This window comes from Zalophus californianus, chromosome 6, assembly GCF_009762305.2.
Source record: "Zalophus californianus isolate mZalCal1 chromosome 6, mZalCal1.pri.v2, whole genome shotgun sequence".
In the NCBI taxonomy this organism is placed as follows: Eukaryota; Metazoa; Chordata; class Mammalia; order Carnivora; family Otariidae; genus Zalophus; species Zalophus californianus.
The window spans coordinates 43,541,955-43,663,850 of NC_045600.1; the positions used below are offsets into that span (position 1 = coordinate 43,541,955).

Here is a 121,896-nt window from a genome sequence, read left to right on the forward strand (position 1 = left end):
TCTGAGCTAGAAAGGGAGTGATTGGAAAGGAGGTATGTGGACAGGGAGACATTATTTTTCCTCCCTTCCTCTGTCTCAGACTTCTCCAGCACTTAGAAACTGGGGGACAAGCCTCACAATGGGGTCCTGTAGGGCTCCTCAAACATTCTGCACAGCCCAAACCAGTGTCTCCGCTTGGTTTCTGCTCAGTTGCCCTGCCCTCACCATGCTGCTGTCTTCCTCCAGTACAGTGGCTCCCTCTGCGAGGCTGGGTGGTAGGAGCCCAGGAAAGAGCTCCTTCCTCAAGCAGGTTCCCGCTCTCTGCATCCCCCATGCCGTCCCCAGCAGCACTACCACCTCATAGAGACAGCTCTCCTGAAGCCAGCTGCCACCCTGACTTCTGAAATCCAAGTTTAATTTGACCTCCTGTATTTTTATTTGCTAAACCTGGTAACCCTAAACACAGGCAGATCTCTTAATCCCAGGAATGGTAAATCCTACCCCAGCCCTAGGGTGGCCCCAATTCTAAATCACTCATGATCTTTTCACTCCCCTTAGTTAATGATGGGTCTCATGGTTTGTTACCAAGGTAGGATTAGCGAGATGAGGGGAAATCTACTGAGAAGACATGCCTTATGAGAAAGCCCTATACTTTACCCTCTTCAGTCTGCTTCGAAAACAGCAATCAGAGGTATCATAGTTGTCTTTTCAGTAGGAGTCAACAAACATGAAGAAAAAGAATCATCCAATCCAGTGTGGCCCAGGGACCTCGAGATCCCTCAGGCCCTTTCAGGGAGTTCTCAAGGTCATCTCCTTTCCAACCACCTATCTGTGTGAGACCAGATTTCCCTGTATACTCCAACCAAATGACCATGTCCCAACAGACTGCAGAAGAAGACTGGAGGCTTGTTCTTTATTAAGCCAGAGATTGAAGAGATTTGCAAAACACTAATCTTCTCACTGATTTTCTTTTTGTTTTGAAAGTATATTTTTCATAAAAACATATCAACATGTGATGGGCTTATCACTATTTTCAAATGAGTTAATAAATAATTTTTTTAAATATGTAAGTTCTTTTCCATGGTAAATATCAGTAGATACAACCCCCATAAACAAAAGCCCTTTGGGGATCCTCAATAATTTTTAAGAGTGTGAAGAGGTTGTGGACCCAAAAGTCTGAGGTCCACAGACACAGACAGTAGTCTGACAACAGTTTACGCTTCTTAGCCAATGTCAGTCGCCATAATCCTCTGGATTTCTTACAAGGAGAAAAAATAACCCCTATTTGTTTGACTCCTCAAATAAAGAGCTGATCACAACTGCAAATGATTTAGGAGCTGACTCAATAATGAGTAGTCATGACTGATGCATTATTTAAAACTGATCAATTGAAAAGACAGTTTTAATGACTCATGGTTATTGACTAGTAATAAAATGAAGTAATAAAATGACAAGGTCACAACCATGTTAAATACATTTTACAGAAGGAAAGAACTGGACAAATAGAAATCTTTCAAAGGCACGAAAGGGTAACTGTAGAAAATTTGCCTCCTGATTTTCATGGACAGTCAGTCTGCCTGCCTCTAGGGCGATATCTCCATAATAAATATGCAGTATTTACATTAAATACATGGTATTAAACACAGAATAATTAAAAACAAAGTATGTATTCCATAGTCCTGACCTAAGGAGTTTACCTTGAAGGCTTTTAGGACCTTATTTAGACTCTTTGATCTTGAAGCTTCTTAATTATGGATACCAGGTTTGTGCTTTTTTTTTCCCATTGCATTTGACTTTTTGAGCTCCTTAATTTTGACACATAATAATTACCTTATTCTTGTAAAATACCTGTGACTTCCCTTAAGCTCTCATCTTTCCCACCTGCACCTTTGTTCACTGAGCATCCATTTACACAGTATTCGCAATGAGACTTAAGTGTTGCCAAATAGTTGCATGAAATATTCTTGATTCTTCTCCATTTTAAGAATAAAGGCGTAACTTCCTGTTACCTCAACAACAGCAAAACAAAACAAAACAAAAAGCAAATACCTATGGTGCACTTTCAGTTAGCAGCATTAAAGCTAATGTAAGATATAAATTTGGTCTCTATTTGCATGAAACTACTCATTAAGGTTTTGGGGCATACAGGGAAGGATAAAAAGTCTTGCATTCAGAGTTGCTGTGCTTTTAAAAACCGTCTAACAGCATGAACCGCTGCCTTCGGCCATTAAACTGATAAAAGTAAACCACTGTCAATATGTTTTTACAGCTTCATGTTTGTTTGTTCTGGAAGGAACATACAACTACTGCATTCAAACTGTAGATGCTTGCAGGTAAAATGTAGTCAATCTGGCATTAAATGAAAAATTGTCAGCTAGCTTTTTCTATTCAGAGAGCCCTGTAGCCTTCAAGGACTACTTTTAAAAGAGGAATTAAAGGCTGTCTTTACTTTTGCATTCTTTTTTTTTTTTAAGATTTTATTTATTTATTAGAGAGAGAGAGAACAAGAGCAGGGGCAGCGGGAGAGGGAGAAGCAGACTCCCCACTGAGCAGGGAGCTGATGTGGGGCTCCATCCCAGGACCTTGAGATCATGACCTGAGCTGAAGGCAGACGCTTAACTGAAGGAGCCATCCAGGCACCCCTTTACTCTAAAATAATTTTCAGAAACCAATATTGCACTGTATGTTATCTAACAAAATTAAAATTAAAAAAAATAAAATAATAAAATAATTTTCCTAGACGAGTCACACTCCTTCCCATATACTAATAAGAAATCTTGGTAAAGCTGGACTTTTTAAAAAACTTTGATCTTTTTTGAACACTGTGGTAAAATACACATAACATAGAATTTCCATCTTAACCACCATTTTTAAGTGTACAGTCTAGTAGTGTTAAGTATGTTCATGTTGTCGTGCGACTAATCTCCAGAATTTCTGTGTCTTACAAAACTGAAACTACACTAATTGAACAATAAACAATAAATACCCATTTCCCCTTCCCCAAAGCCCCTGGCAACCACCATTCTGCTTTCTATGCGTGCGACTATTCTAGATACCTCATAGCAGTAAAATCATACATTATTTACTATTTTGTGACTGGTTTACTTTAGCATAATGTCCCCAAGTTTCATCCATGTTACAGCATGTGTCGGAATTTCTTTCCTTGTAAAAAAAGCTTTGGTCTTCTATTGTATTATTGTAAAGGCCTGTTTTAGGCTACTTTGGTACCAGTGAGAAGGAAGAGAGAGAAATATACTGTTTTGAAATAGTGGTTTTCTTTATCAAGTGAACTATGTATACGTACACACACACACACACACACACACACACACACACACACACACACACGTGCGCATGCGCACGGAGTGTGTATATTTACATTATAATGACCACTGTAGGATAATGAAGTCAAGAGATATTCAGAAGCAACCTTTAATACTTTAAATAATGCAGGGATTTACTATGTGGAGAGGAGAGACACTAAAAACGTGAAGCATCCCATCACAGACAGGTCCCAACCCCTCCCCAAAAGGGCTATATTTTCTCTGCCCACATGTGGCCAACAATGAACGGAGGTCTACTTGGTAGCCCTGCTTTCCCTGGAGACTTCCTTTTTTGTAAGGTTTATATGAAGGATGCTGGTCTCAGGGTTCCAACACAACTATTAAGGGACACCTGTGTTTTCAAAACTTAAGAGCAATTCATAGCTTTGTGCGTATTTGTCCATTAGCATTTCAGATACGAAAAAGAAAATTCATCAGTTGACCAGTTATGAATTGTTAGACTGAATTCATGAAATTGCCAATATTTTACTATTTTGACCTGCCAAAACAGTCCTTTCAACTTAATAAAATCTTACTTCTTATTTTCTTCATCTATCAGAGAATCAATGGAAATGCGTTTCATCGTAAAACAAAAAGCGTAACTAAGCCAGTAAGAGGGCAAGCAACAGACTCAGGAGAGCTGGTTTGCATCCTGGAGCTGTCTCTTCGTGGATGTGGGCACTTGGGCAGGCCTCACCTTTCTGGGCCTCCTGGCCCATAAAATGCAGGTGAGAATACCTCTCTTAGAAGGTGGTGAGGTGACAATGAGATAAGATACTTCAAGTGCTTGGCAGAGTGCCTGGCACTCAGTAAGTTTCAATTAGTGCTATTATTGCAACAAAACCCCAATGAGTTTCACAGGTGATGGTTTCTATAAGGTAAGATAATTTCGAATATGAGAGTTGGGCTCAATTTTGCGACTCTAAGTTGAGAGATTCTGAAATCACAGCAAAGCACAGCAAGGACCGCGATCCTCACGGTCAGTTTCCAGCACATTTCCCAGCACCTACTGCTCTCCTTTCTGGAGCTCATGTCCTCCAGAGCTGCACGTGCTGGAATGGCCTGGTAGTGCTGATTTTGTGTACTTCTATGAAAGAATGCCCTAGAATCCAAGGACAAAATGACTCTCAGTTGTGATTTTTGAGCTTTCTGCCTCTCTGGAAATCAGCTGGCTTCTGCTCGCTCCATTTCCTGTGTACCAGCCAATACAAAATGAAATGCTCATGTTGTAATTTAAAAATGAAGCATATCCCAGAGGATCCCCAGGAGGGGGGCACATCAGTATTTAACAACCTGCGAGTCCCATCACAGGAATGGTTTAGAATAATCTGTTCCTCACCGCTCAAAGACCCCAAGCCCTCTCAAAAGTCAGAGCTTGTCAAATGAGGAAATGAAAAAGCTGCATCGCATTCAGCTACCTGTTTTCATTTGCCTTATGGGGCAGGGCTCTATTTTCTCACTGAGGCCCCTTGTGTTAGCTTAGCATGCATATTAGTGTATGACAGGAGTAGAGAGGCAGCGTGCCACAGTCATTAAGGAGGAGTCTCTCTGGTGGGCCTGGGATGGATTTGGCTTCACCACTTACTAGCCGTATGATGCTTTGCTAGCTCTTCGACCTCTCTCTCCCTCTATTTCCTTAGCTGTAAATTAGAGATGATAATGGAACCCATCTCATTATTAGGCTGTTGGCGACGCGGAATGACCATATGCAAAGCACTTAGCAAAGTGCCTGACAAACGGTAAGCATATTAGAGGTGTTTACTACCATTGTTACTTCTTTCTCATTTACATTTTTTTGAAGATTTTATTTTTAAGGAATCTCTGCATCCAATGTGGGGTTTGAACTCACAACCCTGAAATCAAGAGTCGCAAGCTTTACCGACTGAGCCAGCCAGGCACCCCAAATAGTCATGGGTGTTTTTTAAAGTTGATTTATTTATTTATCTTTAGTAATCTCTGCATCCAAGGTGGGGTTCAAACTCATGACCAAGAGTCGCATGCCTTCCCGGCTGAGCCAGCCAGGGACTCCTCATTTACATTTTTAATTTGGAGATAGACCCAGCTGTGTATAATGTAAATTTGGGGGGTTTTTTGGTAGTAAGCTGTACATAACATAAAATTGACTATCTTAACCATTTTTAAGTGTGCAGTTCAGCGACATTAACTACATTCATGTTGCTGTGCAGCCTCACCACCATCTTACTCTGAAACTTCTTCGTCATCCCCCTGAAACTGCACCCACTAAGCAGCAACTCCCCATTCTTCCCTTCTCCCAGTCCCTGGAAACCACAACTCTACTTTTTGTCTCCATGAATTGGACTACTCTAGGTACAAACTTTAAGTGGAATCACACGGTATTTTCCTTTTGTGACGGGCTTATTTCACTTAGCCTAATGTCTTCCATGTGGGCACATGTGTTAGAATTTCCTTCCTTTTTACAGTTGAATAATATTCCATTGTGTATATATATATATACATACCACATTTTGTTTATCTATTCATCCCTTGATGGACATTTGGGTTCATTAATTCCACCTTTTGGCTATTGTGAATAGTACTTTTATAAACATCGATGTACAAGCATCCGTTTGAGTACCTGCTTTCCCTTGTTTGGGGTGCATACCCAGAATTGTAGTTCCTGGGTTATATGATAATTGTATTTTTCATTTTCTGAGGAGCTAACATGCTGGTTTCCACAGCAGCCATACAATTTTACATTCCCACCAACAATGCATAAGTGTTCCAATTTCTCACCATCCTTGCCAACACTTATTATTTTCTTCTTCAAAAAAATTTTAGGGGAGCCAAGGTTGCTCAGTTGGTTAAGTATCCAACTCTTGATTTCAGCTCAAGTCATGATCTTAGGGTCATGAGATTGAGCCCTGCATCAGGCTCTGCACAGTGGAGCTTGCTTAAGATTCTCTCTCTCTCTCCTTCTGCCCCCATTCCCTTCCCTAAAAATATATATATAAATTTATAACAGCCATCCTAATGAGTGTGAAGTGGTATCTCCTTGTAGTTTTTTTTTTTTTTAAGATTCATTTACTTATTTTAGAGAGAGGGCAGAGAGGGGCAGAGGGAGAGAGAGAACTGCAAGCAGACTCCCCACTGAGCACGGAGCTCAATGGAGGGCTTGATCCCATGACCCTGAGATAATGACCTGAGCCGAAGCCAAGAGCCAGACACTCAACCGACTGAGCCATCCAGGCGCCCATCTCCTTGTAGTTTTTTTTTTTTTAAGATTTTATTTATTTATTTGAGAGAGAGAGAGTACATGAGAGGGGGGAAGGGCAGAGGGAGAAGCAGACTCCCCGCTGAGCAGGGAGCCCAATGCGGGACTCGATCCCGGGACTCCAGGATCATGACCTGAGCCAAAGGCAGTCGCTTAACCAACTGAGCCACCCAGGCGCCCCTCCTGGTAGTTTTGATTTGCATTTTCCTAATGATTACTGATGTTGAGCATCTTTTCATGTGCGTATTGGCCATTTGTATATCTTCTTTGGTGTGATGTAATTTTTTAGATACACACTTCCTAATTATTAACCCTAAATATTAATGAGACTTAATCTGTTAGCATGTCATGTGTATCTTCTCCTATGCCTAATACACCATATGCAAGCCTGGCCTAGATACATAACAACCCCAGTAAGGTACTGTGTTTTATTCTTCATTCAGCCAGTAATGATTGAGATAGCCAAGGTGATAACGGAAAGTAAGTCTCTTGTGTGGAGGGAGTCAGATGGGGAATTTTCCAGGCAGCCCAAGACGGAAAGTTGTTCTCTTCCTGCTGAAACTCCTTCAGTTGCCACAGCTCTTGCAGAAGGCAATTGACGGTTGCCAGCATTCAAGGGCATTTCCTGGCAGCTGTAGCAAGAGTTTTGCAGAGAGTCACATATGTTATAACAAGAGCCTTAAAAATCCATTCTTCGATACTCTGTACTTTAAATCTGTACTCTGAGCAATTTCAGACATGGGAACAAAGGATTTTCCCTGCAGTGAGGGCTTCTGCTCTGACAATAGGAAGTAATGTGATCATCACTGGTTGCAGGATAGATCTGAAGACAGGTACGCAGATCTGAAGACAAACAGACAAGAGAATGGCTCAGAACCAAGGCAGACACATTTCCCTTAGCCACAGCTGCTTTAAGGTCTCACCAATATCTGAAGGATACAGGACCCCAGCATAATTTATTCATAAATTTATTTATCAAATATGAACACAGTCTCCTATGTGTCAGATGCTGCTTTAGGCTCACAGCAGTGAACAAAACAGCTCCCTATAGACTTAGCACTTACATTTCATTGGAAGAGCTGAGATTATCAGGAGCTATATAAATGAGCAAACGCATGTTTGAGCTACATATAAGTGCTAGGTAGAAAATAGAAAAATCAGAGGCGCATTTAGTTTTATCTATAAATTTTTATAACTCTATACGTACTGAATAATTATACCTAAGCTACGTCTGTACATAGGTTATTCCATAATATGGATTCAATTATCTCAACTAATCTTCCTCTTGTCTTTCCCAGCCCTAAGTAAAGAACGTCCACAAGTATTATTAAAGAGAGTAATCTGAACCCAAGAGGGCCAGCCTATGCCCAGAGTGTATGTGCCAAGCAAGCAGCCCTCTCAGAACGGAGCCTGATATGAAAAATAATCAAGTAGGGGTGCCTGGGTGGCTCAGTCGGTTAAGCGTCTACCTTCAGCTCAGGTCATGATCCCAGGGTCCTGGGATCGAGCCCCACATCGGGCTCCCTGCTCCGTGGGAAGCCTGCTTCTCCCTCTCCCACTCCCCCTGCTTGTGTTCCTTCTCTCGCTGTGTCTCTCTCTGTCAAATAAATAAATAAAATCTTAAAAAAAAAAAAGGAAAAATAATCAAGTAGAAGATGCACTGTTAAGCGAGAAAGGAACAAGTTGAAAATAAAAGAGTCAAGAAAATGAGAAGACTAGCCATAGACCAGGAGAAAATATTTGCAAAAGACACATCTGATAAAGCGCTATTATCTAAAATATACAAAAAATTCTTAAAACTCAACAACATGAAAACAAACAGCCTGATTTTAAAAAATGGGCCAGGGGCTCCTGGGTGGTTCAGTTGGTTAAGCGTCTGACTCTTGGTTTTTTGCTCAGGTCATGACCTCAGGGTTGTGGGATCAAGCCCGGTGTTGGGCTCTGCGCTCAGCTGGAAGGAGATACCACTTCACACTCATTAGTTCTCTCTCTTTCCCTCCGCCCCTCCCCCCACTCACACATGCATGCTCTCTCTCTCTAAAATAAATAAAAATCTTAAAAAAAAAATAAAGTAAAAAATTAAAAATGAGCCAAAGACCTTAACAGACACCCTACCAAAGAAGACCTACCAATGGAAGTAAGTCTATGAAAAGATGCTCCACATCATGTCATCAGAGAAATGTAAATTAAAACAAAGAGATATCACTCTTGTGTAGGAAAAACAACTCTCTTCCCATATGTCTGTTTTATTCTCATACTACGGCCACACTTACAACACTGAAGCCATGTGTTGGGTGGAGCGGGGGTGTTCCCCAACCAAGCAATTCTCCGTGATACCAGGTGGAAGTCCTACAACTTAACTCAGTTCTGACACTATGTCCCTGGAGACAGCATCAGATGCCACAGACTGCTGTCCCCTCCACTTCAGATGCCAGGCACAAGTCCAGGTTATCACCCGTGCTTCTGACCCATTGGCTACAGATTGAAGGTTCTCACCACTCCCTCTTTGCTATTTATTTATTTATTTATTTAAGAGAAAGAATGAGAGAGAGCGGGCAGGGAGGAGCAGAGGGAGAGAGAAACTCAAGCAGACTCCCTGCTGAGCACGGAGCCTAACCCAGGGCTCAATCTCACGACCTGATCTTATGAGATCAGGACCTGAGCCAGACACTTAACCAACTGCGCCACCCAGGTGGCCCTCACCACTCCCTCTTTGGGTTCAATTAGGTTGTTACAGCGGCTCACAGAACTCAGGAAAACAGTTTACTTACTGCTTACCAGTTTGTTGTAAAAGGATATGATAAAGGATACAGATGAGCATCCAGGCAGAAGAGATACATAGGGCAAGGTATATGGGAAGGGGAGTGGAATGTCCCTGTCCTCTCTGGGCACTGCTCTCCCCACACCTCCATGTGGGTGCTCCAACCTGGAAGCTCTTTGAACCACATACTTCCAGGATTTTTATGGAGGCTTCCTGTCTAGGCATGATTGATCATTAACTGCATTTCCAGCCCTTCTCTCCTCCCCGGAGAATGGGGGTGGGCAGAAAATCACAAGCTTCTAATAATGGCTTAGTCTTTCTGGTGGCCAGTCCACTTCCAGAAGCCCACCAAGAGTTGCCTCATTAGAACAGAAGATACTCCTATCACCCAGGAAATGCCAAGGGATTTAGAAGGCTTGTATCAGGAATGGGGGTAAAATACCAAATATTAGAACAAAAGATGCTCTTATGCTCTTATCACTTAGGAAATTACAAGTGTTTTCAAAGCTCTGTGCCAGGAACCAGGGGCTGAGACCAATATATATATTTTCTATTATCTCACAACTACACACCTATTAGGATAGCCAAAATCCAAAACAATGACAGCACCAAATGCTGGCAAGGATGTGGAGCAACAGGAACAGAAAACTAGTGGGAATGAAAAAAATAGTACAGCTACTTTAGTAGACAGTTTGGCAGTTTCTTACAAAACTAAACATACTCTTGCCATAAGATCCAGCAATCACATTCCTTGGTATTTACCCAAATGAACTGAAAACATGTCCACACAAAAGTCTGCACATAGAAGTTTATAGCAGGTTTATTTGTAATTGCTGAAAGGTGGAAGCAACTAAGATGTTCTTTGACAGGTGAGTGGATGAATAAACCGGTACATACAGACAATGGAATATTATTCAGTGCTAAAAAGAAATGAGCTATCAAGCTATGAAAAGACATGAAGGAAACTTAAATGCATATTACTAAGTGAAAGAAGCCAATCTGAAAAGCCTATATGCTGTATGATTCCAACTCTATGACATTCTGGAAAAGGCAAAACTATGGAGAAAGTAAAAAGATCAGTGGTTGGCAGGGGTTAAGGGGAAGGGAGGGATAAATAAGCAGAACATAGAGAATTCTTTAGGGTAATGAAACTATTCCATATAACACTACAATGGCATACATGTCATTATACATTTGTCAAAACCTATAGAATGTACAACATCAAGAGTGAACCCTAATGTAACTCTGGGTGATAATGATGTATCAATGTAGGTTCATCAATCATAAGAAATGTACCACTCCAGTGGGGATATTGATAGTGGGGGAGAATATGGGGGGGGTTACATGGGAACTGTCTATACTTTTCACTCAATTTTGCAATGAACCTAAAATTGCTCTAAAAAATAAAATTTACTAATTAAATAACAACAACAACACAGTACCTGAATTCCTGGCCAGCATAAATAGAACGTTTGAGATCTTCACAGAAAAGCACCCCTGAATATACAAAGAAGTCAGCAAGGCAAATAATAATGTGTTTGATTGATTGGCAATGACGATCATCCAATAATTAACCTTCTCTGCCACCCTCTGTGCAGGAAGCACCACCCTAAAAGCTTTACGTTAAGTCCCCACCGACGACTAATGAGGTAGATACTTGCATAGCAATTGTCTAAAGTAAAATTCCACTTCAAAACGTGTACCGAGATTGACACTGTGTTGATGAGGATGGGGGGAAACGCACTGCCATGCCTAGTTGGCCCCACTTTCCCAGAAGGCTGCACAATACTCTCGGATCAATCTTTCACGCCCTTTGGCCCAACAGTTCTGGTTCTAAGAATGTATTTTACAGATATGCTCACACTAATGACAAAGGCTATGTGTATAAGGATATTCATCGCAGCACTGTTTATAGTAGACGAACTATACATGCCTGTCAAAATGGCTGAGATAAAAGCAGCCGAAAATACAAAATACTGGCAAGCATGCATGATTGCTGGTGAGGAAACAAAGTGGTATAGTCACTTTGGAGAACAGGTTGGCGATCGTTAAGTCGAACATAAAGTTACCATAGAAACCAGGAATCCCACTTTCAGGTGTTTACTGAAGAGAAATAAAAATTTATGTCTACATAAAAGCTGGCATGCAATAATAGAGATTTATCCATAATTGCCCCAAACTGGAAACAACCCAACGTCTTATGACCAATGAATGAAAAAAAAAAAAAACTGTGGTATATCCATACAACGGAATATAACTCAGTAATAAGAGGAACCAACCATTGATATACACAAGATAAATCTCAACTGTGTTGTGCTCAGTGAAAGAAACCAGATCCAAAAGGCTACATCCTATATGATTCCATTTATATGACATTTTGGAAAAGGAAAATACAGATCAGTGGTTGCCAGGGGCTGGGGATGAATGCTGGGGACTGTCTACAAAGGCACACTCAGGCTTCTGGAGTGACGGAACTTTATGCATCTACCAAAATTCATAGTGTTGTACACATAGAAGGGTGAAATCTACTGCATGTGTTCAATCATCTTGACTTTTAAAAAAATACTGGAAATATCAATATCATCAGTAAGGGGTTGAGTAAATTATGGTACAGACATAAAAAAAATACTGTGGTCCTTCCAAAGAAGACAGAGTTCTAAACATATACACAAATAATTATCAAGATGGTTAGATAGAAATTCTTTTTTTTTTTTAAGATTTTATTTATTTATTTGACAGAGAGAGACACAGCGAGAGAGGGAACACAAGCAGGGGGAGTGGGAGAGGGAGAAGCAGGCTTCCCGTTGAGCAGGGAGCCCGATGTGGGGCTCGATCCCAGGACCCTGGGATCATGACCTGAGCTGAAGGCAGACGTTTAACGACTGAGCCACCCAGGCGCCCCTAGATAGAAATTCTTAAAAGCACAGTCCACTAGAACTTCAAGAAAGGGGGAGAACTAAGGATTTGTTTGCATATACATGGCATACCTCTGAAAAGATACACACGAAAGTACACACAAAAATTGTCCCTGGGGAGGAGGACTGGGTGACCAAGAAGTCAGAGGCTTACTTTTTTAATCCATAGACTAATTTCAATTTAAATCTTTAATTATATGCCTGAAAATTTAAAATTTAAATTAAAAAATATTAATTTCAATTAAAAACTTTTTAAATTTAAAATTAAAAAATTTTAATTTAAACTTAAAAAATTTTTAAATTTAAAATTTACTATACATCACCAGCTATGTGCAGGTGCAGCCAGATAGTGCCTCCACTTGGCCCCACTGATTCTTCCCTTCCTGTTGCCTGGCTACTCTCTGGCATGTACTCTGGTTCTGTAGAGGGCCTTCAGTGGGATTGCGCCCCAGGTGCCCAGAGTGGGAACCAGCTCACTAACTCATCATTGCATTGGTTTTGTCTCCTTCCTTATCTCCTTCTTAGACAAACCCCCGACTCCAGTTTCCTGGAATTCTTCCCCAAATAAACTACTTGCACGCAAAACAAACAAACAAACAAACAAATAAATAAATAAAATGCATGGAAAAATTTCACATTTGTTTTAAAATTATGATTAGAATTCATTAATGCTAGTGTGCACATAAAAGAAAATTAACAGACTAGTCAGATTTGCCCTGTGGTTCAGATTGAAGGCTCTGGAGTCAAGGTGGTTAGTTTGAATCCTACCTCTGGCATCTTCTAGCTGTGATGGTGAGTAAGCTAACCCCTCAGTACTTCCATTCCTTCATCCGTAAAATGGGGAGAGTAATAGCATTTCCCTCATATGATTGTCTGGGTGTTATTCCTGAAAATGCATGTAAATCACTTAGAGCTCAATAAGCAAACACATAAATAAGCAAACAAATAAATGTTTATATTATTTTCCATTGTCTTAAGGATAGTAGTCATTAAGGTGATTATATGTGTGTGCAATACAGAAATTTTATATCATGAACATGTATTTCTTTCATAATTAAAAAAAGTTAAAGAATAGGAGCTATGCAAAGTGTATTTCTGTTCCGGTCTTCTCTCTGTTCTAACCTTTGCTGCTCAAAAATTGGCCACCTGAGGAACTGCAGCCTTTCCTAGGAGCTGGTTAGAAATGTAGAATTTAGGACCCAGCCCAGACCTTCTAATCAGAGTCAACTGGTGACTAGGGCCCCGATTGTTTGAAGCATAGCAACATTGGAGGAATGTTCTCCATAGCCCCGTGACCACAAGAGTCAAACCATGATTTACATGGAATTCACATTATCTTAAAAATTATGAGATGAAATACACCTTATTTAGTTCTTAAAAAAAAAAAACAAAACAAGCTGGGTTTAGAGTCCTGTATTTGTCTTTAAATAAAATGTTGAGGGCACCTGGGTGGCTCAGTCAGTTGAGCAGCTGACTCTTGATTTCGGCTGGGGTCATGATCTGGGGTTCGTGGGATCAGGCCCACATTGGGCTCCTCGTGCAGCATGGACTCTCCTTGGGAGTCTCTCTCTCCTTCTCCCTCTGCCCCTCCCCCTGCTTGTGCTCTCTCTCTTTCTAAATAAATAAATAAATAATCTTAAAAAAATAAACCAAATAATAGCTTTTTTAAAAATTTTTATTTATTTTTTGACAGAGAAAGAGACAGTGAGAGTGAACACAAGCAGGGGGAGTCAGAGAGGGAGAAGCAGGCTTCCCGCTGAGCAGGGAGCCCGATGCGGGGCTCGATTCCAGGACCCTGGGATCATGACCTGAGCCGAAGGCAGATGCCCAACTGACTGAGCCACCCCGGTGCCCCTAAATAATAGCTTTGAAACTAGAAATACTATCACTATTTAGACCTATATATTTTAAACTCTTGATGGATATTGTTTTTCTAAAATTTTATTTTTCTGACTGAATTAACCTTTTTTTAAAAAAAAAAGGTTTATTTATTTATTTGAGAGACAGAGAAAGAGAGAGCACACGTGCCTGATGGGGGGTAGGGACAGAAGGAAAGAGAAACCTAAGCCAACTCCATGCTGAGCATGGAGACCAAGGTCAGGTAGAGCTTGATCTTAGGACCCTGAGATCATGACCCTGAGATCACAATCTGAGTCAAAACCAAGAATCAGTCACTTAACTGACTACGCCATCAAGCACTCCCTGACTGAATTAACTTTTAAGAAACTCTAAAATGTACTTTTGTGATTATTTTAAGATCCTTGTATAGAACTTGGAATTTAAAAGTTCTTGAAAATCAATAATCATCTCAATAAAATTTTTATTTCCTTTTTACATAAAGTTATATTTAATACACAGTGTGGTTCTACTTTTGTTTTAAAAATGTATCTGAATGTAGATGTGTGTTTGTATGTGGTATGCTGTGTTGGCTGTGTGAAAAGGTCTTTCAAGATGTGTGTTTTAAACTTGGCCCCCACATCCTTTGTTATTTTTCCCATTGATGGTGGGGTCCCCTTCCCCTCGAATCTGGATGAGCTTGTGGCTGTTTTGGCCAATAGAGTATGGAGGAAGTGATACTAGGTGGATTCTGAAGTCAATTCATAAAAAGTCATGGAGCTTCTGCCCACTTCTCTTGGAATACTCATTCTCCAGACGTTTGCTCTTAAGACACTTCTCAGAACAGGCTACCATGCTGTGCAAGGCCCAGGCTGAATTTAGATGCTCAGACTCCAGTCAGAACACCAGCCATGTCCAGCCTTCAGGTCGTCCCAGCTCAATCAGCAGACGTGTGAGTGAAGAAACCACCAGATGATTCCAGTCCCAGCTCATTCCTCTCAGCTGAAGGCTTTGGAGCAGAGATAGCCACTCCACTCTGAATTCCTGAATTCCTCTGTCTGAATTCCTGAATTCCATACAGAATCTGCATAACATGAAGTGTGTTATGCCACTAGGTTTGGGGTGGTGGGTTATGCAGCAATGGATAATTATACACAAAATAAACAACTAAACAACAGATAACTAAATGCCAAAGTAGTAATAATGGGATTTAGAAAGTTCTCTTCGAGTTTGCAATTTCTCTGCATAAATATATATTATGTATAGGCCAAACAATCTTTTACAAAGAATTTCAAGAATAATTACAAAAATACTCATAGGCCTGCTCTCTCCAAGATCGGCTTCCTACTCCTTATCCAAAGTCTCTAACCAAGAGAAATTCCAGAAAGTAAACTCCAAAGAGAAACTCTAAAACTCCAAACTAAGAATGGAAAACCATGAAGATCGGCCTGTGGGTTGCATAAATGATCTTGAAATTATTATTTTCACCCACATTAAATTTACTTTCTTTTTTTCTTAAGAACCCAAATGAGAAAGTGTATTTCTTCACAAATTTTGAAGAATACCTAAGAGTTGTTGAGATGGGTGATTCCTTCTGCTCATACAGCAAGAAGAAAATTACAAAGGTATGTTTGGCATGGGAAATGCCACCAATTAATTACACAAACAAGTTGGAACAAGCTCAAATTATGTGAAGAATGTGTACAAGCCCATAAACTGACTTTAATTACTACCCAAACTACCCAAAGGGAGGAATTAGTGGATCAGGTTTAGAGCAAGAGCTTGGTAGATTTCTTTATATTTAAAAATAACTTACACTTGTTAAGCACGTAACAATTTAAAGATCGCTTTCAGATACACCATCACAGTTAAGCCTCACACCAACCCCAGTATTAGGGGTGACATTTTAGAGACTTTTAGAAACTGTGAGTGGCCCAAGGTCATATAGCAAGTAAATGGCTGAAGCTGTCAAACTTGAGTAATCTGACTTGAAGGAGGAAAATGCTTTTCATCAGATTCTCACATACGCACGCTCTTCTTTCCACAGCATCTCTAGATGTAGGAATCCACCCAAAGTGGAAGGGAACATTTCCTGCTCCCCAGTTGTGTGGGCTGAAATTAGAAAACCATGCATTGTATGTCAGTCAGGGTCCCAGTCAAAAGCATGAGAAACCTGCTTTGGCTGATTTAAGCAAGGAAATCTATTGAAAGATATTGGGCATCTCATGGACTCTTTATGATCTATACCCATACTGGTGCAGGGATCATAGCACTGGGGCTGCCCCTGGCCCCCTGACACTGGACACTGGGCATTCTTGCCAGAGACACTGTCCCTGGGCCTCCAAACAGCTGCCAGACAGCATTCTGCTGGATTCCTTCTTCACACCATAATTTTCATTTTGAAGTCCGGGGTATGGGTCCTGAGTGATTGGTGCTGTGCCTCCCTGGCTGCAAGAGGCTCAGAAAGGGCATTTCTGGTATTTTCAGCTTCTGGAGAGAAAGCCTGATCTGTTGCAGATTCCTCTGTCACAGGAGTTTCATAGGATGGAAAGACAGAAGGAGTCAATGGCCTCTGTCCATGATAAGCACCTCCCACTCCCCTCAGAAGGAAACTGAAGTTGGTATGGATTTTGCACCTATGTGAACCTGCTGACACCTTGTTTGTGCAAATGATGACTAGATAATAAATTAATGGCCATGTGATATCATTTTCATTGGACAAATAATGTAATTTTTTTCAACATCTATCATCCATCAGGGCATCATCAGGGGCAGGCTTACTATATAACACTAAAGAAGGATAAGCTTTGGGGCTCTTACTTACAGGGGCCCTTTCCAAGGTCTTGTACTTAATTTTGTTTTTGTAATTTTGTATTCTTAAAAAGAGATCTACAAATTATATAAGCTTCTGGCCTGACAAAACCTGGATCCACCTCTGAGAAGTCTACTTGGTACTTTACGTATATTACCTCTAATTTTCACAACTACACAAGGTGGGGGTAAGGATAAACAATTTATCACCATTGTGATCACCTGCATACACGCCTACACCCACACCCTCGTTTCTAAAAATGGAGGTTCCTTTGTTTGCTGAGGTTGTCCAGCTCAATTATATTTCCCAGCCTCCCTTGCAGTTATGTGAATCAGTTAGCTTTTGCTGCATAACAAATAACCCTAAAACTTGGCAGCTTAAAACAATGCTGTCTTCATGGAGATGCACCACTCAGATTCTTTTTCCAGTGACAATTCACTGCTTGACAGGAAGAAGTAGAATCAGCTGGCAGCTTTCCAACAGGTCATTCTCATCTCGGGGTGGCACCCACCCAATGTCAGAACGAGGCTGTGGTATAAAAGTCTAGCCATTTCTGTCCAGTTCAGGATTTGGCTAATAGGCAGTCTTTGCTGTGGAACTCCTTGATGGAGACTTGTCAGGAGCACCATGCTCTAATGGCTCCGCCCCCTCCCCTCCCCCAGCCAAACTCATCTTCCTTCCCTTTTCCTTTCTCAGGTATTTTGGATTCCTGACTTCATCTCAGCATCTGCTTCTCAGAGAACCCAGCATGCCACAAACAACCATTTCCTCAGTTCAGAATTCTGTAGGTCATCAGTTCGGGCCAGGCTCAGCTGGGATGGCTCCTCACTGCTCCACATGGTCTCTTGTCCTCCAGCAGCAGCCTGGCTGGACTCGTTCACTTGTTCACACAGCAGCTGGAGAGGATTTCAAGAGAGAAAATAGAAGGCCCCTTCAAGTCTAGGCTCTCAACTGTTTGTTACAATATCACTTCTGCCACCATCTACAAGCAAAAATATGTCACAAGTCCAAGCCAGATTCAAGAGGAACAGAAACTCTACCTCTTGATCAGAGGAACTGTAGAGTCACCCTGAAAAGGGTTTGGATACAGGGCAGAGTGAAGGACTGTGGCCAATTTGCAAACTGCCACATTAGGTATAGTCAAGTGATTAGGTTATCACCAATAAAATGTTAGCAGAAGTGAAATGTGTAAGCCTGGGTCTTCCGACCCAGAGCTCTCCCTCCTTCATGTTCTCTTCTCCTTTCCCTCCAGCTGGAATCCATCTGATTTTATTATGCATGTGATATCAATGCAGAGCAGAGCAAAGCTTTAGGAAGAAACTGGGTCCTTGAATAACAAGGGAGAAGAGCTGCCCTGTTGAACGGGATCATTTCCATCCTTGCTGTTAGGGAACAGAGAGACAGAGAGAGAGAGAGAGACAGAAAGACAGAGAGGTAATTTTTGGACCACTGCCTTTGGGGACTTTTTAATTATAGTATTTTGTCAATACCCCAATTAATGCATATGAAAATTGATGTAGGCACTGAAATCTGGGGGAAAGTAAAAATGTTCAGGAGGAGCTTCAGAGAGACTTGCTGTGCATTGTGTAATGTAATCCCCTTATTTTTTTCTGAGTAACCTCCAATCAAGGTCTTTATTACTTTTCAATGTAGATTTTGACTTTTTTTTTTTTTAACCACAGAAATGTCAATATACTAAGCTGGATCTTAAGAAAGCATGGAGCAATCAACAAAGACTACTTGCATATGGATTACAGAATCATTACCCCATTTTCAGAGAGGAACACTGAAGTTATATATCAATAACCGCCAAAAACAGTATTCCAATATTGACTTATCAGATCTCAAACCCATTTTCCCCCTAAACAGTTATTACATTTATTTTTCCCTTGTCAGTATAATAGAGGTTTTATTCTCTGTGTTGTCATCTTTAGAGGGGGTAGAGAAACCTCTCATTCTGTCCAATGGTAGTAGTCTTTAGGGACGCATTACAGAAATGTGGCCAGGACTTCAAGACTAATATTCTCTTTGGAGAAAGAGAAGCAAAAGAGTTCAGCCAAGTCATCCTCTTACCAGAATTACTCCTAGATAAAATTATGACTCATTTAGGATCTTTATTAATTAATTTGATGAGGGAACAGCCAGGGCTGATGCCATCTATGGATATGGCAAGAGTCGCTCCTGTTTCAGCCATAAATCAGAAGAGGAATAGAAGCAGGTTTAAAAGCAGCAAAATGCTTTAGATTCTCTCAATCTTTTGCCAGGGGCTTTTTTTCTGGTCAAAATTGTAATACATTTAACAGTGTTTGCATATCCCTTTGAGCAATATGTGTGTGTATGCATACACACAAAGGATTATATGGAAAATATGACGTTTTATAACTGTGCTACTAGATCAGGATTTAGTATCATATTTTTCTGCAACTGAGCAGGAGGAAGAAAAAAAGTCTAATGCCTGGCACTAAATTTTGCTTTCCAGTTCCAAATAACAGTTTTAAATCTCAGGGCTTAAACAGCAAGGGATTCAAAAAGAAATTTATATACATAATTAACTATATAACTGATTACACTTGCCTGAATATACACTTGATTAGTTTAGTGTTTCTTGAGTACAAGTTTCCAAGCAATAGTACATTTGGCGAATTGAAACAGGAATAAATAAGAATAAGAAATATACTGATGGCTAAATAAAAATAAGATTTTGCAAACATCTTCATATAATTCAAAACTACATTCACAGAAATAATTCTTTTGTATATTTCACGTAAAACATTCCAAGTAATAATGCTGTTGGAATTATTTCTCACGGGCAAATACTGAAAGTTAGTAACTCTTCACCAAAACTTGAAGCTGGGGGAAGCCTTGTGCAGGATCTAGTCCAGCTCTTCATGTTAAAGATGAAGAAACCGACACCTAGAGAGAATTATTGATGAGTTCAAGATTATCCCTTTTTTGGCCCACCCTTATAATTCATCTCTCAATCCTTAGTGCTTTTCTTTAAGCATTTTTCTGATATAAAGAAGAGGAGAAATGAACTCTAGATAGAAAAATAATCAAAGAATCATAAATAAAACTCCTTCCCTATATCACTGAAGAGTATTTACTACAACATTCTTTCCACATACAAGTTTTTGTCTCTGCCTGGCAAGCAGTAGAGTCTCAGTATTATTTGAATGGGCAAATTCTTCCAGGCTAAAGACAAGAAAAAGCAAATCTAACCAAACTCCCCCCGCACATGGGTTCCTTGTGGAAGGCTCTTTCTTTCCACCCCACCTGGCCAGCAGACCTGTCCCGCAAGTCTCAATCTGAATGTCACTCCTTGAGAAAGCCTCTGACTCCCCCAATCTCCAATCACAAAACTGGGGTAATTGCAGTCATACTTATTTTTCACAGCTTTGATCAGAATTTCATGTTTAATTATGTATGTAAATATGTATTTCCTGTGTCTCTTTCCCACAAAATCAGAAGTTTCTTATCAAGGATCGTGTCCATCTTCATCACTGCACTACTCCCTGGCACTCACATCGCCCCATAATAATGTCCCTATAAACATTTGCTAAATATATGAATAAAAGAATGAGTGAATGAGCACATGAACAAGCAAATGACCATGTGGCAAAATCACATTTGGCTAGACAGACCCACAGGAGAATATATAATTTGTCTTTCCTTGAGTTGTTTAAGATGAGATAGGAAAGGAAGTAAAGAAACCAATCATGACAGACATCTGAAACTCAGAGTCCTGGATCAGAGGCGAAGACAGACAAAACTGTAGCAAGGAAATAAAATGGTGCCAAAGAAACATATTCAGGAAAAAAAATGGCTGTGGTATGGTATACCTGCCACTTCCCACAATAAACAGGAACAATTTGCCTTCCAAGCAAGCCCCAAGAGTGCTGGGGTGACAACAGCATCTGCACATGAACCTCACATGTTCATTCACTGAAGGAATGAAAGGGTAGTCTTACGTGTGCTTTTCTTCATCCTTCTGTGTTGGCAACTGTGATGTAAAGATTGAGGAGGGGGAAAGGACAGTCTTACCACAATTTTAAAATCAGATTCCAGTGGCTTAAGGCAAACTGTTCTTGAAAATCCTCCATAGCTACTCAATTGACTCATCGAACAACTAACCAAAATGAACTCAAGTTCATGGCTGTATATATCATAACAAGTGAGGCAAGAAATTAGAACTAGCTTTTCAAAATGAAGTCAAAATTTTCAAAAGCAGGGCACCTGGAGGGCATAGGCGGTTGACCACCCAGCTCTTGGTTTCGGCTCAGGTCGTGATCTCAGGGTCCTAAGATGGAGCCCTGTGTCAGGCTCTGCACTCAGCATGGAGTCTGCTTGGGACTCTCTCCCTCTCCCTCTGCTGTCCCCTCACCCCCGCTCCTCTCTCTCAAATAAATAAATATAAATAAATAAATCTTTAAAAAAAATCTTCAAAAGCAAAAAGGAGATCTAAACCAAAAATTAAAGGCTGTGACGTTAAACAAAGACAACAAAAACGGGCTATACTTCCATGAATTACAAAAATAAACAAAAGGAAGTGGCATACAATGGTTTATATACACTGTTTAACACACATCTTGCAACTGGATGAATCAAGTTCCAAAGAGGAAACACATACCAAATGAAGCTTTTAGCACCAAAGCCAAAAGCAGGCTCATTATAGCAAGATTTCCAGACACAAGGATCAAAGAGAGAATTCCCAAAGAAGGAACATTTAGGGGACTCCTTATAGCACCAAAATGAGTATGTCAGAGGAGACATGAAATAAAAAAAAAAAGAGGAAGATGGCAGTGATAACCTACTGAGGCATGTGATATAAAGGAAGAATTGTGGTTGGCAATGCTCGAGGTACTTGGTATAGTGAAATTAAGAGAGAAGAGGAAAAACAAAACAAAACAGCCGGCAAGGAAGCAAAACAAAGCAAAATGTAGATGAGTAGTCACTATGGCTATATTTGGGTTTGTATGGTACGTCTAGGGCTTCTGGCTTATATTTAACGAAAACCCCTTGAATAAAGGTCTTGATTCAGAAACATTACATTCCTTCATGGTTGAAAGTCTATTTGTTCGTGTTCTTTCAAATGCTTTGTAAGCCATCAAGCATTTACTGACACACTAGAGATAGCCAAAAAGATCATTTCCCAAAAATCTAAATCTTACCTTTTTTTAATATTCAAATTCCGATGCCCCCACTCCTAATACTTTGATTCAGAAAAAGAATGGTATCTAAGGATAAACCAATAGTTTCATCTGGAGAAATTGTTTCAGGATTTTAAACGGTAGGACTAGAACAATAGTGGTTTAGACCAATGCTTCTCAAACTATCTGTAAGAAGGGTTTTTCTAATCTGTGGCCGATTGATACTTTGTAAAATACACACACACACACAAATACTAGAAAAATGAAATTGAAAGCAAAGACATAGGAATCATGAGAGAAACTTCAGACAATTCTCAAGGGACATTCTATAAAGTATCTGACCAGTTCTCCTCAAAACTGTCAAGGCCATCAAAAACAAGTAAAATCTGGAGCACCTGGGGGGCTCAGTCATTAAATGTCTACCTTCGGTTCAGGTCATGATCCTAGGGTCCTGGGATTGAGCCCCGCATCAGCCTCCCTGCTCGGCGGGAAGCCTGCTTCTCCCTCTCCCAGTCCCCCTGCTTGTGTTCCCTCTCTCTCTGTGTCTCTCTCTGTCAAATAAATAAATAAAATCTTAAAAAAAAAAAAAAAACAAGCAAAGTCTGAAAAACTGTCCCAGCCAAGAAGAGCCTAAGGAGACATGACAACGAAATGGAATGTGGCATCCGAGATGGGGTTCTGGCACAGAAAAAGGACCAACGAAACAAAAAGGAAAACTAAGGAAATCTGAATGAAGTATGGACTTCATTAATAATGATGTATCAATATTGGTTCGTGAATTGTAACCTACCATACTAAAGTCAGATGTTAATAATAGGGTAAACTGGGCCAGGGTTATGTGGGAATGCTCTGTACTACTTCATAATTTTTCTGTAAATCTAAAACTACTCTAAAATAAAAGATACACTTAAATTTTTAAAAAACCAAAGACATGAAAAGCACAAGCCCACCAATTTTTAAAATTATTGCATTCAACTGACATAAAATTACTGTCAAATCTCTAAGTGCTATAAAAAGTTTCTAAATTCTTACTCTTAATTTTGGTACTCATCTCATCATGGACTGGCAGTAACCTAAGGACCACACTTTGAGTAGCACTGGTCTAGACCAGTGCTTCCCAAATACCATGGGAATACCAAAATACCAAATACCCAACTGGGTATAGAGCTAATGAGAAAAACCAGGACAGTGAATTAATTTTTCCATAAAGCTAATTTAATTTGAGGTAGAAGACCATCCCATATGCTGAGATTGTCTCCTTTCCACATATTTAAGGTTACACTGTTGCCACACATTTGTGTGTGTGCACCCGCATGCGGGCGCATGTGGGCATTTGCATGCGCATGAAACAATGGAGAGAGTACGTCGTAGTTGCTTTTGTTTGGAAGCTTTTGCCTACAAATTTTTGAAGAGTGGCCTAAATAATAAACATGTTTATCATTTTTCATAAAAGAAGCCTGCACTTAAAGGAGTTCCAAGGTTGAGAAATTCAGATGTTATGATTCCAACATGATTCCTTTCATCTTTGCCCTGTGTCTTCCTCAGTGTGTTGGCTCTCCCTTTAAGCTGGTTTTCCTCATGGTCCCAAGATGATTGCCATAGCTCCGGTTGTCCCATGAAGACAATAATATTCAAAGAAAAAGGCTGCCAGTGGTGATTTACCATGAAACTAAAGAAGCTAAGCTTTAGAACCCTTCATGTTCACAGGCTCTTTCCAAGGCCCTGGAAAGTACCCTTGCAATGTATTCACTTGATCATATATTTTTGTAAACTGTAAAAAAAAGCAAAAACAATTTTATGTCCTTTTTCTTAAAGAGGGCCCCCAAATTGTATAAGCTTCAAGCCTCTCAACCAGGATCCTACCTGAAAGAGCACTTTTTCTTCCTCTGTCTCTCTTTTTAAGAGTAAAAAGAATCTTGCCCAGAACTTCTGCATTATATCTCATTGGCTAAAACTAAGCCAAGTCTCACTGTTAGAGAAATCACTGGTAAGGGTTGAGGTTACACAACAGGCTTACACTAATCCAGATGCACCTCTTGCTGCAGGGGAGGAGCCCAATTTAACTTGAAACCAGTGGCTTCTAGATACCTGAACAAAATTGGGACTCTTGAAAACAGGGAGGAGGAGTGTGAGTAACTTTTGCAGTTTCTTCAGAGACTTCCCTTCCCAGAGATCTTTTACATGAAACTTCCTTCCCTGAGAAATCATATCGTAAATCCATGTGGCTCCTTACTCCTTCTGTAGCCCCTGGAAACCTGGAGATTTCTTCAGAAATCACTGACGAGAAATCACTCATCACCCCTCCAGGACATTCTGTCAGACAGTGTGAGATAGCTACCCATACCTCTTTCTCTCTTTTCACATCTAGGTTTTGGGAATCATGCAGGCCAGTCTTGGCCTCACTAAACTTTTTTTTTTTTAAGGTTTTTTAAAAGATATTTTATTTATTTATTTGAGAGAGAGAGATAGCAAGAGAGAGCATGAGCAGGGGAAGAGGGAGAAGGAGAAGCAGGCTCCCTGCTCAGCAAGGAGCTGGAGGCGGAGCTCCATCCTAAGACCCTGGAATCATGACCTGAGCCAAAAGCAGACATTTAACTGACTGAGCCACCCAGGCGCTCTTTGGCCCCACTAAACTTTTACTCACAGCTAGCCAGCCCCACTCTCATCCTTTAGATTTCTGGGATAGAGCCTGTCTTGCTAATCGGGGTTGAGAAGCATTCACCCACTAGCTCTGCTGTTTGGTGGCAGTTGGGGAATGCACATCATAACTCTGTCTAGACTCTGTGTGGGTGAGGGGTTTTAGAGTCATTTAACCCTGTGCTATGCTCTACTTTTTTAATGTAAGTTAATCAAAACCAAGTAAAGTTAAAAATTCAGTCACACTAGCCATATGTCTTGTGGTGAGTGGCTACCATAGTGGAAAACACAAAGAATATTTTCATCATTGTAGAAGGTTTTATTGGTTCTTGAAGTTTCTAGATGGTGGGATGCTGGGGTGGCTCAGTTGGTTGAACTCCAACTTGATTTCAGCTCACGTCATGGTCTGGGGGTTGTGGGATTGAGCCCCACGTCGGACTCCACACTCAGCATGGAGTCTGCTTGGGATTCTCTCTCTCCCTCTCCGTCTGCCCCTCCACCCCCACTTGTGTGCATGCTCTCTCTCTCTCTCTCTCTCTCTAAATAAATGAATAAATAAAATCTTTTAAAAATAAAATAAAATAATAAAGTTTCTACATGGTAGTCTCAGAACTTTTGGTATCTGAAACTTATCATACCTTAAGGACTCAAGCAAAACCTTTTGCACATACACTTAAAATGTGAGATGTATTATTTAGTTAAATATAATTTTCCCATGAATCTCATTTCATGCATAATAATCATTACATTCTTAAAGTTGTAAATATGTTACAAGGACTGCTTCAGTTTGTTTCAGTGATCACACACCCTGTTGTTCCCTTTCTCTGGAGAACCCTAATACAAGCTCCTTTGGTGACTTCTGGGAAGGTGGGTCCCATGCCCTGTGGTATGGTATATGTCCAGGTCTAGAAGTGACAGGAGGAACCAGAACTCCCAGGCACAAGGGTGGTTGGCTTGGATGCAGGATAGCAGCAGGGGGAGTGACCCAACTTTCAGTCAGAGGCTAGTCAGATCCAAGAAGCAGAACCAAGTGGGCCACAATGAAGTTGGGTGGCTTTGGTTGTGGCTAAGGTAAAATAAGTAACTAAGGGTTCGGATGTGGCATCCAAGGAAATCTCAGGAGGAACAAAACGTATGTCTGAAACTGACCTGAACTAACTTCAGGCATTAAGTCAATTATCCAGATTTTTAAAAAATTATTACCACAGATTTATTTGACTTTAGTTTGAAATTATGTGACTAAATATTTTGATTTCTAAAAATCTTAACACTAAGCCATGTTGGTTTAAAAATATTTCTATTGCATACTACTTGGACAGAACTAATCTCTTCCTTATGCATTTATTTATTTTTATTCAATTTATTTATTTCATTTAAATTCAATTAATTAACATATAGTGTATTATTAGTTTCAGAGATAGAGTTTAGTGATCCATCAGTTGCATATAACACCCAGTGCTCATTACATCAAGTGCCCTCCCTAAAGTCCATCACCCAGTTACCCCATCCCCCACCCACCCTCTCCCCTCCAGCAACTCTGTTTGTTCCCTATAGTTAAGAGTCTCTTATGGTTTGTCTCCCTTTCTGATTTCGTCTTATTTTATTTTTCCCTTCCTTCCCCTATAATCCTCTGATTTGTTTCTTAAATTCTACATGAATGAAATCATATGATAATTGTATTCCTCTGATTGACTTACTTTGCTTAGCATAATACCCTCTAGTTCCGTCTACGGCATTGCAAATGGTAAGATTTCATTTTTTGATGGCTGAGTAATATTCCATTGTATATATACACCACATCTTCTTTATCCAGTCATTTGTCAATGGACATCTGGGCTCTTTCCATAGTTTGGCTATTGTGGACATTGCTGCTAAAACATTAGGGTGCAGGTGCCCCTTCAGATCACTATCTTTATATCCTTTGGATAAATACCTAGTAGTGCAATTGCTGGATCATAGGGTAGCTCTACTTTTAACCTCTTGAGGAACCTCCATACTGTTTTCCAGAGTGGCTGTACCAGCTTGCATTCCCACCAGCAGTGGAAGAATTATCCAGATTTTTAATGTTGAGAATAAAATATCAACATTTTTAGAACACTGAATTATGTACAATTGGCTCAATTGTTAAAACCTTAAATTTTCACTAACTCTTGGTGATTCTTCAGACATTCTGGAGATAAACCAATGATATATTATTTGGCATATTTTAATTCACATTCAAAAGCTGCAACAGTGAATCAATCACGTTCAAATTCTGTTGTGACCAAAGAATGAACAAGGAATCCATTTACCCTCTCTCCTAATCCAATGCCTTCAAACTTCATTTTTTTGAGTGTGAAATGATACAGTCTTAGCATCTGACGGAGTCCTATAAATAGTTTTCTATTTCTGCAGAACAGACCACCCCCAAACCTAGCAGCTTGAAACAGTAATAATCAGCTGGGGCTGGCCCTGGGACACCCTGGTTCTCCTCCGCATGGCCAGCTTAAACATTATCAGCATGATGGCTAGGTTCCAAGAAGGAGCATTTCAGAGGACAGAAGTGGAAGCTGCAAGGCTTTTGAGGCCTTAGGACCACAATGTCTTGTACAAAGCAAGTCACGGGCCACCCCAGATTTAATGTAGTAGGCAGAATTCCCAAGGTGCCTCTCATGATCTCTGTCCCCTAGGATTGCTCCCACGGTGATGTTACATGGAAAAGGAATTTGTTACAAGGCAAACAGATTTGTAGATATAATTAAGATTAGTAATCAACTGACCTGAAGATAGAGTTATTATCTAGGTGGGCCTGATCTAATTACATAAACCCCTTAAAAGCAGAGATTACTCTCTGGCTGGCAGCAGAAGGGCAAGTCAGAGAGATCAGAAGAGCAATTAAATGAAGGGAAGTTTCTCCATTGCTGAGATGGTGGTGACACCCAGCAAGGATCTGAGGGTGACATCTAGGAGCAAAGAGTGGTCCCTGGACGGTAGCCAGTAAAAGAGGGGGACGTGAGTCCCACAACCAGAGGAAGTAAATTCTGCCAACAACTTGGAAGCTTAGAAATGGATCTTTCCCTGGTCAAACCTCTACATGAGGAGACAGTGGGCCAGTGCCTTGATTTCAGCCTCGTGAGACTCGGAGCAGGGCCCCAGCTAAAATGCACTGAACTAGTGACACAGGAAACTGTGGGATAATAAACGTGTGTTGCTTTAAGCTGCAGTTTGTGGTAATTTGTTACCCAGCAAGAGAAAACTAATACATAGGGGACAGAGGATAGAATAGACTTCGCCTCCTGATGAGAACAGTAGCAAAGTTTACTGTGAATGGCTGTGGGATGGGGATGATGGTGTTTGAAAATACGGGGTCCACGTCGATCCAAATAATAGCTAGAATTATCTGAAATAAAAACCAACACCTACTGCTATTCTCAGCCCTACGGTTGTGAGTTTGGGTCTTCTACTTGAGTAGAAATAAGTAGTAAGAAAAGAAACCAATGGGACAGACAGCTCAAGTTATCCATTATCACGCTGGCTTGACAAAGACTGCATACAACATAATTCCTCTTACAAATCTGACACGATCATCATACATTTTGAATACTACTTTTTATGAGTGAGCAAGCTTTCAAATTTGTTCACCTAAAATTTTCAGTCACAAGTGTGCTGAGTCCTGATAAGGGATCCAAAGAGGCCTAAAGTGTAAGAAAGACTATCTGTACACGTCTGTAGGATAATCACAGGGCAAAGGTCTCATGGGGCATCATGAATTGTCAGATTTAAATATCAACTCACTGCTGAGGGTCCTTAAAGGCAGAGGCTTTGCCGTGCTAACAGCTAAGATATCTCACAAGGGCTTGATACTCATTCACAGAGAGGTTATACGTACATTAAAGGCAATTAGAGATACAAATCATCACCATTATGTTTATTCTCCCAGAGATCTCACAGGGTACTCACGTATTAAAATCTAAAAATGTACCCTGCCACCAGATGCATAAGGTCAATAGGCAATTCATTGAAATTAGAATAAAAAATGGAAAGATCTATTTATCCCTAGAATACACAGAAAATTGGCCTTAGGATGGGGATTATGATAAGAAAAATGATTGGCATGCATTGAGTGTTTACTGAGTTCTAAGCACCATGGTAAGCACTTCATGTCATTCTAACCCTATTACAGGCATAGCTTAGCTTTTTTGCGCTTGACAGATACTGCATTTTGCCAGGTTTCTGGCAACCCCGCACCGAGCAAGTTACCAGCGTTGTTTTCCAACTGCATTTCCTCACTATGTGTCTCTGTGTCACACTTGGTAATTTTCATAATATTTCAGACTTTTCCATTATTATATTTGTTACAGTGATCTGCGATCAGTGATTACGACTCACTGAAAGCTCAGATAATGGTTAGTGTTTTTTTAGCAGTATTTTTAAATTAAGGTATGTACACTGTCTTTCTTGATATACTATTGCACACTGAAAAGCCTACAGTATAATGTGAACATAACTTTTATATGGCCTGGGAAACCAAAACATTTATTTGAGTCTCTTTATTGCAACATTTACCTTATTGTGGTGGTCTGCAACCGAGCCTGCAATATTTCCAAGGAATGCCAGTACTATAGTCTTTGTTTTAGTCCATTCTGACTGTTTGAACAGGAAAACAGTAGACTGGGTAGCTTATAACCAGCAGACATTTCGTTCTCACATTGTGGAGGCTAGAAGTCTGAGATGAGGGTGCCAGTATGGTCAAGTCCTGATGAGAACCCCCTTGTGGGTTGCAGACTGTTGACCTCTAGTTGTAGCCTCACATGGCAGAGAGCAGAGAGAACACAAGCTCTCCAGTCACCCTAACAAAGGCACTAATCCCATTCATGGGGGCTCTACCCTCACAACCTTATCTACTCCTAACAACCTCTTAAAGGCCTCATTTCCCAATACCCATCACATTACAGGGTAGGGTTTCAACATAGGAATTTGGTGGGAATGCAAACATTCAGTCCACAACAGCTACCCTGAATGATAGGAATCATTGTTTCCAGTTAACTGATGAGAATGTGAGCAAAACACCTGGAGTAAATTGCCCTGGGCCCATGATAGTTCTGTAGGTCCAAACTGAGAATGTGCAGGAAAGATTCTGTGATCTGCTGGAAACAAAGGGCCTCCAGAAGAGGCTGGACATGATGCTTCCATTGGAAGGAAAAAGATAAACTCAGAGAAGGGAGAAAACAGACAAATCAAGAATTCCACAATTGTGATTCATGGACATCTGGGACAGAGATCATTTACCTGATCATGAAAGAAAAGGACAGTCCCTGGGACACCAGCAAGAGCATCAGAGGTCACGGTGAGATTAGTGAAATGATTTTTCAGGCATCCTAAACAAAGGGGCAGATTTTCACAATGTCTAAACTTTAACAGCATGCAGAAGAGAGAGAGAAATAAAGGGCTGAATTTTCATATTATGTCAATATATTGCTCTTAAACTCTGTCATAAAGATTGTATTCCAGATTTCAGTTCACTTTTGAATTCAGAGAGAGGAGGGATTATAACTAACTCAGTCATATCGTGTAAGATTATTTAAAGGAAACAACTGGGGCAAATTTGGACTGATATAGACAAATGCAAGACGTCCTCCCCATCTATAATTCCCCAGGAAGAGCTTGTGGATTCTGCTGACACTAAACTCTGCTAGGGCTGTGGCAACAACCTACTCTCACGAGATTGCTGGTAAGTTCAAAAGGTAGCACGAGGGATGACCCCACTTTTAATAACAAAGATGATTAAGAGAATTTGAAGTAGACTTTAATTGAGGTAAATTCAATTATGTCAGCTGAACCAGATAGAGCTCACGATAAGCCCAACAGTTCACCTGAAATGGGCTCAATTCGTTTATATAAATATTTAACAGAAGAGGTCACAAAATGTTTTGCTGATATATTCTGTCAGTTACTACAAGCTTCTGAAATTAGTCACTTAATAAATAAATGCTCTTGTTCATTCAGTTCTCTAGAAGAGTTTGCACTGATTGTTTGTTACAACTTGTCCTTGAAATTATCTTGGACCTGTTGTTTTCTTTCTGAGGATCCCATTAAAAATGAAACATTCCACATGTTTAAGGAAATCCTCAGGGCTTATTTATTTTAGTTAATTGTGGCAGATTAATTTTTTGTAGGCATTTGTTATCATTTGTTATAAAATTTATTGTCATGAAGTTTTTCTTTAATTTCCTTTTAGTCTCTACTGTTCCTTGGGTTGTATCTCAGTTATTATTCCCAATATGGTATTTTTGTGCCCTCTCTTTCTCTTTTTTTAAACTAAGCTTCCAGGGATATATAAATTATATTAGTCATTCCAAATTTTACACTTTTTTTTATCCTTTTCTCTATGTTTCTGCTCTCTTGTTCTCTCTCTCTCATCACATTCTCTGGGGTGAGCATGCTGCCATGTGTTAGCAGCCCTATAAAGAGGGCCATGTGGTAGGGAACTGAAGCCTCCAGTGAATAGTCAGCAAGGAACTGAGACCTGCCAGCAATCATGACAGTGAGCTCGGGAGGAGATTCTCTAGCCCCACTCAAGCCTTGAAATGACTGCAACATTGTGAGATACCCTGATGCAGACCCTCCCAGGTAAGCCATTCCGGGATTCCTAATCTCATCTTTAAACAGGGAAATACTACAATTCCAAACAACCACCATGCAGAATACTTGCCAACGACTTTCAAATTTGAACAGAAATGACGGTGAACACTGACAGCCTTGGACCTCAGGCAAGGTATAGGTATTTCTTAGAATAAGTGACAGTTCCAAAGAGTCTTTGACTAGAACACCAAGACGGAGGGATATGGGGAGTCCATGGGAGAAGCAGTAGGTGCCCCTAGGGAGACACCATTCTGCACTGTCAAGTGGCAGGAGAGGGGTAGCTGAATAGCAATAATTTGTATTGTCTATAAACTGGCCCGGTAGCTGAGAGAGAGTATAGATTTTCCAGAGGTAGTTTAAGGGATTTACTGTACACCATGCTAACCTCTTAAGTGTCAAATACGAAGAGTATATGATCCCTTAGGAAAGAGGAAGTAATAGTTATAGGAAGCTGAAGAGTGCCCAGCGTCACTGTTCACCACCTCCCTCAACTCGGTTCCCCCTGTAGATATAAGAAATAAACCATCTAGGGCGCCTGGGTGGCTCAGTTGGTTAAGCGACTGCCTTCGGCTCAGGTCATGATCCTGGAGTCCCAGGATCGAGTCCCGCATCGGGCTCCCTGCTCAGCGGGGAGGCTGCTTCTCCCTCTGACCCTCCCCCCATCTCATACTCTCTCTCTCTATCTCATTCTCTCTCTCAAATAAATAAATAAAATCTTAAAAAAAAAACCTAGCTCTTAAAAAAAAAGAAATAAACCATCTAGGCCCTATGCATATGTACTGCAGGAAATAAGTAAGTAAGTAAATAAATAAATAAATAAATAAATAATTGTAATTGACCTACAGATAAAGAATACATACGTAAGACAAATTATCCATGGAAACAGGAACAGTTCAAAAAACAATAAAGGTAAAAGGCAAGCCAGCAGAGCTCAGGGGAAAAAATACTGGAATAGAAATAGAAAACCATGACCAAAAAACACTACATGAGAAATGAGAGTGGAAGTAACATAATCAAAAACATAGTAATGGACATAACTGACAGGCTTTTTTAAAGCCCCAGAAGGAGATGGGAAGGGACAATGAATAAAAAAATACTAGAGGTGATAGACATAGAAGTCAAAGTAGATCTAACAGACACATAATTGATATTTCTGAAGAATAGAACCAAATGGGTCTTAAATTTTCTCCCCAAAAAATGAGAGGAGAAAACTATTCCAGAATAAAGACTTGAATCTTTAGACAAAAAGCCATAACATGACCCAGGAAAAACTGAGATAGAATGCCCAAAGTCAAAATATGTTCTAATGAAGGAAAAAGGACCAATATAGAGAAAAGCAAAAGTGACATACAAAGCAAAAAAGAAAAATTTACACACAAGAGAGAAAAATATGGTGGCCCTGAGACTTCACCACAAACATCATCTATTCTAGAAGACAGTAGAACAACGCCTACAGAGTTCTACAGCAGCATGTGACCTAGAAATTTATATTCAGCAAGTTTGCTTTTCATCTAAAGGCAAAAGATAAACTCTCCAACACGAGAGAACCCAAATAAAACAATACCTATGAGGGGGCACCTGTGTGGTTCAGATGGTTAGGTGTCTGCCTTCGGCTCAGGTCATGATCCTGGAATCCTGGGATCGAGTCCCGCATCGGGCTCCCTGCTCCTTGGGGAGCCTGCTTCTCCCTCTCCCTCTCCCTCTGCCTCTCTCTCTCTCTCTCATGAATAAATAAATAAAATCTAAAAAAAAAACAAACTACGAGCAATTCTTGAAAAAGAAATAAAACTTTGGTGACAAAATCCAGTCATCTAACGTAGGGTAGAATCAAAACAATTCAGAAATGAAGGGACCCTGGTAAAACGACTGATGGTGAGGAGAGACTCTGGTGACAGATGACCTGGGTTTGAATCACGTCTGTGTGTGACCTGGGACAAGTATGTAAGCTCTCTGTACCTAAGTCTCCTCATTGTTAAATGAGAATAGTCCACCTTAAGTCCTAAGATTTGTCTAAGACTTCATTTGGCTCATGTATGTAATGCACTTAGAACAGTGCCTTGTACAGAAAATAGCCATGAGCTATATATGTATAAGCTAGTATTTCCTTTTAGAAATAAGGCTACACAACCATAAGGGCTGTTGCCACAAATCAGAATGTTGGGTACTTCATGGAATTTCTGGGAAAGATGCATAGACAACGTTAACAGCTTTATAGCCAAACATCCAAAATAATACAAGCCTGGTCTGGTGAGGACAGGCCCATGGCGGCTGCCAAGCACCAGAAGCTGTAGCTTACGACCCCAACACCCCTGGCACTGCTGCCCCAGGTGCTTTTGAAACTTAATCTTGCTGTAATAGCCACCAGAAAGTGCATCTGATTAGTAAGCCTTGTGAAAATTAATAAAAGCAAACCCTGGGTAGAATGGATTTGGGAGGCCAGCAGGGGGAGCTCTCACACTCAGCACTGGTCAATCCAAATCCAACAGGAAGAGGTGTACCTTTTATGGTGGATGCTACTTTACTATCCCAGCAGGAGGAAGGCAGGTTTCTTCCTCACCCTGGCAACAGCCCAGCCAATGAGAAGCCACCATACGTACACCTCCTAGTTTACCTTCCCAACTATCCATCCTCTCCTGTATGAAAGACCTTCTTCTTTCCCTGTTCTGTGCACTTGCCACAGCTCACTTATCCCCAGTGCCACTCTCTGCTATTCCTGGATAAACCCGCCTTTGCTAGTAAAATAATTGACAGTTCTGTTTTCAAGCTTAAAAGGTTATTTTCCAGGTGGCATCAATAACATGTCCACACCCAAGGGGCAAGAGAAAATGGGAGGGATGTATCCGCACTTTTGACTTTGTAGTGGCAGGTGGGCTCTGTCTTCCACCCGGTTTCACGTGAAAGAGAATTTCCCAAACAGAATCAGAGGATTCAATGCTAGGCAACCTGAAAGAATGACGTGTCTCCTCTACAGTAAAATAAGACAATATAACTTTGGGAGGTTAAGAGCATGTAGGGGATACAGAGAACACCCGCGTGCACATGTCCTGCCACTGCAGCCAAGTTAATTAAGCTTTAGGAGCCTCCATTCCGTTTGTAAATGGAGATTTACACTCTCAGTGCTGTCGTGAAGATTAAATGATTTAATTCATTAAATGAGCTCATTCAAGTGCTCAGTAAATGTTAGATATTAAAGTAATTCTTCTTCATCTTCTTACATTCCACTCCTTCACTGCCCAATATCAACATATACCTTTTTTGCACATAGTTATAGTCCCTAAAGTGTTCTCACCTAACAAAATTAAAGTATACTTATGCAAGCAAAAATATATTCAGCCCTTCTTTAAGGTCTCAAAGCTGCGGTGCCTGGGTGGCTCAGTCAGTTGAGTATCCAATACTTGGTTTCAGCTCAGGTCATGATCTTGGGGTCCTGGGATCGAGCCCCACGTCCAGCGGGTTCCACACTCCGTGCAGAGTTCCCTGTCCTTCTCCCTCTGCCTCTGCTCCTCCCCTCACTCCCGCGTGCTCTCCCTCTTAAATAAATAAGAGCTTTAAAAAAAAAAGTCTCAAAGCCTAAACAGTTGCTAGGTCCAGCTTCAAGTCCAGGATATCTGGGAAATATCTATTTCTCTTTTGTTCCATCACAGCCTTTATTGATGGTCTGTATCATGCAAACTAAAATTTAAAGTTAACTACGCCCAATATGCCCCATATGTAACTATGGGGGACAGGGGAGAAGAAAGGGCAATTGAAGTACATCAGCATATCCGTGACACAACAGAGGAGAAAACATGTGTTGCTGAAATTGTTCTTACTTCTGCAGTGGTGGATAAATACCATAGTTGGTATTTATGATTTATTTTTCATGTTCCCTTGGCACCTCAGCTGGTGGGGATTTTTTACATGATGAAGAGAACCAGCCCTTAATTTCTGTGGGTCCATGCCTCTTGTGGTCCAGTTTGTATAGAGTGACTGTAGCGTTGCCCTGACTTGTGCCATCGGCCATGGCAGTGGCAACAGAGGCAGCCCAGTGGTCCCCTTGAGTCCCATCCACAGTCCTTCTCCCCCTCACTGTGAGCCACATGTGCCCACTGGGCTCTCTGGGAGGGGATACTGAGATGGAGTCTCGGATGCAAGCTGTTTGTTAGGGATCAACACCTGTGATGTTAAGAGAACAGAAGCTGGGGAGCCTGGGTGGCTCAGTCGTTAAGCGTCTGCCTTTGGCTCAGGTCATGATCCCAGGGTTCTGGGATGGAGCCCCACATCGGGCTCCCTCCTTGGCGGGAAGCCTGCTTCTCCCTTGGCCTGCCCTCCCCTGCTTGTGCCTCTCTCTCTCTCTGACAAATAAAATCTAGAAAAGAGAGAGAGAGAGCAGAAGCAGAACTGAGCAGAAGACTCACACTGCAGAGCAACCTCTCTCTCTCTCTGACAAATAAAATTTAGAAAAGAGAGAGAGAGAGAGAGCAGAAGCAGAACTGAGCAGAAGACTCATACTGCAGAGCAAAGCTGGCAGAGCCTCAGCAAGCCTGCTGGAGAGCTCTGGAGGAAGAATTGCAGCAAAGCTCCGTCACTGGCTAACCCAGGAAGGATGTGGCCCCAGGCAAGCTGGCTCTCTGCAGCTCAGCAGGACCTGACAGCTGGAAGCTCTTTTTTTGGTCTTTTCACTCATTGGCATGTGGAAACCTCACCTTCCAATCCATTCGGGATTGTGTCTGCTGGTGGAAGCATTCCTCCTGTGGGCATGAAGCAAAGCACAGAACCTGGAAGATAGGCAATGAAAAATTTTGCCATTGGGTCATTGAGTGTAATGGTCAAAGTGCCTTCTCCACCCCTTTGTCATTTGGAGCATATAGCTCAAAATATTATAGTTTTAGGAAAACAGATTGACGTGTTTAGGTTATAGATGTTCTCCTAGAAAAATATCTGTATGTAAGTCAAATTGTGGCAAATTGGATTGTATTTTAAATGCATTCAGGGAGTTTGTAATGTAAAGGAAATTGTTCTGCAAAAAGAAAATTATTTTTATTAATCACTGTCTAACTTCCTTTTTCTACCTGCTCTCTACCTCCAGCAAAATGAATATATTTTATCAATCAACTTGTTTGATATTGAGTTTGAAAAGTAACACACACCTGTACTGTTAACCACAATTTAATATCCCATCATGTTTCCTGGAAATAGTGGTTTCTTATTCCTAATGAGATAACTAGGGCTTATGAAATTATCCCAGCAGGAGGTAATAGAAATTTGAATATAAAAAATCTTCCCATTAATGCATGAGAAAAGTTAAATAAACATTCCCATGGAAGGGCCCCAAGCACTGAATCTCATTAAGAAAAATTCACAGTAGCCTGAAGAGTTAAGTAGGGATATATGCATGTTCATTACCTTGGAAAATGTAATGTTTTGAGACTTCTGGGAGTAAAATGAGTCAATGCCTTAAAATCATTATGATTTGATTTTAATTTTAATATACTGTGGTTCTTAACAGACTCTTTAAATTCCTCTTAATTTTACCAAGACTTGGTAAGTTTTGCTTTCGCAATGTTCTGTAGTATTGTTCACAAATTCAGCACTTCCTGTGTGTCAGACCAAGGGGTTATAAAATACTGTCCTTCCCCCAAGATGCTCAATCTCATGGGAATACAGAAAAGGAAATAAAAAATTATGATAGTGCCCTAATAGAGGGATGCACAAGATTGCCTTGAAGGAGAGCCACCAAGGGCAGTCAGGGAAAGGGACATGTGGAGTTGTCACTCAAGCCAAGCTGGAAGACAGTGTAGGAATTACCAAGAACATGCCTCTTCTTTGTTGTTGTTGTTGTTTTTAAGTAGGCTCCATGCCCAGCGTGGAGCCCAACGCGGGGCCTGAACGCAGGACCCTGAGATCAAGACCTGAGCTGAGATCAAGAGTCGCATGCTTAACCTACTGAACCACCTAGGTGCCCCAAAAACATGCTTCTTTTGATCTTTCTTGATCTTTCGATTGTAAGAATGCTCCTTCACCTTGCCCTGCGGGAAGTAAGAGTTTAGCTTTCTTTCACGCCTACCGCATGCCCTGCCCCTCCCATTCTGCCACGCCCCCCAGAAACTCATATCATAATTTTGGTTAAATCAACTTCAGTATTTACATAGTTGGGTCATTTGGCATATCATAACTTTTCCTTTCTTTCCTTATTATCTTTCTCTGCTCAATTTGTTTGATTTTCAGCCACAAATTCTCTGTAAGTGTCTGAATCTTCACTCCACATGTTTGATACATCAGGTTCTGGATTGATTTCATCTTCATCTCCCCTGGAGTCTTCTGATCTGCTGCCAATCCAAACTGCTTGCCCTCCACGCTGGTGCCCCAGCCTAGATTGCAGCAGGCCACAGACCAGGCTTTCCCCTCCCTCTCGCCCTGAGGATTACATGTTCTGGCTCCTGGGTTTACTAGGCTCTTTCCTTCAGTTTTCATTTACTCCCTCATGTTGGGAGGCATAGCTCCTGATACCGCAAAAAAGCGTATATAGGAAATAAAATTGCTGAGACCTCTTGTGCTTGGAGATGGGAGTGGGGAGGGAAAGACAGGGATTATAGAGGAGCATGAGGACACTTTGGGGTGAGATGGATGCATTCATTATCTTGATTATAGGGATGGTTTCATAGTTGTACATATGGCAAAATTCATCAAATTGTGTGCTATATATTGTATGTCAGTTATATCTCAAGCTGCAAGAAAATGAAAAGAGACTAAAAAGATAAGCATATAAAATTCAAAACTTTTTAAACTTGTGTTGTTAGCAAGTCTGTGGAGAAGCAGATGTTTTCCCGTTACACAGTGCGGGTGGGAATACTAATGGTACAACCTCTACAGAGAGGAATTTGACATCTAACCCAATTACAAATGTATTTAACCTTTGGCTCAGTAATTCCACTTCTAAGAATCTGAACTAAACATACACTGGCAGGGGGCGCCTGGGTGGCTCAGTCGTTAAGCGTCTGCCTTTGGCTCAGGTTGTGATCCCAGGGTCCTGGGATCAAGCCCCGCATCGGGCTCTCTGCTCGGCAGTGAGCCTGCTTCTCCCCTCTCCCGCTCCCCCTGCTTGTGTTCCCTCTCTTGCTGTGTCTCTCTCTGTCAAATAAATAAATAAAATCTTAAAAAAAATTACACTGGCAGAAATATGAAATGATGCCCACAAACTCTTCATTGAAGCACAATTTAGAGTACCAAAGACTGGTATCAATCTAAATGTCCATCTGCAGAATATTGATAAACGATGGTACAGCTACATAATGAAGCATTCCTCAGTAGTAAAGAAATGAAGAAGGTCTCAATATATTGCTGTGGAATGAACAGGATGTATGGTTAAGTGAAGATATCAAGTTATGAGACATTGAGGATGTTATTACTTTCTGTTCCTGGAAATGCTCTATAGCTTGATCTGGGTGGTAGCTACATGGGGTGTATAATTATGTAAATGTCATTGAGCTGAATAAGATTAATACACACTGCCATATTAAATCTCAATTTAAAATTTATAAAAAATAGATGGGAGCAGGTTGAGTAGAGTGGGAAGGGGGGGAGGAAATGGAAACAGTGAGATTTGGGGCCATGAGGAGGAAGGAAGCACTAGCTGGAACAGAAAATGATGTTGAATATAATGCCCCTTCCTTCCTTCCTTCCTTCCTTCCTTCCTTCCTCCCTCCCTCCCTCCCTCCCTCCCTCCCTTCCTTCCTTCCTTCTTTCCTTCCTTCCTTCCTTCCTTCCTTCCTTCCCATAATGGGAAAGACTTAAGCATATGTAAAAAGCCGATGGTTGATGAGTAAGACCAGTTGAAAAGTAAGACTGACTCTACATATTTGATAGCATAAGGTCCTCGGAAAAGTGGAAGGGTGTGGGAATGAAAGTAAGGTGGAGGGATGGTCCTTGGATGGAGGAGAAACATTTCCACCATCCCAAAAGGGGGAAAGAAGGCTAGAATGAGGGCAGTGACAGGAGGTGTGAGACTGGGAATAGCAGGCACACTGCACTCTGCAGAGGAGCTAGGTGTGTAGGGCATGCAGTGGGGGTGGAGAGAGCTGGTTATCGAATCCAGGAAGTAGGAAGAGTTTGAAATAGTATCACAAGGAGGCAGGAGAGTTAGAGGTGAGTTGACAGGAAATACAGGGGGATTATCAGGTATTAGGGGCCTGTTTGGTCATGTATCTTTCTCCAGCGGGGCTTGGAGGAAGCAAAAAGTTGGATTCATCCCCAGTTTGTCCACCTGGGTACAACTAAGAGATAAGATAACTGACCAAGTATAATACTAAAATGATGAATTATTCAGTGTCAGATGGATGAACAAGGAACTAAAGAAATCAGAGGGCTATTGATTAGAAGTAAACAGAGGGCTCAGAGGATTAGAGTTTCAGTTAGGTTGGAAAGTGATGGTAATGGGATTGGTCGAATGCTGTGAGTCAGCATTTCAGTGTGTTCTGAAGAATATTATTAGATAAATGGCTCAGGTACTAATAATGCATCATTAAGATTCTGAGATAACTTGCATCACAAAACCTGTTTACTGTGTTTAACCAAGAACTCCGTGAACCCCTGAATTACTAAACTGTTTTTGGTGTAACATCTATTAACATTTTTCTAAGCTAGTGCTCTTCCAAACATCCCTTAGCAACTCTGCTTTGTAGGTCACACGCTGAAACTCTTCCATTAATGGGATGAAGTAAATAATTATCACAGCATGTGATAATTATTTTTATATCTGCTTTAATGTATTTCAATAGGAAAAGATTATTTTCCTATTAAAAGTATGTGTAAGAGTACAACATATTTTTAAAAGGTTGAAAGGTCTATGGTTCATGAGATTAATACTGTTAGATTTACCTTATTCTGCGTGAAGGTAAATAAAAGACCATACTATTGTGTTGGATAATTAGAGTCCAGATTTAACCACTAAGATTATTATCTTGGTCTGCATTAATAGACCTAATTTTGGCCATTAAGCAGCCTTCTGTTAAAACTAATTACATCCCAGCTGAAGAAGAGGTATCGAATCATAAAGGTCCTGATGTTAATCACATCAAATAGGTATTTCTATTCTTTAAACCTCATAATAAGATTTCTACCATATATAGTAAGAAGAATAAAGAATAGCCATTAAAATTTGATAAGTAGGAAAGGTCTCCATTTTCTTTCACTTCATTCCCCAGACATTTAAGAACAATAAAAAAGGGAGGTATCTGATATAAACTGAACTAATGTTTTTGCTGTCCATTTCTAAGGGAAGATCATACTCACCCACCTTACTGACATTAGCCTTGGCCAATGAAATGTGCGTGGAAGTGACAAGCATAACTTACAAGTAGAAGCATTAAGAGGCAGTGCATGGTTCAACAGGATCTGTTTCCTTCTGCCACAGACGAGCAATGTTCCAGATAGAAGCTGCTCTGGGAGCCTGACTCCCTGAGTAATGGTGACACAGAGCAGAACTTCCACTGACCCTGAAAAACATGTGGCATGAGCAAGAAATACCAAGATTTGGGGGTCATTCATTACCACAGCATATCCCAGTTGATGCTGACATACAGAAATCACAGTCCCCAACCTCTATCCATTTCCCCAAACTGGCAACTGTTAATGAACAGAAATAGAAGCAACCACCCGAAGCACAAAACTCCCTCCACAGAATGTCTGAAACTGTGGTGGCAAACTGGGTTCATTCCTCATGTCGACTCTAATGGACTCATAACAATGGCCTGAATCAACTCCACAGAGGACTCGAAAGCCATGTCCTTGCCCAGCAGAAAAAAGGTGCCACATTTATCAGTATGTCTTGTTGTAGAAGGAAGAACAATAAGTTGTCCATCCCTTGCCTGTGAGGCACAACCTACATTTACCTTATTTCTGTTTTTTTTTTTCTCATTTTGTGTGGGAAGCACAAAGATATAAATGCACCCAGGTATAAACAGAAACAAGTCCACAAGAATATTTAGATCAATAAATAATTTCATTTTATTTACTGATGAAGGGAGGGAAAAAAAGTTTTTATCAGAGCTGATAACAGAATTTCTCCTCAACTAGAGAACAGTCTTTGTGAGAAACATCTTAAATGGAGCTTTTAGTTATGAGGATGGCCCTGGAGGCTAAATCTGGCTGGTTTCCTCTGGAAAGAGGAAAATAGTTAAACAGTTTTGCTTCAGAAATGCACAGTAATTTTTGGAGTTGTAACTGAATGAAACAGGAAGAAGCAGGGAGAGGTCCAAGAAGAGCATTGGAAGGGGTCCAGCCACATGGCAGGAGGGTGGTGGAAAGGGACCCCAGAAGTTTCCCCAGAGGATAGAATGGCTGAGGAACTTTTAAAACTGAGATGGTTAAATATTCAGTTGTAAGTGCTTTGCCTTTCTATTCTGTCATGTAGCACCCCTAACCCTGACACACACACACACATGCACACACACATGCACACACACACACGCACACACACACACTCCATTGCTCAAATCCTCAGTAAAGTCTGCAGCACACACAGCAGTGGAGAGTGGCACTCTGGGGACTGAGGGGTTGTTAGGAGTCCAGTACGCAGATACTATCTGCAAAAGGAACAGGGCATGCAGGAGGCAGAACACAGAGACCAAGAAAGCAGAGCAAGCAGAGGGTATGGCAGAGGGAACACAGGTCCCTTCTGGACACCCTGCCAGCAAGAATTCTCAGGGCTATTGGCAAAGTATCTGGGCTACTTACTGCATAAGGGGTGGGGATTTGAGACAATTTTTACCAAATCATAAAGATCCAGATGAGCTCAGCAAGCTGGGGAAGTTAGAAACATCTAGTGGCTGACATCTGGCTCACACGACTAATGATGTTAAGTGGGTTTCTCTGGTTCACTGTCAGTGAGTAGTATATAAGTCATGAGAGAGTGAAAGAAAATGGCTCACTACACCATCCCTGAGCAAAAGCAGCCCTGCCATAGTCCTGGCTGCTCTGTCCTTGGCCTAATGTTCATTAGCCCCTGTGCGGCAATAACGAGTTTGCTTTGTGGGCTTTAGAAGTAAGGGGGAGAGATGAGCTTGGTTTAATGCCTGCTGACTCATAAGACACAGGGGCCCTGGCCTGCCTCTGATGCAATGTGTGCACTTGAATTGGGGATGATTTCCGTCTCTCCCCCTTCCCAGTAGGGGGAGGTTGCTAAGGAAGGCCAGCTAAAGCATCAGAGACTGAGACCTAAGAACCCTGTCTCTCCCACTAGGGAGGGTATGAAAGAAGAAGGAGCAGGTACATTCCCTGCTAGGTTTTAGCTAACCTTTTAGCTCCTCTGCAGGCAAGCAAGCTGCTGAAAAGCATTAGAGCTGAAGCTGATCCTTATCAGACAGGAATTACACCAAGCACAGCCAGCATTAACGAAAGGCTACTTATCCTACGTTAGGCATTAACTGGATGCAAAAGTGAGTCAACAGCTTCCCACTCCTCAAGCAGTGTGCAATCCAGAAGGGAGGTAAACAAAGAAATATAGGACAAGGTTAAATGAAATACAGGCCAAATTGGATGAACTTGACATGGTATGGGCATGCAGAAGAAAAACTGTCTTCACTGTGTCTTGGGACATCAAGGAGGGCTCCACACAAAAGGCAGCATCTGAAGGCTAGGAAGAATTTCCAGGGCAGAGAATCTGGAAATGATATTCCCAGCTGTGGGAATGATAAGAGCAAGGATAACCTAGTGCTTACTCAGAGCTTGGAAGTATAGTTTGGAAACTAAAGATGGAGAGATTTTATTTTGTTTTGTTTTGTTTTGTTTTATATTTTGCTCTTTGTTGTTGTTGTTAATTCCATGCTCAGGAATTTGCACTTTATTCTATGCACAGTGAGGAAAGCAATGCAGATTTTATAAGGTAATCTGTGTTCTAGAAATGTATCTGAAATTTACAGACTCAATCAATAATTAATGTGCCCCCCCCCTTGTATGCCCAGCATTCTGCCAGGCACCACAAGGCCAAAAGGAAAACCGAACTCCCTACTCTAAGAGGCTGTAATCCATTAAAGAGATAATGCACAGACCCAGAAGCAGAAAGAAAGGTGGGGAAGAGTACCATAGAAGCAAACTGACTGCAGGAACTCAGTGACAGAAAGCAGACCAGGAGACGCTTGCTGGAGGCAGTGATCTGGCGCTGAGCCACGAACAACGTTTGGTATTGGAATTGCAGAGAGAAGGGAGAAGTACCTTCTGGGGTTGAGCAGGAGAAAGGTGGGACAAAAGCAGCATGAATAAAGGTGGTTAGGGTGGGGGGCTTGGGGGTCCTGAGGATATCCTCCTGGGTTTGGAAACTAGAGGGTGGGAACAGGTACTATAGGCAGTACCACCCGTGGCACTGGGTCCAAGCCATGTCCTTTCCCCAAACCAATGTAGAGATCAAGGCTACATAAGAGGACCCATTTCATCCATTCTTTCCTATACAAGTCAAACCTAGAGATGAAACCAGACAACTGCAGACTGTAACCTGATGTTAAACCACACTTCTCTTCCTTTGGGAAACAGCACAAGTTCATCAGCCTAGAAGGTTCTCAAACATTCTTGAAGCTGATGTCCTGGAAGTGCTAGGTCAGGGGAGACATGGGGAGACATGATGGTACAAAAGCATGTTCTGAAGTCAAAGCCCAGCACTCATCAGGCAAATCCCATACATATGCCACAAACTGAACCCTACCATCCTAGTGGCATGGACAAAAAATAACCTCTTATGTAGGGGGTAGTGTGGTATCTGGGAAAGCCCGAAGGTAGACTCCTGGCAGCACCAGTCACTGTATGACCTAAGTGCTTTGAGCTTCAATTTCTTCATTGGTAAAAAAGGATAATAGCACCTGCGTCATGGTCTGATATGAAGAAGAAATGAGGTAACACAGGCAAAGCACCTTGCATGATGAGTAAGCCCTGGGTAAGCGCCGTTCCTCTTCTTTCCCTCCCACTGGCCCCATATTCTAAAGCCAGATGAAGAGAGTCAGTGTGATTTGGGGAAACTAATGAAAGGAATATGATGCTGATGAGGCTTGAATGTTCAGACCCCATTAAAGGTCTCCAGGGCACTGGCAGTGTCCAACTTCTGACATGGCTCTAAGATTTGTATCTGTTCCAGATGTCACAGCTTGATCAATTCCGCCTCTATATCACACTTAGCATCGAATGTTGAGACAGGATCTGTAATAGAATGCTGGAGAAAGGCCAGCACCGTGGCATCGCAACCCTGCCTCCTGCCCTCAGCTCAGGCAGAACGGATGCCAAGAAGAGGTGACTTAAGGGTACTGAAACAGTTCCTAAAGGTGTAGCTCACGGAGGAGGAACAGGGCCAGAGTAGGCAAAAGAAATGTTCTCCCAAGATTCAGAAAAAGAAAGTCCTCAACGTAGACCTCAGCCTGACTGCCAGGAAGCCAGGACAAGTTAATAATCCAACTTGACAGACAGCCAAAAGACTTGGGATAGCTCATTTAAAGTGTGGGTGTTACACGCATCCCAGAAGACAAAAATGCATAAACAATGGCAGGTAAGATATGAATCAAGCTACTTAGCAGGAGTCAGACTGAGAATCTATTGATCGCTAAGTCTGTTGGATCCCTGCATCCCTGCAAGATACTTTCCCTCTGTCCCTTCTCTTCATTCCCACAACCCTTGCCCTAATTCAGCCCCATATTACCTCCTGCCAGCTCAGAGACACCTTGATTTTCTAAGTATACAATGCTCATCGAGTTCTTCATTGCTCATCAAGTAAAATCTAGATTTCCTAAGCTGACATTCAAAGCCTCCATCCTATGACCTTCATCTTAAAAAACCAGCTCCCTTTCAGGGTCCTTATGCTTCAGGCAACCCGAATAGGCACACTCAAACCTCCATGTTTTTCCTTTTCAGGGTCTTTGCTCCAGCCAGCGTTTCTGGGCTATTTTCGCAGACCCTTTGTACTCAATTCCTGGGGCTACCAGAACAAATTACCACAGACGGGATGGCTTAAAACAAGAGAAATTTATTTTCACAGTTCTGGAAGCCACAAGTCCCAAATGAGGGTGTTGGCAGGGTTGGTTCTTCCAGGAGGCTCTGAGGGAGGGTCTGTTCCGGGCCTCGCTCCTGGCTTTTGATGCCTGCCCACATCCTTGGCGGTTCCTGGGCTGTCAGTCTCTGCCTCCGTCTTCACAGAGCCTCCTCTTTAGGCGACTGTGCCTCTCACATCTCCCTCTGTCTTTCTTTTTTATAAGGACACCTATCATCGGATTTAGGGTCCACCCTAAATCTGGGATGATCTCATTTCCAGCTCCTTAATTATATCTGCAATAATCCTTTTCCAAATAAGGTCACATTCAAGGGTTTGGGGAGGACGTGTCTTTTGGAGGGGCCACAAGTCAGCCCCCTAGACCCTTCAAGACTTTGCTCTCTCCCTGCCTCCTCTGTGCAGTATGCCCTGATGCCTTTCCACAGGAAGCCATCTCTCCCCCATAAACTGCCAGGACACCGAGCGGAATTCTGCTTGGTGTTACTGTGTGTTTGCGGGCACGGCTTATCTTTGAGTGAGTTGCCTAACTCCCCAGGCCTCAGCTCTCTCATCTTTGAAACTGAAATGATAATTACATCTACTCACAGCCTTGTTGTTTTTTTTTTTTAAGATTTTATTTAGTTATTCATAAGAGACAGAGAGAGAGAGAGGCAGAGGGAGAAGCAGGCTCCCTGATGCGGGGCTTGATCCCAGAACCCTGGGATCATGACCTGAGCCAAAGGCAGACGCTTAACCACCTGAGCCACCCAGGTGCCCCAGCCTTGTTTGGATTTAAAAAAAAAAAAAAAAAAAAAAAGAGGTTTTAAGGAGCTTAAAGAGTGACTGGACAGAGTAAGTCATCGGTAAGTGCGGTTATTATCACTATCTTTATTATTGTTCTTGCGGTCAGCCTCTCTGCCATGTTGTAAGTTGCTTAAAGACCAGAATTTCTGTATTCTTGATGGGATCTAAGGAGTATCTCGCACACAGTAATGGATGAGTGAACATGCTGGCAGCGGGGGAATGACAGATAAGTTGTCTTGAAATGAAATAGTCGGGCCACCTGGCTGCCTCAGTTGGTTGAGCGCCCAACTCTTGATTTCTGCTCAGGTCATGATCTCAGGGTCCTAGGAGGGAGACCCGAGCTGGCTCTGCAAACTCAGTGGGGAGACTGCTTGAGGTTCTCTCTCTCCCTCTGCTCCTCCTCCCACTCACGTTCTCTCTCTCTAGCTCTCTCAAATAAATACATACATCTTTAAAAATAAAAGAGAAATAAAATAGTCAACGCAGAGACACGCCCGGAAATGTTCTGAAGGGAGTGAGTCCCCTGCTCAATCCCTTATCAACAGTGTTATCTTCCACAAAGGTGAAGAGTCTCTTCTCCATCACTCCTAAGACATTTCTGCCAACAGTTACTACCTCTGACTTACAAGAAGCACCACCTGGAGATATGCCACTCAGTGGTCCTTCTGAATAAGTACGGCATATCCAAAGGAAAATTCATTTTCATAAGGAACATCGTTTGCAGATTTGTCATCATGGTAATTATATTTTATTATTCCCATTATACCTCTTAGCATTAACTTGACTCTGAAATAGAAAGAAAAAATGGGTGGGGGAGGGGCTGGCTCCTGGTTTATGGGAAGAGTGACTCAAGGGCCCTAGGGAGTCTTCTCTCAGGAACTGGGTGGGTGTGCTGACTCACCTCAGCCTCCAGCCCACTCCCAAAGGTTGCTTCTCTCAAGGGCCTCTCAGGAGCTGTGGAAGCTTTTAGTGGTACTGCCCGTTCTTCTCTACCCACAGCATGATGTCCCCACATAATCCCATGGGCTACTCTGTAAAGTTGCCTTCTTAAGGGTCTTGATCGAGCGTTCTGTCTTTTGTTTTAGAATACTCTGAAGGTTTCCAGAAGATTTTCACTATTAGGAATGAGTGCTAAAAGGCACTCCTACCTGGCTGCAGATAATGTTCTAGCAACCCCACCACCATCGACCGGGTACTATACTCAGTGCTCTACTGATCATCTCATGTAATCCACGATTCTAGGGTCAGCTCCATTTCACAAGGGAGAAAGTTAAGGCTTACCGATATCAAGTAACCTGCCTAAGGTCACAAGGCTTGTGTGTGATTACGCAAAGATTCGAACTGACTTCTAACTCTCAAATTCAGGCTCTTCGTACACTGTATTCCTCTGCCTCCTAATATGCATCTGCACAACAGGAAAGGCAGATTTTTCTCTCTCCACAACTGCAAAAAGGAGGCTCACTCAATATCAAAGTACTGAGTGAAAATAACAGTCTTCTTGCATTTCCCAGGTTAGAAACATTGAGGCCGACCATTCACAGATGGGCAAACAGCTGCAACCTCGGAACTGTCCTTGATTTTACATAATAAATGTCAACGTGTTTCAAGTTTCCCGAGAATGTCTATCAGAATTAAGATTTTAACTGTTAATTCTTGGGGTGGAGAAGACAGCACTGAAGAGTCATTCCCAACTTGACTCTAATTATACAGAATGCAAGTGCGGGCATGTACGAAGATACGTATTTTCGCGAGGCATGTACAAAGTTCAGTTCAGTGAGAAGAGGAAGCTGAAGTCCTTATATGTACTTTCCTGAGCAGATGCTACAAAACCTAAGCTGCTGGGCACGACTGGGGGCAGGGAGCTCTCGTCTGGGACCAGACTGCCCTGCATGCATCCAGGTTGAGAAATGGTTGAGCACCTCTCTTCTGCCCAGAATCAGGGCTGACAGACTCCATTCCATTTTCACATAACAGCTGCCAAAGCTGTGCCCACAAATAACACTTCCTATGTATACTGGGCTTTAAAGATCATGTGTTCTTTCTTGTAGAAACCCTCTGATGGTAGATGTCCATACAGAAAGAACATACTTGGGATTAGTCCAAGAGAGAAAGAGGAGCTTGTGAAATTTTAATTCTTGGCTTTAATTTTACATGAGATTGAGCCATTTTCCTGGGAAAATGAAGATACAGTGAGTCTTCTTTACATTCAGTGTACGGCACCACCTGAGAGGGACTGCAGTAGCCTCCCTGGGGAAGAAGCATGGTGACATTACCATTCAAGAGTTTCAGGGGACAGACTGGTGAGCCACAGCCACGGTGACTAAGAAGGTCACTTGTGACAAGGCTTCAGCACCTTCTTGATTGAGCCATCACACAGATGCTGACGTTTAGGCTCCATCTCCAGGGAGAAGGGAAAGGATGACTTATTGTGGGATATTTTTATTTCAAATGATTACTGAAAGGACAAAAATTCATTAAGTTTTGATCTAGAAAAGACCTTCAAGCCCTGCTCCAATCCACCTTCATATTCTTGTGTATAAAAATCCCTGTCAGGAAGCTTGCAGCTCAATATAGAGATTAATTGCAACGAATGTCCACGGCTCCTAAGACAAAAAGAAGGCTGCATCTAGCAAAATGGCCACAGATTAAAAATGTTTTCTCCTAACATGGCCTCAAGAAACCTAATCACATTTATGAAAATGCTTGCTTCTCAGATTTTTCCTAGGCAGCGAAATTGCCCCTCATGTATAACACCCATCAAGGTGGTAGGAGTGTGGATCACTCTACAAGCCCTTTAGGTTTGTTTAGCCACTGTAAATTGAATCTCTTTGTATAAATATGGACAAATGTATCTGTGTTGATTGGTACAGTGACTAATCTTATCTTTTGGAAGTACCCCCTGGTCTTCTGCCACAGAGAAATATCCACTTTTTATTTCAACATTTAGGGGAATGTGTGGACCCCTTTGTCATCTGACTCTGAAAGCTGTTTGCACCCCAAACCAGAAGATATTTATGGAGAGAAAAGAGCGTCCCCTAGTGAAACACGTTTCCCAATATTCCTTCCACCCTGAAGTTCCATCTTTTTCCTGCCGGAGACTATCTGGTCCCACCCAGGCGACTGCATTTTAGAGGCTGAGGCCCAGGGCTCTTGATTTGTTTGAGAGCGGAGAAAAATTTGTTGGCTCCAAAATGTTTTTAAATTTCAAAACCGAGGGCGCCTGGGTGGCTCAGTAGTTAAGCATCTGCCTTCGGCTCGGGTCATGATCTCAGGGTCCTGGGATTAAGTCCCACATCAGGCTCCCTGCAGAGCAGGGAGGGATCCTACCTAGTACTACTCTCCCTCTGCTGCTCCCCCTGCTTGTGCTCTTTCGCTCTCTGTCAAATAAATAAAATCTTTAAAAAAAAATTCCAAAACTGAATTAGTAAATTTGATTAAATATCTACAAAACGGGACGTATCAACTGGTTACAAGCAATTCAACTCTCAGTGATTCATAAATTACATTTAATGTGGGATATGGATTTTATTTTAATTTTTTTTTATATTTTATTTATTTTTTTGACAGGGAGAGAGATAGAGAGAGAGAGCACAAGCAGGGGAAGCAGCAGAGGGAGACGGAAAAGCAGGCTTCCCGCCGAGCAGGGAGCCCAATGTGGGGCTCAATCCCAGAACCCTGGGATCATGATCTGAGCTGAAGGCATTTACTTAACCAACTGAGCCACCCAGGTGCCCCTTTAATATTTTCCATGATGAAGGACAGGGCCTATTAAAGTAAGAGTTAAAGTCTTATTTTCCAAAGAGTTGACCTCTCTTAAACACTCTTCATAACTACTGGCGTGGTCAATCTAAGTCTTGACATTACTCTCTTAACGACATTAAAAACAATACTTTATACTTGCAAAATGCTTGCTAAAAGTTTACTCATACTCCCATTTAATCCAGTTAATCTTCACAACGGTAATTAGGAAAGAAGAGATTAAAATTTTTGGATAAGGTTATTTTGTTTTCCTTTTTCTTTTTCTGCCAAAGTACAAAATATTACAAAATCTGAAGAAAAAAATCAGAATCAAAACAGATTAACACACACAGTTCAAGTGAAAACAAACTACTAATTTGAAATGACATATGTAGACTTTGATGGGGGACAATACATAGCGTGTGACTCAAGAGTCAAATACTCTGAATAGGGGCAGTGTTACCTGGGACAAGTTTCCTAACTTCTCTGTGCCTCAGTATCCTCTACTGTAAAATGGGGATAAAAGAGTACTTACCTCACAGGGCTGTTGTGATGTTTAAATGAGTTCACGTCTGAAACACCTAGAACAGTGCTTGGCACATAATAAGAGTTCAGTGATTGCTAGCATTTAATTATTATTCAATCAAACCATATCAATCTTTGATTCTCAGAAATACAACTATTTAAGATTTTGGACAAATTAACTCTCAACAAAACAACTGAAAACATTCACACAGTCACGCCTCTTTTATTCTGAAACTTTATTTGGAAATAATTTCAAGCCTAGAAAAAGTTACAAAAATAAAAGTAGTACTAGGATCCCTCATGTACCCCTTACCCAAATTTGCTTGTTGTTAACATTTTATTCATTTGCTTTACCATTTGCACTGCAGATCACTGCAAATCTGGGTCCCTACTTCTTATTTATAATTTATGATGTATTCTTTTTCCATCTCTCTCTTTTTTGCATTTTCTGTTTCTGAGTAACAGATTACCACAAGTTTGGTGGCTCAAAACAATACCGTTTTTAAGTTCACAGTTGTATAGTTCAGAAGTCTGGGCATAGCATGACTGGGTTCTCTGGTCAGGGCTTCCAAGGCTGAAATGACGGTATTGCCCAGGTTGAGTTCTTTTCAGGGATTCCTTTCTTTGTTGTTGGCCAAACTGAGTTCCTTAGAGCCATAGGAGGAGGTCTCCATTTCCTTGTTGGCTGTCAACCGTGGGCCACTCTCAGCAAACAGAGGTCACCCACCTTCATTGCAACATGGCTCCAGTCTCCAGAGCCAGGAGTGGAGAATCTCCTTCATGGTAAATCCTTTTCATGCTGTGAATCTCCCACATGAGGAAGAAAAACCCAGTTCGTTTTAAAATCTCACCTGATTAGGTCAGGCTCACCCAGGATCATCTACCTTTCTTGAAGTTGACTGGGACCTTAATTAGATCTGCAAAATCCCTTCACAGTAGCACCTAGATGAGTTTGAATAACTGGGAGAAACTGTGTATGCATCTGGAGGGTGGGAATTTGGGGAGCCATCTCAGCATTCTGCCTACCACCTATGATGAGACCCTTCATGATTCTATATATTAGTTGGCTAGGGCTGTCACAGCAAAATAGCACAGACCAAGTGGCTTAAACAACTGAAATTTATTTTTTCACAGTTCTGGAGGCTGAACACCCACGAGCGACGTGTTAGCAGGTTTGGTTTCCTGAGGCCTCTCTCCTCAGCGTGTAGATAGCTGCCTTCTCACTGTGTCCTTGCACGGCCTTTTTCTCTGTGCCCATGCATCCCTGGTGTCTCTCTTCTCTTCTTATAAGGACAGCAGTCATATTGGATTAGAGCTCTGACATATGAATTTGAGGAAGAACACAATTCAGTACCTAAGAGTCTAATAACAAAACCAAGAGGCTAATATCTCAGCGACCAGGCAGGAACTGTGCTAAACACTTTTTGTAGGCAGAATTGTAACAAAATTACATGTCATTATAAACCATTATATAAAAGTCAGCTTTATCAAAACATTTCCTATATTCTTGATTAGAAATTCTATAAGATTTCTATTGTGATCTGATTGTGAGAGCCATCTATATTTACCATAATGTTTCCCATGCTCCATTTTTTAAATGATTTTATTTATTTCAGAGAGAGAAGAGAGAGGGTGCCCACACAAGCTGGGGGAAGGGCAGAGGGAGAAGCAAGATTGGCCTGCAAGAAGCAATCCCTGCTGAGCAGGGATTCCCATGCCAGGACCCTGACCTGAGCTGAAGGCAGCTGCTTAACCCACTGACTCATCCAGGCGCACCCCCCACCCCCTGCTCCATTTCGAGGGCAGCTTCAATCACCAATGAAGTCTTATTGATCATCTATGAGCTTGGTACAGAGATACAAAGATGAGTAATCAAAATTCCTGCTCTCAGAGTCGAGTCTAACAGGAAAGACATTTTTATGTGTGTCTTCATGTACATGTTGAAATATCTTACATTGAAAGTGTCAATTTTATTTATAGAACCATCTGCACATTTAAGTTCTTAGGAGAGCTGAGGCATTGAAAATTAAAATAATGATTTCAAGAAAGAGGCAACTCTGAATATTTGGTTTTTGTATTATCTGCTTGAGCTGCCTCAAACGGCAGCAGCACACTTGATTGTATGAAGCTTTATATTTTTATATATTTTAAATTCCATTTTGGTTAACGTACAGTGTTATACTAGTTTCAGACTATACGTAGTTTTAGACTGAATGCTCTGTGATTGGAGGAAGAACACCTGGGATTTGAAGGCAAGAAGCAATCATAACGTAAAAGTACTACACCTGACTGGGTAAGGGTGTTTCAAATTCCACTCGCTCTGCTCAGGAGAGCGAGAGAGAGAGAGAAAAAAATCCCTTAAAAAGGGGGTATGAGGATACCCTTCATTTCCTCATCGTCCAACGCGTTCACCTTTTACGCTGCGAACACCGAGACCCCTGCCCTGGAGGCAAAGGCGTGAGTGAGCACGTGCAGGTACTGAAGGAAATCTCCAGACCTGCGGGCCAAGCAAGGTGCTCCTCAGCTGTGGGCGGAGTGCGGTGATTGCACGCTGGAGAGGGGCCCCTTCCCTCGCGTCTCCTTGCACGCTCCCCACTCTCCCCCTCTTCCCAATGGCCTGTGGGCCCGGGGCTGAGTTCTGCTTCCCCTCCCCTGCTCTTCAATCGGTGTGCGCGGTCTGCAGCAGCGTGGGCTGGGCGGAGGCTGAGGCCAGGGACCCGCGCGGCCCCTGCCCTGCCCCACCTCGCCCCCACCCCAGGCTCGGGGCCCCGACCCCCCCGCCCCGCCTAGCCGCGTGCGCCCGCCGGGCGGATAAATGGCTTGTGCGCCACGTGCGCTCAGTCGGGCTCCGCGGTAGTTCGACTTGCCTGGGCGCTTCCCCCTTCTCAGCCTTTCTAACGGTGAGGGCTCCACCCATGGAGGAAGAGCAGACGTACCTGGAGCTCTACCTGGATCAGTGCGTCGCGCAGGTGAGCCCGGAAGCCGCAGCCGCTGTCCCGGGGCCAAAGCGCGTCCCCGCCCGATTGCTGAGAGCGCCCAGTCCTGAGCGCTGAGGGCTTTGCCTTCAGTAGCTGGTACAGAACTCCTAGCGACCGTCAGAGGTAGGCTTGATGGTCCTCGTCTTTAAGTTGAAAAACAGAAGCTTCGAGAGGGGAAATGACACTCCACGGTTGCCAACCAGAAGCGGAACCTGGTGTAGTGTGACTCCAGAGCCATGGTTAGATGGTCCCGTCCCGGTTGGAAAGACGCGGACACGGAGAGTTCGCTTCTGTGTCTCCTGTAGGGACCTCTGGTTCCCAAGTGTCCCCGCTTTGCTAAGGGAAACGTAGGCGGACTACCCCGCGCAGCGTTGGTATTGCACTTTCAAGGGGTGGCAGCCTTCGATGCCAAGAACAGGCCTCAAAAAAATAGTCTCTAGGAACGGGGCGGCGGGGCGAGGGGGGGGAGTGTCGCAAAACTTGAATTGGAGACACCTGTGGCTTTCAGTTCGTGGTTCTTGGTGTTTTGTTTATTTTATTTTTCAATTTAAAAAATCTTTAGAGTCAAGTATTGTAGAAGAGAGCAAGGAGTCCTCAAAAAGAAAAGTGCAACTTTCTGTATGGGGGATTTTTAAAAAAGACGATGATTACCGCCAAGGTAGAAATAGTGAAGCCTTCATTGTGTTTAACATAGCAAATGAAAGCCCACGCAGGAAAGATGAGTTGATGGTTCTGCAAAAACAGCTTAGCAAAAATTTTCTGCAGATATAAGGCCAAAGATGCGGTGAATATGCTGTAAGTACATCCTGTGCAGTGTGTTCCTACGGTCCACCAGAAAGGCTGTCAAACTTCCGTTGCCATGAAACATTCCCCTTCCATATCTTGATGCCATTGCCTTAGATTGCTAGTGTAAGTTGGGTTTCCTTGGGTGAGTGCTTCCTCCCTGCTAAAATGCCAGGGTGGGAAAAAGAAGGGGAGACAGGGATTGTTGCAGATAGGAGTGCTTTAGTGTAAATTGGCTGATGAGATCCTTTCCAGCCAGTACAGGAGAGGCCAATGAGAGAATCCTGGCCGTTCCCCCCCCCCCCCCCCGCCCCGCCTCACTTTTCTTAAAGCTGATCTGTGGGGTGGGGGTAAGTGGGGGAGAATTACATAATTCAAAATGAAACACTCCAAAATCTTATTTCAGGAGAATAAACCGCATTCTTCTAAAGTGTTTTCTTTGAACAATTAGTCACCCCTGCCATCTGCTGGACTTGGAGTAACAGAACAATTCAGTAGGATCTAGCCAGACATTTTATGTTAGCTTGAGGTAGTTTTGTCATGAAGATCCAGCCTGAGGCGTTCACGAATGTTCAGTTGTCAGAAGTCAGATCTTCTTAGGGACGAGGTTATCCTGCAAGCAGTGCTTAAAATCTGGAATCTAGGTCTACAACTTGGGTGAAACAGGTGGTAACATATGTATCAAAGTAATCAATTTTTTTCCATAAAAAAGCTCGTGAATTTTATATGAGCTGCTTTCCTCAGTTGCACACCTCTTTCCCTCAGTTGATGGTAATGCAGGTTGAGCCGCCTTCCCCAGACTGAAAGTACAATACATTGATTTAAACTATTCTTGCCATTTAAATTTCAATAACTGTTTTCCTCTTGTAAATTCACCAAACTAGAATATTTGTTCATATCTCCTTTGACTAGAAGGAATAATAAGAATAAGACCTTGGGTCTTCAGTGGAGTATTCATTAGCACTCAAGACTCTATCTTAAGCTTCCTTCACTTGTCTCTTTATAAACTATGAATTTAAGACTCTAAGAAATAGGGGTGCCTGGGTGGCTCAGTTGGTTAAGTATCTGCCTTCAGCTGAGGTCATGATCTTGGGTTCCTGGGATCAAGCCCCGGGTCCAGCTCCCTGCTCAGCGGTAGACCCTGCTTCTCCCTCTCCCTCTACACCCCCCCCTCGTTCTCTCTCTCTCTCTCAAATAAAATCTTTAAAAAAAAAAAGGTGGAAAAAAATAACCCACTCAAAATTAATTTGGGATGCCTGGGTGGCTCAGTCAGTTAAGTGTCTGCCTTCAGCTCAGGTCATGATCCCCCCGGGATCGAGTCCCACATCGGGCTCCCTGCTCAGCAGGAGTCTGCCTCTCCCTCTGCCTGCTGTTCCCCCTGCTTGTGTGTGCTCACTCTCTCTCTCTCATATAAATAAAATCTTAAAAAAAAGACTCAAAAAAATTTAACTGAAGTTCATAATCAAGGAATACAGTAAATCTATTCAAAGTACACACTATTTAAAAAAAATTTATTCTGTCCATTGAGGCATTTTATTTGCATATATGTATTACATCCCTAGAAAAAGAATCCCAGGATTTTCCCTCCTGTGTGTTTTTGTCTTGCTTTTTCACGGTCCATGATGCCAGTTGAGGTTGTCCATACGATGAAACTAAACTAGCAGGATATTCTGCCATTTTTCTACATCTTTGAGTTGTATGTCAAATCTGGAGCTGATCACTCCACATTTACCTAACCTGCCTGTGAGGTTCACAGTCTGTGATCATCAACGATTTCAAATTTGCCAATGTAACCATGCTTCATCATCACGGAAACCCGACAATGACTTTGGAGTATGGTCTAATAAGAACCTGGCATTTGTTTCTCTTTTCAGCATTGTTAATGCTCTTGAGAGCACCTGCCAGGGCATTCGTGTGCACCATTATGGCAGCACAGAAAGGTAGCAGAAAGAGGACCCGAAGTATACACAATTTAGAGTATGGTTGCTCAGTTGCCTTTATTACAAAATTAGACTTAGAGTGGCAACTTACAATGGATCTAATGTAGGAAAAACATTTTTTTGGAAAAAACGCTCTGTCTGCATTTTAAGATCTACTTTCCTGTTTCTATTAAGTGTGCTGCAACTCTGAAATATAACATTAGTGGTACTATGTGGAAAGAGGCAAGGAGTGAATATAAGCTATCTTGGACTACTGGGCATTGTGAACACACTGCCTGCTAGCTCTAGTGGTATCCCTTTGGTGTGACTTGCTGTTCTGTTTCTTGCATTTTGTTTTGGGAATGGCCTAGGATGACCTCGCTCCGTCCAGGTCACTGCTGCTCAGTCCAGTTGTACCTGATGATGCATACATGTCTAATCCATCCCATCCAGAGACTGTGTTTAATTCACATCTTGAAGAAGTCAAAGAAACATCTGGCCATTTCTCATCTGTGGATCTTAGCTTCCTGCCAGATGAACTTACCCAAGAAAATAAAGACCAGAGTATCATTAGAAGCAAGCACGAAATTGAAGAAAATTATAAAACTCAAAGTCAGCAAAGTAGGTTGTCATTATCCAGAGAGCAGGACATTGGTCTGGGCTTAATAAGCAACAGCAGTTTGTCGAATTCCCATTCACATCTGTACCCTGGTGATGCTGACTCAGTCCAGCCCTCACTTGAGAAACCAAACTCCATGCCTCTGGTGTCCATAACTCCCATGACACCAATGACCCCTGTTTCAGAATGTTCTGGAATTGTGCCTCAACTACAGTAAGTTGTTTATGTGTGTATGTGTGTGTTTTTAACAGGTGATGCTCCTGGGTGCACATTTTATGTTCACGAATGTAATGACAACTAATTTCAGAATAATAGTGTAAGGAAGAGCACTTCAGGTTTAATTATTTGTTTATCCATTCTTAATGTATTGTGGCTTTAGACAGTTTGGTTATCTGTAAAATAAGGTACTAGTTCTTGATCTCCTAAGAGAAGCTTAAGAGTTAGTATATACATTCTTGAAGGATTGTATTGTTTGTACTAAAGTACTCTAATTGCTGAGAATTGTGGTTGGGGTTGGATAAACACAAAGAATATAAAGACGTAAAATGAAATTCAGTTTGCAACTGAGTTGGAATTATGCTTTCTATTTTGAGGCATGGTTTTGAAAAAGATTTCAAACTTGCTTTTAGTCAGCTAGTCATGACATTTTAGAGGAAGATATTTTTGTACTTCACTTAGGAATCTTTTACATTTTACTAGGGTTTGTCACGTTACTGTGTATTTCACACTGAGAATAGTTCTCCTCCTAGGAAGTTGCTAATATACAATCTATAAAATGAGGAAGTTAATACATTTTAATTCTTTTTTACTTTTTATGTCTGATGTAATTTCTAAGTTGACTTATTTCTTCAGGAATATAGTTTCCACTGTAAACCTGGCCTGTAAATTGGATCTGAAGAAAATAGCTTTGCATGCAAAAAATGCAGAATATAACCCAAAGGTGAGATTTCTTAGTATTCCTTGCAACATTAGCTTCTACTTAGATTTACTTCATATGATCATGTTATTGACTTTCTCCTTTGTTTTTAAAACAGAAAAAAAATTGTTAGTACAAAGCTTTTGGCAACTCAAGAGGTTATTTGCCTCATAGTCTGCTTTGAAGTTCTAAAAAATAACCTCATTCTCTGTGATGAATAAAGCAGTGATTGAGCAGTTCCTAAAAGTTAGGATTTTTCCCTTGTCATTCAAAAAGATTTTTCAGTATGACCACTTTCAGCCTATGGGGATGCTAACCTTCTTAAAATGCCATCATAGTTCTGGAAATAGTGTTTTCTAAATCTTGTCCCACCTAAATTTTTCCATTTACAATTTCTCTTGCTTGAGAAAGGTAAATTGTTTAAAGTGTGAAGGTCAAGCTTTTACTTACGAATGTAAGATTCAGGGATTTATTTTCTCTCAAAGTCTAATAAAATCTATTCTTTCTTGTGTCCTGCCAAGACTAAGCATCCAATTTTAATGGCCTATTAACCGAGGAAGTAGATTTGTTTGTTCAGCATTTAGTAGTTGGCTGGTCTCTGTACCTATGAATGCGAAGATGAGTAAGACCTTGTCCCACTAGGGAGAAGTTCACTATCTTGGGGGGTGGAGGATTTATGGCCTTAGATGAAAAAGGCTGTATTTGTAGAAATGCAGAGGACCTTGTGAGCATCAGCTATTTATGGATTAAGTTGTTTTGGCTGTTGTGGGAGTGTTCTTGCTCACCTCTGAATTTAAATGTACTTGAATATTAGCCAAATATTTCCTTTTTCTGTTTCATGTAGCTGACTATGATGAGCACAGAAACACAATGATAAGCTAGGATTCTTAGGGCCACAGCCATGACTGCCCACACTATTAAATAGGCACATTTAAGCGTATTTTATTGTCCATCATCCTCTGCTCTCCTTCATTTTATTTTTGTGTATAGGATCTATCCAAACTTGGACTTGAGAGCCAGAGAAATTCTGGCTTGGCACTTAAGCTCCCTTCAGAATTCAATAAAATGAATACTGGGTTAGAGTATTATCTTAAACGCTTGGAAAACATTCACAAGATTCAATCAGCTCTGTGCAGTGTTGACTCAGGGTTCTTTCACTGTCTGTCAACGTTTCAAATCTGAAACTGCCAGTCCCACTGGTTCCATGGAACTCCTCCAACCCATGGAAGCTGCAGTCTTGCAGAATACTCACCCCGGTTTCCTTCGCGGCTTGCCAGGGGAAGATGAGCGCAGAAGGGGGTCCCTGTGTAGGACCAGGAGGAGCAGCAGGTCTTTGGTGACATGTCAGTGTGGCAGGCCCGTCCTCCCTGGTACCCCTTGTATCAGCACCTCCTGGAGGGCCTGCCCATGCTGCTGGGTGGGGAACCAGACTGAGAACTGAAAATCAATTTGTCTTTCATCTTCAGCATGCCTATCAATATGTAAATTCTGTTCTATAGTTTGGCAATTTTTTTTAGCACATTCTGGAGTCTTGGCAAGCCTATAACATACTTCCTACTCCCCCCAACCCCAGTAGTCTTTGAAAGAAAAAGGAAGTATTTCAAAGTAAAAAGCACAGCATCTAACTAGTCGTGGCTTTAAATCTCAACTTTACCATTGCCTGTGTAAAGTGGGAAGTTAAATAACCACTTCGTTTCCCTGTGCACTAAATGGTGATGCTCATGGACTCAGTTGAGCTCTATCCTGAGGATAAAGGAGACAAAACTTGTAAAGCTCTTAGTATTAGGCTTGAAATAGAACAGGCACTCAAATTTTAGCTTTATTGTTCTTATCCTTACCTGTTTTTTTCTAAGTACATTTTAGAATCATGATTGTTATTGTTTACCTTAGTGCAGGGAGACATTTTTTTCGCTTTCTCATCCAATCTCCATTTATTCAAGACTCTTTTTATGTCCAGCTCAGCTTTTCAACTGGAATAGTGTTAAAGCCTAGCAGAGACTAATTGTCCCTTTGACTTCTGTGTATAGAGGTTTGCTGCTGTCATAATGAGGATCCGAGAGCCCAGAACAACAGCCCTTATATTTAGCTCTGGGAAAATGGTCTGCACGGGAGCCAAAAGGTATGCGGAACCACTCTCCACCCTTACCAGATAAATAATTCAGTATATAAAACAAGGAAGGATAGTATTTATGTTCCAAAACACCTCGGAGGAGCAAAATACTTTGCCCAAGAGTTAAGTTCATGAAATGCCAAATTTGGGGTTAAAAACATTCAGTTGTGCAATACTGACTCCTGTCCGCTTTGCAGTCCCCCATTAAACTGAGGGGACTTAGGTGGGCTGTTAGAGCTTGATCTTAAGGTACACTTAAAAGCTACCATAGTGATAAAGCCTGTTATAAGCCTGGGGAAGTAGTTATTGTATATTTTTCTTATTGCAGATAAATGGAGAGAACTTTTTAAAGGAGGTAAATTAGGTACTTTTGACGATTACCTTGAGCATTAGCTCAGGAGGCAACTCTTAAAAGGCTTACGTCCCCTGGATCTCATGCAGAGGAAGCCCTGTGCTGCTACAGACCCTTTCACCATCCAACTGTAGGGGGAGAGCTGCTCATTCCTCTATGGGTTAGAAAATGAGTAGTAAGTTGTCCTCCTGGAAGACTGTATGAATTTGTCTTCACTCTACAGATATACCAAGATTCCTTTCCTCCAAGGAACACTGGGTGTTAATACTCTTTTTTATATTTGCCAAATGGTTTGGCAAAAAAAAAAAAGTGTTAATTACATTTCTTTGATTTGCTAGTGAGATGAACTTTTCATAAGCGTGTAAACTGCCTACTGTGTCTTTTGCCCAATATTCTATGGAATTATTGGTCTTTTGTAAACAGCTTTTTGTTTGTACGTATTTCCACCATTTTGCCCTATATATGTTATTTCCCAAATTACTGTTTATGGTGTTTTATGATTTTTTTTTTACACAATTAACATTTTTGTGTGTGTATAGTCCCATTTTTCTTTAGGGTTTTGATGTTTGGCTTCATGCTTAGGAAGGCATTCCCCATGTACAACATTATATAAATATTGACCTCTGTATATTTTTCTGGCCTTTTTCAGGTCCTGCTTTGTATTGAGGGAAAGAAGTTGATGTTTTGATTCAGTGTGAGCTTTCTCTAGGTGATGGAGATGTTTTCCATGTGTGCTCTCCAGCGTGGTAGCCACTAGTTACATGAAGCTGTTGAACAGTTGAAGTATAGGTAATACACAGAGGAACTTAATTATTTTTTAAAGATTTTATTTGAGAGCGAGGGAAAGCACACAAGCAGGGAGAGCAGCAGAGAGCAAGGGAGAAGCAGGCTCCCCACTGAGCGGGGGAGCCCAACGCAGGGCTCAATCCCAGGACCCCAGGATCATGACCTGAGCTGAACGCAGGCACTTAACTGACTGAGCCACCCAGGCGCCCTGGAACTTAATGTTTTATTTAATTTTAATTTAAATATAAATAGCTATATGTGGGGGCGCCTGGGTGGAGCCCTGTGTTGGGCTCCCTGCTCAGCATGGAGTCTGCTTCTCCCTCTCCCTCTGCTCCTCCCCAAACTGCTCTTATTCTCTCTCTCTCTCTCTCAATCTACCTTCTCTCAAATAAATAGAATTTAAAAAAATAGCTATATGTGGCTAGTGGCTACCATATTGAGCAGAGCTGGCCCAGAATTTTATTTCACTAGAAGATAAATTTTTCTTTTCAAATGGCCAGTAAGTGACCGGATACATTTATTGAAGAATCCGTATGTGGTTTTTTAGTATAGTTGACACACAATGTTACATTAGTTTCACGTGACTCAGCAGGTTTAGACACTATGCTGTATTCCCCAGGAGGGTAGCTACCATCTGTCCTCATACAAAGCTGTTACAGTGGCATTGCCCATGTTCCCGGCCTTTTATTCCTCTGGCTTCATTCCCTAACTGAAAGCCTGTATCTCCCACTCCACTCATTTTGCCCAAGCCCCAGCCCCCCTCCCCTCTGGCAACCATGAGTTTGTTCTCCGTTTTTATGGGTCTGCTTCTGCATGTTTTTTAAGATTCCATACGTGAGTGAAATCATACGGTATTTGTCTTTCTCAGTCTGACTTACTTCACTTAGCATAATACCGTCTAGGTCCATCCATGCTCAAATTGGACAATCCTTTCTTATAGCTGCATAATGTATTGTGTATATATACCACATTTTCCTTATCCTCTATCAATGGACACTGAGGTTGCTTCCATATCTTGGCTATTGTAAATAATGTTGCAGTAGACATGGGGTGCATTTATCTTTTCAAACTAGTGTTTTTGTTTTGAGTAAATACCCAATAGTGGAATTATTGGATCATATGGTATTTCTATTTTTAATTTTTTTATAGGAATATTTATTTGAGAGAGAGAGAGAGAGAGTGAGCACGGGAGGGGGGAGGGTCAGAGGGAGAAGCAGACTCCCTGCTGAGCAGGGAGCCCGATGCGGGACTCGATCCTAGGACTCTGGGATCATGACCTGAGCCAAAGGCAGTCGCTTAACCAACTGAGCCACCCAGGCACCCTATTTTTAATTTTTAAAGGACCCTCTATACTGTTTTCCACAGTGGCTGTAACAGTTTACATTCCCACCAATAGTGTACGAGGGTTCCTTTTTCTCCACATCCTTACCAACAGTTGTTATTTCTTGTCTTTTTAATTTTAGCCATTCTCACAGGTGTAAGGTGATATTTCATTGTGGTTTTGATTTATATTTCCCTGATGATGAGTGATGTTGAGCATCTTTTCATGTGTCTGTTGATCATTTGTATGTCTTTGGAAAAATGTCTGTTCAGGTCTTCTGCCCATTTTTTAAACGGATTGTTTTTTTGGTGTTGAGTTGTATAAGTTCTTTATATATTTTGGATATTAACCCCTTAACTGATATGTCATTTGCAAATATCTTCTCTTATTCACTAGGTTGCTTTTTGGTGTGTTGATGGTTTCCTTATTGTGCAAAAGCTTTTTATTTTGATGTAGTCCCAATGGTTTATTTTTGCTTTTGTTTCCCTTGCCTTTGGATACATATCTAGAAAAATGGTGCTGTGGTCGATATCAGAGAAATTACTGCCTGTATTCTCTTCTAGGATTTTTATGGTTTCAGGTCTTGAATTTAGGTCTTTAATCCATTTTTAATTTATTTTTGTGTATGGTGTTTTAAAGTGGTCTGGTTTCATTTTTTTACATGTACATAGCTACCCAATTTTCCCAGCATCATTTATTGAAGAAACTGTCTTTTCCCTGTTGTATATTCTTGTCTCCTTTGTTGTAGATTAATTGGCCATATAATTATGGGTTTATTTCTGGACTCTCCATCCATTAATCCATATATTTGTTTTCGTGCCTGTTTGTGTGTTTTGATTACTACAGTTTTGTAGTATATTTTGAAATCTGGTCTTGTGATATCTCCAGCTTTGTTTTTCTTTCTCAAGATTATGTTGGCTATTTGGGGTCTTTTGTGGGGTTCCATACAAATTTTAGTAGTAGTCTAGTTTTGTGAAAAACATTGTTGGTATTCTGATAGGGATTGCACTGAATCTATAGATTGCTTTGGGTAATATGAACAGTTTAACAATATTCTTTCAATTCATGAGCATGGAATATTTTTTTTTCATTTGTGTTATCTTCACTGTTCTACAGTTTTCAGAGTACAGGTCTTTTGCCTCTTTTTTGATTAAGTTTATTCCTAGGTATTTTATTCTTTTTGGTGCAATTATAAGTGGAATTGTTTTCTTAATTTCTCCTTCTACTTTTTCTTATTAGTGTATAGATATGCTACCAATTTCTGGGTATTAATTTTGCATCCTGCAACTTCACTGAATTCATTGATTATTTCTAGTAGTTGTTTGGTGGAGTCTTTAGGATTTTCTATGTATAGTATCATGTCATCTGCACATAATGACAGTTTAACTTCTTTACCAGTATGAATACCTCTTATTTTTTGTCTGATTGCTGTGTTTAGGACTTCCAGTATTATGTTGAATAAAAGTGGTGACAGTGGACATCCTTGTCTTGTTCCTGATTTTAGAGGAAAAGCTCTGTTTTTCACCATTGAGTATGACATTAGCTGTGGGTTTTTCATATATAGCCTTTATTAGGTTGAGTTCCCTCTAAACCCACGTTTTTGAGAGTTTTTATCATGAATGGATGTTGAATTTTGTCAAATGTTTTTTCAGCATCTGTTAAGATGATCAAATGATTTTTATTCTTTGTTCTGTTGATGAGGTGTATCATTTTGATTGATTTGTGAATATTGAATCCTTCTTGCATCCCCAGAATGAATCCCACCTGATCATGGTGAATGATCTGCTTAATGTATTGTCGTATGTGGTTTGCTAATATTTTGTTGAGGATTTTTGCATCTATGTGACGAATCCATTCTTAATCCATTTCCCCCCACCTGTTTTTACATATTAAATTCTTTACATGTGTCTGGGTAATTTTCTGGGCTTTCTCTTCTGTAGATCTGTGTGTCCTTGGACCTAGAGATCTACCATTTTTAAGTCCTTATTGGACAACTCTGCAAGGTATCTGCAAGGATGTTCATTTCAGCATTGTGTAAAATGGGGAAAATTAAAAAAATAATGGGAGACAAATAGCTAGTAATAAAGTTTTCATTAGGTCATAAACTTATATTTAGCTATTAAAACATATATCAAGGATAGTCACATTGTGTTAAGTTGTAGGGGAACAGGCAACTAAATTATAAGTTTATTAGCCAACTTTCACTTTAAAATATGCTATATTACAGACATATTCATGAGTATCTTTCCCTATCTGAATTTACCTGGGTCCCAAAATCTGATGGTGAAAGTTTGGATACTGAGTTCAGATAATAAGAGATACTTGTTACCCAAATCTATTTGGTTCTTGAATCTTGAATAGAGATTTGTGAAATTTTGGTTAGTCTAAGAGCTATCAGAATTATTTCCAAAAATGGATCCAAACCTATTCCTTTTAGTTGTTAATAACCAGAGTTTGCTAGTGAAGGATACCTGTGTTTGCACAGGAAAAATACAAAAGGGTCAAATGTATTCCGTGGTTATGACCACTGGTGGTGACATTTCAAGGTTCTTATTCTATTTCCTAATGTTTGTATAAGAACATGCATGTAGACTTTAACCACAAGTTGTTTGAATGGGAATTTCTATGGTCCTATTCACAGCTACTATCCCACGAAACTACAGGGCTACCCAAACTTAAAATTTGACCTTATAAACATGAGCACAATGGGCAATGTAATGGGCCAATTAGCAAAATGTTTTTCAAACTAGAAACTGTTTATTTCGCTGCTAACTTAGGGACATCTCAGGGTGAGGAGAAGCAACGTGGAGTGGAGTGAAATATGTGAAGGAATTAATACACATAAGAGGGGCTGTGTGGTGAAGGATCTAGATAGGAAAGAGAATGGAATGCTTCCATTGGTCCAGGCAAACAAAAAGTTAAATCTGGCTTTTCTTTCTGGTGTTTCTGATTTTCAGTGTAAAGATGGGGCAACCCAAAAGAGAGGGCAGAGTTCACATGGTTCACCCACCAGGTTTTGCTCCTGTTTGGCAACCCCTGCTACTCATTGTTTTGTTTTGACAAGTATAGCCTCACATTGCAGGACTTCACATTCTGTGACCTGGATTTAGGGTTGGAGCAAGACAAACACTTAGAAGAGTATGGCCACAAAGTTGAATGAATGTCTTTCTTTCTCATGTTGGGTGTGAGTTGAGTGACCATTCTGTGAGAAAGCCTGAGCAAAACTGGTTAGGTTTTGAGGTGTTTTCATGCCTTTTTTTTTTTTAAGTGTAATTTGTCACATGAAGATCGAAGTCCTGGTATCCTGTCTTTGCCACCTGATTGGCCTACCTCTTACTTCCTCGTGTTGATTTTTTTTTAAATTTTTAAATTTTTATTTATTTTTAAAAAAATTTTGTTTGACAGAGCGACACAGCGAGAGAGGGAACACAAGCAGGGGGAGTGAGAGAGGGAGAAGCAGGCTCCCCGCTAAGCAGGGACCCTGATGCGGGGCTCGATCCCCGGACCCCGGGATCATGACCTGAGCCGAAGGCAGACGCTTAACGACTCAGCCACCCAGGCACCTGATTTTTTTTTTTTTTTTTTTAGATGCCTGTGTCTTTATTTTTGCTGCTGCTGTTCCCATCTAAGTGGCACACACTTTTAGACCAGATGGATAGTTTTCAGACTTTACTGAGCATCACGATCTGGAGGGCTTGTTAAAAATATAGACTGCTGAGCCCTATCCACGGAGTGTCTGAGGCTGGGACCTTTGCATTTCTAACAAGTTCTCAGGTGGTGATGCTCCTGCAGATCTGAGGACACACTTTGAGAACCAGTGGAATAGTTAATTTTATCTAATAACCTTTAAAACAAGAGAGAAAAATACCCTATATGTGAAAGATGACAAATTAAGATGAGAATGTGTTTATGGTTTGGTTTTGACCATTGTACCATACCTTTTACTAGGTGCTAGGGACACAAGTAGGGGAGGGTGGTCCTTGTCCTCAACATCTACAGGTTTGTAATATACATTGAGAGATAAACCGGTACAAATGCTAAAAGTACAATCAGGGAAGTATGTGAATACAGCCTAAGCAGTATAGAGGACACAGTGATTAAGATCTCTCTAAACACATTTGTCCCTCCCTAGTGAAGAGCAGTCTCGACTTGCAGCGAGGAAGTATGCTCGTGTGGTGCAGAAGCTGGGGTTCCCAGCCAGATTCCTCGATTTTAAAATTCAGAACATGGTTGGAAGCTGTGATGTGAGATTTGCCATCAGGCTGGAAGGTTTGGTGCTAACCCATCAGCAGTTCAGTAGGTATGACCATTCTATAACTTTCTGAGTTTACCAAGATATTGAAGTTGTGTTATGGGCTCCTTATATAGTGTACCTTTTGGAGAAAGTGGTGTTGTTCTTTTTAAAGACTGTAGGTGAAAGGATTAAGATGCTGTGCTTAAGTCCTTCCTTGGTTACTCTATGTGTCCAATCTTAAGCAGTGGTTCTCAAAATTACACTGTACAGTACTCACCTGGACCGTTTTTGTTTTTTTTTTAAACACTTTGCTACCAGGGCTGTATGGTCACAGATGGTGCTTGAATTTGTAGTTCTAACAAGCTCACAGGTGATGTCAATCCTGCTTGCCAGAGGCTTGAGACTCACTACTGTGCAGATTTCTGAAACAGGCACACCTGCCTTGGGGGAGTGGAGACCCCAGAAGAGAAGGGGTATGAGATGGGTTAGGCAGGTCGGAAGGGGCTGGCGGCTGGCAGGGGAGAGAGGGTGGGGGAGAAGATGAAGAGAGAGTGCCCTGGCACATTCTGTGAAGGCAATCCTATCTAGTGTTTTTCCTGTTGATTTCGAGGGGGTTTTGTGTGTTTGTGTCACGCTAGCTCCCACCGCAGTTTCTTCTTTAGTGGAGTCCTGTTCCTCAGGGAGCATCTGTAGGTTGCTTCTTCACGTGTAACTCCCAGCTCATCAGCAAAGCCTCAGCATCCTCTTCGCTCAGCTGCTTTGGTGCTTCTTCTAGCCTGTCAGTCCCTCAGCAGCGTTGGAGGCGGGCAGTCAGCCCTGGAGCCCGCCACCCTGAGGCATATATAGCTGTCCAAGGTCACTGAGCTGCTTAGAATCACAGATGCTCTTAAATTCTCTTCCTCTAAATTGAACTTCTGTCCTTTCGCTCGCCTTTCCCCCTCTTTGACTTGGAGTGCTCATTCCTCTTAAAAGTGAATAGAGATCCTGTAGCTGTGTTTTATCTAACACTCGTTGGCCTTCGTTTCTTTTTTTTTTTTTTTTTTTTTTTTTTTTTTTTTTAAAGATTTTATTTATTTATTTGAGAGAGAGAGAATGAGAGATAGCACGAGAGGGAAGAGGGTCAGAGGGAGAAGCTCCCCGCTGAGCAGGGAGCCCGACGTGGGACTCGATCCTGGGACTCCAGGATCATGACCTGAGCCGAAGGCAGTCGCTTAACCAACTGAGCCACCCAGGCGCCCCTGGCCTTCTTTTTGAGACACGGTCTGAACAGCTGTTAAAAATTGCTTGTTTTTTCCTAGCTTTTCAAAAATCCAAGTTCATGCTGAGATTCGGCTTTGATGATATTCTTCAGGCAATGTTTATTTTCCCCTTGATTGTATTTTTTCCTCTACATTAGTTTTGTTTTTTTTTTTTTCCAACATATGCTTATTGGGTGCCTGTAATGTGCCCAGTGAGCTCACTGTGAAGCTCCCCATGCAAGAAATACTGCCTTTTTAGAGATCTTTTTCTTTCTTCAGTCTTGGGATGGGTTGTAAATTCATAGTAAAACCTTTCTTGTTAAGAGTCTCTCAACACAGGAGCCGTTTTTTTCTTCCAGATTCTCAACCATGGGCCTCTGGTTTGTCTCTCTCTGAACCAACTTTTCCTGAATGTATGAAAGATGTCCGCCTGAATTCTGCCTGTCTGTATCAGATTTAGCACCCCACTTTCTGGCCGTTAAGGGCTCTAAAATGATGTATGCTATTCCTCCCAAGTTTCTTGTCATCTCTTTTTCACCAAGATTGTCATCTTTGTAGTTCAGATTTAAGTCTAGAGCAGGAGTGCCTCTTGTCACTACTCCCACTTTCTGAAAGAGAATGGCTGGGCAAGATGAGAGTTCATCATATGCATTGACTTTAGCCTCTTGGAGTGGGTCCATCACTGTTCTATTTTCATTCTGAACCAGTTTTATTATCTCCTCCATCTTTTAAAAAAAATTTTTAGCCAGAGGGGCGCCTGGGTAGCTCAGTGGTTAAGCGTCTGCCTTCGGCTCAGGTCATGATCCCAGGGTCCTGGGATCGAGCCCCACATCGGGCTCCCTGCTCAGCGGGAAGCCTGCTTCTCCCTCTCCCACTCCTCCCCTGTTTGTGTTCCCTCTTTCGCTGTGTGTCTCTGTCAAATAAATAAATAAAATCTTAAAAAAAATTTAGCCAGAAAGCCTGCATTGTATTCCTACCACCATCTCTTTCTGGTCTTATTCTTGCCTCCTCCAAAAGTTTGCCATTCAGGCTCCACCGTTAGGTTATGGATTACAGCTCCAGTGTGTGTATTGATGACATTGGGGCATTAAAACACTTCTTTCTTAACAGGTTTGTGTCTTTAAAATGAGGCCTCTCCTGGGACACCTTAACACTCAGTCAGTTAAGCGTCTGTCTTGGCTCAGGTCATGATCCCAGGGTCCTGGGATTGAGTCCCACATCCAGCTCCTTGCTCAGTGGGGAGCCTGCTTCTCCCTCTGCCTCTGCCCTTCCTCCCTGCTTGTGCTCTCTCTTTCCCTCTGACTAAATAAATGAAATCTTTAAAAAAAAAACGAGACCTTTCCTTAAGAGTCTGCAGCCCTATGGGGAACCATGGCACACATCAGTTGTAATTATTAGGTCAATTTTGCCTATGTTAAGGGACGCCTGGGTGGCCCAGCCAGTTAAGTGTCTGTCTTCGGCTCATGTCATAATCTCAGGGTCCTGGGATTGAGCTCCATATTGGGCTCCCTGCTCAGCAGTGTGTCTGCTTCTCCCTCTTCCTCTGCCCCTCTACCCTGCTCATGCTCTCTCTCTCTCTCTCAAATAAATAAAATCTTTAAAAAAAAGTTTGCCTATGTTAAAACCTCCAAGTTCCTTCAATTCCCCTGGTTCTACAAGTTTGTGTATTAGCATCTCATACCACAAGTATCCCCCTTGTCATTGGGGGGATGTCAATATTTCTATGCTGTAATTATTTCCAGTTTTCCCTGAGCATTGTTCTCCCTTCTTTCAGTTTCTAAATCAAAGATCTCTGATAATAAATATTTAAGTGAGTCACATCTAGGTGGCTACCATGTAGCAGATGCTACAGTGATCATGATAGTCCAATACAGCCAGCATCCAGGACACCTGGCTGGCTCAGTCAGTTGAGCATCCGACCCTTAATTTTGGCTCAGGTCATGATCTCAGGGTTGTGAGGTTGAGCCCTACAATGGGCTCCATGCTGAGCATGGAGTCTGTTTGGGATTCCCTCTCTCCCCCTCCCAACTCCCATCCCCACCCTCCAACCCCTGCTGGTGTACTCTCTTTCTCAAAAAGGGGAAAGGAAAAAAGAAAAAAAAAATACAGCTGTGGTCCCTTGCCCTCATGGAGCTCACTGTCTAAAAGGGAAGACAAAAAAGCTAAAGATAATATGGTAACTATGAAGGTGGACACCTCTTTGAGTGCTATGGTACCATTGAGCAGGATATTTAATGTAACGGGGAGGGGGAGTGTGGAGGTCAAAGTTCTTATGGGAAGTGACATTTAAGCCAGGAGTTGAATGGTGAGTTGAAGTTGGGTTGGCCAAGAGATTGGCAAATGTTTGTTATTCTTGAACTCATGCAATTCTCCATCTCTAACCAAAATAACTTTTTTACCCCCTCTGCCTCAACCTTCTTTGAAATGAGGCAGAGAATAAGTAAAATAAAGTAAATATCTCCTTGGAAGTTTATTATGCTGGTATCTTAAAACTATGGTTCTGAAAGCCAATTGCAGTTTGCCACCACTTACATACCGAAGACTTTGTTTTCTCTCCCCCCCCCCCCCGCTTTTTTTTTTTTAAGATTTATTTACTTATTTTAGAGAGGGAGAGAGTGAGAGAGAGGAGATCGAACATGAGCAGGGGTAGAGGGAGAGGGAGAGGGAGAGAGAGAAAATCCCAAGCAGACTCTCTGCTGAGTGCAGAGCCTAATGTGGGGCTTGATCTCACAACTGCAAGATCATGACCTGCGCTGAAACCAAGAGTTGGACGCTCAACAAACTGAGCCACCCAGGCACCCCCTCTTTTCCCTTTAAAATGCTAAGATTCTGTTGGAAGATCAAATGGAAACATTCCTTCTGTGTCTCTAGCTTTCACTTTCTTGGTTCAAACCTCAGCTCCCATACAGATTTTGCAGGGCTCCAGCTAGTATCATTGACTCCCAGTGTTGAAAGCGGTAAGTAGGTTAAGTCTTTTTTTTTTTTTTTTTTAAAGATTTTATTTATTTGAGAGAGAGAATGAGATAGAGAATGTGAGAGGGGGGAGGGTCAGAGGGAGAAGCAGACTCAGGGAGCCTGACGCGGAACTCAATCCCGGACTCCAGGATCATGACCTGAGCCGAAGGCAGTTGCTTAACCAACTGAGCCACCCAGGCGCTCCAAGTAGGTTAAGTCTTGACAGGATTTCTGCAGTAAGAGTGACCTTCCAGGAAGACCAGTCTACCCAAAGCAACCTCCATATACTTCAGAAGGGTAGACTCTCCGCTGTAACACATCATCCTGGTACCAGTAAGAGATTTCACAGCTGCTGTTGTATGGGTCTTAACTCATTGCGGAATGGAATGGAAGGCGTTTTTCTGTGTGGGCCTGATTCACCCATTAAATGCAAAGATTTACATATATTGTGTTCCATTTCTCAGATTTCTTCTTTTTCTTATATCTGTTCTTAGCCATTGCTTTAATTTTGTCAGCTTCCTTTTAACTCTTGACTTCTTTTTTGAAGTCTCCTTAAGCCTTTCTAGGAGTCTCTCTACTTCTCTATGCTGGAGCCTGAAACAGTTTTTAGCCCTCTCCTCCACCTCCTACATTTAGTAGTAAATATGAGTGAGTTACTATTTTAGGACCAAGTCCTAAATTTGTTTTGTTGTTGTTGTTTTTAGTAATCGCTATATACAACATGGGGCTTGAACTCATGACCCTGAGATCAAGAGTCCTGTGCCCTTCCAATTGAGCCAGCCAAGTGCCCCACAAACCCTAAATTTTTAAGAGTTGGGATAGTTTAGTTTTCTTTACTGCACATGTCCAGAGACAAATGATGGTGGTCTGGAAGACTTCTTAGGTTCTAAAATTGTTCTCCTTAGCAGTTTATAAATGTGTACAAAATGTGCTCATTTTTGGGAAACTTGGAAATTTAGAAAACATGTTTATGTATTTTTATTCGTAGACTTTTTTTTTAACCAGCAAGATCTTAATACATTAAATTTGACGCCCTAAGTTACCTTAATTTTTTTTTAAAGGAGGGAGGATACAGTAAATTTTTTTTAAGATTTTATTTATTTATTTGAAAGAGAGAATGAGAGATAGAGAGCACGAGAGGGAAGAGGGTCAGAGGGAGAAGCAGACTCCCCACTGAGCAGGGAGCCCGATGCGGGACTCGATCCCGAGACTCCAGGATCATGACCTGAGCCGAAGGCAGTCGCTTAACCAACTGAGCCACCCAGGCGCCCTACCTTAATTTTTAATAGCTTAGCATGACCTGCATTTGAAAAAATGTCATGACCAAAGATGAATTCTGTTCCTGACAGTCACAAGAAATTGCTTAGGGCACTCCAGACTATTTTTATTAAGATGGTCAAAAGGTTTTGGTAGAATAGCTTTAATACGCTGGGTCTTGAATGTTATGGGAAAGTAGTTGAATAGTACTATTTTTAACTTTTTTTCCTTTTATATCTGAACAGTTATGAACCTGAACTGTTTCCTGGCCTTATTTACAGAATGGTAAAACCACGGATTGTGTTGCTTATCTTCGTATCTGGGAAAGTTGTGTTGACAGGTAAGTTCTAAGATTATTTTCTGACTTTCATAGGCTTCAATAGCTATGTGTTGCTTTGCTTCTCCTTTCAAATGGCTTTGTTCACCATTATAAAGTAAGTCTCAATATTGTAGAACACCTGGAAAAACATGAAAAGTAGAAAGGATTATAATATCACTCATTGGTCTCAATACCCAAAACAATATAATTTTTTTCATGTTTTTATGTTATTTTGATATGTATATTTATCTTTACATCCTGCATGTTTATTAACCATTATAGCATTTAGCTTCACTCATTGTCATACACTCCTCAAGAACACCTTTAACAGCTGCACAGTGTTCTAACAGAGGGGTCATCAAACCTGTTTTCTGTAAAGGGCCAAATACGAAATATTTTAGGCTTTGTGGTCATAGGGTCTCTGTTGCAACAGTGGAACTCTGCCACAGTCGTGCAAGAGTAGCTATAGACATTACAGAAAGGAAAGCACGCTGAAATGCAAATTTAATATAATCCATATAATTTGCATGTGTCATGTAATATTCTTTGATTTTTTTTTTTGCCCCCAGCCATGTAAATGATTGAATTTAAAACCATTTTTTAGCTCACAGGCTATACAAAAACAGGACTAGCCCTCTGTCTCCTGACTTCTGTTCTAACACGTTATCATATCAAACTTACTTTTCCATTGTCAAGCATTGAAATGTTCCTTCTTTGTTTGCTGCTTATAATGGCACATTTGGCTATTTTTATGTGTGGAGAATTATTAGTGTGGATGCTTAGAAATGGAACTTTGTTTTAAGGATATGACTATTCTTAAAGTTCTGAGTACAAATTACCAAGTTGTTTTTTAAAGGGATACACAATATAGTTCTCTCCAATTATATGTTCCTCCCAGCAATGTACTTGAGTATCTTTTACAAACCCTCAGTAGCATCCAAAACAAAGGTGGCATGAAAGAAAACTTGAACTTTATAAGTGAAAATGATCTCACTGCTTTACCTCACTGGTAATCAGAAATAGAAATTGATGACTTTTTAAAACCTATTCAAGAAATAGCATTTCATCTTTTGTCGATAGTGTGTACATAACTTAATCCTTTCTGTCTACTTACTTTTTATTATTTTTCCCCCTAAGGATTTGTATGAGTTCACCATAATATTAAAAGTAATTACTCTTTGTTATACTTATGACTTTTTCCAGTTGGTTTATTTTTACATAAAGAAGGGTTTTTAAAATTCTTGAGGTAAATGGTTGAGACTCATTTCCATACCATCTTATTGAAGTTTGCTATTTTTGTCTGATTTTGTCTGACTTTTTACACATTTTACTATTGTGTAGCAAGATGAATGCCAAATTTATATCTTAGGAGCCAAACTGATTATGCCCCACTCTCAGATAGCCAGCTAGCCAGCCTACCACGACCTATTACTCTCCTTATTATTAATAATATTTGTCATGACTCCATTTGTCCTTTACATTTACATATAAAGTTATCACTCAGCATCCAAAAACATGGAATTTCTGTTCTTAAGTCTTCTTTTAGAACTCCCAGTAAAGTTTCATAGTTTGTTTTACTGTAACAAATAACTAATGTGTCTTCAAAGTGGGGAAAGCCCGTTTGGAATTCAGGAACCTTTTGAATACAACAAAGCTAGACTTTCTCAGATGCTGCCAATGTAGAGTCTAGAATAATTAAGACCTCCTAGTGACTGACTTAAAGTTTACTTCTATATGTCCTGAAGGACAGGGGGAAATGTCTGCCAAGTAAGTTGAATAGTTATAAATATTGGAGCAAACATACGCCCTACTTAAGGGAACAAACTTTTGAAGACCTTGGGAAGGACACATTCATATACTTGCTATATATAATTATTAATCAGTCTTACTAAAAGTGCCAATTGACAAGTACAGGCTAAGTTTCTATTATAGATACACAAAAACAAGTCCCTTTAAATATCCTTAATTCAAACCAGCTTTCTCACCCCAATTAAAATGAAAAAAACAACTTGCGTGTACATTTTACAAGTTTCAAGTGACAGAAGTAAAGAACTGTCTATACGCACTACCAAAGACCATGCAATACACTTATACACAACAAATAAAATTTGTTATGCATTCAGCATGTAAAACAAAGCTAAGTTTCTTCATTCTTACAAGATGTAGATCATCACTTTTGTGAACGGGGGAATGAGTTGTATTAACTGAAGTCCAAATTTCTGCTTACAAGATGAAGTAAAAGCCAACCAATGTCTTAATACTGAGATATGAGTAATTGTCTATTGGAATCTTTCCCTGCTCGTGCTGTATTGTCTTAAAGTACTTCACCTAGAATACACGGTTTAGGTTACTTTTGCTCCAAACGTCAAGACCTATGTTCCTTATTCTCTATCCTTACCTATCTAGACTCTTTTCATCTGCAAAGGGTTTAAAAACTCAAGGACCCAATTTTGGGTGTAAACCTGAGGAAAGGGACCAAGGAGGCCTCCTTTTAGCCTTGCTTCTAGAATTTTAGCTGGGGATGGTCACATGGAGTGTCCAGGGGACTCCTAGAGGCACACACCGCAAGACTCTGCAGAGCTGTTTTGGAAGGTCCCACAAGGGTAAATAACTTTTGTCTAGAAAATGTTAGAGTACTGAAATTACAAATGCATTTGCATTTCACTCTAATTAAATAATGGATCCCAGCCCTTCCCTAGGTAGGAACTGTAGAACACCACACCTACTGTAAGTGCAATTCTAAACCATTGTATCACATGCCATTTTCAGGGCCTCTGAAAATAATTTATCTGTGTAAAATTGTCTTACTCCCCCGAGGTGCCAAGGCTGTGGCCACCATGTCCAAGGCTACATTTGAATGTTCTAATTATAGTTAAGTGAGCTGATGGCAATGAAGCCCTGCCATCCTACTGTGTCGTGGTCCCTGACAGCAAAAAGCAACAGGACCTGAGCCAAGCCTTACACTGTTTTCCCAAGCCCGTGCTGGGAAATGATGGTATGATATTTAGGACCTAGGATTTTTTTTCTCAAGCCACAGTAATAATATAGCTAGGATCTGCTGGAATAATATACAATGAACAGCAACTATGTTGGCTTCCATTTCTAAGATCAGACACCATAAAGTGAACATATGTTGGGCATGTCTGTGCCAGGCACTGTCATAAGACTTTTATGTAGGTTCCAGTTAACTCTGTGAGGTTGTACTGAACATCTCCGTTTCCTCACCGGTAAAATGGGGACAGTGGAGAAGTTAAGTAACCTTAACCATGTCAGACAGCTGTACGTGCTGCAGCACAGGTGGGAACTTGAGCAGCCTGTCTCCAGAGCCTCCCACCCCCACATACTCATCCTGTCCCCCAACTCTTTAGATGTCTGTGCAAATGCCTGTGTGGTCTTTGGGGGCACCTTCTCACTTATCCTCGTCAGCTGAAGGACAGAGGTGAGAGGCAGCAGGTGTGGTGGCTGAGAGGCTGGGTTCTGGAAACCAACTATCCAGTTTGAATCCAGGCTTGACCATTTCTTGGCTGTATGATCTTGGGTGGATTTAAGTTATCCACCTTGATTTCCACACATGTAAAAAGCAGGTGGCTGTAGAAACTACCTGCTAAATGTGAGGAGGCAGAAGAACAGTACCAGGTGGACGGTAAATGTATAAATGTTAGCTGTTATTCCCTTGGTGGAAGCCCACTCGTTTTCCCCCTAGCGCTGAGAGACTGGAGTCCTGCTGTGATGCCTTGCCCTGATGATGGAAATATGATGTCTAAAGAGGCTTTAGTCTAATGTCTAAAATGCTTCACATTTCTTTCTTTCCCTCCAGCATAATGGACTTCGTAAGAAGCTGGGTCTTTTTTACTTAGGGTAACTCTCCATCAGCTAGACATCAGCAGTTCTTGGAAATGTGTTAGGTCAGAGGGCAGCATAAAAATGGCAAGACTTGGGGTGCCTGGGTGGCTCAATCGGTTAAGTGTCTGCCTTTGGCTCAGGTCATGATCCCAGGGTCCCGGGATCGAGTCCCACGTCGGGCTCCCTGCTCAGCGAGGAGCCTGCTTCTTTCTCTGCCGCTCTCCCCCACTCGTTCTCTCTCTCTGTCTGAAATAAATGAATAAAATCTTAAAAAAAAAAAGACAAGACTTGTTAGTGAGTAGGCCAGAGGGATAATATCCCTGTCAGTCATGACTGGGAATCCCTCAATAATGGCAAGTGAGTATGTACTGTAAAATGTATACTTTGAAGGGTTTAATGCTGTTTTTTGCAATTTGTAAGATTTTTCCCTTGTGTGCATACACATATGGTATCACTTGGGAAAATGAGATGTGTAGCTATGACTTGGCGTAAAAATAGAATTGGAAAATCCACGTATAATTGGAAATTGATGTTTGGGCTGGCTAAGGGTAGGGATGAGCTTATAAACCTTATTGACAGCAGATATTTCATCAACTTCGGGTGTCATCAGGTACCCACCCTGTTTTAGGTGCTGAGGATGGAAAAGCAAATCCAATACAGTTGCCCCTCGCCCCCACCAGGAATCAGCCCTGGGGAAGGACACAGATTATGTGAGACTGACTCTTACAGAACCAGATGGTAAACCAGGTGTGCTTGGACCAGCCGTCTTAACATCCCTATCTTGAAGCACATTCTTCTAGGACCTTAAAAATGTGATGGTTTACAAAGGATTTTTTTACAAACATTCACTCACATAACTCCTAGCAGCCCTCTGAGAAGGCTCTTGTCCTTATTTTACAGGTAAGGAAATGGAAACTCAGAAGTTAAACAGTTCGCCTGTGATTTTTTCAAACCTAGTTAATCGTAGAGCTGGTCTTCAAGCCCATACAGAGTGATTTCAAAGCCAGTCCTTTCTTCATTGCATCAGCCACAGAATTTTCACCTCAGTCACCCTGGCTAGGAATGGTGTTTATTCCCCAAAGTGGTGCTCATTATTACCTAAAGGAAAAGACTGCTCAGGTTTTCTTAAAAGCAAGAGTCCTCTACCTGGAGCCTGGTGCTTCAAGTTGGGATGTTTGATTATAGATTAATAGGACTACAGGACTGTTTAGTTTCCCATAAAGTTGTGATACTTATTTTTGGTGAGGAAATATTTGACTAAAGGGACCAAGTCCCCTCATTGTAATACCCAGTAACAAATTCTAGCCATATTTATTTGATGACTTTTAGAAGGGATACTGGATACGTGCGGTCTTCACCCATAGCTGCTATTCACGGTTCAGGGGAACTTCAACTTCTTGGGCCTTGTTTTCCCACGAAGGAAATGAAGGGAATTGGATTAGTTAATTCCCACAAAGCCCCTTTGTGTCTAAAGGTGTTTTTCTGTGACATAAAATAATGATCACTCTCAGTGTCTGTTTCCTCCTGGGTGATGGGTGTTTTCTGTTCTCCAGCAGATGCCGGAATGCTAAACTCTTTGGGGCTTCAAAATCCTTTTAGGTATGATGTTTTAGTCTTATGAAAAACTGAAGCACATAGTTACCTGGAATGCTGGGCCTAGATCCTCTGTTTCTCAATTAAGTATAAAAGGAACCGCGGTTTTGGTGGGTGGGGATGGAGGTTGAATGGCTGGGTATGTGTTTGCTAGATCTACTCTACTTCACTGTCTCCTAATAAAGCTGTCACATTCAAATGTACCTAAAGGCAGAAAAGGTCCATCAGATCAGAGGCAGGATTTTTTTGTAACGGTGTTTTACTTACTGCTTCCCCAACTCACTTTTTGGTTTCTACAAAACGACCACTTGAGAAACTAAAATGTTCATGCTGTAACAAAAATCTGGGGCTTATGGGGTTTTTCCTACCCCAAAGGTACAGAGTTTCTGTTACCCATGTCAGTAACTCACCTTCCTCCTCATCCTTTTTCCCCACCCCACATCTTTGAGGGTGGAGACACACACATAGTAAACTCCTTGGCAACGAATAAGTAACATTTTGCCCTTGCCTCTTAGAGAAATTTAAGCTTATAAGGACTTAACTGATTCTTTAACATTTTTTAAAACCTTGTGAAATTCATATAATATAAACCTAAACATTTTAAAGTGCATAATTTAGTGACAGTACACTCACAATTTCTGCAACCACCACCTGTATCTAGTGCCAAAACATTTCGATTACTCCAAAATAAAATCCCTTATCATTAAGCAGTTTCTCTCCATTCCTTCCTCCCCTTAGCCCGTGGCAACCTCCAGTCTGCATTCTGTCTCTATGGAATTACCTATTCTGGGTATTTCATATAAATGGAATCATACAATATGTGACCTTTTGTGTCTGGCTTCTTTCACTTAGCATAATGTTTTTGAGGTTCATCCACACTGTAGCAGTACCACAGCCTCATTCCTTTTGTTGCTAAGTAATAGTCCACTGTATGTGAATATCACAATGTGTTTATGCATTCATCTGTTGATGAACACTTGGGTTATTTCCACTTTTTCGCTACTGTGAATAGTGCTGTGATGAATACGTGTCTGCATTCACGTTGAGTACCTGTTTTCAATTTGGGGGTATATGCCCAGGAGTAGAATTGCTGGGTCATATGGTAATTCTTAACATTTTTGAGGAACTGCCAAACTGTTTTCCACGGTGGCTGAATCATTTTAACCTTCCCACCATCAATGTATGAGAGTTCCAATTTCTCCATATCTTTGCCAATACTTTGCTATTTTCCATTTTTAAAATTATTCTTATAGCTCATGCTTGATTCTGAATCCTGATTTCTACCTGATTCTCAAATCTGGTGATTCTCCTTTTGGTGATTTCCTCTCATTAGTCTTTTTTTTTTTTTAAAGGTTTTATTTATTATTTGAGAGAGAGAGAGTATGGGGGCGGTGGGCAGAGGGAGAGGGAGAAGCAGACTTCCCGCTAAGCAGGACTTCTCCCAGGACCTGGAGATCATGACCTGAGCAGAAGGCAGAGGCTTAACTGACTGAGCCACCTAAGGTGCCCCCTCCTATTAGTCTTGCAATTAAACCAGATAACCACTTCTCACAAGTTATTTCTCTCTTAGCCTTAGCTTTATGGCTCTCAAGGAGGAGTCTTTATCAACTTAAGCTATTTTCCATTTCTCTTCATGCTAACGGTTTTTATATTCTTTTCCTTAATCTCCTTGCCTCCTGCCAGTGGTATCTAATAATAGTTTCCTGGTTAGCTGGGAGCTCCATATAAACATCAGTACTACCAGTCCATAACTCAGTACAGCCCCACTCAGTACAATGTGCCTGCATAGCTTGGAAGGTGGAAGTAGTAGTAGTGGTGGTGGGTGGTGGGGAGAGATGAACAAAATCTGATCGCCTCTCAAGAGTAAGGACCATGTCTAATGCATGTTTGTATCCACTTTAATCCCTACAGCAGTTCTAATGAAAGAGCCCTTGAAACTTAAGTCTCTAAGGAGTGACAGTGGTACAGTTTCCCTCCTCTGATAATCTCTTCTTGTACAATGAAATGTAAAGCTTTTGCTGCCGTTTGTCTCACTCTGTGAATCAATATTAGGGAATCAAGATGTTAACTAGACCTGAGTAGATCAAAGGAAGTCCCTTTTGCTGGTAGCTAAGTGTCCACAGGTGCTGATGAAGGTCATGTTCTGTGGTCGTACTCATGGCATGCTGAGAGATAACATTCCATAGTTCATACTGTGCCCTGTGAGGCAAAAGATGAACTTTCTGATACGCCCATGTAGTGAAGTACTAGAAAACTCTAGGGTATGTGTTTGTGGGAATATGGCTGTCACCATCAAATTCTTTTGTATTTACCAAAATATCACTTCTCAAGTAAACCTAAAGAGATGTCTTCCTATTAAAAAATGTACTTGGAAATGACAATGAAATTTTAGTCTTAAGAAAATTTGGGTATTGTCTTTATATTAAAGATTATATGAACTTGGATTTCTTTATAGGTGCCAAAGAACGTTCTGAGATCTATGAAGCATTTGAAAACATCTATCCTATTCTAAAGGGTTTTAAAAAAGCCTGAGTATGTCACTCAGCATCTCACATTATATTGGTTTGAGTGTGTGCATAAGCCCAGTGCACAAACCACTAGACTATAGATTTTCTATGCAGATTTTGACTTTGTTAAAAGATGATTCTGAGTACCCATGCCTAAGAACTGAAGAAACTTTTTTTTTGAAATGACACGTTATTTTAAATACTGAAAAAGTAAACACTTCAGAATTTGATTTAGGACCTTGTTAGAATGATGTTTAATCATTAAAATTTAATGCTCTGCTCTTGTGAAAGATGTAGTCTGTTAACGTGTTCTCTAAAAATACATAGGAATATACAGACATTTCAGATAATTGCATAGAATAGATCATATCTGCAACAACATCATCTAGCAGGATAGAAATTTTTTTTTGCCTTTTAAAATATTGAGTAGATGGTCCTGGCCACTAGGTACAGGCACTGTGAAGGATCCTGTCAGAATACAAATGAAACATGAAAGTCTGGAACCTTAAGACAAATATCCTTTTGTTTGAAATGATGAGAGGAAATTATTCTTCTTGCTTAAAAATGAACTTTCAGGAACCATTCAGGTTTAGTGTAAGCTCTATTTTGAAAACAGCTTAGGGACTTACTGCTTTTTTTGTGCCTTAATAATTCTATATGTCATGGTATTACAATAGACTAGGTAAGACTAAGAGGACGGAGCAAAGGGTTCAGATGCGAGACCTAATTAGATTGTGGAATCCTCAGAATTTTTTTAATATTTTATTTACTTATTTGACAGAGAGACACACAGCAAGAGAGGGAACACAAGTAGGGGGAGTGGGAGAGGGAGAAGCAGGCCTCCCGCTGAGCAGGGAGCCCGATGTGGGGCTCGATCCCAGGACCCTGGGATCATGACCTGAGCTGAAGGCAGACGCTTAAGGACTGAGCCACCCAGGTGCCCCGAATCCTCAGAATTTTTTTTTCCACACTGCAATAGTTAATTTTATTTGTTCAAGGGCTCATATTGCAAGCATTAAACCAAGCATGGGCTTTGATTTTGTGAGCCCAGATTCACATATTTAGGAAGATAAAAGCAAACTGTGATCCATGTATATGGATGAAAAACTAAAGGCTCACAGTTAATCACATCATAGTTTTAAATTTCTACAGCCTAGAAGCCAGAAGTCACAGATCTTTTAGGTCTTTCTGGATGTCCCACAAGGTATCTGCACTTTTCTTGAGCTGGGCAACCTCATCATCCTTCAGCTTCTGGTTGATCACACTGGTTAAGCCCCGAGCGTTCAGGATACATGGAAAGCTCAGGAAGACTTCGTTCTCAATGCCATACATCCCCTTCACCATTGTTGACACTGGATGAATCCTGGACAGATTTTTCAACATGGATTCAATGAGATCAGCCACACTTAATCCAATAGCCCAGTTGGTATATCCTTTTAGCTTGATGACTTCGTAGGCACTTTCCACAACCATCTTATGCACTTCCTTCCAATTTTCACTGTCATTGTCTGTTCCCATTTCTGGATTCAGTTCCTGAAGAGAAACGCCTGCCACATTCACTCCACTACACACAGCCACACTTGAATCGCCATGTTTTCCCAAAATCCATCCATGGCAGCTGCTGGGATGAATGCCAAGTTTTTCAGCCATGAGATAGCGAAATCTAGCAGAATCCAGATTACACCCACTTCCAATTACACAGTGCTTGGGTAGTCCACTTAGTTTCCAGGTAACGTGAGAATATCCACTGGGTTGGAAACCACAATTATGATACAATCAGGACTGTACTTGACTATCTGCGGAATAATGAATTTGAAGACATTAACATTCCTCTGCACCAGATTGAGCCGGCTCTCTCCTTCCTGCTGGCGGACTCCTGCAGTCACCACCACAATCTTAGAATTGGCAGTCACAGAGTAATCTTTATCTGCCACAATTTTAGGTGTCTTAAGAAATAAGCTCCCATGTTGCAGATCCATCATTTCTCCTTTGAGTTTATCTTCTAAAACATCCACAAGGGCAAGTTCATCGCCAGAGACTTTCCCAGAATGCTGATGGCACACGCCATACCAACTTGTCCAACGCCCACTACAGTGATCTTATTGTTTGGGATGGTTGCCTCTTCTTCTACAACTGGTGCAATCAGTTTTTCCTTAAGAGTTGCCATTGTGCCCAGAGAGAACCCGTGGGGAGAGTCGCGCGAAGAAGACAATGTTAGCTGCGTGTGTCTCCTCGGGCGCAGGATCTGCAAGGAATCCTCAGAATTTGATGGAGATGTGCAGGTTATCAGGGAGGGATGGGGCTAACTAACATGACTCATGGCTCTTGTTCCCAAGTGGTTAGGAATTATGTCTTGCACCAAGATGAGGAAACAGATTTGTGAGGAGGGAGAGTTCAGTTTCTGACATGCCAGTTTGTGGTGGCCACCTTACATCACTTTATGCCTCCTAGGTAGTTGTGAATCTTTGGGTGTGGAACTTGGGAGTCACAGCTAGAGAATTCAAGGCAGTTATCAGTTGACAGCCTACCAAAAGAATCCTTGAGAATCACTGGTCTAGGTAAACTGACTTACAGGCACATTTTTCTTTTTTCCTTCTGTAGTTTGGAGGCATTTTCAAACACGAATTACTCTGATTTAATCCTCCCACGCACCCTATTTTACCTCCACAGAAAGTGATTTGGAGTAACCGAGTTAGGTTAAATTCTACCTAGTTCAAATTCTCAGAGCAAGGTCCAGAGTAGAATGTTGGACATTAACTTAAAATTCAGTTTTCAGAAAGATAACTTTGCTTTCCACGTTTAGCACGATTGTTTCCACTTGTTCGCTATTATCAGCAAAGTACTATCAGATTACTGTTAAAGGTATGGTTCACCTTCACAACGTTGGGTAGGTACTGTATCTCCGTTTAACAGATAAGAACACAAGTACAGAGAGGTTAGGAATTTGACCCAAAACACAAACCTATAAAGGAGGTGGGTGAGCCCAAATACAACCTCTCTCCACGACTCAGCCCCCTCACCCGATTTTGCTGTACTTTTCAGCAAATTTAGAAGCACCCATAGCGAATTAAAGAAATTCCCTTATTTTGTTCCCAATCCGTTTTCCCAGAATCCCTAGGGCATCGTATTACTATTTCTTGCACAAGCTTGAGGCGTTAACTTGTAGCCTTGGCATGATCAAGAGAATGATGACATTTTGGCTGACTCGCCACTCTAACCTAATTCTCCACGCTTCGGGCTGGCTGCCCCTCTGCAGGCAGGAAAAGCAACAGCGCCCCCCGCCCGCCTGGCCAAGAGCACCGAGAGGCTGGGCAAGAGGCTCGCCGGACCCCACCCGCCCTCTCGGCGCCTCCCCAGGCCCCTCCTCCTCGCCCAGGATGCACCTGGTTGAAAACAAAATCCCACGTGACTGGCTCTGCTCTCCGGCCATCATGGCGTCTCCCAGTGGGAAGGGAGCCCGGGCGCCGGAGGCTCCTGCCTGCGGGCCCCGGCCGCTCGCCCGGGACTTGGTGGACTCCGTGGACGACGCGGAGGGGCTGTACGTGGCGGTCGAGCGGTGTCCACTGTGTAACACCACCCGCCGGCGGCTGACCTGCGCCAAGTGCGTCCAGAACGGCGATTTCGTCTACTTCGACGGCCGCGACCGGGAGAGGTACGGCAGCCGCCGCGGCTCTATTGTTTCTTCCCCGGGTGTCTCCTATCGCTCCGCGAATGGAGGTTGGGGCCTGGGGCCCGGGTCTGGGGCCCGGAGCTCCGCGAGAGGAGAGGGATATGGGGAGGGTAGCAGCTTTGCGCCGGCGCTTTGCTCCCGGGGGTCGGGGGTGGGACCAGAAGAGGGAGGGTCGCGGTTTCTCCACTAACCCACCCGAGAAGAGTCTGACCCCACGGTGCTCCTGGGTACTAAAGGTAAGAGATAGTTGGTGACTCTGGATAAGTCTTCCCCTATTGCTGTCATAGAGTTGGATTCTCGGCACTTGGCTGGACTTCCATTCAAAAGCTTGGTTTAACCTTTATCTTCGAAAGCACGTTCATTCTCTAGAGGAGAGACCAGGAGAGAATCAAATGACTGGTTAAGGAGGATTCGGGCCATGGTGCCCTGTGTCACAGCTGGACCTTGTTAGGAGACATGCTTATTCTGATGTGTGAACTAGGACTAGCTAGTTGCTCCCTTTCCCCCTCTCTGCCTCCGAAGATTATTTTGGACATTAAGACATTTGGCGATGTGTTTTGGCTTTATTTAAAAATCCAGACTGGGAGGCGTAAGCAAGCCCGTAGTTAAGAGAATTGAATTTCGGAGCATGTTTTGGCCTTGTTTTGAAATCTAAACACAGAGCTGCTAGGGTCTGGTTAAGATAATTGGAAAATTAGGGACACCTGGGTGGCTCAGTCGGTTGAGCGTCTGCCTTCGGCTCAGGTAGTGATCCCAGGGTGCTGGGATCGAGCCCTGCATCGGGCTCCTTGCTCAGCGGGGAGCCTGCTTCTCCTTCTGCCTGCTGCCCCCCGTGCTTGTGCACTCACACACACACTCTCTCTGGCAAACAAATAAAATTAAAAAGATAATTGAAAAATTCCTGTGATTAACTGCAGGATCTCAATTTTTGTTTCAGTGATTTAGTGTCATTGACGGTAAGGTAACTTTCTGAGAGCGAAAGTTCAGGTATTCATTTACAACAACCCAATACGTTTTTATCTCCAACTTACTGTTGAGGAAACTGCCCAGTAAGTGCCTTGCCTTGGTCACACAAATAATAAGCAGAGGGACCAGAATTAAAATCCAGACAGCCTGAGTATATCATATATCATGCACTTAACAGGATTGTACAGTCTCTATATTTGGAAACGTTTTGAGTTCCTAGTATTTCTCTGATCATAAATGGAGTTTCTCTTTTGGATTTTGTATGATATCTTTTTAGTTCATTACTGTGTCTCATTGATGCACTTGATGGCTTTAGAAATTGCTGGTGCAATAAATGATAGCTTTCAAAATTAAACCAGTTGTTTTACTATAAGACTACTAGGCATGAGATGGCAATGTCTAACTGATGGAGTTTATCAAGGGTGCAGTTCAGGCCCCTCTTCTCTGTCTCTACTTTTTCCCAGATCCACTCGCATGATTTAAATAATGTCTGTGTGTTAAAGACTGCCTGTCAGACTTGTATCTCCAACCCAGACCTCTCTGAGATCCAGTAAGCAGCTGCCTACTCAGCATGTTTCTAAATTTGTAATAAGTATCTCCATTTTAATATGGCAAACTGAATTCATGGTTTTCCATGATAAATCTTTTCTTCCCATGCTCATCCCAACCAACCCAGTAAATGGTAACCTCATTCTTCTTTGATACAGGTCCAGAAAAACTGCCTATCCTTCCTTGACTCTTCTCCTAATGCCATCATATCTAATCCCATCAAGAAATCCTGTTTGTTCTTTAAAAACCCGTCTAGGGGAGCTTGGGCGGCTCAGATGGTTAAGCGTTTGCCTTTGGCTCAGGTCATGATCCCGGGGACTTGGGATCGAGCCCCACATCTTCTCCCTCTCCCTCTCCCCCTGCTCATGCTCTCTCTCTGTCTCAAATGAATAAATAAAATCTTTTTTAAAAATTAAAAAAAAAAACCTATCTAAATCTGACCCTTTCTCTATTTCCTGGTCTGATCCACCAGAGGATTATTGCTTCTTGAGTCTCTGCTTCCACCCTTGCTCCCTTATAGTGTAATTTCCATCTTGCAGCTGAAGTAACACCACTCCTCCACTCTTCAAATCTTCAGTCTTGCAAGGGTTTCCTGTTTTACCCAAAGTAAAAAAGGCGAAATCCTTAACAAAAGTTCCATATTGTCTGTTCCCCTCTGATTTCTTTTTTCCCTTACCTACTCTGCTATACCACCCTGGCCTCCCTGCCAGTCCTCAAACAGACAAAGAACACCCCTGCCTCAGGGCCAATGCAGTCTTACTGAGACTGCCAGGAACTCTTTTCTCCCAGAAATCTTCAGGGTGGCTTCCCTTGTTTTCTTCAGGCCTCTGCTCATACGTTAGAGAAGCTCTCTCTAACCATTTAATTAAAATAGTAACCTCCTTTCCCACTTAACCTGCTTTGTTGTCTTCCATAGCACTTAGCACTATCTTATGGTTTACATATCGTTTTGTCTAACTGCCTGCCCCCCACTCCAGTGGTGGAAGCTCTGTGAAGACAAAACTTTATCAGTTTTGTACTCTGCTGTATCTTCACGTATTAGAAGCTTAATAAAGATTTATTGAATGATTGAATGACACTATCCCTCTTTCCTAAACGTAGTCTGATCCTAAACCATTTCATGATTATCCATCATGATCTATTTGTTACTAAAGCCACAAACCTGGGAGTTATTCTAGACTTTCCCTTTTTTCTTATTCTATGTCTCCAAATCATTGGCAAGGCTAATTTGATTTGCTCCGAAATAGACCTTGAATTGGTTTACTTCTAGTCCAGACAACCATCGTTTCTCTCCTGACTATTTATTGGTTTCATTTCATTTACCCATACAACTCCACACAGCAGCCACAGAAATGTAAATCAGATAATGTTACTGTTTTGTTTAAACTTCTCAGTGGCTTTCCACTGCATTTAGAATAAAATTCAAGCTCCTTACTGTGGCTTTATATAAAGCTTCATTTGATTTGTCTACTGCTTATCTTCTAACTTTGGCTGTAAGTTTGCATTCATGCTGCATTGAATTGAATCCATACTCCACCACTTGCTATGTGATTTTGAACAAGTTTATTAATCTCTCCTATGCTTGTTCATGTCCTTTTGAAAATGGGGAGGGGGAATCTAACTTCATAGTTTGGTAGTGATGACATAAGAGCGTGCATTGAAATACTTAGCATGATGTCTAGCGTATATTAAGCACTCAGAAAATAAACTCATGCCATGTTCCTTCATACTTCTCCGTAGTCAGGAATCCTCAAACATATGAAACTTTTCCACCACTGGGCCTTTTCCCTTGCTGTTCCTTGTGCGTGAACACTTTTCCTCCTGAGTGCCACTTTGTCTTTCAAGTCTCAACTTAAATGTCACTTTCTCAGTGAGGCCTTCCCTGACCTTCACTAAGGTATGTTCCCACTTCATCTCCCCTCTGCCACGCCATCATTTTCTGTAGCAATACTCAGTTCTTTTATGGTACTGAGCATAATATGTAATGTTATTTATTCAAAGAAGGTATCTGCATCCAGAATGTAGTTCCATGAAAGCATGAATTCTGGGTTTGTTCAGTTGGATCACCGATGCTGAGTGTAGCAGCAGCAGGTAGTACAGGGTAGGCGTGTTGTTGAAAGAATGGCAAAGGTAATACCACTTTAAAAACTGAGATTGAAATTTTTTGCTAAATCTGAACATTAAAGTGAATTTTCAGAAGAGGGGTGTGTAATCACAGATTTGTTTTCCGACCAAGCGGAAAAATGAAGAGCAAATACCAGAACCATTCAAAATTTTTAGAGATAAAAAAAGAAACTTCAGGGCTCAGGGATGACAGGACTGCCACAGTGGTCTGCCCAGCCTGCTTCACTTCATTCTCCATCTTTCCCTTTTCCCAGATGTGCATTCCTTAATAAGTGGAATGTTTTGTTTTGTTTTCCTTTGTTCCCCAGAACAGTGCCCAACATCTGGTAGGATGTAAGAATCTCTTAAGACCCAGGACCACTGTCCTAATAGTCAAATCATTTTTAACGAGCTCTCAGTGGGCACAGCTATCTGCATAAAATATCCTGGCACTTTCACAGGAGAAAGGTCTCTTGCTCTCAAGGAATTACCCTGCTCAGCAGGAGGCCTGCTTCTCCCTCTCCCTCTCCCACTCCCCCTGCTTGTGTTCCCTCTCTCGCTGTCTCTCTCTCTGTCAAATAAATAAAATAAAATTTTACATTTAATATTAATAAGCCTTAGTCATAGCTTGATTGTGAAATATTCTACTGTCTTCAGTATTTATGAAAAATTTTGTATTCTCTGCTTTGCTGCCTTCAGACTCTTTTTCCTTGTACTTTATGAAAAACCCCTCACTAACTTGAGGAAAACACTTGGAAATGCGGACACGGCACAGTTTAAAAACCCTTGTTTTATTTTTATTTATTTTTTTATTGTTAACATAGAATGTATTACTTCAGGGGCACAGGTCTGTGATTCATCAGGCTTACACAATACACAGTGCTCACCACAGCACATACCTTCCCCAGTGTCCATCACCAGCCACCCCATCCCCTCCCCCTCCTGCAACCCCCAGTAAAAACCCTTGTTTAACCTCTGATTTCTTTTTGGTAAATTAGCCAAATTAGCTGTGCCTACATAGATCTTGAATGTGATAACTTTGTATATCAAGTGTGATAACTTTGTATATCAAAGGTCTTGTAAATTTATTTTTTCAGGCTTCATTAATAGACTAGCTGAATGTAAAGGTTTTAATGGTTGAGCAGTTCAAAGAAAATTAGCTATCAATGAGCAGTCTACCTCATAACAATTAGTTCCTTTGACTCCTAAGAAGGGAACATGGGTCTTCATATAATTTTGTGGACTAAATGAGCTTGGCAGATAGATTGAAAAATATCTAAATGAATATTTTGTTGTTGTTCAGTGGGAAGATTCATAATCTTGGTACCTTCATCCGCACTGTCCTGTGCTCACTTCCCACCTTGGCTACAATCCTAAAACAATACCCACTTTTTTCTCTGATTTTCATCTGCCTTTTAACTTGTGTACTTCTTTAAGAGATGAAGAGGAATGATATTAAGGCAGTTCTCTCAACACAGTCTTACTTGGATTTTGGTTAACATTTTTTAAATTACAGGGCTTTTTACGGGAACGTAATTTTCTGGATTTACATTTATTTAACACCAGAAATAATACTGTTACCCAATAGATAACTGACAAGTTAAACTTATCTTTCCACTCAAGACTGGAAAGAAATTGGTTACCAGTTTATGATAGGTATAGGAAGGAGATGGGGAACATAATCTGAGGATAACCAGAGACTATAGCACCCCAGAAAATCTGCCTGCTGGTTTAGGAACCAGTTATTTTAACTTGTGGGTCAGAAAAGAAAGACATTTATAAGCATATGAATATTGCTTTTATAAGTAGGTTTTCAGGAACGATGCAGCATTATCTTCACTGATGAGTTTTAAGAATATATGTTACACTTCTACCAGGAAACAAATACAGGTGCTGAATAAATTGGTGGGATACAGGACAAGCAGAAAATTTTAGATGGTACTGAAGATTTCAAGGGGAAGACACACGCAACATCCAAAAAATTATTCTTATTTTTTAAAAAGATTTATTTATTTTAGAGAGATATCGTGTGCTCAGAGGGAGAGGGGGTGAGAATCTCAGGCTGACTCACCACTGAGTACAGAGCCAGACCCCAGGCTGGATCTCACCACTGTGAAATCATGACTTGAGCTGAGATCAAGAGTCCGGACACTTAACCGACTGAGCCACCCAGGCACCCCCCCCAAAAATTATTCTTTAGATATTTTTGTTCTCCAGATCTTTTTGGTTGTCAGTCACTGTAGCCTGTAAGAATCTACTGTCTTGAGAATTCATTTCCCAAGCTACATTTGAAGCAGAACAAAAGCTCCACAGGTGGCTAGATTCCCCATCTTTAGAAGAGTTTTGCAACCTTTCTTCTGTTTGTGTCCTTCAAGAAGGAACTCAACTCCCATCCCATGCAGCTTGATAATTGTATTTATACCACTTTTGCACATCTGCTAAGAAAATACAACTTCTGTTTTCAGTCAGTATCTATGGCTACTCTTATCACTATCCTTTTAGAATGTATAAAAGGCTTTCACATTTATTATCTTATTTGTTCCCTACCACAAACCCATGAGATATTAACCTGTTTTTAACATGAGGAAATTCAGGGTATTTGTATCTTACTTATTCCTGGGCTATGCTAATTCTTAAACTCACTTCCAGAGTTGAACTATATTTTTATATATGGAGTTCAGTTTAATGCATTAGTAAGATTAAGTGCAAAATCACTCATTGCAATGAAGAAAAAGGGAAACTAGGGTATATTATGTGCAAAGTGGCCTGTACCTTATGTTCGCGTTTATCTTATTTAATTCTTGTAACCAAGTAAGATAAGCCTTATTCTTGTTTTATAAGTGAGGAAACTAAACAGTGCTTTGTTTCTATTTTCTTTTAATGACTTAACCTTCATTCCTGCCAGTAGAGTATATTTTTACCATATTTTCTCATATTCTAAGTATTCTAACATAAGATAAAAGAACCATCCTGATAAGGATTTTTTTCTCCCATATTGCATTTGTCCATAAACATCATACCGTTGTATACCTAAAGAATTTAAGGAAGAAAAATTTAATGACTAGGAATTCTTACCATGTTAGTATCTTAATTGAAGAAATATTTAGTTCTATAACCATCTCTGCTTATATGAGAGAGAGATCTGTGCTCTCACTTTTGCCTGGGAAACCCCACTGCCTTATTTCTAGAGCCAGAAATTATCATTAATTCTTCTAACAAACCTGTGCCCAGATCAGAGATGGGAAATCTCCACCACAGACCTAAAAACTGTTAGTGCTCATCCCCCCTTTTAGATTTAAGGAACCCAAGGACTATAATCTGTCTCAGGATACCTATGAATTTAGGTACTTTTAAGGGATTATGATAGTGTATTTGATCCTCTGAGGAGAAGCATGAGAAATTTTGATTGATTGGGATCTTTTTTTTCTGACTGTAGATGTACATACCATTATTGTAGAAAACTTCTAAAATAAAATACCTGAAGGAGAATTTTACCCATATTCTCGCAGCTCTGTTAATAGTTTGTTATATTTCCTTCCAGCCTTGTTGCTCTGCATATGTGTGTGTGCTTACAGATTTTTTCATTGGAATCATACCATGTGTCTATAGTGTGATGCACCTTTTTTTTTTTAAACCCAGCATCTCATAAACACATGTTCATGTCTTCAAAAATATTATGATGTCCTGCATGGCAATATAGTATCATTTGATAAATTGTTCTCCTATTGAACATTGTTTCCAATTTTTGCTATTATGAAAGATTTCATGATTGGTGCCTTCAGATATAAATCTTCCTCATCTCTGATCTGTTTCTTTGAACTGCAATAACTGGTTCAAAGGGTTTAATATTTTTAAGGCTCTCAACTCCACATCTGAATGGTTGTTATTATTTTTTGCCTTTCTTAAAATTCATTAGTGTTTCTAGAACTCTTAGACTTTTCTGTTGCTCTATTCTTAGGCACAATGTAAATTCATCCTTACATTCCTAGGATGAGGGCAAGGACTGGGCAGGCAGATGGAGGGATTAGAGTTATTTTAGGAAAGGACATGCTTAGGACATATTAAATTCTCAAGTCATGGGTGTTATGAGGATGTTAATTATCACCTAGAATTAATAGCAGAATTAATAATGTGGATCCCTGATAGAGTACACACCCTGGTGCTGTTTTTCTGGTGGTATGGAGCAGATTTGTATGAATAGTCTGACCTGTGGGTAGATCTACTCAGTTGCCTGTGATTGTGGCCCTGGAACGGTGTGGAGAGACATGGCTCACGGTCCTAACTGATGCCTCATTAGCACACCCCTAACCCTGTTATCCTACCCACAGTGCTGACATGCTTTCATGCAGGACAAATTAGCTCTTTGCTTTGTGAAACAGCAGAGTTCCCTCTGCCTGGCATGCCTTCTTTCCATTCACAGAGCCGGCTCTAACCCATCCCCAGGTCAGCCCAGAGAGGCATGACGCACTGAGCTGGGCTTTGTGCCGACGCTGGTATCACCCCGGCACTATGGGACCAGGGCCCCTATTCTCATCAGTCTCCACTGCAGGGGGACTGTTTAAAAGTTAGTTTAAGGGAGTACCTTTTTTTTTTAGATTTTATTTATTTGACACACAGAGAGAGAGCACAGGCAGGAGGAATGGCAGGAAGAAGGAGAGGGAGAAGCAGACTCCCAGCTGAGCAGGGAGCCTGATGTGGGGCTCGATCTCAGGACCCTGGGGTCATGACCTGAGCCAAAGGCAGACGCTTAACTGACTGAGCCACCCAGGCACGCCCAAGGGAGTACTTTTTTAATGGGGAACAAAAAATCATAGTTGCAAAGTATGGGAGAATTTAGGAGACAAAGTCCATTTAAGGAAGTACTTTTTTAGAGGGGAAGAAAAACACAACTCTAAGTATGTAGGGTTTTGGTAAATACAAGGCATTTTTAAATTGGGAGAGAAAATATAGTGTTGTAAAAGCCCCAGTGCCTGGTACAGTTTCACTGGCAGATTCCTTTCAGAAAACAATACAAAACTAGAGCCATTTTGCAACAAGAATTGCTCAATGTATCTGCATAAAAGTTTGGGAAGTTCTGTAGAGCAGAAACACACGTTAGTCAGAAAGCAAAGTGAGAAAAAATAATTTCAAGATGTTGGAAAGAAAAATGGCTAATTTCCCTAATTCTTAAAAAAGCTATAGGAAAATAAAAGACATAGAGGAACAACAAAAGAAAAGTAAATAGCCAACAAGATAGGAAAAGGTGTTCAACATTTCTAATAGTGAAATAAAGAAAAGCAAGTGAATGGATTATGATCTTTGGGCGGAAGTGGTGGGGGGCCGATCAGCTTAGCAAAGACTAAAAAGAAGTGTGCAGTTTGGAGAGAGTGAGATAAAACAGGTTCTGTTACTCAGCTGTTGGTGGGGTTGTAAATTATATGAAATGATTCTGAGGAAATTTAAAGATAACTGCCAGAATTTTGCATGTGAATACTTGACCCAGCAGTTTATTTTATTTATAGGAATTTCTGGAGAAACCTAAAAGCTTTTAAAGATTTGTGCACTAGGCTATTCACTTACAACATTACTGATAATAGTGAAAATTTGGAAGTGATGCTAATGTTCATCAATAGGAGTTCATATAAATAGATTACAGGATGTCCATTCACTGAAATTCTGTGTATTTGTTAAAGAATGAAATTAGTTTGTATGTTCTGACATGGAAAAAGACACAAGATATTTTGTGATAAACCCCACTTCTGAAAGATAGTACAAAAAATATTCCTTTCCTCCCTGCTTTTTTTTGTATCCTTAAACCTAGTTTGGGGGCCCATGGTTGGCTCATTTGGTTAAGTGTCTGCTTTCCGGCTCAGGTCATGATCTTAGGGTCCTGGGATCAAGCCACCGGTCGGGCTCCCTCCCTGCTCAGCGGGGAGTCTGCTTCTTCCTCTCCCTCTGCCCCTCCGCTTGTGTTCTCTCTCTCTCGAATGAATACAATCTTTAAAGAAAATCTAGTTTGAATATGATGACTGCATTAATCTATTTCTTGGAAACCATATTGAGAAAGCACAGAATTGTGGAATGAATTTATCTTTCCATGAGTGGTGGGACGGAGAATGCAGAGAATGGATGAGTGTGCAGATGAGCAGTTGAAATGCTGACCCAGCCACATTCCTTGATCTCATCTGCTGTTTAGCTCTGTTAACACCACCTATTTTTAATTTCCTTCATGAAGAATAACATTACTCATGAAGTGTTTGATATAGTAGGAATTGTTGTCCTTTGTTTATTATTCCTGCTGGCAACTGTATATTTACATTTTAAGTTTTTTAATGAAGCCCAAGAGAACCAGCTCAGTATAAAGCTGGACAAGGTTGTTTGTCATCCCAGTTTGTTTTAGTGCAAAGTGATATTTCTACAACAGATCTGAAGGGAGAACTTTTGTAGCCTCTAAAAGCAAGATTTTATCCTCCATTGTCAGTCTTTGTTTGCCTGGTTTGATGAGTCTTGTGAGTTTGTCACCTCCTGCAGGTTATCAGAACATGAATCACCATATTGCCTCAGTGAGGTAGAAGTAAATACCACATTAGTTTCTCATTTTTGATATGTGGAGATGGAAGCATATAACAATATGTCAGAGAGTACACAGCTGCAGAATATATAATTAGATTTATTATTCTGGAAGATGTTTTGTTGTAAGTTGCCTGATAAATTAATGGATGAGTCTATGAGTTTGTCTAAATTCTACACTGGTTTTTGAGTGTTTACTATTTCATGCACTTACTACCTTACTGGCCATTGCAGTGCTACTTGGTATAACTTTCTGCAGTGATGTTGTCCGTCTACACTGTCCAGTAAGATAGCTACCAGCCATAAGTGGCTATTGAAGTGTCGTTAGTGCAACTGAGGAACTGAATTTAAAAAAAAATTTTTTTTTTTTTTTTAGATTTTATTTATTTGACAGAAAGAGAGCACAGCAGGGGGAGTGGCAGGCAGAGGGAGAGGGAGAAGCAGGCTTCCCGCAGAGCAGGGAGCCCAACACGGGGCTCGATCCCAGGACCCCGGGATCATGACCCGAGCCGAAGGCAGATGCTTAACGACTGAGCCACCCATGAATTGAATTTTTAATCTAATTTTAATTTAGTCACACAAGTATATAATATCACTTGATTTGCTTTTTTTGTTTAACATACATTATACATTTTCAGTGACTGCCTATTAAATGATGGGGTCATAATTAGAATATTTTATCCCTCCCATTTTTTTCTCTTTTTAAAATTGAAGTATAATTAACTTACAATGTTAAATTTTTTTTGTTTTTTAAATTTAATTTTATGTTAATCACCATACATCATTAGTTTTTGATGTAGTGTTCCATGAATGTTAAAATAATTTCATGTGTATTGTACAACACATTGATTTGACACTTCTGTACATTACTCAGTGCTCACCACAGTAAGTGTGGTCACCATCTGTCACATACACCATACAGTGTTACTACAGTATTATTGACTATGTTCCCTGTGCTATACTTTTCATCTCTGTGACTTATTTACTTCATAACTGATAAACTTCCCCTTTATCTGTTTTGTTTTCCCCTCTCCCACCTCCCTCTGGCAACCACCAGTTATCTGTATTTAAGTATTTTCGTGTTTGTTTTGTTTTTTAGATGCCACATGTAAGTGAAATCATATGATATTTGTCTTTCTTTGACTGACTTAACTTAGTGTAGTACCTTCTAGGTCTGTCCATGTTGCCCCACATGGCAAAGTCTCATTCTTTTTTCTTGGTAGTAGTATTCTAGCATGTATGTTTACCACGTTTTCTTTATCCATTTATCTATTGATCCCTTCCATTTTGAAGTACTTATATTTGGATATGTTTCAAACATGAGGTTTTAGAAATATTTTAGACTGCTATTAGTCTGGACCATTTTAAGGAAGCGATTCTAGGGTTGTTACTATTCTGTTAGATTGTTTTCATTTAGGCTAGGAATTTGGGAGACAGCCAAAAACCTAATCTTGGATTCCATACTATGTTACTATAGCATATGGCATTATCATGTTTTTTTAAAATAGCAAGCCACTGTTAGCTTGTTTAAAAGTCAGTTGCATGATGTTAGTCATATAATTTTTTTTTTTTTTAACCCAGATACTTATTAAGCAACAAGCCACATTTTAGGTACTCAGCACATGCGACTGGTGGCTATCTTAGTGAATAGCACAGATCTAGAAGATGTGAACGTCACTCTTCATCACCTTCAGCTGGTGACATTTCTAGAACACAGTACCCAAAGCCTGTAGAATACATATTCTTTCAGGTGCACAGGGAACTTTTCACCAGGGCAGACCAGATGCAAGGCCGTAAGATACTCTCAAATTAAAAGATTGAAATCTCATAGAGTATATTCTGTCAGAAAATGGAAAACAACTAGTTACTTAGAAAAACCCATATATCTGGAAATTCAGCACTATACTTCTAAAGAACTTGGAGGTCAAGGAAGGAATTTATGGAAAATTAGGAATTCCAAACCAAATGATGTGAAAATATACCCTATCAGACATTTTGGGGTTTAGCTAACACAGTACTTGGGGGGAAATTTATAACTTTATATGGTTATATTTAAAAGGGAGAGGCTTAAAATGGATGATCTAAGTTTCCATCTTAAACTGTGCAAAGAAAAAAAACAGACTAAACCCTAAATAAGGTAACTGGAAGAAAAGGGTAAGGGGAGAAAACTGTAGAGAAAATGAACTGCAATGTGATATCCCTTCCTTTTGATAATTTGTACTAAATAACTTGTTAGTCCATAAGGACTAGCAATAAAATTAGTAAGGAAAAAAATTGTACTTTAAAAATTATAAGTAACCAATTTATAGGTGAGAGCAGGATTGAATTAAGCTAAATTAAAATCATGTTTATGTTAGAAGCCTCAATTTCCTTGAATTCAAATTCACTCTAGTGCTCTGATGTGCCTGTTTTGGAAGATAATTTAATCTGAGCGGGGGGGGGGGGGTGGCTTCTAGACATATTTTATATACCCATGAAAGAATTTTAAAGTTGAGAATTTGAACTTAGTTTTAAAGTGAGCAAGTGGCATAAGCAGCTATGTGCGCACTGCCTTGAGAAGATGTGTGTTTACTTTCAGGACCAGGACATCTCCAGATGAATCTACAGAAAGGATTGGCTCTTAGGAATTTGCATAATCTCACTGAACTGAAAAGAATGAACGTTTAAATAAAACATTACATTTTTTTTCTTATAGGTTTGTAGACAAGAAAGAAAGGTTAAGCCAACTTAAGAGCAAGCAAGAAGAATTTCAAAAAGAGTGAGTTTCCCTTTTGCTTTTCTGCGTGTGGAGGTTCTCTTGTCACCGTGTGGTTTAATTCAGTGCTGTGGTATGTAGATACATGGATTGCTCACTTGTTGAATTTAGGATACAGTCTCAGAGTTTGGAAGAGCAGTGCATGTGGGAGAAGCAAAACAGGAGAGATTATCAGGTTCCTAGAAAACATTGGGATCAGACCCAGTGCCTTCGCAGCAGGCACTCAGTGACTAGACTGATGAGTCAAACCCCTGGCCCAGATAATTGATGTGCAGCAAATGGGTCCAGAACAGGCAAATAAGTGGTGGTTCCTGTAAGATGTCAAGTCTTCCATTTATCTTTCTTCTTCTGGATCAGCGTTTTGCAAAGCGTGGTCTTGCGTATCACCTACATTAGAATTCATTAGCTGAGGTAAAGGTTAAAAATGCAGATTCTCGGAATCCTATCCTTAGATATTCTGACTCTAGGTCTGGGGTGGGGGGCAAGGTCCCGGAATCTGAGTTATTAACAAGCACCCCTGATGAATCTCACCCTCTGGATTTGAGAATTGTCCTGTAGAATCTTCTGTCCCAAACTGACCTAGTCACTGTTCTCCAGAGGCACTCCAGGTCTATGAAAACATTTATGAGCAGAGTAAATCTTCTGAGATGTCCTGCATTACAGAACCCTGCTTAGATTTATTTAAGTCATTTCTCTAATTTAATCACAGAAACTTTTATTTCTTCCGTAGAACACTTCATAGGACAGGTTTTTACAGGTGCCAGCTTGTGCCATTTCTTTGGGAACTGAGCATCACATTTTAGATTATGAATTCTCTTGTAACTATTATTATTAATAATTATGACTCATAGAAATGATTTATGACAGGACAAAGGCTCTGGCTCTTATTAGAAATTGTGAATGTTTACAGAAAGGTTCTGGGCAGTATTAAAAGTGCAAAAAGAAGGAAATGGGAAAAAATTAGAGAATAGGGAATTTGGAAAACATTTTTATTTTTTATTTTTTTAAAGATTTTATTTTTAAATAATCTCTACAGCCAGTATGGGGCTCAAACTCACAACCCCAAAATCAAGAGTCGCACACTCCACTGACTGGCCAGGCACCCTTGGAAAACATTATTGAATGCTTGAGTCTCACTTTGGTATTTCCAGACATTTTTAAGAACTTACTTTAAAAAGATGTTGATTTTACATTTTTGAGTTTCACAAAATATAATTATGATTGTCTTTTCTCTGTGCAGAGTGTTAAAAGCTATGGAAGGAAAATGGATAACAGATCAGTTGGTAAGCTGTAAGAAGTATTTAAATAATATTTATATTTGTGGTTACATGCTTTTCATTTGGTAGTGCTTAAAAGTATCACTTTGAATTTAAATTATTTTTTGGCAGCCCTCTATTTGAATATATTTGTAGTGTGGGTCCTCAAATATTTTATCTAGATGCCAGAGTACTGGCAATTAATTATAGAGCCATTAGAAAGGATAAGTATGAAGTCTGGTATTGACATAGGAATACAAGAACGATGAACTATCCTTTTTAAAAAAACTTACTCATTGTAAACACACACCCCCTACATGGATTGATGATTAAATGTGAAAAGTAAACTCATAAAAATATTAAAAGAAAATATGGGAGAGTATTTATAAATGTAACCTACAGATGGGCAGACCTTTATAAGCCATAAAAGGAAAACATTTTCACTGACTATGTAAAAGTTTTAAAAGTTCTGTATGTTGAAGACTCTGAGCAAAATGAACATAACTGGGAAAAATGAGTACAGCATATGAAAATAAGGAGTTTGATAATACTTTTATTCAGTTTTGGTAGGAGTATACATTGATGTATTTGGTTGGAGGACAAGTTAGTGGTTTGTTGGGGTGTGTGTTTTTGTTTTTTTTTTTAATTGCACATGTGGTATATTCAGTTTTCCTCCTAAGAAAATACAGGAATGCAGAGATTTATGGATAAAGAAGATGATTGACTAGAGCCTGGGTAGTGATCCATAAATATCTTAAATGCTCATCAAACAGGATGAGATAAATAAATGATACAGTATAGCTGTTCAAAAGAATGCTCAGTCCACATGTGTTGATAACAATGATATCCAAGAGTTTTTTTAATGACAGAGCAAACAAAAAGTAGGCTGGGGTGAAGTATGTTTCCATTTGTGTATGTGTTTTAAATATAAATATACTCTAAAAAATCTGAAAAGATACATATTAAAATTTAATTGAGATTACCCCTGAAGAATGGGAAGGAGTCAGGCTGATGATCACTGTATTTTTCTCTTCTGTGATGTTTAATTTTTTTTCACAATAAGCATCATTCATAATTTTTAAATACTTGAAGAATGTATGTGACATAAGTGAAACAAAATACATTGTATGGGAAAAGACCATTAAAGGCTATTTATAAAGAATCCCTTTGCCTTTTTTCTAAATTCCCTGTACTGTTTTCTAGTTTTTCTATAAAAGATTTCAATATTGCTTCCTAAGGACTAAAACCCCTTAAAAGTGAAGACATCCCATGGCCATTTCATCTTTGAATCAGTTCATTCGTCCCCACGAGTCTGTTTTCAAATGTCCCTCCGTCAGGGCGGTTAGCACTTTGCTGCTGCAACATCACAGCAATCTGCTCTGTGTCTTGTACCAGCAGACCACTTCGGCCAGTGTTAAACACCATAAATACTTGAATGCTGTTTTAGGCTTTTAATTATCCACATTTATAGAGGCATTATAGAATAGGTAATCATACTTTTTAACTGGCTGCCAGGTTGCATTTTTACTGATCTTTTATTCATCTTGAGGGAGAAAACCTTCTGTTTTTATTGAAGTTTTTATTATTTTGCAAGTAATAATTGTGTATTGTATTAGTGAGATAATACAGTGATGTTAATGGTCTCCTCAGTAAATAGCATGAAGGGTTTGGAGCAGTGCAATAGTAGGACGTTCTGTGATGACGCAGATGTTCTATGTCTAAACTCACCAATATGGTAGCCATTAGCCACATGTGTTGAACACTTGACATGTGGGTAGTGTTGAGTAGGAACTGAATTTTATGTAATTTCAGATGACTTTTAAATAGCCACATGTGATCATTAGCTGTATATCGGACAGAGCAGGTTAGGAGAATATACTTCACCATTTCTGTCTGTCCTCATTACACATGAAAGAAGTAAGTGAATTTCTTTCTGTCTTAATTTCCTACCAGCTTCTGCACAGAACCAGAATAACATTTTCTTCTTTTTGTAGTCCACCATAGTCAGTCACAAAAGTTATAATAAATATAATTATATTGGTCTTTTCTTCATTGTGTTTTCTAAGTTATGCCTCAAAATAATAGTGATCCTAGGTAGATAATCATATTAATCATAAGAGACCAACATTTGTGATATTTATTGCATACTTTTTTTTTTTAAGAGATGGAAAATAATGTCCTGCAAGATGAGGATTGAACAGCTGAAACAAACAATCTGTAAAGGAAATGAAGAAATGAAAATAAGTAAGTAATGTGTCCCCCTTCTAGACCTAATAAAGGGCTAGGGTGGAATTTCACTGGATTAATAAACTAGAGAGACGGAGAAAGGAGGGGTGGGCAGGCAACAGCAACCTAGAAAGGTTTCCTGCTTGCCTTCCTCCTCTTGTAAAACATTTGTATAAGGATTTTAAGTAAATATTTTTCCAAATATATATATTTTATATATACATATACACACAAATATGACCTTTGAATAAACTACTTTTCTTAATTAAAAAAGTTAAGGAATATATATTTCCATTTCCCTTTGCTAACAAGAAGCTTGGTACTCAGTTATAATTATTAGTTCACTCCAGAAACACAGAATATTGGCTTTTTCTCTCCATTGTGAGTCTCATACACCTTTTAATCTGTATTAATCTTACATTTGTGTACCTCATCCTTCATCGTAAATGGTTATCAAATTTTAGGAGAGTCCTTTTAGAAATCCTGTATCCTTAGACATATTCCATGTATTTCTGAAGATCATTGTTTAAACTTCAGAGTGAGTCACCATCATACCTTATGAATCCCTTTCTTGTCTGCTCGTTGCTTTCAGAAGCAAGTATTTTATAGTGTTATGTAATAGAGCAAAAGCTTCCTTTGAAAATGTTTGTCCTCATAAAATGCTCCTGTGGAGTTCACAGGCTTAGTGAGCTGGAGAGGAAAGCAGCATGGGGAAGAGGTGTCAGAACCACAGACAGCTGGTTACCCACTGAGCTTTGCGTGTGTATCCAGAGGCTCTGGTTCAGCAGCAGCGTAGGGACTTGAGACTTACCCCTCTCTCCACATCCTCCCATGATGTTCACATGAGTGATTTGCTCCCAGGTGTCTGTGAACCTCCTAGAATTGCTGGATTTACTGAGTTTGTGCCTTGCCTGATGAGCAAGTTTAAAACTTTGGTCAGCTGAATTTAACGGATTCCTGACTCCCCAAAACAAAACGACCACCACAGAAAAGATTTGGTACTAAAGTAGGGGACCTAGCAAATCCTCAGAGTCACCTGGTAACCCTTGTAAAATCTAGAGAGAGAATCCTGGGACCCACCTTGGACTTAGGAAATTCAAATCTCATGTGTGGGGACTGGGTCAGAGGTTCTTAAACTGTCTGTAGTAAAAGACCATTTTTTCCTCTCTGATTTCTAATCTGTCATAAGCTGATACCAATACTTTTATAAAGTACAATAAAATACTAGAAAAATGATCGCACATTTGGATGGCATGTCAAAGAAAAATGTTGCTAAACTTACTCTGTATTTCTGTACTTCTCTTGTCTGACTGGTAAAAGTTTACTGATAGGCCTAGATCCACGGGCCACACTTTGAGGAGCACTACTCTGGGTGGTACTGATGACCTACCAAGGGCTGGGAACCACTGCTCTTTAGAACATAAAAGCAGTCTAGTTGCCACCCTTTAGACGAGACTCAAAAAAATTTGCAAACAATTTTAAGGGAGTTCATGGATTCCAGAAACCATGCATGTTCTCAAGTCCACAAGTGAAGAGCTTGTTACCCAGTAAATAGTATTTTTTAAAATTTTATTGTTAAAATAACACATACATAATTTTATGTGATACAGAATAATACAGATATATGGTATAGATAGGGAAGTTGGATTGTATGAACCTTAAAGTTGAGTTGATCTGTGCTATAAAGTTACTTACCCAAATAAGCAACAGTAGATGACAGAAATAGCATCAGAGTGTTCTTATGTTTGGGGATGATGGCATGGAGAGGACAAATTAAACTCTTGAGTGCTGAGTCTGCACTAGTGCGGCTTAGGTGACTGGTGATGTCCTGCCACCTGTGAAGGGTGGCACCTAGAAGCCTCCCAAGTTACTTCTAGGAGTCTGAGATTTTGCAACTCATTCTGCCACTCGAGAGAAGTTGAGGTACAGTCCTAACACCCTAACAGGTTTTGATCCAGTAGATATCAAATTGGAAACTGTTCTTAAAAAATCTGACCATCATATGACTGGGGCCCATGGCCAGACATTCATTTGAGCACTTGTAAAGAGCTCAGTAGTGATCATGAAAATCAATGAGCTTGCTGGAAGATAAGTGTGATGGAACCAGCAACTTAAACATTAGAACATCCACACTGAGCAAGAATGGTAAAGAGAATGCACAAGTAAGGGGAAACTAAACCGCAAGAAACCTTATGCCTACAGTGAAATACCTAGGTTCAGTGGTCCTCGCTCAGAGGACCACCTTTGAGACATTTATCAGATGCTTGTTATAATCTAGTCAGGGGAGAACAAGGCTTTGGTTGGACCTGGTGTAAGGAACTAAGCTATAGGTGAGGTACACACATTGCATCAGGCTTCCGAGGAGCAAAAAGTCTGGGGAGCACTTATGGAAGGGGGCCTGGCTGAATGAGAAAAATTTGGACATTTGAAGAGTAGAAGCTAATAGCATTCCTAGAGACATTGATCTGAATAGGATCTGTAGAGGACATCCTAAAGGGAATGATGACTGGTTCAGTATCCATCCATGCATGCATGCATTGAAATAGTTCCACTTTGTAGAAAAGGTTTGGAGTGCCTAGTAACTGAATGAGGCTGAGGTGAAGGGGTGCAGAAGGGAACTGTGGGATGTGTGCCAGTGTGGGAGTGGCCTCGAGGCCAAGGAGGTCGATGTGTGTTTGTTGGGCAGTGGAGAACCGCCAGGCACTGCTTACAGTTGATGAAGACTGGGCTGGTGAAGGCCTGGAGTGGAACTGAGCTGGAAGTGGGGTTTGGGGGAGAGTTAATAAGATTGTAACACTGGGAAGGAAAAGAAAGCCCTCTACGGAAGAATAGTAGGTCAGCCCATGGAATTGACCAGCAGGGAACTGACTTAGGCTGTGGACAGGTCAAAAAAAATCATTAAGTAGAGAACCTAGGTATCAAGATGAGGCTTTTGTGGAAAAATAATGAGCTTGATTTTGAACTTTTGTCTGAGCCTCCTAAGTTACTTCTAGGAGTCTGTCTGAGATTTTGCAACTCGTTTTTGCCACTGGAGAGAAGTTGAGTTACAGCCCTAACACCCTAACAGGTTTTGATCCAGAATCTGAAGGAGTTTCATGAAGAGTACACACATCAGACAGGATGAGCGTCTGTCTCCATTCTTGGTTGTGTGGCCAGGCTTTGGTTGCCCCTGCAGTGCTTCAAATGCTGGCATATAATAAGGGCTCCCACCCTGCTGGGTCCCGAGACACTACACTGTAACTTTTCAGAGCCTTTGGTCTGTTTCTTTGCTGCATGACCACCTGTCGTGAGATTATCCCTGGATCTCAGTGGAGCCCAAGGCACATGTAAGAGGTTTCTAAGGAAAATCAGGTAGCCAGCCAGTAAGTTTTTCAAACTTGGATTAGATATCTTTTCTGCCCATCATGGTTATTCTTCAGTGCTTACCAATAAGTCAAGTATTTCCTGGCTTGAACTTAAACTTGATAGTTGTTGAGTGATTCTTACAAATGATGACTACAGATGGAGACCCAGAGTCCTTTAGGTGATGGTCCACTTTGATTTATTTACTTAAGCTAAACTCAATTTCCACTTAGTGAACATTATCTAGTTAACCTGATTGAAGTTTTGCTTTCGGTTTAAACGTCAGGAAGATGCTTACACTTGTGAGGTGGGTTCTGCAGGCCCCAGGAGCCATCTGTAGAGATAATTGTTGGGTGTGATTTATTTCAGATTCTGAAGGCCTTCTGAAAACCAAGGAAAAGAATCAGAAGCTCTATACTCGAGCGCAGCGGCATCAAGAGAAAAAGGAGAAGATTCAGAGGCACAATCGCAGACTTGGTGACCTGGTAGAAAAAAAAACCATTGACTTAAGAAGTCATTATGAGCATCTGGCAGATCTTCGGCGATCTCATATATTAGAGCTCACCTCTGTCATTTTTCCAATCGAGGAAGTAAAGACTAGTGTGAGGTACAGTGAGTCTTTTGACTCTAGGAATAGATCAAGTTTCAAAGATCAGGTATTTTTCAAATATGGAAGCGCCTCATTTATCAGGTTCATTCTAGGGTCATTGGCTTTCCTGGTAATGAAACTGAAGTCTTATCTGCTTCAGCAAACAGTACACGCTGCACGAAATAGGGGAGGCAGCCAAGGTGAAGGGCGGTGGCCCTCACTTGTTGATTGACCTGTTGACGTAGCCTTTTCCTGGGTAACTAGCCCCTGGCAAGCGCTGGAGACTGTGAGTTTATTTTTTTAAAGATTTTATTTATTTATTTGACAGGGATAGAGATAGCGAGAGAGAGTACAAGCAGGGGCAACAGCAGGCAGAGGGAGAAGCAAGCTCTCTGCTGAGCAATGAGCCCGACATGGGGCTCGATCCCAGGACCCCGGGATCACGACCCGAGCCGAAGGCAGACCCTTAACCTACTGAGCCACCCAGGTGCCCCGGAGACTGTGAGTTTAGTCTTAGGCTCTAGTGCATGGATACTCTCAGGAGTCATCAGATGGACAAGACAGTGGTTCCATGCCTGGATGTTCATCAGAGTCACTTAGGAACTTTTGAAAAATACAGGTTCCAGAGGACACACCTTTAGCCATCCAGCCCATCTCATAATACTTTTTTTTTTTTTAACTTCCCCAGATGATAATTGATGAGGTTTGAAAATTGCTACTGAGAAGTTCATTTGCTTTCTCACTAACCATCAGGCTGTTCCAGTTGAGGATTTTCCTGTCTCTTGGTTGTCCTCACTTCGAAGCATCCTTCCCTGGCTAGTCTGTGCACTGACTAGTGAGGACTATTACTCTGCTTCGCTCCCTCTACTTCACTGTGTCCTTTCGGCTGTTGCCATAGTTAACTTCCTAAAAGCCTCAAGGTCTGATTATTCTGGCTTGAAAACCTGCTCCCTCTTACCAAGTAATTTTTCATTAGTAATAGTTGGCAAATACAAAAAGGCAGATTCAAAATAGAACAGAATAGGAAGTTCAGAAATAGACTCTTTTGGATCAGTGGGGAGGAGTTGGGATATCCAAAGACTGGTGTAAAAACAGGCGACCAGGCCTTTGGGGAGGAAAAAGCTAGTAAAACAGAAACATTATGGTAAATTAGATTTTTTTTTTTAAGTTTATTTTTTTCAGTTACCTCTACACCCAACATAGGGCTTGAACTCCCGACCCCAAGATCGAGAGTTGGGTGTTCTTCCGGCTGAGCTAGCCAGGCAGCCCCAGTGCTAAATTAGAATCTGATGGACCAAGACATCAGTGTTAAAACACATTAAACAATGACACAGTCTTAAGATGCTGTCCCAGATCTGAGGAGACCAAGGAGACTGACAACTGAATGTGAAGCTGCAGAAGAGAAAACATGGAGAAAAACTTTGTCCTCTCTGCCTGTGCTGTTTAAATCTTTTATAGCAGTATATGATATTATATGCTGGTAATTTTTAAAGCTGATAGTTTTGAAGTTATTCCTGTAATAAGATTTCTTGTTCATTCGCATTCCTCAGACTTGTTCTGTGGAAGAAGGAGGAAGCAGAGGTGCCACTCAGAACTGGCCGTAGTGCCCTGCCCCACTTCCCCGTGACTGCCAGGGGCACTTACCGTAACCACAGGCATGTGGTGGCAGGAGGAGAAAGGATTGAGAACAGAACCTCAACTTATTGCAGCTCAGAGGCCCTCCCCCAGTCTGCCAGTTCTCCACCTACTTGTCAAACACCATCCCCTAGTGCTTCCCTTGTGCGGCCGACCGCCCCAACCACGGGGATCAGATGGTCTCTGTGCCATGCTTGCGTCTGCCCTGACGTCTCGTTCCTTCTCGCTTTCCTGGCCCACGGTGCTCAGAGCGGAGTGCCGTCTGCGCTGTCACAAGTATTTCTGTACAAACAGTAACATTTCATTTCCCTTTTCACTGGACATTTGCACTGGTGGCTCAGAAGCTATCGTGGGTAAAAACTGGTGCCTTGACAGATATCTAAGCAGTGACACCAACTATGTTACTAGTTGTATTCTACCACATACTTGAGTTTTTTGAGAAAAAAAGCAGTTCACAGCAAGGATGCTCTTGAAGCAGTAGAAATCATATTTTTATTTAAATTTTATTAAGTCTTGATCCATGTGTACACATCGTTTGCTATACCACATGAGGAAATGGGAAGTGTGCAGAAGGCTCTTTGGCTCCAGACTGAAGGGCCACGGTTGGCTTAAGAAAAAGCACTTGAGTGGGTTTCAAGTGGAACTAGCTGGTTTTTGCATGGGACACTACTTTTACTTGAAAGAACAACTGCAAGACTTGGGTGTTAAAGAGATTTTCAAAAGTCTTGACCAGTGCTTTGTTTTTCTATGTGTTTCAGCTGGTCACCAAACAATGCCATTCTTCACTAATTTTCTTGTTTTGAAAAGTACAGGTTTTTTGTTTTGTTTTCATAAAATATGTTAACATGTAATAGGTTTATTATTTCCAAATGAATGAATAATTTAAATTTTCTCAGATTTCTAATACAAGTAAATATCAGTAGATCTAACCCACATACACAAAAGCTCTTTGTGGGGTCCTCAAAAAATTGTAAGCATGTAAAGGGGTCTTGAGACCAAATACTTGAGGCCCCAGCTCATGGTGCCATTCTCCTCCCATTGGTATGGCCTTCTGTGCCACAGCTGGTTTGAGCTTCATGTCTGATAAAATTACTTATCTTTGTATATCCTAGTTAAATTCCTGTCCTCATTTGTGCATCTTTCAGTGTTCTACATATCAGGCAAGTATCTTGCATGCTCTTCCCTTGAAATCTGTATGTATGTTCTGATTTTTAGAGATCCCGCAGATGTGTCCTCAGAGAGCGACAGTGCCATGACCTCCAGCACCGTGAGCAAGCTTGCCGAAGCCCGGAGGACGACTTACCTCTCGGGAAGATGGGTCTGTGACGATCACAATGGGGACACCAGCATTAGCATTACAGGGCCTTGGATTAGCCTTCCCAACAATGGGGACTACTCTGCATACTACAATTGGGTGGAAGAGAAGAAAACCACGCAGGGGCCTGGTGAGAATCAAAATTAGTCCTTGAAAACTTAGAAGTAGGTATGTTTTTTAATTGAGGTAAAATTTACGTAATGAGATGAACAGTTGTAAAGTGAACAATCCCGCGGCATGAATACATTCACAGTGTTGTGTGGTTACCCTCTCTGTTGAGTTCCAGAGCACTGGCATCACCCCAGGCGGGAGCTCCAAGGCACGAAGCTGTCATGCTCCTGTCGCCTCTCCTCCCAGCTCTGGGCAGCCCCTACAGATGATCTCAATTTACAATGGGTCAACTTAACAATTTTTTGACTTTATGTTGGTGCAAAAGCGGTACACGTTCAGTTGCAATCATGCTTTGAACTTTGAATTTGGATCGTTTCCTGGGCTAGCGCTGTGCCGTGCATATTCTCTCATGGTCCAGGCCCCAGCAGCCGCAACTCCCAGGCAGCTCCGTGATCATGAGGGTCCACAGCCGGTAGATACACTGATAACTATTCTGTGTTTCACTTTCAGTACAGGATGCCATGCATTGCACGAGATATTCAACACTTTATTATAAATAGGCTTTGTGTTAGATGATTATGCCCAACTGTAGGCTTGTGTCATTGTTCCAGGCCTGTGTAAGGCAGGCCAGGCGAAGCTATGGCGTTCAGTTGTTTAGAGCATTAAATGTTATTTTCGACTTAGGATATTTCCAATTTATGAGTTTATCGGGACATAACCCCATTGTAACTCAAGGAAGATCTGTAATTTTGATTTCTGTAACTACAGATGTGTCTCTTTTGGATATTTCATAGAAATGGGATCATACAATGGGTGGCCTTTTGTGTCTGGCTTTTTTTTCATAGCATGTTTTCAGGGTTCATCCATATTGTGGCATGAATTAGCATTTCATTCTTTTTATGACCAAGTAATATTCCATTGTATGTAATGTGGATATACCACGTTTTATATCCAGTCCATCAGTGAATGGACTGAAAACATTTTTTAGATATTTCACTTTTTGGGGGCCAGTATTGCTTTATTTATATGAAAAGACCTCACTAGTTAGTATATTTAGCCAGTTGAATCCTGTTTTTATAGTTTCTTTGTAAAGAGCTTGTTTTAGCAGCCCGAAATGGAGATAGAAATAGCCCGGTAGAAAAACCCTTTAAAACCTCTAGAGCTTTCTTCGGTGGAGAAAAGATTGTTCACTTAGTCATTTAGCAAATACACAGTGAGTATGTGCTTTCTGTCATGTACGATGCTAGGTACTGGCGAAACAAAGGTGTTGTCACCAGACAGGTGTAGCCTAGGTGAGGCCTCTCTGAGGGGTGACATTTAAGTTGGGCATTTACTGTTCTAATAAATAATACATTCGCAGGTCCAAGCAGTTCAGATTTTAATTTCATTTATGTTGGGCCTGCCTGGGGTCATTTGTTTAGGTTACATTCCACTCCGCAAAAACCATAAATGATGAAACAATGTGTGGCCATGAACCTTTTATTAGTATGTTGATAAGGAGCGAAACATAATCATCAACAGTGTAATGACAGAATTATAAATCATAAAATCTAGGTTCATTGGTATTTTTTGTTGAACTTAAAGTTGTTTGTATATGGTTGTTTTTATACTTCAGACATGGAGCACAGTAACCCTGCTTACACGATCAGTGCTGCATTGTGCTATGCGACTCAGCTGGTCAACATTCTGTCTCATATACTTGACATAAATCTCCCCAAAAGGCTGTGCAACAGGCAAGTGATCGAAGGTGGCAGTGTCATCTTTACCGTGGATGTCGTTTTCCTATGTATGCTTACTCTCATTCAACCCAAACCAGGAATTTAAGTATTATTAAGCCAGAAAAACGACTGTGAAATACTGAGATTAATTTCAAAAGCCTAATGTGCAAATTTGTTTCATTATCTTATAATTGCACATGAAGTCTTTGAGAAGACCACAGAGAATTCTCCCATTTGGAAAAATAATTGAACGACAAACTATGACCTTCAGAGGGTATGCTCACGTGTAAGAACTGGGTAAATTATAACTTGAATATTTTTTTTAACTTTTTAAAATAAAAACAGGTGGTTTAAAAATTCAAACAAAAATGTAGGAGTGCCTGGCTGGCTCAGTTGGTGGAGCATGCGACTCTTGATCTCAGGGTTGTGAGTTTGAGCCCCACATTGGGTGTAGAGCTTACTTAAAAATAAATCTTTTTTTCTTCTTCTAAGATTTATTTGAGAGAGAGAGAGAGCATGTGGGGGTGAGGGGGAAGGCAGGCAGAGGGAGAGGGAGAGTCTTTTCAGCAGACTCTGTGCTGAGCGGGGAGCCTGACACAGAGCTTGATCTCATGACCCTGAGATCATGACCCAAGCGGAAACCAAGAGTCAGATCCGTAATTGACTGGGCCACCCAGGTGCCCCAAAATAAAATCTTTAAAAAAAATGTAAAGGTTTACAGTGTACTCAGTTCTAAGTTATACTCAGTTGTACTAAGACCTTCCTACCCCTGTCTAGTCATCCTTACATCTCAAGCCAAATAAATACGTATTATCATGTCTCCCCTTTTAAACACAAAAAATATACTAGGGTGTTTTACACCTTTTTGAGTATTTAACAAATATTGGAGCCCTTTTCTAGGCACTGAGAGGTTACAGTGGTGATGAAAACATAATCCTTGCCCTCTTGGCACTTCATTCTAACAGAGGGACAGATAATAAATGAGCAGTGTGTCCGATGGTGATGAATCCTGTGGAGGACATTAAAGCAGAGTGAAAGCAAGGGAATGGGAACGTGGAGGCAGAGAAGGGGCTTGCAGTATGTGAGTGGGCGGGTGTATGATCACGTGTGACCCTGAGGGAAGAGGGGAGCAAGCCCTGGGGAGAGCGAGGGCAGCAAAGGAGGTGGGGGTACAAATTGGGTGGGCCTCGTCAGGCCATTGCGAGCCTCCAGCTGTCATTGTCCACAGAGTGGACAGTTAACAGAGGCTTCTTTGTATAAGTGTGCCAGGGTCTCACCAGCCCCCTATTTATACTTCACAGAATAATCTTGTACATTCGTCATTTCATCGGTGTGCAAGTATTTGTGTTGAATAAATTTTCAGAAGTGGAACTGCTTGGTTAGAGGGTATCTGCATTTGTAATTTCTGTAGCTGCAGTGAAGTTGCTCGTCATGAGGGCAGTAGTTCATTCTCAGAAAGTCTCTGTTGAGTCTAACTTATAAAGAGGCAAATGACGTGGGGTTTGTTTTATACTGAGCTGTGGTGTAAAATACACTCTTCCAAATAGACATTTTACCATAGAATTTCCTCAAAAAGATACAGTTTTACAAATTGTATGTTTGTTTTCCAGTGAATTTTGTGGGGAAAATCTCAGTAGACAGAAATTTACTCGAGCAGTGAAGAAACTGAATGCAAATATTCTCTACCTGTGCTTTTCTCAGGTATGGAAAATACACTGTGAGCTAATTTTGAATGTGTTACCCGGTTGAAAATATTAATCAGTGTTTTGCTTTTTCTAGCATGTAAACTTAGATCAGTTACAACCACTGCATACTCTCAGGAACCTAATGTACCTGGTCAGTCCGAACTCTGAACACCTGGGCAGGTAAGAACGGTGCTTGCTTTTGTCTAAGTGGTGGTGCTATGAGTACTTCTAATAGAGCTGTCGTGTGCGTCGGCAGAGCACAGGGGCCTGGTCCTCACCCCCAGAGTCTCCACAAAGGACAAAAATAATGCGCTCCTGTACAGAAGGAAAGGGTGGCTAATCATATTTGAACCTTTATGGTCCTTACATAATCATTTCTCAGGAAATTAATAGCAAACATTTTTAACACCTAAAATGAAATAGAAGAACCCGCCGTGTTCCCGAAGGGGCCGCCTCGTGCCGTCCTTGAAGCCCGGAAGCCGTGTCTTAGACTCCACGTCTTTGCCTTCTCAGCACTGTGTAGTGTCTGCCCCTTTTCCTGTGCCTTTCCTTTCATGCCTCCTCCCACTGTGACAGTTCGTCCCGGTCTCTTTGTCTCTCTGGCCACCATCTATTGGAGATAAAGGGTATTTCAAGTTTATGGGGTGAACTCGTTTAAAATCCATTAGCTTAAAAACAGGAGTCTAACAAAAAAGACAAACCAGGGCTAGTCTATGGGATCTTCCTGGTCTCTCAGCCCAAAAAATGTGACACAGAGGAAGCTTTTCTTTAGTACCATTCGGGTCACCCCTCTCTGAGTACCTGTCCTTTTTCCACACTCTTAGCAGTCTGTTCATTCGCTTCTGAGATATGACTTGGTTTAGTGTATCTGCACTTGTGAAAGAGGACCAAGAAAATAAAAGGTGGGAACGTTCTTTTGGGGAGTCCCCTTCCCATCGTTCATTTGCTTTTACGACTGGAACCAAGGCTCAGGGGAGGTCCTTTCCACCGGCCAGGGTGCTTGGCTTTCTCCACATTGCAGGGAGCTTGCCATGGTAATCTGCTCTTAGCCACTGGCTTGTGTTTCTCCCCGCCACCTAAAATAGTAACTTTCCTGGGACATAGAATGCTTTGGAAAAAGCTCTGCACTCTCTCCAGGGAACTACACACACACCTAGAATTTTGTGCCATTATAGGGAGTTTATGCTCCTCTCCTCAAGTTCCATTCATTAGTTCATAAACCACATGAACCTGTTAGAAATCCATCCCGGTTTTAGTGGTTGATTTCTGTGGGTTGTTTGCCATCCTCTTTATACATTATTTATATAGGGCTCAACATTAGGAAATTAATAATAAGAACTAATATTTATTGAGCCAATATTTATTGACCCTCAGCCAACTACGTGACATGCCTTAAATCATAGGTGGGCTTACTCTTATTTTACGGAGGGGGCTGGTAACAGAAGCTTAGCGTGGTCAAGTAATTCGTGCCCCTGATCACAGAGGCAGTCTGCGTAGTAGGTCCAGGGTCCCAGCACTTCCACGAAGTGGTAGATACTCATGCTTTTGACCAGTACACACCACTTCATTACCTGAACAGATTAAAAAGGAAGAAAAAACCTATAAGATCAACCTGATAGATGCCAGAAAAGCAGTGAATAAAATTCCGTTCCTATGAATAAGTAAAGAAAACTAGTTGCAAATTAAAAATAGTTTATTAATAAAGGATATCTACCATAAGCCTACAGAAAAGACTATATTTAATGACCTGTTCCTTCCATGGATGTTTAATAAAAGCATTCCTCTACAGTGAGGAAAACAAGAGGATGCCTGTGTCACTGCTACGTTCACATGGCTCCAGAGGCTTAGGCGAGGCAGAACGGTTTTACAGAGAAGTGTAAGGTATATTTATGTTGGAAAGAAAGAAGCTAGATTGGTGTTGTTGTGGAGGGTATGATGGGTGAACTGGCCATCCAAGAGAGCTTGTTTGCTTACGTGCTGACAGCTAGTCAGAAGATGGAATGAGAAAAGCGTTCCCTTTACCGTAGCAACACAAACTATAAATTATCTAGGACTAATCTTTACAAAATATATGCAGACCATACAAAGAAAATATAAAACTTGAAAAAAATGATTCAACACCTATTTTTTGAATGTCTGCCAGGCACCGCACGAGGGGTGGGCCTGAATGAAAGAAGTCCTGAGGCAGTGAACACCCTCAGGATGTTCTAGGAGAGGAAGGCTGAGTATTACAAAAATGCTACTTCTCCCCAAAAGGAAACCTGATCAGAATTTCAACAGATATTTCATGGAACTTTGACAAGCTAATTCGGAAGTTGAACTAGAAGCACAGGCTGCAAGGAAATTTTGGAAAAGAATAGTAAAGGATGGGCTTGGCCCTCTTTAAAACATAGTATAAAGGTAATTAAAACAAGGTGGAGCATGCAAGTAGGTGGAGCAATTAGACGAAGAGAAGAGAGTCCAGAGACCTGCCCTGTCCCTGTGTCCCAAGCGTCACACGACAAGGGCCAGCATGTTGAACTGGATAATAATAGATTGATAGCGGCGGGCTAGTGGGGTATTTACACAAGAACAAAGCTCAACTCATACTACATTCTGTATATAAAAATAAATTCCAGATGATAGAAAAGACCTTATTTTATTGAAGAGAAAAACCCTATAAAATAGGAGAAAGACAGTGTTTTATAATCACAGGATGGGGAGGGAATTCCCATGCAAGCCACAAAACCCCAAAACCATGAAGGAAAGGAGTTACATATTTTACTGTGTAAAAACTCTAAATGCCTTTGGTAAAATACCAGATTCCATAAAGTTAAAAGATAAGCAACAGATCTGTTTTGCAGTCTGTATATCAGACAATGGAATAAAATTTCAAATCTGTAAAAGAAAGGGAGACCTAATAGAAAAACAGCCAAAGGATTAATCCAGGCAGTTCACACAAAAGAAATGCAAGTAATCAGTATTCAAATGAAAAAAGTCTTCAGCCTCAATCAAGAATAAAGAAGTGCAATTCAAAACAGCTTTCCAGTTTTCACCCATCAGTTTGGCAAAAATGGAAAGGATTGACGATATCCAGTATTGGTGGTGGTTCCAAAAACAGGCTGTCTTCTGCTAGGGGTGGACTTCTTTGGAGGGTCTGAAGTTTTCTCTGGGCTTGCCCTGGAGTCAGCTCTCCAGTTAGGGCAGGGGTCTGTGTGACAGAAGTACGCATACTCAGCCAGGCTCACTGCCCCCGAGCTGGTGGTCTGTGGGCCAGAGGCCAGGAGCTGGAGCTTCAGAAGTCCCCTTCCACGCCTGCCTCAGTCAGAGTCAAGGCTGTTACTGGAACCTGGGTGGGACGTCCTGTGTCCATGGAGACCAGCTGAAGGAAGGATCCCATCCAGAATCCAACTTAAACCTTTTTTTTTTAAATAAATTCAAACTTGCAAAAATACTCAAAATTGCAAAAAATAGAAGTAGTGCAAAGACATATACCCTTTACCCAGACTCACCTTTGTTACCGTTTTACCCTATTTGCCTTATCATTTGTGTAATCTATCTCCATAAAGACACATGCATACACATTTTTTTTCTTGAATCCTGTGAGGGTAAGTGATATACATATATCACGGTTCTTGACCCCTAAATACTTCTATATGTATTTCCTAAAAATAGGGGTATTTTCCTCTTTAACTACAGTACAGTTACCAACATTAGCAAATTTCACATTGATAGAATAGTTTAATCCGCTGCCCATCTGCACATTTTGTCTGTGGACCAGATTAATGTCCTCTACAGCATTTCCCCCTCCAATATATGGTCCAACCTAGAGTCTGGTGCTGGATTTAATTGCTATGTTTGTTTAACCTCTTTTAAATCTGGAACCTTTCCATAACTTACTTTGTCTTTAACAACATTAACATTTTTCCCTTTGTATTAATAGAACTTTCATTCTGAACTTGGTGCTTCCTTGGAGTGAGATTCCAGGAATTCTGTGCATTCGAGGCTGGAACACCGTCTGGGCCAGGAGTGTTTCCTGGACACTCTGGGGGCCACAGTGGCCATCTGTCCCTCACTGGTGATATTAATTTGATCACCCAGTCACGATGCTTTCCACCTTCTCCACTGTATAATTCCGATTTTTCCTTCCTTGCCACTAAGAAGCAGTCTGTGGGGAGCCACTTTGAGACCATGCAGTTATCCTGCTCAACAGAATTTCCCCCTGGATTTAATATCTGTTGATTTTTCTTATCGGATTCAGTCTTTATCATGATGGTGCCTACGTTAACAACATTATCATCCAGAGTGCGTAGTTTACATTAGAGTTCATTTTTGATGTTCTGTATTCTGTCCGGTAATATTTTTGAAATAAGGTATTTTGCAAAAGAGAGTTTTAAAAAACCAAAAAGGTCTTTTTGTTGCCTTAATCGAGAAGAATAATTCCTTGCAGCATCTTGAGAAAATTAGTAATTTTTATTCCCTGATGACATTAAGCGTAAAAGATTTAATTCTTTTGCTAATTTTGTGTGATGTGTGTGGCTCAGGGTATGCTGGGCAACAAAAATTGCTCCAGCTGGCCACTTTGGGAATCATCCACTGGTTTTTTAGTTGCAATACTTCATGGAGTACCTGTTCCATGTCACTAGACTCTGCCCTGTGGGATTCCAGCAGAGAACTGAAGTCCCAAGTGGCTTCCTGGGGAGCTCTCCTGGAGGAAGTATCACTCCTGTCTCCTGGGAAAACCTGTCGAGAGGGGGTCTGGGGACCATGGCAGTCCTGTGCCATGCAGATAAGGTGACATCAGAGAGGAACAGAAAACAGGCTGTGCCTCTGAGCTAGGAGGAAGGCAGGCTTCATCTGGCGTTAGTTGCGGAGGCCCCCGGACAGCAAAGCTCAACAGGACAGAATGAGGGCCCTGTGTTTAGGAAAGGCGGGGACCCGCTAAGATGCTACGTTATGAACAGTTTTCAGAGGCAGCCGCCATGAGGAGAGAAAGAGGCAGGTCTCTGGCGCGCTGAGGCGGGTGGGGCTGACTGGAGGCAGACGCTGGCTATGAGGCGGTGGTGGTGCAGTGAGGACCTGAGCTGGGGCGGGGGGGATGTGTTGAGGCTCGAAAGGGGACTTACTTGGTGATCTCAGGCAGGAGCATGAGGGCGGAGGCCCAGCTGGCTTGTTTGGAGAAGGGCCGCCTGGCTCAGATAAGGAGAGATGAGCCGGAAAGGTTGGCGCTCAGGTGGAGAGCCCTGGCGGGCGGTGAAGCTGGGAGGAAGGAGAGGCATCAAAAAAAATAAATCTTAGGAGTAGACCTGTTTACCAAGGGGAAAAAGGAAAAGAGAAAAGAAATGGATTGTAAGGAGAGCCTTTTAAGGAAACAGGAAAGGGATACTCAGCTAAGATGCTGGTTTCAGTGGTTGTTGGTTAGTTTGGAAAAGCTGCAGGGGGAGGTGGGGGGTTCTTGGGGAGAGTCTCCCAGTTCTTGCTGCCTTCACCCCTTGGGAAAAGTAAGGACTTCTGGGCTACATGGAGGCCTTGTAAACTTGGGAGCCCCTGGTCAGAGGGGCTCTTTGATAATGCAAATTGCTCACAGGAGACCAAAGGGAAACCCTCTGGTGCATCTTCCAATTTAATGAATATTTGTAAAGCCCTAAAAACAGTGCCTGGGACAGAAGTGTTAGCTGTTACTGTTGCTGGTGCAGCCAGGAAGCAAGGTTGTCTTGGAGGAACAAAGCCTGCTTGACCCTGGAGAAAGTGAGTCGGAAGGTGCAGGTGTGGTCAGGTACATTATGGGAGGCCATCGCTAGGCTTTTGTCATTGTTAAGGCCATAAAGAATTTTGGGCCATAGACTAAAATGGCAGGCTGTACCTATTCTAGATCTCTGTCATTTGATTTTTGCTAACCCCCATCATTTTCCCTAGTCATTATCGGAGGCATGTGTCCTTATCTTGGGGGCAGTGCTGGAGAGGGGCTGCTGGGGGGCCTTGGCTACCGGGAAATCCTAGGAGAAGAGCAGGGGGCGGTGGGGTGACTGCCCACCCGAAGCCAGTGCAGCCGGGCTCTCATGAGGCAGGGGCTGACAGGCACTGGGAAGGGGGCCTGGGTGGGGTTTGCTGACACTGCCCCACAGCGGCGCTCAGGAGCTGTCCCAGAGGGTGAGGCCTGAAGGAGGTTATTAGATTTGGAGACGATGATGTCATCAGGGACCTTTGGGGAATAGTTTTCTCCAAAAATACAGTGCAGAAATATGGATTATTCCAGATGACTATGTTCTAAATAGTTATAACTCATTCTGTTATAAGTGGGCCCCTAGAAAATTGCGATCATATCTTAAAATGGGTGCCCAAGCCTGCTGTTGACACCAATCCAAGGAAGCACTGCTAACATGCATGCAACCATACCAGTTGGCTTTTGAGTCATAAGAACGTACAAATTGGGGACTTCCATAAGGCAGAGAACATCTGTACGTTTTTTTCTATAGTTTATTACTTGTTCCACCGACAGCCCAGAGTCTACATCCAGTGACTGTTTTTGTCAGAATTGTCTCATTGGAATGCATAGATACTGCAGTTGTTTAAAGAGGAAATTGTACTTTGGACCAGCAGGGTTAGTCTCGGTGGATGGGTTTTTTCCATCCAGGATCTTCACAAATCGGGTAGGTGCACTCGAACAGAGTGGTGTTGTGGTTTTATTCCTTCCTTGGATGGCAGTTATTTAGGTGAAGCAGGCCGCCATTACAGACCATCAGGGGGCCAGTGTAGGCTTGGGAAACGGATGGACCTCTAGGTCCCGTCAGGCCTGTGTCACCGTCGTCACAGTGCTGGTTGTGTGCGCACAGGTCGGGACCCTTTGAAGTGCGAGCGGACCTGGAGGAGTCCATGGAGTTCGTGGAGCCCGGCGTTGCCGGAGAATCTGCTGAGAGCGGCGATGAGCGCATCAGTGATGAGGAGACCGACCTGGGCACGGACTGGGAGAACTTGCCGAGCCCACGGTTTTGTGATATCCCTTCGCAGCCCGTGGAAGGCTCCCAGAGCCAGAGTGGCCAGCTGTCCCCGCCCGGTGCGAGCAGCAGTGCCGGGGGGATGATCTCGTCCGCCGCGGCCTCAGTGACCTCCTGGTTTAAGGCGTATACTGGACACCGCTGATGCACGCGGACCGAAACGCGCCAGGTTTGTGTCAAAGTTGTTCTTCCACTGTGCTCCAGTAAATTTCGTGTGTTCAGTTAGGGTAGTGCCTGGAACAAAAAGAGGTTAAACCGTTGGTTTTTTTTTTTAAAGCAGGGAGACAAGCATTTCTGTGTATCAGATGGCCGATGGTGACCCACATGCTTATAATAGAACAGTGGGGTCAGAGGTCCTTCTGCCCAGACCCGTGTTGGCGGAAGAAAGGCGAGTGTGTGTGTTCTGTTCTGTTGAAGCAGAAAATTCCTTTGGGCTCCCTTCGGCCATGGGCCACAGGACCCGCAGAGGCGGGCTGACACATCGGTCCTTGCGATGCTGAGACTTTTCCTGAACACTTTACATTTTAGAAGTTGAATCACAAGGAAGTGATTCTTGATGAGTAGGACTTGAAAGATAAAAACTGTTTCATATGAGTTTGTGCTTATGCCATCATTTTTTGTATAGAGAACCAGCAGGCAATTTGAAATACTTGATTTCTTTAGAATCTGGTCTTGTTTGGTTTTTAGGTCAAGGATGTTGGTTTTGTTTGGAAGGGAGGGGCTTTTTGTGTGGGGGGGGAAGGGGTAGTTTAAAAATTATTTCACTCATGCTGCTGCTGTCGTAGCTTGTCAGACATTCCTATTTTTATTTCTCCCACACGCCAAAGAAATAAAGTCTCTCTTATTTTTCGACCCGCATCCATGAACAGAGGAAATCCCAGCTACAAGGATTGCCTGGAGATTTAAAAACTATTTTCTTATATTCTGAAAGGAATTAGTTCATTCTCACCTAGATTATTGAATTTCTACCATCTACACTATGTGCATTTTGAAATTGAATTTACTTTTTGAGTGAAAAGTCATTAAGGTAGTTCCCTTGTGTAAGTTAAATGCCTGCCTGGGCACAGGTTAAAAGCCACTTAACTAAATGGCCTCTGGTCATTCTTCCGGTGTCCCCATTTTTTTCTAAGGGATTCAGTAGGTGGCAGGTTTTCCCAGGGAAAACCATCCTGCTTGTTTTCTTAGAGGTCTTTGTTGCTCTAGGGACACTCCCTTCACTCAGAAACGCAGAGCAAATCAGAGCTGATACTACTCTTCTCTGACAGAATTTTCCCTCACCAAGAGATCATTTTCAGCTAATGTGTCGTCTTGTCATTCTCTTAGTGACAATCTTATAAGAAAACTGTAGAGAGGCATTATGTACAAATATGTAAGTAGTTTTTTATTTTTAATAATTACAGAAAAGTCCTATGTAACAACTACAAAAAGAAATCCTATGAAAAATTCCTAAGAGGCATTATTACCATATCTTGTTAAGTGTGATTAGCATGACAGTACCTCAGATAAATCAGAGACTTACCCTACCCTAGCTTCTTTTCTTGTAATTATTATAGTTGACACTTTGCCTCCAAATCCGAGGTGCTATATAGCTTTTGCTATTGGTATATTTAATGTTTGGGAGAGTTGCAGAAGAAGGGTGTTTATTCCCATCCAGGAGTTCCAAGTTCCCTGACTCTATGAATTTTCCACTTAGGGAGGAAACAGGCTTCTCTCCATGTGGGTTCTCAATAGCTGGTGTTAAGTACTCAGCTTCATGATTGCTGAGCTAGCATTATACCATCCAGGTCTGAAGTTCATAGGGAATGGGTACTTGAACAAAATACCAAATGAACTTAATAGAAGGGTTGTCTAGGCACTTCAAACCCTCAAAAAAAAAAAAAAAGTTTCAAGCTAAGATGAAAGACAGATTTGGGGCTTGGGGATAGAGATTGACTTCAGCTAAAAGATGCGGAGTTGTCATGGTTTCTCTCAAGCAGGCCACTTAAGAAACCATGAATTTGAAATTAAGCTAAAGAATAGAATCCAGAGATCACAACTCCTATCTAGAGAGTAATTCAACAAAACTTAAAGGATACGGGAAATAGGGATTGATAGGGTATGTTTTGTTGTTTTTTATATCAACTAGAGGCACTTTATTTAGGGTTAAATGATCAAACCCTTTAGTGGTTTTGAACACCAACATACTGGCTGACACTGCTGAGATATTTTGGTTTTCATTATTTTGCACTGGATCCACTCTGTAAATACTCTTAAATATACATTTCAACCACTGTTTTTTCTACTCTCTTTGCTGCTCATTAAAATCTTTCATGTAGGTGCCAGAACCATATGTAAACAGCTTTTTAAAAAAGTTGAAGCTGGTATTTTTTTTTTTTTAAACAAAAGCCATAGAACTTGGTCATGTTTTCCATATAAAATGATTTGTTGAAACAAGGTAATACTAATAAAAACCTACAGGCACCAAATAGGCTGCTTAAAATGGTCTGTTAAAGACTTTTTTGTAATGGAATATAAGAAGTTTTGCACATCTGTAAGTTAAGGGGAAAAAGAGTATGTCAACACTGGGTGTATGGACAGAATTCACTTAAGGATTCATGTATTGATAATTTGGGAAAGAACATTTGGGGGCATGCTGTTTTTAGAAGAACTACATCTGAGAATCTCCTTGTGGTGTCATGTTGCAGGAATTTCCTATTACTCTGCGACTTCCAAACCAGTTTGAGTCAAAACAAATGTTTTCTAAACTTTTATTGTATTATTGCAATAAATCTTTTAACAGTACTTTGCTAATATGTGTGTCTTTTTCAAACTGATTACTTGTTTCTATTGATACATTGAGGGAAGCAAAAATGAGATTTAGCTCTGGAATAATTTATACAGATTATAGGGTAATTTTTTAAGAATTCTTTTGCTAAGGTAAGGAAAAAGGTCTGGTAATCCTAAAAATTATAGCTCATGGTGGTATTAACAGTTAACGGTCCCTCTCTGGTAAGCTGGCAAGAACTAGTTGCTTCCCAGTTACATACCTTATCTCTAAAGATGCATTTTTCTTTTGTAGCCATCATATGATACACATGCCCTACAGTGACTTGGGTGTCTCACAGCAGCTCCGTGGGGAGGTTGCCCATTTGGAATCTGCCCAGACTTTTCAGGACAAGAGAGAAAGTGAAGTATGGGAGGTTAGAGGGGATCTATTAAATTGAGATGAAAACCAAGTAGTTTGGAAAATCACTCCCCCTTCCCTCCACCCCCTTTCAGGTTAGATTACAGAGAGGGGTTATCTGCAGGTAATGGGGATACCAGGAGTGATTACGGCGGAACTGTTGCCTGCAGAAAGCCACCCAGCAGCAGGAGGAACACAGGCAAGGAAACGGAAGGGTTCCTAGATAGGGCATGTGCTTCAGGGCTAGTGCCCCTCTACCTCCTTAGGTAACACTTAAAAACCATGCTCCTGTCTAGTGCCTACCCCAGTTACATCATGACTGACGCAGGAATCAGGGTGAGGCAGATGGGAAGCACTGAGGGTAACTTTGTCCTTAATGGATGGGTGGTCATTAAAAGTTACATCAACAAAATGGAGTGGGCTTTGGGCAAGTCCTCTAAACTTCAGCTGTGAAATGGTCAATGAGAGAGAGCCACCACCAGCACACTCCAAGGATCTGGTGAGAAAATACCCTGGAAAAAAAGAAATAGCAAATAATCCTAAAATTCGTATGGACCACAAACCCTGAATAGCCAAAGCAGTCTTGAGAAAGAACAACAAAGCTGAAGGTATCATAAACCCCAGATTTCAAGATATACTACAATGTTATAGTACTCAAAACATGATGGTCCTGGCACAAAAACAGATAGATCAACGGAACAGAATAGAGAGCCCAGAAACAGACCCACATGTATATGGTGAATTAATCTACATTATAAAGGAGGCAAGAATATACAATGTGGAAAAGACAGTTTCTAAATGGGAAAACTGGACAGCTACTGAAACTGGACCACTTTCTTATACACACAGAAAAACTCAAAAGGGAGTTAAGACCTAAATGCAAGACTTGAAACCATAAAACTCAACGCATACACAGTATGGGATTTGGGGACGACACCAAAATAAAAGCTTTTGCATAGCAAAGGAAACTGTTAACATAAAGGCAACCTATTGAATTGGAGAAGATATTTGCAAATGAAATATCCAATAAGGGGTTAATATCCAAAATATATATATATTTTACACAACTCACACAAAAAAAATCAATCCAAGTCCTAACCTGAATAGACATTTTTTCTAAAGAAGACAGGGGCTCCTGGCAGGCTCAGTGGGACATGCAACTCTTTATCTCAGGGTTGTGAGTTTCCCACATTGCGTGTAGAGATTATTTAAAATCTTAAAACAGATGACCAACAGACACATGAAAAAA

The 121,896-nt window shown here is 41.2% G+C and overlaps 2 protein-coding genes, 1 long non-coding RNA gene and 1 pseudogene across 5 annotated transcripts; 2 read left to right on the forward strand and 2 right to left on the reverse strand.

Moving 5' to 3' along the window:
- Positions 1 to 52,923: 52,923 nt before the first annotated feature.
- Positions 52,924 to 80,252, forward strand: TBPL2 (TATA-box binding protein like 2). Its single transcript, XM_027570363.1, has 7 exons — positions 52,924 to 53,280; positions 56,363 to 56,823; positions 57,463 to 57,550; positions 59,554 to 59,645; positions 66,228 to 66,395; positions 72,025 to 72,119; positions 79,990 to 80,252. The coding sequence occupies exons 1-7, from the start codon at positions 52,924 to 52,926 to the stop codon at positions 80,064 to 80,066; spliced, it is 1,338 nt and encodes a 445-aa protein (XP_027426164.1). The 3' UTR covers positions 80,067 to 80,252.
- A 745-nt stretch (positions 80,253 to 80,997) lies between these two features.
- LOC113909694 lies at positions 80,998 to 82,223 on the reverse strand (annotated as a pseudogene). Its single transcript, XR_004820142.1, has one exon. The product of XR_004820142.1 is annotated as an L-lactate dehydrogenase B chain-like (transcript).
- Positions 82,224 to 83,455: 1,232 nt separating this feature from the next.
- On the forward strand, positions 83,456 to 120,265 carry ATG14 (autophagy related 14). 2 transcript variants are annotated; one of them, XM_027568892.1, is made up of 11 exons: positions 83,456 to 83,693; positions 96,574 to 96,636; positions 97,874 to 97,916; positions 100,052 to 100,133; positions 103,827 to 104,064; positions 106,897 to 107,126; positions 108,723 to 108,840; positions 110,436 to 110,526; positions 110,605 to 110,690; positions 117,323 to 117,653; positions 117,762 to 120,265. In XM_027568892.1, the coding sequence occupies exons 1-10, from the start codon at positions 83,473 to 83,475 to the stop codon at positions 117,627 to 117,629; spliced, it is 1,479 nt and encodes a 492-aa protein (XP_027424693.1). In that variant the 5' UTR covers positions 83,456 to 83,472; the 3' UTR covers positions 117,630 to 117,653; positions 117,762 to 120,265. The 2 variants fall into 2 exon arrangements, with proteins under 2 accessions (XP_027424693.1, XP_027424692.1); XM_027568891.1 differs by having other exon boundaries at positions 117,323 to 120,265.
- LOC113908614 lies at positions 110,572 to 117,450 on the reverse strand. The gene is made up of 4 exons (XR_003515547.1): positions 116,886 to 117,450; positions 115,616 to 115,748; positions 111,924 to 112,081; positions 110,572 to 111,120 (listed from the first exon to the last, which is right to left on the reverse strand). It is a non-coding gene; the product is annotated as an uncharacterized LOC113908614 (long non-coding RNA).
- Positions 120,266 to 121,896: the final 1,631 nt, after the last annotated feature.

Excerpts from the sequence above, each read along its gene's own strand:
- TBPL2 (XM_027570363.1), top strand. The coding sequence starts at position 52,924 with ATGGCCTGTGGGCCCGGGGCTGAGTTCTGCTTCCCCTCCCCTGCTCTT. Across the intron at positions 53,281-56,362 it reads TGGATCAGTGCGTCGCGCAG|GATGACCTCGCTCCGTCCAG; the intron begins GTGAGCCCGGAA and ends GGAATGGCCTAG. Across the intron at positions 72,120-79,989 it reads TGGGAAAGTTGTGTTGACAG|GTGCCAAAGAACGTTCTGAG; the intron begins GTAAGTTCTAAG and ends ATTTCTTTATAG.
- ATG14 (XM_027568891.1), top strand. The coding sequence starts at position 83,473 with ATGGCGTCTCCCAGTGGGAAGGGAGCCCGGGCGCCGGAGGCTCCTGCC. Across the intron at positions 110,527-110,604 it reads TCTACCTGTGCTTTTCTCAG|CATGTAAACTTAGATCAGTT; the intron begins GTATGGAAAATA and ends TGCTTTTTCTAG. Across the intron at positions 110,691-117,322 it reads AACTCTGAACACCTGGGCAG|GTCGGGACCCTTTGAAGTGC; the intron begins GTAAGAACGGTG and ends GTGTGCGCACAG.